Raw genomic sequence first — 134,531 nt, forward strand, 5'->3', positions numbered from 1 at the left:
TACTTTGGGTCACAGGGGTTACTTTAGGTCAAATGAAGCCCCTCTCAATTTTGCCCTATAGTGACCTCCACTTAATTGGGGTTACTTTGGGTCACAGGGGTTACTATAGGTCAAATGAAGCCCCTCTCAATTTTGCCCTATAGTAACCTGCATTAATTGGGGTTACTTTGGGTCACAGGGGTTACTATAGGTCAAATGAAGCCCCTCTCAATTTTGCCCTATAGTAACCTGTACTTAATGTGCTGGGCCAGTGGCGCAATGGATAACGCGTCTGACTACGGATCAGAAGATTGTAGGTTTGACTCCTGCCTGGCTCGTGTCTGTGTTATGACAGGCGATGGCTCAGTTGGTAGTGCATTAAGACCCTTAATGGGAAGGTTGTGAGTTCAAGCCTGCAGTGGGCAGTAGTGTCCTCCCTACTCTAGTCATGAGGTCTGTGGTGGCAGGTTGGACTCGATGATCTTTGAGGTCCCTTCCAACCTTAGGCATAGTGAATACTGAATTAATTGGGGTTACTTTAGGTCACAGGGGTTACTCTAGGTCAAATGAAGGCGCTTTAATTTTTCCCCTATATTACCCTGCACTTAATTGGGGTTAGAAGCCCTTCTTGATTTTGCCCTGAAGTGACCTGCAGTTAATTGGGGTATCTTGAGGTCACAGGGGTTACTTGGATGAACTGAAGCCCCTCTCGCGTTTGCGCTGAAGGGACCGGCGCAGGGTCCCAGCTGGGCTCCGCCCGCCTCGGCTCGGCGCAGCCTCGTGCGGCTGGACTCGGATCGGTCTGGCGGCTGCTCTACAGCGCATGCGCAACAGCAGCGCTTGCGCCGAACTCACAGCAGCGCTGTGCTCCACAGCGCATGCGCCTAGCCCATAGCGACGCGGCGCTCCCCGATACCATAGCAACGCTGCTTTCCCCGAGCCAATAGCGACGCTGCCCTCCCCGAGCCAATAGCGACCCTGCGCTCCCCGAGCCTATAGCGACACTGCTCTCCCCGAGCCAATAGCGACGCTGCGCTCCTCGGCGCATGCGCCATAGCCCTAGCAACGCTGCGCTCCAAGACCGGCGCGCCGCGTCCCTAGCAACGCGCGGTCCCCACCGCCCGAGCCCCGCGCAGCTCCGCGGCGCGCTGCAGGTTAAGGGCTGGCAATAAAGCTGCTGCTGGTCAGGGACTGGAACAGGCTGCCCCGGGGCGGTGGTAAAGTCCGCACCCCTGGAAGCGTTCAAGCAATGTGTGGCCATGGCACTTGGGGACAGGCTTTGGTGGCCAGGGCGGTGTGAGGTCGATGGTGGCAGGGGATGACCTCAGAGGGCTTTTCCCACCCAAAGAATTCTCTGCCTCTCTGACCTCCAGCCGTGCGCTGGAGCCCGGGCTGAGGAGGGCTTTCACCTGACAGTTGTCTGCTACCTGAAGCAGCAAGCCCCAGCTGAAGATGGGAGTGGGCATGGTGCCACCCAGGCTGCTCATTGCACCCGAGTGGGGCTGGGGGAGTGACACTGCCCTTACCCCATCCTGCTGCAACCCTTGCTAGTGAGAACAAACTCAGGAGCCAGAGGTGAACTTGGTACTTTATTTTCACATATATAAAAAAAACCTGCAAGTATCAAGACAAAAACTTCTGGAAATTTACACACAATTCAACAAAAATATATATAAACCAAAGCTCTTGCTTCAACAACACATAGCTCACGAGTATAGCTCACTGCGTGGTGGGCTGCTGGCCACCAGCCGCTGCTCAGACCCCTGCTCCCGCTAGAGGACGCTGGGGGCACACCAGGGGACATCTCTCCGGTCCCTCAGGGTTGGCCTCAGCCCCTTGCTGAGGGGCTGGGAGGAAACAGGCTTGTGGACAGCATAGCACTGAGTAGGTGAGTGAGAGGCAGGAGAGGCAGGGGGCTGAGCTCTCTAGGAAGAGGCAGGAGAGAGAGCCCTGCTTGCAGGCAGAGGGCTGGCACAGCCCATGGCAGCTGAAGCTAAAGGCAGGCTGCTTGCCCATCTCCCCCTTCCACTGCTCAGCTCCTGTAACACCAGCCTGGCTGTGGGGCCAGGGCTGCTACCAAAGCACAGAAATAAGCCATTTTTACCTGGGGCTGGGACTTGCTCACCACAAAAACCAAACCAAAAAAACCCTGAGATGCCACCAGCTGACTCTGGACTAACATTCCTCTGTTGCAAATTTGGGGGGTGAGAGGGCTGGGGAGGGTCTGGGACCCACTGTTGCCAGCAGCACCCCTGAAACCAATCCAGGTCCCTAGGGAGTGGAGAGAAGGAAGTCCACCCCTCCTGTCAGCAAAGCTGTGCTACAAACCAGAGCTCCTAAGCCCTTGGTCTGGCATCTGCCTGAGAGGGGCAGCCCTGGCTTTGCTCTGCCAGCCACTCACTTACCAGAAACTTCCTTCCCAGTGAGGGTGGGGAGACACTGGAACAGGCTGCCCCGGGAGGTTGTGGATGTCCCCTCCCTGGAGGTGTTCAAGGCCAGGTTGCATGAGGCCTTGAGAAACCTGGGCTGGTGGGAGGTGTCCTTGCCCACGGCAGGGGGGGTGGAAGTGGATGATCTTGAAGGCTTCTCCTACCCCAACCCATTCCATGAATCTATGAACAACCACAGCCACCCACAGGAGAGCTCCCTGCCCACCCAGCACAGCCAGGACACGCTGGGCTGAACCAAGGAGCCATGAACAGTTCCACAAGGGAAAAGCAAAGCACCAGCACCTCCCCAGCAGCTGGCAAACGCTGCTCTACCACACCACTGCCATCCTTCACTCCTCTAACCTGCAACACTGCTAACACTAAGGTGCCTCAGACATCCCACGAGCAAAACTTCAGCTTTCCCAAGCACCTTTTGGGGTAGACAAACCCGACCAAACCACCCCAACACATCAAAAGCATTCCCACACACAACATACAGAACCAAGCTTCCTGAAAAAGCCCCACATCCTTCCACCAGGTAACTCAATGGACTATTTCTTTCCAATATTGCTGTTGGCCTCTCTGCTGCAGGGAGCAAGTTCAGCTTTGCTGCTGCTAAGTTGACAACTTGCAAGCCCACGGTTGAGGTAACGGACAGGTGAGGCAGGGGTGTCCCCTGCAGGCTGGGGCTCAGCACTGTGATGCAGTAATTGTCTCTGGCTGTGCTCCCCAGGGTCTGGAGCAGGGGTGGGACAAGGCAATCCGAGAGCAGGAAAGGTTTGAAGGAAGAAAGCACTTAGGAGGTTCCCTCTCTAGTTCCTCAGGTCGATGTATTTCTCGCTCTTCAGTTCACCAGAACAAAGAGGGAAGGGAAAAACAACAAAGAACAGCAGTTAGGGGTGCACCAAAACCAGGTCCTGTGTGACTGACAGAGTGTGACAAAGGCTCTCACCAGCCCCAGGCCACCCCATGATGGCTGAGCATCTGTCCCAGGGCAAGGGGCAGTAAGCATGAGCTGTGTGGGCAGCCAAACCAGGGTGGGAGGCGTTTCTCTCTTGGCATAAGGCAAACAAAACTGCAGTGGGCTCAGGTGCTGCATCCTGCAGCTCCACAGGATGCCAAGCATGGCAGGCCCTGCCTCAGCAGGGGCAGAGTCTGGCACTGACACTGTAAACAGGTGCTCAAGGCTGCAAGGGCTCTTGAATCCAGGTGAGAGGTAAGCATGGGAGGTGGGAAACTCGCCTCATCCTGCATCGCACACTTGGGCTCAGAGGCGCCAGGGCAGGGCCCATTCCTGCAGCCTCTGCTCAGACTCCTGGCCCTCTGGGATGTTTCTGTAGTTCCTTCTCCAAGAGACCCCTGGGGAGCCTGGCTCCTGCTCCAGAGAGCAGAGAAGGTGGCAGTGCCAAGCAGTGGCAGTGTGCTGCCAGCAGGTGCCAGGGGCTGGCCCGGAGCAGAGCTGCAGATGAGCAGGGCAGGGCAGGGCTGCTCCTCCACCCCCGGAGCAGAGAGCTGTGGCTCTGTCACCTCCCTCCCCGCCAAGCGCTGATGATGATGATGAAGGCCCATGCAGGGTGGGGAGAGCTCGTGGAGAGGAGCAAAGCATGACCTCGGTGGACCCCCCTATGCTCCTCACCTCTGTGCCCAGCCCTGGGAGCAGCCCTGGCCCTGGGGAGGGGCAGTGCCCGACGCTCTGTCCTACCTGGTCAGCGGCAGGTCTCTTCTCACCGTTGGCACCCTGCAGGAGCCCGGCCTCTTCGGAAAGCTTATCTGACTTAACGTCAACTAAAGTCTTGTCTTTACGTGCCTCTGGCTTTGTGCTAGGGGAGGGAGGTGACAATTCTGAGACATGTTTGCAATACCAAAGGGGGCACGTGGCCGGATGAGCCCTGGGGCTCCAGCCCAGAGGATGCTCTGGAGCGGGGCCAGGGCAGAGGAAGGCCAGGGGTGAAGGAGGCTTTGGTTCAGAAAAAGCTTTGGGCTGCCCAGCCCCTCCCTGGGGAGGGCTCCCTTGGCTGCTCTACCACTCTGCTGTCGTCCTCACCACCTCCCTGTGTGGGCAGGGTGAGCAGTGCGGACCCCAGGCTGTGGGAAGCTGGAAGCGCTGCGGAGGTCCCAGCGCGGTGCCCCCCGAGGCTGCCCTATTGCCTCCCTCCACGCCGGGCAGAGAGCAGCTGGTGCAATGAGATGGGAAGCATGAGTGATGGCAAGCACCTCTGGCCCCAGGGGCTCCCTGGGAGGGCAGGCAGCAGCGCTTACATGTCCTGTTTCCCAGCTCGGCCACAGGAGATCTTCCCTTTCTTGTGCAGGAAGTAGATGACAGAGCCCAGCACAGCCAGCACGAGGATGCAGACGATGATGGCCACAATGATCACTCCCTTGCTCTCTGCTGTCGTTTGATCTAAACACAATGGGAGAGGAAGAAGTCACTGCCTGTCCCACCTTGATGTTCTCCAGCTTCTGCATTGCTACATCCCTTGGGAGGGAGTGAGGAAAGGACCTCTCCCCCCCAGAAAGCACCACAGGGGCTCCTGCTGCCAGCGCTCCTCCAGCCGCCTGCAGCACGCAGAGGGCACTACAGCAAAGCTCCCCCCGGGGCAGCTGGAAGAGAGTTCTGCATTCTGCTCCCAGCTGCCATGCTGCAGGACAGCTCAGAGCACTTCCTTCAAGACAAACCACCCCTTGGCTTCCTTGCCCAGTGGGCCTGGGCAGCAGGAAGCTGCACTTGATCGTCTTGCTAGGCTACAGGCTGAGGACAAGCAAGCAGCTTTCACACCGCTGCAGAGACAAAGCCTCCCTTTCCCTCGTGGCTTGGCAGCGAGATGCAGAGTGAGTGCCAGCAGCCAAGGCTCCTTCCCCAAGCCAGAGATGAGTGTGACTCCCACTGGCTCCTGCCAGAGCTGGGAACAAGGGATGCATGCAGCCAGCACAGCGCAGAGACTGACCTTTTCTGGCGGAATCCACTGGTAGAGCAGGAGAGGAAGGCAAAAAGAGAGAATCACAGAATCAGCCAGGTTGGAAGAGACCTCCAAGATCATCAAGTCCAAAGGATCACCCAACCCTAACTCATCAACCAGACCATGGCACTAAGTGCCTCATCCAGTCCCTTCTTAAGCACCTCCACAGCCCCTCCCTGGGCAGCCCATCCCAAAGGGCAATCTCTCTCTCTGTGAAGAACTTCCTAACATCCAGCCTAAACCTCCCCTGGCACAGCTTGAGACTGTGTCCTCTTGTTCTGGTGCTGGCTGCCTGGGAGAAGAGACCAACCCCCTCCTGGCTACAACCTCCCTTCAGGTAGTTGTAGACAGCAATAAGGTCACCTCTGAGTCTTCTCTTCTCCAGGCTAAGCAACCCCAGCTCCCTCAGCCTCTCCTCACAGGGCTGTGCTCCAGACCCCTCCCCAGCTTTGTTGCCCTTCTCTGGACACCTTCCAGCAGCTCAACATCTGTCTTGAACTGAGGGGCCCAAGAGTGGACACAGTACTTAAAGTGTGGCTGAGCACAGGGCACAATGACCTCCCTGCTCCTGCTAGCCACACTGTTCCTGATTCAGGCCAGGATGCCATTGGCCTTCTTGGCCACTTGGGCACACTGCAGGCTCATGTTCAGCTGCTGTCAACCAGTACCCCCAGCTCCCTCTCTGCCTGGCTGCTCTCCAGCCACTCTGCCCCCAGCCTGCTGCACTGCATGGGGTTGTTGTGGCCAGAGTGTAGAGCCTGGCACTCAGATTTGTTGAACCTCCTGCCCTTGGGCTCTGCCCATCTCTCCAGCCTGGCAAGGTGCCTCTGCAGAGCCTCCTACCCTCTAACAGACGGACACCTGCTCAGACAGGGCTCAGCCACACCACACCAGCACTGCACACATGTAGAGCAGCGTTCCCCTGGGCTCCCAGGGCAGTGCCCAAGACTCACCCAGCAGCTGGATGTGCTGCTCAGTGACACCAAAGGCGTTGGAGACCTTGCACCTGGCTCCTGCCCGCAGCAGGTCGTGGCTCACACGCACAGTCAGGTTGCTGGCGATGTGCTGGTTGTCGGAGTACTCATGAGCCTGCCAGGGGAGCAGAGGCAGGGGAGGGTTCAGCGCTCCCTCTGAGGCCCCAGGGCCTGGAGCCAGCACCCTCCCCAGCGCTCACCGTCCCGTTGACGCTCCAGCGCAGAGAGGGCTTCGGATAAGCGATGGCCTTGCAGGTCAGGTTCACCACCTGGTCCTGCTGCACGTAGAGCGGGGAGCTGATGGCCACGATCCGTGGCTTGCCTGTGGGGAGGGCTCATCAGTGCTGGGTGGGATGGGGCTCACTCTGGCAGGGCAGCACGCCCACACCGATGCCAGTTCTTACCCTGAACGGCCACAGCCACCTGCTTGCTCCGCTCCAGCCCTGGCACGCTTGGTGCCACCACCTTGCAGCTGAAGTTGCTGGAGGTCTCGAAGGTGAGGTTGCTCAGGAAGAGCTGGTTCCCCTCTGCTACCTTCTTGCCCTGTGGGGAAGCCATGCCCATCAGCAATGGGACCCAAGCACCAAGCCCTTCCCCACCCAGGTCCCCAGGCCCTTCCCCACCCAGGTCCCCAGGCCCTGCAGCTGTCCCAGAGGGGTTTCATCCTCCCTCCTATGCGTGCAAGGGAACCTGCAACCACAGGACCTCCCTGCAGTGGTGGCCAGGAGGTGAAGAGGTAGAGGTGGACAATGCAGGTCCATAGAAGGGGAAATAGCACCCCTGGCCTTTCTCAGGAGAGATGGAGCAAGCTCCTGGCTCTGCAGAGTTTCCTGCAAAGCCCAGGCTAGCAATGCCTGCTCACCTTCTCATCCCTCCAGTGGTAGTCCAGGTCCACAGGGCTGTAGGCATCACAGCTCAGCCTCACACTATCCCCTTCGTGAAGGGTTGAGGATGGCTCCATGTTCACTTGGACCCCTTCGATGTCTAGGAAAGGGATGGAGAGCAAATCAGAGTGAGCAGGAGGGCTGAGGCACCCATCACGAGGTCCACAGGGTCCCGTCCCCCCGCCTTACAGTTCACAACCAGCTCCACATCCTCCTCTAGCTGTCTCAGGTCATCCAAGTCCAGCGTCTGGCATCTGTACAGGCCACTGCTGCTCTTATTGACACCGTGCAGGTTCAGCACCCCACTCTCTGCCAGCGTCGACAGATCTTGCCAGTCCTCCAGCTGCAGGCAGTGGGGAGAGAGCAGAGCCCTTAGCCCCACACTGGCACCCTCAGAATCACAGACTCAGCCAGGTTGGGAAAGACCTCCAAGATCATCAAGTCCAAAGGATCACCCAAGCCTAACTGATCAACCAGACCATGGCACTAAGTGCCTCATCCAGTCCCTTCTTAAGCACCTCCACAGCCCCTCCCTGGGCAGCCCATCCCAAAGGACAATCTCTCTTGCTGTGAAGAATTTCTTTCTAAGATCAAGCTTAAAATCCTCCCTGCACAGCTTAAGACTGGTGCTGGGTGCCTGGGAGAAGAGACCAATCCCTACCTAGCTACAACCCCCCTTTGGGTAGTTGTAGACAGCAATAAGGTCTCCCTTGAGCCTCCTCTTCTCCAAGTTAAACACCCCCAGCTCCCTCAGCCTCTCCTCATAGGGCTCCACCCAAGCCACTGCACCCCACTGCCCAGGGCCCTGCAGGCAGGGCACAAGTTACAGCCAGGACATGAAACATCTGCCAAGGAGGAGGTGCCCAGGTGCCCACCTCTCTCTTATAGAAGCTGAAAACGGGTGCTGGGTTGCCATCAGCCTCACAGACCAGCTGCACATCATCCCCTTCCTTCACCAGCGTGGAGGATGGCATCACCTGCAGCTTGACGTGCTCCGCCGGGTCTGGGGGGGCATGAGGGAAGGGTCAGCACAGAGCCCACTCCACACAGCAGCGGGTGGGGCTGGCAGGGAGGGGGCTGGCAAGGGCTGGTGCTGGGGGCTGGCAGGGTGGGATCTGGCATGCTCCCCACAGTATGCCCTCCTCTCTCAGGGGCACAGGGAGTAGTCCCAGTGCTCTGTGGCTGCTCCATGGAAGCCCAGAACTGACCATGTCACAGGAGACCTTTGAGACCATCACATCCAAGTGCTGGCCTAGAGCTCCCAGTCCCATGGTTGCTGATAAACAGCACTTGAGCCTTCTCACCTTGCCCCTGCCCAGCCTTGCTGCGGAGCTGGCCCAAGGAGCTGGGGCAGCCTGCACTGGCCCAGGCTTTGGCTCGGGCGTTCAGCTCTCCTGTGGTGCCAAAGGCAGGCTGCCGCCACCCCGTGCCGGGATCCCTCTCCTCGCAGCACACGTGCTGAGCGAGGTGTGCACGGCTGGCCGGCAGGGCTGTGTTTGCGAGCCCAGCCGCGGGGAAAGGCTTTGCGCTCCCCACAAGCGGGAGGGGCCGCGGCCGAAGCCGTTCCTAGACGGCTCAGGGGGCTCACTGCGCTGCTTAGCTGGGGCGGGGGCCTGAGGCCAGGCTGGAAGGGCTGGCGGGGGGCAGCCCCCCGACTCACAGAAGACAGTGACGTTGACCCGGCGCGACTCCAGCGTGTGCGCGCGGCCGCGCAGGCGGTAGTGCACGGCGCAGTGGTAGCGCGAGTGCCGGTCCTGGCGCCGCACGCGGGCGAAGAGGCTGCTGGTGACGGTGTAGAGGCCGCTGGCCTCCCGCGTCCGCGTGAACGTCAGCTTCACCTCGGCTGCGGGGACAGCACACACACACACACAGAGCTGCTGCCACGGCTCCCTCCCAAGCACGGAGCTCCTCCGGCTGGCCGCGGACAGCAGCAGGGCCCTGGCTTCTCTCCCCGGCGGGCAGGTGCAATGCCTCAGCCCCATCCTCCCGCCCCGTCCCGCTTACGGCTCTCCTCCAGCTGCTCCCCGTTCTTGTGCCACGTGATGTTGGGGGGTGGGAAGCTGTTCCTGCTCACGCACTGGGCGATCTGCAGCGGCAGGGAGAGCGCTCAGCACCAGGTGCTCCCAACAGGGGGAGAGTGGAGCAGGAGCCTGGTACGGCTGGGAGCCTCCCCCCTGCCCCTCTGCGGGGCCTCTCCTCACCTCCGAGGTGTCGCTGTTCTGCACAGAGATGCCTCCTGAGCTGGCCGTGATCTCGGGGGCCTCAGGGATCTCTGGAAAGAGAATTTGCCCCCCCATGTATGAAGATGGATGAGACAGGACCCCCTGCCAGCCCCGCAGCACAGATGCGTGGCTGTGCTGCCCCCCCTGCCCCATCACTCACTGTAGACGCGGAGCTCGGTGTGCTTCTCGTCCACACCGTAGCTGCCTGCCCCAACCTGGCACACAAAGGTCTTGGAGTCCTGCAGGGTCACCCCGCTGATGGAGAGGGCTTTGTCCTCCCCCAGTGACAGTCGCCCTTTGTAGCTTGTGTCCTCTTCCAGGGTCTCTCTGCTCGTGATGTGGTAGAGCCTCACCCGGTTGGTACGGTCCATCTGCAAGGCAAGGGGCCAAGGCCAGGCTGAGAGAGAGCCCAGGTGAAAGCCCTGAGCCAGCTGCCAGCCCAGCCCACTGCCCACCGCCCCTCTGCCAGGCCAGCACTCACGTAGAACCAGTTGATGAAGGCGTAGGAACCATTCCCAGGGATGTGGAAGTTGCACTCGATCCTGGCCGTGCCTCCTCTCTCCACTTCCACCAGCGCTGGCATGGAGACCTCCACCTCGCTGGCTGCAGCTGCGAGACAGAGCCCAGAGCCCATCAGGGGCGGGAAGGAAGCCCCCACGTCTGAGTCAGCAAGGAAGCAAAGCTGGCCTCCTGCCAGCATCCCCCAGGCACCGAGTCCCAGCCTGGGGGCAGTGCCAGCCCTGCTCCAGTTGCCTCACTGCCTCCTGCATCCACAGCTAGCTCTCAGGCTCAGGCCACCAAGGCTCCTCCCAGAGAGAGGACAAGGCACACCATGCTGACCCCAAACCTTCCCCAGGACACCTGAACACAGCTCCCATCCCGCTGCTGCTGCAGTCCCCACCAGACCTGCCCTTCCCCACCAGACCTGCCCTTCCCCACAGCATTCCAGCCTTGCTGCAACAGGACCTCTGGGCCCCCACATCCACCTCCCACCCACCACAACTTACTGCAGGGAAAGGCCAGGCAAGGAGGTGTCAGCAGGTTAGCAGGAGAAGGGGCTGGGGGCTGAAACCGGCGGCACCAGGGCCACACCTTCCCGCAGCCAGCACCAGAGCCCTGACGTCAGCCCCAGCAGCCCCCGCAGCAGCCCCAGGAGCTGGGACATGAATGGGGCTCTGTGTTCCTCTGCAGCGGGATGGGGCACATAGGGCAGCAGCTCAGAAAGGGGTGCCCCAGCCAGCTGCAGCTGCCTGCTGCTCCCTCTCTCCCTCCAAGGCAACAGAGCCCTTCAGCAAGGCAGCGTGGCCCCAGCCACCACGGCCATGGCATGAGCAGATTATGGCTCTACCCAAGCACTGACCCAGGATCCCAGAACCCAGCAGTGAGAGCACTGACCCCTGCAGCACACCCAAGAGCAGCCCCTCACTGCTTCTCTGCTGCCTGCCCATACAGCAAAGCCAGCACTGCCCACTCACAGCACGGCTGGCACCCGGGACCCACACCCACGTTGCGCAGAGGCTGCTCACCCCAGCACCCCTCCTGCCCAGCCCAGCCCAGCCCAGCCCAGCCACCCCCTTGTCCGCAGCAGTAATGGAGCTGCTGGCCACGCTCCAGAGCAGCAGCAGAAGGTAATGGCTATTGATCCAGGACAAGGAACAGAGCAGCTTCCTCAGGGGCTAGGGGCAGTGCTGATGCCCAGCCCCAGCTAGGCACAGCAGAGAAAAGGGCTGTGTCAGAGTGAGGCTGGCAGTGCCACTGCCACCAGCCCTCTGGGTGCCAATGCACACAGCCCTACAGGAGGGGGACAGCATCCTGTCTCCCAGCAACAAGGCCAGTTGGTTTGGCACCTGTGGCCCAGCCCAGGTATGGGAGCTGGATATAAAAGGCTGGAGGAAGGCAGCTGTGTCAACAGCTGTCTTTGATAGTGCTGCTCACTAACAGCCACGGAGCCTCACGAGGGAGGCAACTTCAAAGGGCAATGCCATGCCCACAAAACACCTCCCCCACAGGCTTGGCACAGCCCCAAAACGCAGCCAGGAGTCCTCCTGGCACAACAAAGATTACTCACAGGATTAACCATCTCCGGACTAAGCCCAACAGGTCACTTTTGTCTCTCGCTCATCCCATCAGCACAGTACAGTGGGCACCAAACAAAAAGGAGCAAGCAAAATCGCTACACAGGAAAGGAGGTGACACAAAACCAGGTGAAAGCTCCAGAGCCAAGCCCGCCCTGGGGTCAGGAAGCTGACTGAGCACACACACACAGGCACCTGCCCACCTGCACGGCCACAACTTGGCTGCCTGGTCCAGCCCGGGCAAGCCTGGAGCTGGGGTGTGTCCCAGCTGCTCCTCCTCCACCCTCCCCTGCGCCCTGATACTTCTGGGTGCTGGCAGCCAGGGGAACCTTTGCCCCTTCATCATTTTTAGACCTTCAGCATGGGCCTTGGGCAGGGAGAGCTGCTGGCCCGCCCTGCTGACCCCGTCGGCATGAGAGCTCTTATCCAGGCAGCAGAGCAGCCGAAACCGTGAGCTCAGAGCTGGAGAATGGTTGGCATCTGGGGCTGGCATGAGGCACACGTCCCTCCCACCCATGCACTGCCCTTGAGGACACTGAAGCCCCCTCTCCTTACCTGAAAGAAGGGCTCACTGCTTTTCACCTCCCCTGGGACAGGCTGGGTGTTAACCCTCCCTCAGGCTGGAAGGAGCACCCATGGCTAGAGGTAAGACTGCAAGTGTGGGCAGCTGGGGGACCCCAGGGCCCCCCCAGTCCTGGGACACAAGGCTTCCCCCTGCAGCTCTGAGACCCCACCAGCTGCCAGCTGCGTGGGCAGGCACTGGGCACAGGCACCCTGGCACAGCATGCTCTGGGACATGGCAATTCTGCCTCGCACCCAGGGTGGCTGTAGGACACCAGCTCAGCGAGGGAAGCTGGGCAGGGGCTGCAGACCCACTGACCACGCGTGGAGCAGCCCAGCGCAGAGCAGCCCAGCGCAGAGCCGAGCTCCAGCCCGCACTGGGCACCCCAAGTGCCTGGCACAGCTCCAGCGGGAGCCCTGGAGATGTGGAGAGGACGCCTGCCACAAGCAAGGAGGGAAGGGAGGAGAGCCCCCGTGCCTTTCCATCTGGCTGGCGGACAGACGGCCGGCAGCCAAAGCTCCGCAAGAACAAAGATTTACTTTTAGAGCCGGGGAAGGGGGTGGGGAGTAGCACAGCCCCTCCGCCAGCCTCCTGCGGAGCCGAGGTGTGCGAGGAGCTGCCGAGGGCGGCTGCAGAGCCCCCGGCGCAGAGCAGCAAAAGGAGGGGCACAGGGGTCTGCAGCCGCACATGGGGATGCTTGAGGTTTCCGCGGGCGTCTGTGCCCATCTCGGGGAAACCAGCCGCGGCCAGATCCCGCCCGCTCCCGACACACGCACACATGCTACCCTCCTCTAGACCACCCCTCTCACACAGACCGCTGAGCAAGATGCCCCAGCTCCCACAGAGCAGGATCAGCTGCACCCCTCCTTTGTCATAGAGGAGAAAAAGGGCGCAGAGCCCCGTCCTGCCGCAAGCAGAGCCAGCACCCAACAGCCTCCACCCCGGTGCTCGCTGTGCTGGCGATGGGCAGCGAGCTAAGGCTCTGCTACAACAGGGACCCACACCTTGCACTCCCAAACCAACCCCATCAGGACACCAGGAGAGGAGAGGCTCACAACCTCAGCCCCACAGCTAGGTGACAACACCCACAGACACCTCTCCAGCAGCCGGAGATGGCAGTGCAGAAGGGACCAGGGTGGCACTGGCATTTCCAGCGTGGGCTCAGGCCCCCACCCCAGCAGCACAGTGAGCCCCCTGAGCCGTCTAGGAACGGCTTCGGCCGCTGCCCCTCCCGCTTGTGGGGAGCGCAAAGCCTTTCCCCGCGGCTGGGCTCGCAAACACAGCCCTGCCAGCCATCCATAAACACCTCGCTCAGCACAAGTACTGCGAGGAAGGGGATCCCGGCACGGGGTGGCGGCAGCCTGCCTTTGGCACAACAGGAGAGCTGAACGCCCGAGCCAAAGCCTCGGCCAGTGCAGGCTGCCCCAGCTCCTTGGGCCAGCTCCGCAGCAAGGCTGGGCAGGGGCAAGGTGAGAAGGCTCAAGTGCTGTTTATCAGCAATCATGGGACTGGGAGCTCCAGGCCAGCGCTTGGATGTGATGGTCTCAAAGGTCTCCTCTGACACGGTCAGTTCTGGGCTTCTGTGGAGCAGCCACAGAGCACTGGGACTACTCCCTGTGCCCCTGAGAGAGGAGAGCATCCTGTGGGGAGCAGGGCAGGGCAGGAAATGCAGCCCCCCCAACTCGAGGGCGAAAATGGACTGGAAAGAGGATAAAAAAAGAAAGCGTGAAAAAAAACCCAAGAGAAACAGTGCTCAGGGAAAAATACTCCTTAGAAGGAAAGGGGTGGATGCCTCCTAACAGCTCCACCAATTCACCCTGCTGCACACTGAACACACGTGGAGGAACCCCTCCTCACCCTGCCCTGCCCTACCTTAGGAGAGATACAAAAGGGTCCTGAAAGCACAACGGGGCACTCCCTGCTCCCCCCACACCCAGCCCTACCACGGCCCCGCCGCACAGCCCAGGGACGTGCGCTCGAGGGGGCTGCTCCCACCTCAGCTTCCCCGGCAGCACAATTTTAGCATTCCTGGCCCCAAGCCAAGCAGCCTGCGAAGGGCGTGAGCCGTGCTGGCTGCCCCCGGAGCGGCTCTCTCCGGAGAAGCCCCCGCCGGCTGCCGCTCCTCACGGCCGCACAGCGCCGGGAAGGGGCTGGGCGGCGAGCGGAGCCCAGCAGCGCTGCGGTCACCCCGCTGCAGCCCGGAGCCCCAGCAGCACGGGGCGAAGGTGTGTCCATGCCTGCAGACCGTGGGGCCCCGCTCACCGCCTCGCTGGCGGCTGCGGCCGCCCGCCCCGCAGGTGCGCCCGCGCCCGGTCCCGTCCCGTCCCTTCCGCGCCGCCCCCGGCGTCACTCACCGCAGCAGAGCAGGAGGCAGCAGCCCCAGCCCAGGGCGAGTATCGCCGCCCGCTGCCCCCGAGCCATGCCAGCCGCCGCCACCGACCGCCCGCCCGCGACTGAGCGGGGCCGCGGGCTGACGTCAGGCGGAGGAGGAGGTGGAGGAAGGCTCGGTGCCTGCCCACCGCCCGCGGCCCCTTATCACCCCCCAGCGGCAGCCGGCCGGGCGCCGCCGCGCCGAGCCCCGCAGCGTGGGGTGCGGACCCCGGCCCCGCTCGGCCCCCGCGGGCAGCTCCCCGGCTCGCCCCGACGGCCTCTAACTCTGACCTCCAGCAAATACTTCTCCACGCCTCGGCAGGGGCCGTTCGCAGGCATTTAGAGCTCAGCTGGAGGGGCCCATTCCAGCCTCGCTCGCAGCCCTGCAAGCCTGCCAGGTCCTGCCTGCCTGGGCTTGTGCTGGCTGCCGGAGCAGGCTGCTGAGCGCTCCAGGTGGAAAGCACTTGCAGAGCCGGAGGAGGGGACAGAGGTATAGGGTCAGTCCTGTCTCCACGCGGTTTTGGGGGATGGCAGCAAGGGGGACAGTCCCTGAGTGTCCCTCTTCTGGCTGGCATTGCTTCTGGGCACAGCTCCACTGCTCAGCCCTGCAGCGTCCCAAAGCCCAACCACGGCTTCTGTGTTGCCTTTGAACAGGTGGACTCAAACCCAGGCCAAACCCAGGGGCTTTCAGAGGCTCCTACAAAACAATAGGGTCCTGTGGGAACAGCACACAAGGGTGGTGCTGTCCCAGGCAGCTCACCAAGCTCTGCTGAGTTTATACCCCAGGCCCTGCTGTGCCTCAGTGTCCTTCCATGCAGCGCCCCCAGCCCCTTCCGGGAAGGTCTCTGCAAAACCCCTTCCCTGTTCCTGAGCCACGGCCCCAGCCACGGCTCAAGCCTCCACCAGGGCATGCTGTTAGCTGTGGCTGCAGCACTGCTCCTGGCCTGGGGACTCTTAGGGCTGCACAAGGCTGCTATTACCCAGGGGTAATCATCCACAGCCCCTCCTGAGACAGGCTTGGGGGAGCACCACAAACCTGAGCTGCTGCGAGTTGCCCATAGCCACCCATGAAGGATACCTGGGTCCAGTGTCCCTGTCACATTGCAGCCAGGTTCTGCACCTCACCTTCCCCTCAGGTCATTCAGAGTCAGAGAGGCTGTGTGGGAAGACAAAACACTGGAGTTTTCTTCTCCTTCAGAGCCCTTCTTCTGCCTCCCCCACTCTCTTCTCATTCACACAGGAGCCCCAAAGCTCATTGACTCTTATTGCCCCCACGTGAGGACAAGCTCCAGCACCTTCCAGAAGCAGCAAGAGTGCTCTCCTCCAGCTCTCAGCCCAGGGGCTCCTGAACCTTTGCAGATTTGCTCTCCTCCAGCTCTCAGCCCAGGGGCTCCTGAACCTTTGCAGATTTGCTCTCCTCCAGCTCTCAGCCCAGGGGCTCCTGAACCTTTGCAGATTCTCTGCTTGCCTTTCCTGCAGCGTGAGCTACTGTCCAGGTCCTGGGCACCACAGGCTGCATCTCCTCGACAGCCCTGAGCCACTCTGGGGCCCAGCCATGTGTCCCCCCTCAGGCCACAACATTCCTCCTGAGCATCCCCAAGCACTTCTCATACCTCCAGCCCCACCAACCCCGTGCTGGCCCCCAGCCCCAGCCTCCTTAACCTGCTGGTGCCACGCAGTGGCCCTTCCCATGCCTCCTCCTGCCTGGTCCACATGCCTGGCCAGCCCCTCCAGGCTTTCCCAGCCAAGCACTCTTGATGATTCATCGGAAATGATTAAATATTTTCCCCACGAGATTAGTTGCTTAAAATGGCAGTGCTGGGCAGTGATAAGGCTCAGAGCCCTCGAGTTGCTGGTGCTGAGAGGAGGCCTCCTCCTCCTCCTCCAGGGCAGCACATTCAGAGGGAGGAACAAGTGCAAGGGAGCTGTGCTGCCTGCAAGCTGCTGCCCGGCCTCACGCCTGCAGCGTGGGGATGCTCTTGGAGCCAGCACTGGCAGGATTTTCCTGTCTGCCCCCCCCAACAGGTCCTTGGAGACCCCTTGACACAGTGTTCACACCCTCCAAAGGGCAGGATGCAGCATGGAGGAGCCTTAGGCTCTGCTCCCTGTGGAGGAGGGAAGGGATGTTCCAGGACTTCAGCCCTGCAAATATCACCTTGTGAGGGAAAAGGGCTCAAGGTGTCCCACTTTCCCATGGGAAAACATCCAAGTCAAACAAACAAGCAGGACAGCCCAGATGCCACCCTGCTGGTGCTGTTCTGCTAACTTTTAGTCCCTGTTAAAAATAAATAAAGGGGGGGAAAAAAATTTGTTGCTAATAAAACCTCTGCAGAAAATTCCCAGCAGCTGCAAAGGGCAATGCCCCTCCCTGGAGAAAAGACTGCTGTGGCAAGGGAGATGCCACCCTTGAAACAACTTCCTCCAGCTGGTCAGGCTTCTGCTGTACAGAACCATTTGGTGTTGAAGAAAACGGGAGAGAGGCAGGGAGAGAGGCAGGGAGAGAGGCAGGGAGAGAGGCAGGGAGAGAGGCAGGGAGAGAGGCAGGGAGAGAGGCAGGGAGAGAGGCAGGGAGAGAGGCAGGGAGAGAGGCAGGGAGAGAGGCAGGGAGAGAGGCAGGGAGAGAGGCAGGGAGAGAGGCAGGGAGAGAGGCAGGGAGAGAGGCAGGGAGAGAGGCAGGGAGAGAGGCAGGGAGAGAGGCAGGGAGAGAGGCAGGGAGAGAGGCAGGGAGAGAGGCAGGGAGAGAGGCAGGGAGAGAGGCAGGGAGAGAGGCAGGGAGAGAGGCAGGGAGAGAGGCAGGGAGAGAGGCAGGGAGAGAGGCAGGGAGAGAGGCAGGGAGAGAGGCAGGGAGAGAGGCAGGGAGAGGGGCAGGGAGAGGGGCAGGGAGAGGGGCAGGGAGAGGGGCAGGGAGAGGGGCAGGGAGACCCTACCAAACTACCAGCTGGGGGAGATGGGCAGAATTCAAAAGCAAGGCCCTGCTGCCCTCACAGCTGGCATGACAGGGGCCCTGCTGCACTGTGTGTGGCACCCAGCAGGCTGGGGCTCTCCCCCTGGGGGATGACAACAGGCTGGCCACCTTCATCTTCCCTTTCTGCCACTTTGTCTCACGCCTTCTTGTTTATTTGCCTGCTTAATGGATTTGGCTTCAGCCCCCATCCACTGCTGTGCAAACAAACAGTGTGGATTAGGCTCCCGTGTCACAGTCCCACGCACGCAGCCGGGGTGGGGAGGTCAGGAGCAGCTCTTGCTCTCTGGCAGCCAAAGGACTATAGGTGCTGAGGCTACCATAGCTCCCCACACGTCCTGCTGCCACTTCTTGGGTGAGAGGTTGTGCCCAGGCAGGTGGGAGCCACACGTGTTGCTGGCCACTGGCAGAGCTGTTGGACAGCTGTTCCTCTCTTCTGGAAAGCTGGGGACTGCAGGACAGCTCATGGGCACATTACCCTGGTGATGTCTGAGCATGGCAGGCTGCAGGCACAGTCTGTAAGGGTGTAGTTGTACTTGCCTTTCTCCTGTGGCTCCCACTGAGCCTAGCTCTCTGCAGCCAGAGGGGATCAATGTCCACTGTGCAGAGTCACGGAGCTGAGCACAGGCTGCACCTCAGCACCCACCTCAGCTCCTTCCACTTTCCCCTGACCTCCCAGCAAGACCCCTGGGGCTTGGCTGTGTCCCACTGATGCTGCTGGAGGGAGGGGCCCCAGTGCAGGCTGTGCTGGCAGACCACTCTGCTCTCTCACTGTGCATGCCCTGACCTGCTGTTCAGCCTGTCCCAGGTGGGGACAGGGAGTCCCATCCGTTCCCCGCTCTCTACCATGACAACAGGGCCCAGAGCAGCCTGAGTGGCTCAGGAAAGGTCTGTGGGGTGCTCAGGGTGCTCTGTACCCAGCCACCTCCCAGCAAATTCCCCTGCCAGTGCCAGTAAGTGATGAGCTGTGGGCTGGCACTGGCTTCCTGCAGGGTTCCAAGGCGGATGAGCGGCAGCCGTGCAGGGCAGGAGCCAGCACCATGTCTGCCCAGGCCTGCACCTCCTCACACGGCACCAGCAGGGCTGAAAGGGGCCCTGCTCCCCAGGGAAGGGAAGGGATGGGATGCAGGCCAACACCATGCTTTCCCACACTGCCTGGGAGCAGCCAGCCACTTCCCTGCTGCTGGGGCAGAAGCTTCTGGGGCACCTTCCTGCCAGCCCCTGGTGCCACATTTTGGGGGTGCTTTAGGGCTCACAAAATGCACTGCAGCCCTGCCTGACCTCTGGCTTCCCCTGCCCTGGGTGGAAGGCCACAAGAGATGACATATCAGATGTGCCATGAGGCAAAGATGCCTTAGGATGCCTCCATCCCAACTCTGTCCACCTCTGGGAGCCCTCTTCCATGCCCCTGCCCTACAGCTCAGGGAAAGCATTTTCCACCACCGCCACCCCGCACTTCCTCGGCTGGGCTCCCAGCAGCTTCTTTGTCTCTCCCCTCTCCTTCCTCTCATCTTCTGCAGCGTCTTTATGTGGGGATTATTAACCATGGCTACAGGGCCTTTGTTTGGGGGGGGGCGGGAACAGGAGTGGGGCAAGGGGCTGGGCGGGCAGAGGAAGGAAGGACGTGAAGGGAAGGGGGGAAGGAAGGTGACATGTGGATTACTGTGCCGAGGAGCAGGATCTGCTGGGGCAGCTGCACGGAGACAGCCAAGGACTTAGCGGATGCAGAGCAGTGGCAAAGCCCTAAAAAGGAGCCAGACTGGACAGGGTCACCCAGCCCTACGTCACCCAAAGCGCAGCCCCCTGACATCACCCCCAACAATGGTGCTGCTTTGAGAGGACAGGCCCGGGAGCGCCTGCCCTCCAGCCCCCCTGCACGGGCTGTTTTGTGACGTGCAAGCAACGTGGGCTCGGCCACGGTCCACAGGCAGCCAGCACAGGGCTGGTGAGGAAGCCTGTGGAGCTGTGCAGCCCTCCTCTTGTGCCCTGCCCCGGGGGCCTGACCCTCGCCGTGTGCAGGTCGATGGACAAAGACAGCTGGGGGAGCGAGCGAGCACTCCTGGGGAAACCTTAACCAGCTGATGGCCACCACCAAGGAACAGGGGGAAGGAGCCCTCTGCCCAGGGCTCATCTGTCGCTCCACATCCCAGGGGTGCAGAGGCTTCCCACTGCCTGGAGCAGGTGCTGCCCCGGGACAGTTGAGCAAACAGCCACACGCTGCCCTCTCCCCGACACGGGCACGGCCGCTGGTACGGGCGCCCCACGCTCCTGTACCAGCCCCAGCGCGCTGCCGCCTCGGTGCGAGGGGCTGGGGGCTGATGGGGCAGCAGGGGGGGGAAGCTGGGAGCTCATGGAGGACTATTTATAACCCAGCCCTTTTCCTTTGGAAGATTTCCGAGATCATCTCCCCCAGCAGCGGCCGGAAAAAGGCCTCATTGTCTGAGCGCCAGATGGGCCGGGGCCGGGCGCTCGCCCACACAATGGGGGTGGATTTTGCACCCAGCTGCTGGGGGTCCAGCAGCAGCTGCTGCCACCAGCACCCGTGGCCCGGGCCACTGTGCCCACTCTCGTGCCACGGCTCCCCAGGGGCACAGGGAAGAGGGATACCCCTGCCCAGCGCTCCCTGGCACCCCGCTGCCCGGTCCCGCCGTGGTGCGGCACGCTGCCCCGTGCCAAGGAAGGGAGGGGAAGCGAGCGTGGGGGTGCAGCATCATCTCCTGTACTTGCCTGTGGCCCCAGGCGGTGAAGTCTTCATCCTGGCTTTATCTGCAGGGCTTGGGGGTCCCCCGGGGACAGCTCATTAGGAGCGACTGGAAGGAAACATAACGAGAAATTAGCCCCAGGCAGGCGGTGAGGCCAGCCCCAGCTTTTAGCAAGTGCTTCTCACACCCATGGACTGTGGAGGGGGGCTTTGGGGAAGGCTCCCCACCACTGCAAGGGCACACAGAGTAAGAGTGAGAGCCGACCAGGGCTGCTTGGGAGCGTGCAGCAAGCAGAGCGCAGTCCCCGTGCCACCTCCTCACGCCCTGCAGCCTGCTTGGCCCCGCAGCATCGGTGACACGCAGGAGCACCAGGGCCCAGGGGAGCTGCGGGGCCGGCAGGGACTTCTCCTTGCAGGATTTTCCCATGGAAGAGGACTTGCTTTTCCCAGGGCTGTCTGGCCAGGCTCCAGGAGAAGAGAGCTATCCCAGATCCCTTAGTGGAGAGCCACAGCCCTCCAGAAGCACGGCGGGCAGGCTGCGTGCTCCCGCCGGTCTGCAGGGCGAGGGAAGCAGGGAAGGTGCCCGCTGCTGGGAGCGGTGTGGGGCACGGGGTCCCTCCAGCTCCCAAACCTTCCTGCAGGCTCTCCCTGGCAGCCCCAGGCGTGCAGCATGCAGGGTAGATCCTGCTCTGTGTTCCTGGTCAGACGGCAAGCCTGCAGTGGGGGACACCATCACCTGCCCCTGCGAGGTGAGGTGAAGGCCAGAGGAAGAGGGAGCCACGCCGGGCTGGAGCTGAGCCCAAGTGGGGACAGGAGATCAGCCTGGAACGGATGCAGCAGAATGAGCTATTGTTCCAGCCTGGCCTGTGAGCATGGGCTGCAGCCAGCTGCTGCCACACCGAGGCATCTGCCCCTGCCCTTGGCAAGGGCATTTTGAGGGGACCTGAGGTAAGGCTGCTGGCAGTGCCCAGAACCATGCTGGCTGGCTTCTCCCAGGCACCAGGGCTGCCACACAGCCAGGGTTCCACAGGCAAGAGCACCCAGGGGATGGGCCCAGCTGCCTGGCCAACTATGATCATGCTGGGAGCACTGGCATGATGCCAGCAGGACCCACACCCCAGCAGCACACTCCCTGCCTCAGGGCAGCACCAGGGCTCAACATGCTCTGGGAGCAAGGGCTTAGGAAGGCAGGGGAAGATGCTGGGGCTGGGCAAGCTGCATGTGTCCCCACAGAGGCAGGCCTGGAGGGAGCCACGGTGGTCCCCAGCACCATCTTGCCAACGCAGGCTGTGCTGCCAGCCCTTTGTCTGCCTCATTTTTCCCATTCCTCTGCCACCCACAGCCTATTCCCAGCCAGTCTGCTGGGACCTGCCCAGCGTGCGATGCAAGGCAGCTCCAGCGCTGCCAGCCTGGCACCAGGCACAGCCTGGACCCAGAGCATAGGACCCTGATTCCCCCTCAAGCACCTTGGGTTCCAGAATGCTCCTCAAGTACCATGACACCTGGCCCCAGGGTTGCTCCCTTCCCTCTTCTGCTTCCAGCTAAAAGCTGCAAGGATGAGGGCCAAGGCAGCCTCTGTGGCTGCTCTGTTTCTCTAAAGCTCAGGGCACTGCCTGGCTGTGGTGAGCTCAGCACCGGGAAGGCAGCTCAGAGGCATGATGCAGCAGCAGCCCTGTGGTCAGGCTCAGTGCCAGCATAGATGAAAAGCACAGCCCCTGGCTGGCAATGGGTCTCCAGGCAGGGCTGCACAGACTAGGCTCCTGCACTCTCAGGATGGGTTATGGTGCCCCCAGTTAACACCAGTGCAGCCTGGTTTACCACAGAGCTACTCTGTGCCAAATGAGCACTGAGAGGCTGACAAGGAGAGGGAGGTTTGCAAGCAGGAGCCATCCTGTCCTGCTGCTGGCAGCTGCCACAGGCACAGCTGGCAACATGGTGGCTTTGTGCCTGGACCTTCAGCAAGTGCTGGGACAGCTGGAGGGGATCCTGGGGTCCTGGGCACGGCCCAGCTGCCAGGCACCCTGGGAGGGACCTCTGTCCCACTCCCACAGGGCTCCAGGATGTCATTTTCCATCCCTGCACCCCAGCCTTGCAGTCCCTCCACTGCACACCCCACTTGATTCTACTGCAGCTGAACAGATGTTCCAATCTGAACTGACCCTGAGTGCTCCCAGGGCCCTGCTCCCTCCATGCCCCGGGGTGGGGGAAACACGAGCCCCTCTCTCCAGCAGGTCTGGATGCTGTGGAGCTGAACATCCTACAGCAGAGGAGAGCAGGCACAGACGGTCCTCTGCCCACTGGAGTATGAAGAAATGATGCAGAACCTTGCTAGGGAGCTGTGATTTCTAAGCCCTGCAGCCCCTGTATCTCTCTGACTATGCAGCAAGGAGCCTGCTGGAGCAGGGTGGGGAGGCAGGTGCATGACTGGAGGCAGAGCATGCACAGCCCTTGGCTCAGCTCTTATTTTCCTCCTCCTGTCTGGTGAAGTAATGAGAAAGCCAAACATTACCATAAATGCTGAAAGCATTTGTCTGTCACGTGGGCACGGGTGCACATGCTGCTGGAGGGGGGTTCTAGACACCCACTGTGAGGGAACCCACATCCAAAATCATCCAGCCAGGGAGGAGAGAAGGCTGGCAGAGAGACAGCCAGCAGGGCAGACCCCAGGCAGGGACAGACAGACGGACACAGGCGGATCTGCCATCCCGACAGCCCAGGCAGTGCTGTGACTCAAGGAGCGCTGGATGGCAGCAAGCAGCAGTAGCCAGTGCAGGGTGTGCCAGGGCATGCTCCCTGTCCCAGCTCCTGCCCCAGATCAGAGTGGCACAGGGACAACACACAGGAGAGGGACAGGCAGCTGCAGGAAGGGAACACCAGAGCCCTGCTCCCTCACCGCTCCTCCCTTGCTGCCTGGAGGGTCAGTGCTTCTCTCCTTGGCCCCATGCTAGCTGGTACCTCCTCAGGCTGCAGATGGCTTTCCCATGGGTCATCCACTCTGCTCACTTTTCCCCTTCCTTAAAAAGCCTTGGGTTGGACTTTCCTGATCTTGTTATCACACCACAGGGCAGCAAGGCTGGACCATCTCCTGGGACACACAGGAGGGAAGGTCAGAAACACTGGCAGCCCCACGCCCTGCCCAGGAGCCAACAGGAGCTGCTCAGGGGCTGTAACCTTGGTCCAGGGCACGGCCATGGATTTATTCTGGGACCTCCTACAGGAAACGTCTTGGTGGGGTGAGAGCAGCACTGCCCTGAGCCGACCTGGCCGCAAACGCTTCCTCCCCAAGGACCAAGCTAGCGAGTGCAAACATTCTCCTGCCAGGGCTGAGGCACCCACAAACTCATCATGTGTGTGGCCCCAGGGTGGGTGCCCCCCGCGCTGCGCGGGGGTCACTTCCGTGCCCTGTGCCAGCCACCGAGCGCCGCCGGCCCTTTAAACGGGAGCAGGAGGCGGTCCCGTCCCCCTGGATTTACCAATCGCAGCGCCCCAACCGGCCGCGCCCCCGCCGCGTCCTCCGAACCGCCCAATGGGCGGCGGGGAGAGGAGCAGCCCTGGCCGCCGATTGGCCCAGCGTCGCGCGGCAGCCCGAATCAAGATGGCGGCGCCCAGCACCTAGGGGCCCCGAGCGGGCCGCGGCTAACGGCGCCTTTCGGGCCCCGGCGGGGCTCCCGGCCGCCGCCCGCAGCCCGGTCCCGGCCGCCATGGACCTACTATTTGTGCTGTTTCGCGGGCTGCGGATGGCCCTGGACCTGCTGGTGCTGCTGCTGGATGTGAACTTCTTCCTCGTGTCCTCGCTGGTGTCGGCGCTGCTCTGGCTGCTCGCCGCGGCCTGCAGCCTCCCCGCGGCCGCCGCCGCCGGAGCCCTGGCCTGTTGGGACGGGCTGTTGCTCTCGCTGGTTTCCCTGGCGCGGGCGGCCGGCTCGCTGGCGCTGGGCGCTGTGCAGGGGCTGGCCGGCCTGCTGCGCGGCTGCTGCTGCGGCGGCCTGGAGGGGCTGAAGGTGGCCGGGCACCTCCTGTCGCACCTGGCGCTGCGGGGCAGGGAGCTGCTGCACCGCGAGCTCTGCGGGCTGCTGGGCTGCGGCCAGGCCCTGGCCAGGCAGGTCGGGGAGGGCCTGGCCATCGGCACCAGCCTGCTGGCTTACCTCATCAACAGCCTCGTCAACGTGTGCCTCATCGGCACGCAGAACCTCTTCACGCTGCTCGCGGCCCTGTGGGACTCGGTCGCCGGCCCCTTCCTCCGGGTCACAGACCTGCTGGCCGCGTTCCTCGCCCACGTCTCCAGCGGGGCCATCGCTGTGTCCATCCTGCTGTGGTCGCCTTGCCAGCTGGCCTTCGAGCTCCTGGCCTCCATTGCTGAGCTCTTCATCAGCATCTTCTTTGTGAATATCTACGGCCTCGGCTTGCTCCTGCTGATCATCCTTGTCAGCAGCTTCATCTTCAACCCCGGGCTGCTGTGGACGCTGGCCGGCTACCTGCTGAGCTACTTCAACACTCTGCCTTCCTACCACCGCCTGCAGAGGGATGTGTGGCGCCTCTACCAGGTGGCAGTCCTGACGCTGGGCATGGTGGTGACCTCGCAGGCTTGGCGCAGGCTGGTGGACTGGAGCCTGCAGGTGACCGACTGGAGCCTGCAGGTGACCAACTGGAGCCGAGGCGGCAGAACCACGAACCGGGAGAGCAACCAGCGGGGGGCACCTGTGCCGGCACCCAGGCCTGCGGCCCCTGGCAGGCTGACGCTGGCAGGGGCCGGCCAGCTGCCAGCCGAGCAGGAGCAGCCCCTGGACGAGGAGCAGGTGCCACAAGCACACCCTGCCCTGGGCCGAAGCGCCACGGCAGGACAGCGTCTCCAGCTGCCCAGGGAGGAACCAAACACCTCCAGGGGGAAAGGCCCCAGGAGGCAGCAGCTGAACGCAGCAGCTGCGGATGCTGAGGGCGCTCCGGACAACGACCCCTGGATGCTCCTGAAGGAACAAGAGGAACGCAAGAAATGTGTCATCTGTCAAGACCAAACCAAGACAGTCCTGCTCCTGCCCTGCAGGCACCTGTGCCTGTGCCAGGAGTGCACAGAAGTCCTCCTGCAGCAGGCCATCTACCAGCGCAACTGCCCTCTGTGCCGCCAGATGATCCTCCAGACGCTCAACGTCTACTTGTGAGCCCCAGGGCTGCTTTCCCTTTGGCTCAAGGGCACCCCTGCCTGCCTCTTGGCAGGAAGCAGAACTTCCCAGGGCTGTCTTAAGCAGCTTCCAAAGAACTAAGGATGGTGCTGAAAAGGCAGAAGGCTGCTGGGAGTGCCTGCTAGCCAGATCTGCCGGGCTGTAGGTCTTGCTAGCAAGCACAGCTACTGCTCTCTGCAGCAGGCTGAAAGAGCACATGTGGTTGGGTGGTTAACAGCTATTGCAGCTTCAAGGCCTGTTGCCTCGAGCCTGCAGCAATCTGAGATCCAGAGCAGAGTGCAGGAAGATGCTCTGGGTCCCTCCTAGTCAAAGCTGATGGAAAGGTTAAAGGCTGTCCCCTCCTGGGGATCACAGGGTCTGCTGCGAGGCAAGGGAGGCTTTTCCCCTGAGGTCTGACCAGAAAGCTACCTGGCAGAGTGCAGTCAGGCCTCTGTGTCCTCCTCCCACCCTCCAGGTTGGGGAGCTCCCTTGGAAGGGAAGAGGGTGCTCCTTTGGCAAACCTCCTAGGAGAGCAGTGAGCACATTCCAGCTTTTGAGGCTTCGCTGTCAGAAGGCTGAGCCTGGCTCTCAGCTGGAAAGGAGCAGAGTTCTTGGGGTATTTCAGAATCCTAGCCACTGTGGCTTTGGGTTTTGAGCTTCCCCTCCCCCTTGCTGAGACAAGGAAGAGCCCTGATGAAGCCAGCTGCAGAGCTCAGTGTTGCTGTTGCTTTCACACATCACCTATGCAAGACTAGCAAGCACACAGCAGGCTACTCACACAGGGAGGCTGGAGGGAGTTACCTTTTGTGCATGGGGAGCCTGAGGGGTGGTTGTCTGGGCAGTGCTTACAGCCCTGGCAGCAGCAGCACACATCTGAGTCAGTGCTGGAGAATCCTCCCTGGGTAATGCACATTTTCTTCAGGCTCAGAGTGCCATGGAACTGAGCAGCTCACACCAGTGCTTGCTTGCTGCTTCCCAGGCTGTGCTGGCTTAGAGAAAGAGAAAACAACAAAGCAAAACAGCTCTTTGGGGGGAGGGAGAACCCCCCCAAAGCTCCTGGGAGCCCACTGAAACATTCCAGCTCCAGGCACAAGTTCTGCACATCTGTGCCCTGGGTCTGCAGTTGTGTGCATGGAGCAGTACCAGGACCATGGCTCTCTCTGACTGGGGCAGGGTTACACTGCTCTGTCTTACTGTCTGTCAGCAGTGGAGTTAGTTGTATTTAAAAACAGCATCTGAGCCTAGCTGGGGAGGCCCAGGGTGGCTCATCCCAGCTTAGTCAACCAGCATTGTTCCAAGAAACTGCTGGGCAGCAGGAGGGCCTTGCTCTGAGAGGCTTTCCCCTTGCCAGTTGCTTGCCTGAGGTCAGCCACGTGCCACAGCCCATGCTGGCTGGAGCCTGCCTGGGTAGACTCCTGACTCTTGGACTGCAAGCCAAGAGCCTAGGGGTGGCTGGCATGCTCTTCTGTCTCTGTTCTTAATTAGCAATTTAAGCCAAAAGAGAGGCAGCAGAGAGGCAAAGAGGCCATGCTGGGAGATGCCTCTGCTGTAAACCTGAGCTGGGGCAAGATGCTGCCTTGTTGGACAATGGCTTTGCTGGAGGGACTCCCAGGACCAAGCTGGGCTCCTGAGCACTGGTAGGTATCAGAAGGGCCTGGCCCCAGGGCTGTCAGCTGCATCCCCCTCTCTGTGCAGAGCTGTAAAGCTCCCTGCCCAAGCCCTGATCCCTGTCCCTGTGCTTCCCAAGGCGTGCACCACCCGGGGTGATGTTTGCTCTCTCCAGCCCCCCCTCCTGTGGCTGCAGCCAGTGGCACTTGCAGCTCAGTAGCCAAGCCCTTGGTGGAGCAGTGAGTGTGGCCCTGCAGGGTCCAGCTTGTCCCCAGGCATTTCCAGAGGTCCTCCTGCAAGAGGAGATGGAGCTGCAGCCTTCCTGAGTGCGCCTCTGGAGACAGCTGGGAGCGTGGCCAGGCTGCTGGCTGCAGGCAGTGGGGTTCAGTGGGGACCAGCTCATAGCTCTTGAGTGCAATGCTTCCACCATGTTCCAGGGGGAAGGACACCTCAGGACTGCAGTTTCTGCCCCCCTCATACCTTATTTTTTTAGTTACTCCTCCAGCAGTCACATTTGCTGTCCCAGGGCAGCCACATTTGCTGTCCCAGGGCCTCTTTTGTTTGTTGCCTGTTTATGAAGAGAAAGCTTTGCCTTAACTCTCTGCAATGGACTAGGCACTCAGCAGATTAAAGGATCCTTTACCAAAAGCTGTCTGCTGCCTCATTCTTGGGGAGGGTTTTCTCTGTGGGGATGGAGTCTCCTCTCTGCTGGGCTCCAGAGGAAGCTCATCACTCTCCACCAAGCAGGGCCAAGACCACCAGCAAGCTCAGGGGTATTTGTCTGTGGGTGCTGCCCAGGGAAAGCCTGGCACCCAGGAGATGAATCTCTACCTGGAGGCACAGTGGGTGAGCTCTCTGGGGGTGCAGTCCCCCACCCCTTGCCCTGCTAACCCCCAGAGGGAGGGGGTGGGTGTGCAAGGAGGCACATCCCAGGCTGGCAGGAACGTGCACAACGAGGCAACCCCCTGCTTCCACCTGCCCTTGGCACCTCAAAGTCCTGCTGCTTGCAGGGGAGGGTGCTGGCAAGGCTGACTGCCCCAGGGCTGAAGAGAGCACCCAAAGCACCAGGAGCTGTGGAGGAGCAGGCAGCACAGGTCCTGCCTCACAGAAGGGCTGTGGCAGGCTCAGCAGTGCTGGGCCACTGGTGAGCAGATTGATCTGCTGCAAGAGTTACTCACTCCCTGGCAAGGGTCTGAGCTCTTGGCACTTGCTGTCTGCTTTTAAGCACCCTCTGCTTCCCCAGCATCCTTGTAAATGGTTTGGAAAAATGTTTCAGGGCCAGGATGGACAAAGCCCCCAGGAGTTCTGGCTCACCCTGCCCTGAACTCACCTGCCTTGGCAGCCCCATGCCCAGCAGCTAATTTTAACCAGGATGAAAACCATGGAGGGGAGAGAGTGGCTCCTGGGAAGCCAGAAAGAGAAGGACATCTGCTGCAGGAGCACAGCTCTGCCAGGCACAGCGTGGGCACAGGGAAGAGGACCATGCTGGCAGCCTGCTTGAGCCCTGGTCAGGTCTGACTGCAGATGGGGGAGCACTGCTCAGCCCTCTCATGCTCCCAGGGTGTGTGAGCTGGGCAGGCTGCAGAGCTGTCCCAGCCTGGGGGTCTGGGCCAGCAGGAGAATGTTGCCTGCCCCTGCAAGGGCAGGGTGCTCCCAGCCCACCACCCCCTCAGCCAGCCCCAATAATGGGAGAGGCAGAGAGTGTTCAGCCACCTCAGGCTGCTGCAGCTGAGCCTGCCAGGCGAGGACATGAAGTGAAAGACACAGCCCCGTCCCTGGAGCCGAGGAGTGAGCTGCTTGGCTCATGCCCTGGCCAAGCAGCAGGTAGTTGCAGGAGGAAAACGCAGCCCTCCCCCCGCCCCACCTCAGCTAATGCAGCTCCTAATGTCCCCAGCACTGGTGGGCAGCCCTGCCAGCCCTGTGCTCTCTGGCACTGAGAGGGATGCTCAGCAGCAGCAATGCCCACACAGCAGTCCAGGGCACAAGATTTGCAGCCCTCCTATCCAGCCAGAGCTCGCCTGGGAGCCTCACACATGAGCCGAGGGGGCTGCTCCGAGCCCCTCCCAGCCCATGCCCCCAGGAGGGAGGAGCATGCTGCTGCTGGGTTACTGCAGTTTAGCACCGGTGGGGGCTGACAGCTTGCTGCAACCAGCCCCAACCACCCCGGGCCCTGGGAGCGTCCCCAGGATCCCTTTGTCATCCTGGCTGCAATATCCCGGCCGTAATGAGCTGCTCCTCCCAGCCTGGGGACAGCAGCCATCGGCTGCCTGACAGCAGGGAGCTGGCAGCACAGACGCTTGCTGCAGATGAACAGCAGCAGGAGCAGCTACGGATATCAGGCCCACAGGGAGGGAGCAGGTGATGAGCAGCAGCGGAACCGCAGGGGGCCTTTGGGCTGCTCCTGTGCACCAGCTTTGCTCCCTTCATTAGCAGCTCGGCTCGGGGAGCCACAGCAGCTCCCTGAGCGTGGTGACAATCCCAGCACCTCAGAGACCTTGGGGACACAGAGGGGGCTGAGCCTGGCAGGGACCTCGAGATCACAGAGTTGTTTGGGTTAGAAAAGACCTCCAAGATCACTGAGTCAAAGTAAGACCACCATGGCCATCAAACCATGTCCTGAGTGCCAGCCCCACCACCTCCCCAGGCAGCCTGTTCCAATCCCCAGCCACTCTTGCCCACCCTGTCCCCACCTGAGTGAGGGTTGTTCCCTCCCCTGCCCTTCCCAGTCTGAAGCTCTCCTTACCAGGTCAGCTGGCCTGCTGGCAGAGGTCACCTGAAGATGACTGCAGAGCACTCCCTGCACTTTGTCAGCGATGAAGGTGCTGAACCTGTGCCATAACCACAAGCTTCTGGGTGGAGCACTGCCAGGAGTCTCTGGGACAACCTTCAGCAGCAAGGGCACTTCTGCTTCTGAACCTGCCAGGTGCACTCTTTGCCCAGGGCTGAGGCTCACTGTAGCTGTAGGGTCTCAGAGATGATCCAGCTGATCTTTTCCATGCCCTCCTTGATGCCATGCAGCCTGCTGACCTCCTCCAGCAGCTCTTCTAGGTGACAGAACAACTCCAGGATGAGCACCACCACACACCTCTTGCAGGCTGCCAGCCAGCTGCAGCAGCCCCAGCCACTGGGCCCAAGCACCCTCTGCAGCTCAGGGTTGTGTTCTCCAGCACTGCAGGAAGGTTTGCTCCACTGGCTGCTGAGGGCTGTGACCTTGGTGTGCCCAAGATGTGCCTCCTGCTCTGGGAAGAGATGCTGGCACCTCTTTTAGAGCAAAACACAAAACCTCAAAACCACTACCTGCTACCTCCCTCAGCTGCCCCACAGCTCCTCTGGCTGAGCCTGGCCCTTATAAAGGCTTCTCCCTTGCACTGGCTGAGGAATGAGAGCCCCTCCCTAAACTGGGCACAGCTGCAAAGGGGGCTTCAAGCACTCCTTCCTCAGGGGCAGCACCTGGAAGAGCTCATCAGAAGCAGCTGGAAGGTACCAGAAACTTGCCAGGAGTTAAGGTCTCCTGTGGCTCTCCTTCCCTTCTCCTCTCCCTCATGCTCCCCAGGCAGCAGCAGGCACACCTGTGCTCCTCAGAGCATTCCCAGCAACCCCAGACAAAGTGTGCAGAAGACCAAGAGCACCTCAAAGAAAGCAGAGCTCAGGAACTGCTGTGCCAAGTGCTGTGCCCGTGGTGGCCTCTGTTAGCTGCTCTCCCAGCTGACATTCTCACAGGGGGACCAGAGGATGCTCCCAGCCCCCACACAGCTCCCCTGTCTCCATCTCAAGAACAAGCAATTTCCCTGCTCCCAGAATAGCCAGCCCTGGGCCATCGATCTGCTCTGCTGCCTTGTTTGCCCTGGGCAGCTCTGCTTACAGCAGAGGCCATCAGCAACCCAAACACACAGCCTGCTGCAACCCAATCCTGCAGCTGGGGCTGGGAACAGGAGCCTGCAGAGGGCCAACAAAGCCCCTGGGGACCCCAGTGGGGACAGAGGCTTCATCCCCCACCCCCATCCCAGCACCTTCACAGGCCACTATGTGTTGGGAGTTGCCCTTGGCACTGCTGCCTGCACATCCACCCCTAGCCAGGCAGGTTGCAGAGTGCCTGCCCTTGGCCCCAGGTCATAGAAACACAGAAACAGAGAATTGCTTGGGTTGGAAAAGGCCTCCAAGGTCATCCAGTCCAATCCTCAACCCAACCCCACCATGGCCACCAAACCAGGGCCCCAAGTGCCATGACCACAGGTTTCCTGAACACCTCCAGGGATGGGGACTCCACCACCTCCCTGGGCAGCCTGTGCCAATCCCTGACCACTCTTGCAGCAAAGAAATTGTTCCTCACCTCCAACCTAAACCTCCCCTGGCACCAGGTCAGGCCAGGTCCCTGTGTGGTCCCCAGTCTCAGGGTGGGGAGCTGTGGAGCCGTGGGCAGCCCCCCTTGGGGGTGGTGCTGGCTTTCCACAGGGGCACACAGGCTGCCCCCATGGCTGCTGCCAGCCTGCCAGCCCCCAGCCAGTGCAGGTGAGCAGGCTGCAAGGTCTGTTGACCCAGGGTGGGCACGGCCACAGTTCTGAGGGCTCCTTGCAGCACAGCCTGAGGGGCAGCAGGGGAGCAGCGCTAGGGGATAGGAGCTGTCTGGCCACCTAAAGTGAGCCCAGGGCTGGTGAGTGCCTGCTGGCACTGCCAGGAGAAGAGCCCAGCCCAGCTGCCACCCCATGGCCGAGCAGAGCAGCCGTCCCCAGCCCGCCCCGCTCCAGCAGCAGGACCCGTTAAGGAGTTCGGTCCCTGGCCAAAAGCCCCCTCCCTGGCTGCTCCCCGCAGGGACCTATTTTGGGCAGGAATGAGGAAGATCTTCATTCCCCGGCTATAAATAGGCTCCTTCCTCGGCGGAGGGTCACCGCGTCCACACTGCAGCGCGGGGCTGGCAGCGGGCCGGGCAAGAAGGGCACCGCCCCGCAAGCCCCTTCCTGGCAGCGTGTGGCCAGCGGCTCCCCCAGCCGGGCCAGGGTCCCTGCCTCGCCCCGGGCGACCCTGCTCCCACCGAGGTGGCTCCGGTGGCAAAGGGACTTCTCGCCCGGCAAGACGCCAGTCCTCGCCGTCGAGCCGTGGGGAGCCAGGGCACCTGGAGGGGGTGGTCCCCGAGCCCGCTGCCCTCACGGAGTTCTGGGCTGGCACACGGCAGTGTCGCCGCGGCGCGTCCGTCGCTACGGGATGCTGATGCTTCCATCTAGTGGCTGCTGCCCTTCCCTCCCGTCCCCTCCCGGTCCCCGGGCCGCGACCTCCGCGGGGCAGGACGGCGCTGACCCCACCGGTACCTCTCGCTGCTCCGGTCAGCCCCAGCACCCAGTACCAGAGAGGTGCTGGCAGCCAGGAGCCGGCGGGCGGGCACACGCAGCAGGGACACGCGTGGCTGAGGAGCTGTTTATTGAGGGTATGGCCAAGGAGCCCTTTATGGAGGGTGAAGGGGCAGGGGGAGGCGGCCGGCAGGCAGCGAGCAGGGTGAGAGGAAGGGCAGCTACCAGCCCTGGGACGTGCCAAGAGCGGGCACCTCGCCGTGCCAGCGGCCAGGCAGCCCGGCTCGCTCTGCACATGGGGAGAGGCTGGCAGCAGGGCCAGGGCATGGTGCCCGTGCCGGTGCGTGCCCAGGTGGCTGTGGCGAGTAGCATACCACGCCCAGGTTCTTGCAGCTCCCTGGCGTGGGCATCTTGCTCCAGAGCCTGGCACCCAAGGTACTGCTGAGCTCCTGTAGAGTGCTGCTGAAGGGATGCTCCCCACCACCCCCGGGGCAGCAGGGGGGGGCACAGTCCTGCCCTTTGCCCTGTGGCAGCAGCAGAGCAGGGCAGGGGTCCCACTGTCCCAGCTCCCCGGCACACGGCTGCAGGGAGGGGACACGTCCTGGCCCTGGGCAGCACCGAGGGCAGGCTCAGGCAAAGACGGCAGAGTTCTGCCAGTAGGAGTAGACGAGGAAGCCGGTGAAGGTGCTGTCTGTCTTGACACTGGCATAGAAGCCAATGTAGTCCCCCACGCCCACCTGCACCCACACCTCATCCTCGGGCTCCAGGCGGACCAGGGCCCCCCCCGAGAGGGAGGTAGGCTTGGGCCAGTTCCCGTAGTACTGGAAGAAGGAGGCGACGGAGTGTCCGTTCTTGACGATGTCGAACTGCAGGCTGGCACGGTAGACGGTGGCGTGCACGGCGAAGTAGTAGAGGCCTGGCACCTCGCAGGTGAACTTGCCGGTGGCGGGGTCGTAGTGGCCCTGCTCGTTGATGAGCACCACGTCGAAGCGGGTGGGCTGGTCGGGCTCCGGGGGGCTGCGCGACTCGGAGCGCTTGGCGCTGAACGCCGAGCGCGGAGCGACCGCACACGCCCCCTGCGCCCCCTTCTCGCCCTGCGGCCCGTCCCTGCCGGGGCTGCCCACCTCCCCGCGGGCACCGGGGGGTCCTGGGGCGGGGAGCAAAGGCACAGGATTACCTCTAAGCCGCCGCCCGCCAGCAGGGGCCCCCGCCGACGTAGCTTCCCCACCAACCCCAGTCCCCTCAGGGGTAGCAGCTAGCAGGGGATGTGGGTGGTGAATACCTGCCCTGGCCACAGCTCTCTACCTGGGGAACAGCTCAAGGGCAAGGGGCATCCCCTCATGGTTACCAGCTCGCAGGGGATGTGGGTGGTGAATACCTGCCCTGGCCAGAGCTCTCTGCCTGGGCATAGCAGTGACAGGAAGGTGGAGAACAGCCTCCAGGATGGGAGATACCCCAGCCCAGGAGCCAGGGCAGGGATGCTGCAGCTGTATTCTGGGGACAGCTTGGTGGGACCTCCTAAAGCAGGGAGGGGAAGAGAGGGGGGTGGCTACAGGGTTGGGGAGAAATAAAGCTTTGCCAGTGACAGGGAGCTGCTACCTGTTGCAGGAGCACAGGATCATCACAGGCAGGGCCAAAGAGGGGGTGGTGGCAGACTCATTCCTGGTTTGGGGCTGTGCCAGCATCCAAGGAATTAGGCTATTCCCCACAGCTAGGGCAGAGCAGGTCCCCCTCCCCAGCTGGGTTGTCTCATTTCTTACCAGGAGGGCCCATCTCGCCCTTCTCCCCCGGCAGCCCCATGGCGCCGTCCCGGCCGTCTCGTCCGTCTCTGCCTGGCAGCCCCTGGCCCCCGTGCAGCCCTGGGGTCCCCGGGATGCCTGGCTGCCCCGAGCACAGCCCAGGGATCTTGTTGTCTTCGATCTGCCATGAGCTGGTGATGAGCCCGAGGAGGAAGAGGAGGAAGAGGTGCTTCATCTCATCTGCCATGGAGGGGCTGGAAGGAGGTAGAGAAGGGCAACAGCTCTGGGGAGCTTAGTGAAGGGGGCTGGGAAATGAGCTTGCAGTGCTCGGCAGGGAGGGGCTGGGGGAGTTCAGCAGGTGACTGTGCCTCCCTTCTTTCCCCTTTGCCTTTTGGGCTGCTTCCAAACAGCAAGACCTGACCGCTGGCTGCACCTGCTGCAGCATCCCCACGCCTGGCAGTGCCACCCCAGCATCCTGCAGACCCCACTGCCCCACGGGATGGCTGCTGGGGGAGGGGAGAGGGGGGCTGGCGAGGGAGTGTGGCATGTGTGGGAGGCAGGAGCTCCACGGTCGTGGCTGGGGGCTGTTTGGGGTGGGAGCTGCCGTGTTGGCAGCATGCCCAGCTGGGGAGGTGTGGGGGGTGCTGGCAGGGCACTCGTGGGTGTCAGCTGGAGGGCAGCATGTGAGCTGCAAGCCGTGCGTGGGGTGGGGTTGTGGGATCCGGGCCGTGCGTGGTGGGGGTGGCGGCTGGGGGCGCCCGGGGCCGCGTCCCGGCCCAGCCCTTGGCTGCATCCCTGCTGCCGGCAGCTCTGCTCCACGCCCGGCCGGCTTCCCGGGGCACGGCTGCAGCATCCCTGGCCACGCCAGACCACCCTGCTGCTGGGCACCGCTCTGCTGACCCCCAGCCCTTCCCTCATCAGCCCGGGGAGAGCAGAGCCCGGTGACCCACGCTGGCCCCCTCCCTGTGGCCTTGCCCTGGGAGAGCTGCTCGCTCTCTTCCCCCTCCTGGATGCCGATGGCTGCAACAAAGAGGAAAAGGAGGAGGAAAGTGTCTCTCCCCCGCCCAGGCGGCCGAGCCAGGAGCCCGGCGCGTCGCGGCTGCTGGGCAGCGTTAGGGAGCCCCACTCACTGCGGTCCCACGGCTCCTGCTCCAGCACCTCGCTGCTCCCCGGTCGTGGAAGGGCTGCAGCTCTTCCAGACCTCTTCACTCTGACGAAGGCCCTAGGCAAAGCAGCCTCTCCACCCCCCCACCCCCCTCCTCCTCACGTCTCTCCTCCCAAACTCCAAAGGAAATCAAGGGCCTTGGGAGCCAAAAGCTACAAGACAAGGGGAAAAAGAAAAATAATCTCCTGGTGTCAGAAGTGCTGCAAGCAGGGGGGAGGGAGAGCAAGGCAAGCAGCCTGGCAAGGGGAGAGGAGGCTGAACACGTCTCATCTGGGCAGCAGGAAGGGAAATGAGGGAAAACAGGCAGCAGCCTGAAAGTGAAGCAAGGAGAAGGCCAAGGGAGGGAAACTCAGCTATGGCAGGCAGGGCTGGAGCAGCAGAAGGAAGAGGGAGTCTTTGGGATGTGCAGGTCCCCTGGCTGGCAGCCTTTGGGGTGTCCCTGGCAGCAGGGCTGAGGCAAGAGGGGTGGCAGGACACACACAGGCTGACAATGCCAGCCCTGGGAGCACCCACAGGGGAGTGGGAGAGCCAGGCAGTGAGGGCTGGGGCAGTGTGTGGGGCTGAGCAGGCAGGGGTGTGCCAGGCAGAAGCAGGCAGGTGGAAATGCAGCTCCATGGCCATGCCCCAAAGCAGGGCTAGCCCTAGGGGACCCAGAGCATGTTGCAGAGCTTTTGAAGGCACTCCCAGCCTGCCTTTAACTTGTTCCAGCACCGAGTGCATCCAAGGGACATAGCCACTGAGCAGCAGGGCAGTCCTCTGGCTGGGGATGTCCCCATGCTCTGCAGCCAGCTAGCAGCAGCTGGGTTGTGCAGGGAGAGAAGGAGCAGAGAGGGCTCAAGGCCCCAGAGCAGAGGCAGCTGGGTGGGAAGGGCAGCACTGTGCTGGCTGCAAGGTCTTGCTCCCAGCCACACCAGCTGTGCCATACAGGCACTCCTGGCTCTCTCCACCCTGTGCCCATGCCCACAGCAGCATGGATGATGCTGCAGGCTGAGCCTTCCTGCCTCAGGTACCAGGCTGGGTGTTGGCAGGGAGCCTCCTGGCTCTCCTCTTCAAAAGGTGTGAAGGAGTTGTTGGTTTTGGCCAGCTGGGAGCTGGTTTGTGGCTACAGTGTGCTGCCAGGCCTGTGGCCATCAGGGTGGCATGAAGCCAGCTCAGTCAGCAGGGCCACAGCCCTTGCTGGATTAGGATCCCCTCCTTGCACAGTGGGGCTGCCAGCCTGGCCCCCCTCCAAGATCCCTCCACCTCGCTGGTGCCCTGCAAGCTCCCCAGCACATCAGGGACACAGCCAGCAGCCTGCTACTCCCTGTGGACAGCAGCCTACCCTGTGCCACACCATTCCTGCTCAGACTTCCCACCCCAGCTCTGGATTCCCTCCCTTGAGCTCAGGTTCCCCTAGGATCTGGCAGGAGCCACACACAGCCCCTCCCCAGATGAGCCACCTGCTCCTCTGGGTTTCTCAGCTGCTCACACTGTTTATTCTCTTGGCTTTGGGGCTGCTGGACATGGGCAGCCCTGGGCTCTTCTGCCTGCAGCCTGGCTCACCTCATCCCAGCCTTGCTCCATTTGGGGAACATTAACCCTTTCCCTACCAGCCTGAGGGTTGCAGGAAAGAGGTCTTGCACAGCCTGACAAGGCTGAAAGAGAGTTGGGCTGGGAACCATGCACAACCCAATTCCCACACACTGGAGATGGGGAGGCAGTGCCCAACCCTCTTGCCACTGTTCCTGTCTCTTGACAGGGGGACTTTGCACAGTGTCCCCAGCACAGCTCCAACCTGTGGGCACAGCCTCTCCAGCACAAACCTTTCCCTGCAGCAGGGCTGGGAAGGGGCACCTGCTCTCTAGGCACTTGGCTCGGTGTGCAAGCCCATGGCATTCAGGCACTGAGCTGAGTGCTGAGCCAAGGGCAGGACCCCAGGGCAGGCAAGGAGCCAGGCAACAGGGTGCTGCTGAAGGGAGGGGGGCACCCCAGAAGTGGGGGATTTGCAACAGAAGGAGGTGGGAAAGACACTTGGGGTGGGAGGGGGGGTGGCTCTGGGCAAGCTGCTTCAGCCCCTACTCCTCTTCTCCTGCCAGTCAGGGCTGGAAGCACTCGATGGGGTCGTTGGAGTCGGGCAGGATGTTGCAGTTGATGGGCCAGAGGATGCCGAGGAGCCCCAGGGACTGCTGGCAGCGCAGCTCAGCAGCCAGGCAGACAGCTCGGCAGGGCTGCAGGACGCCCCCATCCGGGGTGCACTTGGGCACGAAGAGGCTGCAGATGAGGAGCCGGAGGTGCTGGTAGCAGGCAAGCTCCATCAGCGTCTGCGGGGAGGTGGCAGTGAGCGCACCACGGCCTGCGGCGCCGCAGGCAGCCCCCCGGCAGTCCCCCTGCAGCTCACCTGGTAGTCCTGCAGCACCTCAGCAGCTCCCTCCTGGTCCGGGATGGCCAGCCAGATGTTGGGGAAGGAGGTGTCGTTGTAGCCCAGCCCCAGGCACATCTCCACTCCCACAGGCTCGCAGACAGACCCTGCCCCGGGGCGAGCTGTTTCACTTCTCACAGCAGCAGTGGTGCCCATCAAGCAGGCAGACGTTGGCCATGGGCTAGCTGCCAGTGTGTCCCCTGGGCCAGGTGGGTGCGGGGAGGGGCTGCCTGGAGCACCCAAGGGTGGCACTCACCAAAGGCTGGGTAGGAGACCCCAGTGCAGTTGAGCTCGTCAGTGCCATCGGGGCAGTCGTGCCAGCCGTCACACACGGACTCCAGTGCCCGGCACTCCCCATTCCCACAGGAGAACTCTGCAGGGCTGCAGGTCTCTGCAAGACGACAGGGACCAGTCCCACAGGGCCTGGGCTCAGGCATGGGCAGAGAGCAACCTGGGCATGGCTGGGAGTCAGCCTGCTCCGTGCTGACCGCCCCTGTCTCTGCTCTTCTTGGCCAGGGGGCGCACAGGTGGGGAGCCGCAGGGCACTGCCACCTTGCAGCCGTAGCCAGTAGGTGACCATCGCTGGCCCAGCTTAGTGGGAGCCTAAATTCCCAGCCCTCAGGTGATGGATCACGCCTGTGTGCAGCTGAGCCTCTCCAGCCCACATCCCCAGGGCTGGGATTATGAAGTAACTCAGGTGAGAAGGGCCCCAGGGGCCTGTAGCTCAACCTCCTCCTCCAGCAGGGTCAGACATGGGGTGAGAGCAGTCTTTTCCCCCAGGGTTTTATCCTGCCTGGCCCTGAAGGCCCCCAAGGGCAGTGGCCACACAGCCCCAGCCCCTCTGCTCAGCCTGTGCCCCTGCCTGGCTACCTACTCTCCGTGGCATTGTGGGCTTGGTAGGTGGCGAAGAAGCCTTGGTCTGCTACTCCCTCGTCCGCCACGAAGAGGACGGTCATGACGTGGCGCGAGGAGGTCAGCGTGGGGGGCACCTGGTGGCCACAGAACCTGCCAGGGTCGTGGGGCAAGAGAGGGGCTCAGAGTGGGCAGTGTGGCCGGTCAGCACCTCCCCCAGACCTGTTCCTCAGCAGGTCCTCCGCACCGGCCTGCCCCATGCCTCGGCTTCCCCAGCTGAGACCCAGCAGCGCGGGGCACTCAGGCTGGCACAGCAAGCCGGGGGGGGTGCCTCTACCTGCCCATGAGGCTGGCAGCCCCTGTGCCCGTGCTGTCGTGCACCTCCACGAAGTCGAAGCTGCAGTCCTCGTGCGACTCCAGGCTGAAGTTGTGGAAGTGGAGGTCGATGACGTGGCCCAGGGGCACCGAGATCTGCCAGAGGCACAGCTGCAGGGGCAGCCAGGGATGGTTGTGAAGCCAGGCAGGGGCACCCCCAGCCCTCCCCGGGGGGAGGCTGCCTTCCTTTGTGCCACCCTCCCCCTGCTCCCACCTTCATCCCCCCAGAGTCCCCTCTCTTACCTGCTGGTGTGGGTATGGGTGGGGATGGTTTGGGGTGGAGAAGTGCCCCTCCAAGGCTGTCAGTGGCCCCCCGCACTCTGGAGGGACACACACAGAGCTCTGGCCCCTGCCCCTCTCCCTTTGCACTGGCCCCCCACCTCCCTCTCCCTGCCTCCCACTGCCTGGCTGCCAGCAGGCCGTGGGCTGCAGGGGAGGCTCTGGCCCAACCTTTGTGTTTCAGGCTGCAGTTGGCCTCATCACTCCTGTCTGCACAGTCATGGAAGCCGTCACAGATGAAGCCCAGGTGGAGGCAGAGCCCTTGGTCACACAGGTGCTCATCCCAGGCACAGCTCTCTGCAGTGAAACCAAGACAGCCAGGTTGGCAAGGGCATTCTGTGGGCACCGTGCCCTGTCCCAGCACCCTGGGCATTACAGGAGTCCCCTCAGTGCTCATCTACTGCCTGCCCACAGGCAGGGGCCCTGGCAGTGCCCGGGGGTGGGGATGCTCACTCTCAGTGGGGGGCACAGCACGGTAGTGGGCACTGAAGCCTGAGGCCCCCACGCTGCTGTCGGAGATGAAGGTCACCCTCAGGTGGTTGGAGTTGGTGTTGAAGGTGGGGGGCACCACGTTGCCACAAAACCTGGGGGCACAACAAGGGGTGATGCTGCTTACCTCTGGAGGGGCTGCCCCCTCCTGCGTGGCCACACTCCCTGGGGGGCAGGGGCACTACCTGGCTGGGCCCCCCCGAGCTGGGGCAGAGCCTGGATCGCCAGCCCCCAGCTCTTCGTAGAGCTCCACATGGTCGAAGAGGCAGGAGGCAGTGCCCTCCACACTGAAGGTCTCCATCTTCAGCTGGATGGCAAGGCCAGGACCCACCTCGATGTGCCAGATGCAGAGGGTGTGGGGTGGGTAGGGGCCTGGGTAGTTGGGAGAGCTGAAGGAGCCCTCGGGGCCCCGCAGGGTCCCACCACAAGCTGCATGGGGCAAGAGCATGGGCATGAGTTAGTGCTGCAGGGCACCAGCATGGGCATGGGTTAGTGCTGCAGGGCACCAGCATGGGCATGAGCTAGTCCTGCAGGGCACCAGCTTGGGCATGAGCTAGTGCTGCAGGGCTGCAGGGCACCAGCATGGGCATGAGCTAGTGCTGCAGGGCACCAGCATGGGCATGGGTTAGTGCTGCAGTGCTGCAGGGTACTAGCATGGGCATGAGCTAGTGCTGCAGTGCTGCAGGGTACTAGCATGGGCATGAGCTAGTCCTGCAGGGCACCAGCATGGGCATGAGCTAGTGCTGCAGTGCTGCAGGGTACTAGCATGGGCATGAGCTAATGCTGCAGTGCTGCAGGGCACCAGCATGGGCATGAGCTAGTCCTGCAGGGCACCAGCTTCCCAGTGCACCATCTCACATGGGACTCACCTGGTGCTGCTGTGCCAGCTGTGGGCAGCCAGCCCTGGGTTGGGGGGGCAGCTGTTCTGGGGTCCAGGAGGTCCCTTCGGGGGGGTGCTGCAGTGGTGGTGGCAGTGCCACGGGCAGGCAGGGCTGCAGCTGGGGCACCGGGTGGCTGTGGGGACGTCAGCTCTGTGCCCAGGGAAGAGCAGGGACAGCTCAGCCCCGGCAGGGAGACATGGCTGCAGTGTGGGGAAGGGGCTTAGGAAGCTCACCCAGCCCCGTGTCCCGAGGTGTGTGCAGGACCCAGCCCCGTGTCCCGAGGTGTGTGCAGGACCCAGCCCCGTGTCCCGAGGTGTGTGCAGGACCCAGCCCCGTGTCCCGAGGTGTGTGCAGGACCCAGCCCCGTGTCCCGAGGTGTGTGCAGGACCCAGCCCCGTGTCCCGAGGTGTGTGCAGGACCCAGCCCCCTGTCCCGAGGTGTGTGCAGGACCCAGCCCCCTGTCCCGAGGTGTGTGCAGGACCCAGCCCCGTGTCCCGAGGTGTGTGCAGGACCCAGCCCCGTGTCCCGAGGTGTGTGCAGGACCCAGCCCCCTGTCCCGAGGTGTGTGCAGGACCCAGCCCCCTGTCCCGAGGTGTGTGCAGCTCCCAACCCAACTCCCACAGGCCCCAGGGACCATCCCAGGCTGGTGGAGATCCCCCTGGCTTCTGTGCATGTGGCCACTCTGCCCCCGAGGTGAGGAGAGGTCCCTAGAGGGGGCCCTGGGAGGTCCTGTGTGGGATGGGCTCTTGCTGTCCCCCTCTGAGCCAGCTCTGTGTCCCTCAGCCCGCGGTCACAGCCCCCCCGGCAGCCCCCCCCGCTCGGACACTCACGGTGGATGACGATGCCCAGCAGGAGGGCGATGAGGAAGAGGAGGACAGCGCTCATCAGAGCCACACAGAGCCAGGTGAACTTGCAGTCGGCTCGGTACTGCCAGCCTGCCTGTGCCCAGGGCTGCTGGCCTGTGGGAGGGGGAGGAGGGCAGGCAGAGCCTGGCTGCTATTAGCCATCCCCCACCCTGCCACCTCCCCACAGGGCTGGCAGAGCCCTGGCTGGGCACATTCCAACCTCGTGCCCCCAAGGTGCTAAGGAGTCCCCTGAGCAGCCCCCGAGCTCTGCAGGAGCCTTGCCTCACCGCCCAGCTCCCAGGTAAGCGGCTGCCCCTGGTGGCCCCGTGGAAAGGGGCGTGGGTACAAACCCCCGGTGGGTACCAAGGCTGTCCTGGGGTGACGTGGGGCCAGCTCTGTCCTTGTCTGGCAGGTGCTCAGTGCTTGCTGCTGCCTGGGGCTCCTCACCCTCGAAGACAGGGTTGCAGAACTCGGTCTGCAGGGGAGTGAGCACAGGTGGCACCAGGGGAAGCACACTGCAGGCAGCTGGATGGGCAACCCAGGGCAGCACCCACACCCCCAGCCCTACCTTGCTGTGGTCCAGCTCCTCAGAGCACAGAGTGATTTCAGTGAAGTCTCTCATGGCGATGGGCAGCCTCCAGTGCAGCCTGGCTAGAAGCCTCCTGGGCATGCTCTGCTCCCCAGCAGAGCAGCCTGCCCCACCAACTGCTCCTCCCCAGCTTCCCCCATTGGCCCTGGGGCAGAGTGGGGACACCTGCTCCACACACGGGGCAGAGGCAGTGCCAGCTGTGCCTACCTGTGCTGCCCCAGGGCTGGACCCTGCGGAGCCCCGAGGGCCATGCCTGGAGCGCTGGGAGCCCCGGGAGCTCAGCAGCCCCAGCCCCCTCTGCAGGCCCCTTCCCCTCACCCTGTTAATCCAGCTCAGCTGAGGATGCCGAGGTCAGGCTCTGGCACAGAGAAACAGCTTCTTAAAGGGGAAGGTTTGCTTGCACAGCCTGCTGGGCACCCTGCTCTTGGGGGCATGGAGGCTCCACTGCTTTGCCTGCTGCCTCTGAGCTCCCCACCAGCTCAGGGTGGTATTGAAAGGGCTGTGTTGGGGAGCCCAGGCCTGAGCATGTCCCTCCTGCCCTGGCTGCCTGAGCCCTGCCACCACCATTCACAGAGCCACAGACTGCATCAGGTGGGAAGGGAGCCTCCAAGGGCATCCTGTCCAACCCCCCTGCAGGCAGCAGGGACAGCTCCAGCCAGAGCAGGCTGCACAGGGACACAGCCAGGCTGAGCCTGAATGTCTCCAGGGATGGAGCCTCAGCCACCTCCCTGGGCAGCCTGCTCCAGTTCTTCACCACTCTTACTGTAAAAAATTGAGAGTGGTAAAATTCCCACTGCCCCTTAAAGCCTGGGTGCCTGCCTCCATCCCTGAGCAGAGGAGAAAGGGAGCATTGTTCAGGGGCTTTGGGGGAAGAGCTTGGGCTCCTGGGAGCTCTGCAGGGCTGAAGTAGGAGGAAAGGCAACTGCTGGAGGAGAGGGACTGCCACCTGCACCCACACCTCCCTTACTCCAGGCAAGCCCTGGGACATGGTGATGGAAGGAGAGGAAATGGCCTGAAATTGTGCCAGGGGAGGGTCAGGCTGGAGATGAGGAAAGGTTTCTTTGCTGCAAAAGTGGTCAGGGATTGGGCACAGGCTGCCCAGGGAGGTGGTGGAGTCCCCATTCCTGGAGCTGTCCATGTGGCCATGGGGGCCAGGGTGGGGTTGGGTCCGTGGTTGGGCTGGATGATCTCAGAGGGCTGTTCTCTGGTTCTGTGAGCAGCCACAGACGGGCAGGCTGCTCTGGCCCTGCTGGAGCCACAGCCCCTCACCTGCCCCCCCCCCCAGAGACAAGCACACGGACAGGAGGCTCTGTTCAAGCTAAAATTTATTCCTGCACGAGTCTCCCTCTACGAGACCCTTCCTGCCCATCTTGCTTACACAGTAAACAAAAGCCACCTGCCAGGCAGCGACTGCCCCAGTGCGGTACCTGCCGTGGGCAGTCCCTCCGGCTCGGCCTGCCCCCCCCGAGCCCCGCCGGAACGCCCTGGGCCGGGCAGGATGCTCGGCAGCGCTCAGCCTGTGCCCGCGGGGCCGGCGGGGGGAGGGCAGGGCAGGTCGGGCTGCTGGCTCGGGTGTCGCTGCCTTGCGGGCTGGGGTTGCTCTGGGTCAGGCCCAGCTCTCCTCCCGCTGCACCTCGCTCAGGCAAGGCAGGGGGCGAGGAGAATAAATTAGAGAAAAGGCTAAAAAGGCCACTGGCGTTTGCTAGCTGGAGGGCAGAGCAGCAGGGCAGGTGGGGACACGCATCCCTGGGCACCCGGGGGGGGGCTCCTGATCACAGGGAGGAGAAAGCCCCCGTTGCAGATGGTCCCAGAAAGCCACTGTCCTCCCCTCCCTTTCCTCTCCCCTCCCCTGTGCAGCAGCCGTGGCCTCCCCCTCCCCTAAGTGGTTTAAGGCACCGTTGTATGAGGAGGCAGGCGAGAGCCCACCCCAAGCACCCCCCAGCACGAGTCCCTGGAGAGCCAGGAGGCAGCAGGCTGCTCCAGGCTGAGCAGAGTCCACTATAAACACATAGAAACGACACAGAACGTTCTCCTCCCTCCTGTCTGTGAGTCTGGGCCTGAACTCAGGCTGCTTGGAGGAGTGTGCATGGGGCAGCTGGTGGCAATGTGCTGCCTGAGGTGAGGTGGAGGCGACTGGAGGGCCGGGGTCCTTTGCCAAGAGGTTCAGAAGTGCTAGGAAGAGGCCAGGAGCAGTTCAAGAATCCTCTGGGATGACCAAGCAGAATGGGAGTGCCAAGAGGCCAGGAGGGATGCAGGAGGCTCTCCTGGGACCCCCAGCTCTGAGTGCTGCCCCAGGGGAGCAGAGGTCCTGGCTGATCAATGGGGCAGGCAGCCCCATGCCCGCAGAGTCCCTTGCTCAGGCTTTTTATTACACACCAATGGGGGGGGAGGAGGGGAGAAGAAAAAGCCCAAAACAAGAACCAAAAAAAACCCCAACCCCCAAAAGAAAAAGGAAGAAATGGCCAAATTCTCCGAGGTGAAAAGCAAATGCCAGTGACCAGGAGGTGCCTGAGCTGCCTGGACCCTGCCCTGCCAGAGGCTGACCTCAGTCTGCAGCTGGGGTGTCCTCGCTGGGGGTCTGCTCCTGGCTGCCTCCAGCCTCCCGCTGGAGCCACGTCGAGGCCTTGCCTCCTCACCTCCCTCTCGCAGCTGAGGGGCCAACGGCTGAAACCTGGAGGGGCTGTCTCTGAGGGGTGGCACAGATGGTCCCCGGGGAGGCAGGGCCGGCTACATGCGGGAGGACGGACTGGCCAGCTCGTAGAAGAGCAGGTAGGCGTCGCTGCTGCGGACGTGGCTGGAGGACATGGGCGTCACCCTGTGGAGAAGAGGAGATGCGCTGTCAGCAAGGGGGACGGGGCACCCGAGTGCCCTGGGCAGGGGGTCCCTGCCTGCCCCGAGCCCACAGCCAGCCTCGTGGCTGTGCAGCCTCACCGGGAGTCGTTGAAGCTGTGCCACTCGCTGGAGACAGGACTCTTGCAGTAGGCAGTGTAGTGTCCCCCCATGGTGGTGCCCGAGTGGTTGGAGACAGCATAGAGGTTATAGACGGCGTGATCTGTGGAGCAGGGCAGGAGCGGTGCTCAGCTGCTGCCCCCCGAAGTGCCAGCACAGAGCTAAGGCCAGCAGGGACTGGCACCCTGCGTGTCTGTGGCTCCCATTCCCCTCTGCCCCTCCAGCACAGGCTGCAGCACCCTGGGAGGGGCATGAGGGACCCAGCTGGGGGCCACCCAGAGCCCAGGGCTGGGCTGGAGCAGCGCAGGGCCTGGCACTCACTGCAGCTCTGCGAGGCAAACTCCCGGAGGTCCAGGTCCTTCAGCTGGAAGTTCACGAAGGTGGTGAGCTTGCTGCTTCGTATCCTGGCCTCTGAGAAGCGCTTCAGGTCTGGGGGGGGTCATGTTAAGGAGCCAAGGGACAAAGGGGAGCCCACGAGGAGCTGCCTGCCCCCCTCCCCACCCCTCCCACTTCCCTGCAGCACGGCCTGGCCCCGGCCCCTGCGGGCAGGATACGAAGCACCAGGATCTTGGGGAACTTCTGGATGCTGAATTTCTTCGTGCACCTTGTCCTGGCTTTGCAGCGACAACACGTCTGGGGCAGGCAAAGCAGGAGGGTGAGGGCAGAGGCAAACTTCACCATGCACCAAGCCCAAGGCCCTGCCAGTGCAGGCATGGAGGGAAAGGGCCCCATCCTGCACCAGGGCAAGCCCACCGGCCCCCTGCCCCACGCTCGGTACCGGTTTCTCGTCGCCATCCAGCACATCCTCTTTGGTGAAGAGCCTCAGGCAGTCCATCAGGGTCACCTCACCGTAGCTCTTCTGTGGGAGCACAGCACGGGTCAGGGGCAGGCTGTGTGGGGCAGGGTGCCAGGGGCTGGAGGGGACTCTACCTTGGGGATGGGCAAGGACAGGTCCCAGAAGGGGTCGAAGGCTGTGGAGCAATAGCCGCACTCACTGCAGGTCAGGGAACTCTTCAGCTGCCCAACGAAGAGGTCTGGGGTGGATGGCACAAAGCAGGGTGAGAGCTCTGGTCCCCAGGCCCCCTCCCAGCCCAAGCCTCTCTGCTGCCCCCACAGCCCTGCTCACCACTAATGCGGCTGTCCTCCCTCTCCTGGTACCTCCTCCACATCTGGCGACTCTTCTCGTCGTCACTGCGAGGGATGGGGGCACAGAGTGATGCTGAGTGCGGCCAGGGGGGCACACTGGCCCCTTTGACCCAGCCCAGAAGCATCTGCCTGGCCACTGTCCCTGGGTCAGGCTTGCACCCCCTGCCTCTGCCGCAGGCAGCACTCACGGGAGGTGGTCCAGGGGGTCGGTGCTGGCCCGCGGCCGCACCAGCACGCGGTTCACCTCGCTGTGGAGCCCGTCCAGGAGGAACCGCAGGAACTCCTGTGCGTCCTGCTGGCTGCAAGGCACGAGGTGTGGCCAGTGAGAGGGGCCAAGGGCTCGGCTCCCCCCCGCCCCCCCTGCACCGGGCACCCCTTACTTGTAGCCGACGAAGCGGGGGGCGTAGCGCTGGATCTGCGTCTTGAACTCGGAGGGGCTCACGCTGTCGTTGGGGGATGAGGTCCAGAGCAACTGAATCAGCTTTGCAAACTCTGTGGGCAGAAAGGCAGGACAGCAGCACCGCTGGCCCCTGCCAGCTCTGGTGGCATGGCACAGCTGTGCCCTCCAGAGAATCATAGAATTGTCAGGGCTGGAAGGGGCCTCAAGGACCATCCAGTTCCAACTTCTGTGCCATGGGCAGGGGCACCTCACACTAGATCAGGCTGTTCAGAGCCACATCCAGCCTGGCCTTAAAAACCTCCAGGGATGAAGCTTCCACTGTCCCACTTCTAGCATCCCACTCTGGGGTCCCCAGGGCTGGCTCTGTCCCTTCTGGAGAGAGGATCCCAATCCTCCCCCTGGCTGGGCACCCCCAGCACAGAGCCTGCCCCGGCAAGGCTGGGGAGAGGCACCACCCTGTGAATGGGGGTCCCCTGGGACAGGGGGTGGCTCAGGGAAACAAGGAGGCGCTGCAGGGACGTGGTGCAGGGAAGCCCCAGAGGGGGCAGGGGGCAGTGGTACCTGAGATGAGCGCGGTGCGCATGCGGCTGTTGTTGTTGAGGTCCCGCAGGTACTGGTTCTGCAGGCAGTAATCTCGCAGCTCCTTGGTGTTGCTCAGGCACTGCAGGATGGAGTTCATGAAGCACTGGGGGAGGCAGAAGAGAAAACCATGGCAACGGGAGGCAGGGGGAGGCAAGGCGGTGGCAGGGGGACACCTGAGGTGGGTGGGCAGAGGATGGGGACGGAGCAGCACAGAGCGTGGCAGAGCCTTCCTCCACTGGCACCGCTGGGAGCAGGGTGCGGGGAGCTGCCAGGGCAGGAGTCAGAGTACTGGGGGCAAGGGTTGCCTGCTGCACCACAGATGTGCCCACAGAAGGGCACAGTGTGAGCTGGGGTCACCCCCACCAGGTGCCCAGTTAAGCACTCACCGTGTTGCCGAGGTTTCGCAAGCCTGTCAGCCCCTGCACCGCCTTGGAGCTCTGCAGAGAGAGGGAACAGGGCTGAAGCAGTGCCCAGCACAGGCTGGCTCTGCTTGTGGGCAGCCCAGCGAGGCCATGGTGGTGCCATGGGCTTCCACATGGAGCAGATCCTTAAGTGCAAGCAGAGGCCCTGTCCATCTGTGAGCACCGTAGGCAGAAGCAGCACCGTGGCTGCTTCCTGCACACAGGACTGTGGCTGAAGACCTGGTGGGAGGCCAGGACTGCCCTGCCCCATCCTGCTTGCCAGGCTGTTGCTGCTCAGCTCCCTGGTCCAGAACATTGCACAGGGCTCAAAGTCCTCCCTGCCTGGCAGCACTGCTGCCCCATGCCCTGGGCTAGGCTAGCTGCTGCTGCTGCCTCCCCTTGCCAGCCCTATGTCCTGGGAAGCTGGGGGGTAGCAGTACCCCATACCTGCCCCACAGCTGCAAGAGATGCACAGTGCCCCACTGCTCCCTGCCTTGTCCACACTGAGTGTCCCCTCCAGGACACCCTGCACAAGCACAGCCCAGACTTTGGCATGCTTGGTTTGCAGGATAAAGTCCACCTGGGAAAGTGCAAGCCCAGCCCTGCAGCAGTCAGCCCTGGGGCTGGGACTGCTTGCCCAGCGATGCCCTCTCAGCATGGCATGGATGTCCTGCATCTGTGCCACAGGGCTCTGCCATGTGCTCAGGTGATTTTTGAGCTGGGCAGGCTCACAGCAGGTACAGATGGGCACAGGTAGCTGGGGCCAGGAGGCATCAGCACACTTTGCTGGAGAGACCAAGAGCAAAAGACAGAAGGGTCTGGAGGGGCCACAGCTTTGCCCACCCCTCTCCCAGCATGGAGGGGCAGCTGCTGCTGGGAATGAGTGGTAGGAGCCCAGGGATCCTCCTGCCAGCCCTGCATGTGAGCCCCACGCAGAGGGCAGCAGTGGGGCAAACCTCCCCGGAGCTGTGCCCAGAGCAGGACAGGGCGTGTGGGGTCAGGCTGCCGATCTCGCCCCTCCAGCACCACCAGCCTCAGGCAAACACCCGCGCTGCTCACCAGGGGCGTGAGGAGGGGGAGGAGAAGAGGAGGGGGCCCAGCAGCTCTGAAATAGCAGCAGCTGGTGCGTGTGTGGGAGGTGCCAAGCACCCAGCCCTGACAGCAGCCCAAAATAACCCAGATCCAGTTACACGTGCTCCTTCCGCGGCTGTGCAGGCATCACCCACCGCAGGGGATGCCAGCAGCAGTGGGCACTCGGCCACCCCGTGTAGGTGCACGCAGCCCTACTAGACACACCGGGTACCCTCTGTGCCATGCCAGTGCCCCCGCAGTGCCCAGCACACAGGGCTGTCCCCAGCCACGGGCAAAGTGCCAGGCAAACACCCCCAGCCCCCCCCCCCCCCCCCGCCCCATATCCCCAGACAGGGACCTCCAGGCCAAGGGGCAAGGGGTCCCAGCAGGATGTGGCAGGTCAGTGCCACACTGCAGCTGGAGGAGCTGGCCTGGCTGTGGTGGTTCCTCAGCAGGCAGGGCTGAGCAGGCAGCAGAAGATGGATCTGTGGCCCAGCAGCCTGTATCCCCTGGAGGGGCTGACCCCTAGGGAGCTTGTTCCTGGTGCCACCATGCCTATGGCAGGGAAGGTCATGGTGCCAGGGGAGGTAGCAGCAACTCCTGGGAGCTGCCCCAGCCGTCTTCACCAGCATGCTTATCCAGCTGACCTAGTTGTGCAGCACTCACAATGTGCCAGGAGGGACCAGAATGTCCCAGCAGTGTGGGTGCACACCTTCCCATGAACCTGGCCTTTGCCTGCTGCCTGGCCAGGCCAGCACCTGGGCTGCCTTTCCAGAGGCTAGGGAAACCCCATCAGTGGGCTCGGGCTGGGGTGCAGACCCCACCATCTACCCTCATACTGTGGCACAAGCCTGTGTGCACTGAGGTCTTATTCCCACACCCCCCCACTCCACCCCCCCCCCCCCCCCCCCCCAGTTTTCTGTCCCTGGAGTGACTCAACTCCAGCTAATCCCCCTCGTCCACCCAGGGCTTTATCTAGGACACAGCTCTGCTCAGAGGCAGCGAAGGAGAGCTGGAGCTGGCTCACGCAGCGGCGGCTGGGGAGTCCCTGGGGCTGCACTGCAGGAGGGGGACAGGGGACAGGATGGGAGCAGGGAACAAGCTCTGGACCTTCCTGCCCCATCCCATCCAGGTCCACACACCAAATGCCTGCTTGGGCAGCAGGAGAGCCGGAGCAGCCAGCCTTACATAAGTGCCCAGATCCTGCCCTCCCTGCTGCTTCCCTCTGCCATCCCCGCAGGGGGAGATCTGCCCCCAGCGCTGTGCCTCTGGCGACAGCTGAGCTCAGCCCGGTGACCCTGGCCAGGGGGCTAGCGTGGCCAGGAGCCCCTTCCTGGCGGTAGGCAGGCTGGGCACATGGACTTGGCCAAGGTCACCAGAGGGGCAGGTCTGGGAGCGGGACCCATGCGTCCCGACACGTGCTGGCACCTGCTCCCTGCCCTCCCACCGGACACAGGGGCACCACGGCCCCGCGCCAGCCGGCACTGGCACCCACCCCCCGGCACCTCCTGCTCCCCCAAGGGGATGCCGCGGGGGTACCTCACGCTCCCCGGCAAGGGCAGGGGCCGCCCCTTCCCCACACCCCCTTCTCTGCCCGCACGCCGGAGGGCAAGAGCTGCGAGCAGCCGCAGGGCTCCTACCTTGGTCTTGTTGAGGACCAGCCCGACGAAGGTGGAGACCAGGAGGGACCCTGGCATGGAGGTGCGGGGACGCAGGTCCTTGTGAAGGTCGGGGAGCGCGGGGGGCTCCTCGGGCAGCGTCACCGTGTACGAGTCCCTCATGGTGGCCCTAGCGGGCAGGGCGGCACGGCCGGGGCCAGCCGCGCACGGGGGAGTGCCGGGGGGTGCCGGGTGGGCACCCCTCTCCTGGGCCCGGCTGCGGTCTGAAGCTCGGGGTCAGGCGCCCAGCCCTGCCGGAGCTCCGCCGTGCCCGGGCAGGCAATGGCAGAGCCGGTGCCGGCTGCGGGGCTGACGGCACCTGAGCAGCTCTGACATCAAATGGGTGGAGAGGAGCAGCCGGGCTCCGTGACGGCCCAGCCCCCGCCGCACCGCGTGGTACAGCCGCGCCGGGAGCCAGGGGGGCCCGCGAGGGGCGGCCGTGCCCGGGGGCCAGGCTGCTGGCACGCCGAGCCCGGGGTCCCGGCGTTGCGCAGCTCTGGGCAGCCGTGGGCAGCTGCGGGGCAGCTCTGAGGTGCCTTCCCCCCGGTATCGGCAGCGTGCTGGCAGCAGCGGGGCAGTAGGGCACCTGGGGCGAGGTGGCAGCTGGGGAAGCACCTGCTCCTCCGGGGCTCCCTCACGTTCCCGGGCACGCTGTGCTGCCAGCATGGTGCTGACCCGAGAGCTGGGTGGCAGAGAGTGGGTCTGCCCCAGCCCGGGTGCCAGTTGCCAGAACTGGCTGGTTTTAAACCCGGAGCACTCCCACGGCACGTAGGGGGCACAGAGTGCCTGTACCCAGAGAGGGGCTAAGGGCTGGCTGAGAGGCTTGTGAGGCTCCCCGGGCATAATCCCTTCCCTGCGGGGCCAGTGCCAGCCCCCAGGCAGTGCCATTCTGGGGGAAGTGAGCAACAGCAAACAGCACATACACCCACCCCTCTCTGGGGGATGCACTGGCACTGAGCTCAGAGGGTATTTCAGGCTTTGCTTCCTTCTATGGGGAAAAAACTTCCCCTAAATCCAGTGTGAACCAAAGACCCTATCTGGTCTGTCCCCTCTGAGTCCTAGGTAAACTGAGGCACGGCGCAAGCAGAGCTCCAGCTCTTCTCCTGCAGCAAGGGCAGGTGAGGAGGCTGGCAGGGAGCCCGGGTGTCCTGCGTTCCAGTCCTGCGTCTCCCTCTGCTTCACCCCTCTGACCGCAGCGGGGCGAGCAGCGGAGGCTTGCAGTCGCTGTGCGTGCCCAGGTGTCTCACCGCCCGCGCAGGGAAATTTCCATGGGCGACCGAGGCAGGGAGCGCAGTCAGGTTGCTGCTCCGAGAACAGCCAGAGCCTGCAGCCTCGCCGGAGGGGCTGGAGGCACCAAGCAGAGGCTGTTTTCCTCCCATGCCAGTCCTGCCCCCCCCGCCAAGCCAGACCTAGTGGCTGCTGTTTGAATCCTAATCGCTGCAGATGCAGCCTCCTTGTCCGCGGTGTGAGCTCGGCACCGCCAGCGGAGGGGCTGACTGGGGAAGGGGGGAGGGGGGAGGGAGACTATTTTTGGCACCAGCAAAAATATCTGAGGAGGCATCTTGCAGCGTTATTCATCTGCAGGGCCAGGGCTTTTTGCATCACGGCAGGCTGCCTGTCGTAATCCTGGCGTCTGTGTGTGTGTATACACACAGCCCATGGTGTGTACAGCGTACACACAGGCGGGCACAGGGCCTGCACATCGGGGTGCACCACCCCCACACCCCCCACACCCCCACACGGATGGCACTGGTGCCCCTGCAACACCCTCCTGCAGCCCCTGCGGGTCCCAGCCTGGGCCCTGGGGCCGGTGCACAGCCCCCTGTGGCTGTGCTCAGCAGCCAGGCTGCTCCCCACCTTGCCCTGCAGCCCAGGGGATGGCCCCAGGGGCAGGATTTGGGCAGGTGCAGAGCCTGCCCCAGGCACTGTGCAGGGTGTTGGTGCAGCACACTGCCTGGAGATGCACTGTGCCAGCAGAGCCTGTTCCACGGCAGGAGGGGTGGCACTGAACACGTCCTGCACTGAACCTTGTGCCCTGGTAACGTTGGGTGCCCCGGGCCAAGGATCAAATTCCCCTCCAGTCAGAGGGCACACAGGCTCCCAGGGCAAGGCTGGGGCAGGGGAGAGAAGGGGAGCCCTGGCAAGATGGCATCACTCAGAGGCAGGTCCCTGCCCTCAGCTGACCCCTCTGCTGCAGTGACCTTCTGCCACGGGCAGAGGTTTGCCACAGCCCCTGTTGGTACCTTGAAGGCAGGCAGGGCCAGGGCTGGCTGCAGGCCAGAGGCATCAGCTGCTCAGGAGGGGACTGTGGAGAGCTGCTGGCGATTTTGTGGGTGGCTTTGGCCTTTTGACCCTCTGTTCACCCAGGGTGGTTAATGGGGCGGCACAGCTCTGGCCCTGCCCCCTCCCAGCCTGCCTTACTGGGAGCCAGCATGGCTGTACACGGAGCTGGCAGCTGGGGTGGCACAGCCGCTCACTGCAGCTCCACCTGCCTGCCCTTGCCCTGCAGGACAGCAAACTGAGGTGCCAAGGGTTGGTGTGGGCAGGCAGCAACGGGAGCACCCTTCCCTCCTGGCTTCAAACCCTTCTGGATGATGGTGGTGCAGGGGTAGGAGGTGGCTGGGGAAGAAGGGATGGGAGGAGACACTGAGCCAGCCCTGCCATGCCCTGGCTCTGGCAGTAGTGGGTGCTGCTGGCAGTAGTGGATGCTGCTGGCAGTGCCCTCGGGGCTGGGCAGCAGGGCAGAACCGATGGCAGCACTGGGGCTGGGACACGCTCTTGTTTCCGGCGCCTGGCACAGCCGCGGGCGCCCAGCTCTGGTTTATGATCAGAACTTTTGCTTCCCAGCTTGGGAAAGGGAGGATAAAGAGCACATGAGTGGAAAATAGCAGATGTGCCAAGGCACCAAGGAAACCTAAGCCAATTTCACTGATCCATCATCCCTGCCTGCCCTGGCATGGGTGCCTGCCCCAGCACCCTGTGCCAGCGTGCCCTGCTCACCTTTGCCACTGGAGAGACCCTGGCTGCGTTTGCATGCAGACCACAAGGCTGCAGTTTGGGTAGAGCATAGTCCCTGCTGCCCCATGGCCATCCCCTGGCACCCACACTGAGTGGTGTGTGGGCACCTGGGGTGGGGACTCCTGCCTGATCAGTGGGGATGTGTCCGTGGCTGGTGGTGGCTGTTGGGGCCTGCCTTGGTGCCCTCTGCCAGAGCCTTGGGTGGGAGGCAGAAGCAGGAATTCCCTTCTGAAGCAGCCTCCTCCTCTCACCAGGCCTCCTGTCCTGCTCCCTCACCCCAGGCCTGGGGGCCAGGGACCAGATGGGTTGGGCACAAAGGGTCCCACACCAGGGCAGGGCACTGCTGGTGCTGCACGTAGTGCAGCTGGCTCTGGGGTGGAGGGCACTGAGGGAGGGGCAGGTGAGATGCTGCTCCCATGCTTGGGGGGGCAGGTGGGCATTTAAAACTCAGGTGAGTGCCAGGGAGAGGGGAAAAAGGAGGACAGCACTGCCATGAATGGGACAGGTGACTCCAGAGGGACAGGGGAGAGCTTTCCCACTGAGCCCCAGCTTTGGGCACATGGTGAGCAGCAGCAGACACCCCATGCCCTACCCCATGCCCCCAGCTGTGCCTCCCCAGTCTCAGGGCATGGGCCAGACCTACAGCCCAAGTCCCAGGCAGCTAGGCACAGAGAGACATGTGGGGGCACTGGCTGGAAAGGGAAGGAGCTTCCTTTGCTGCTCACAGGGATGCAGAAAAGAATCCCCCAGCCCCTGGCCTCCCCTTCTTGTCAGGCAACGGTGGCGCAGAGCTGCAGGGACGCAAAGGGCACCTCGGCCCCCGTGCCCGGGCAGACCAACCTGCACCAGGGGTGAATGAAGACTGACTGAAAGGAGAGCAGGAGACAACACAGCAGAGCCTGGCCAGATCTTGGAAGGAAACCTGAGTGGAAAATTACCAGGCTGCTCCCCTGTGCACCCGAGCTGCGCTCTGTGTGCTGCCTGCTCCCGGCCCGGGCCGAGGCTCTGGGGGTGGCGCGGCACCGACTGGTACCTGAGTGCCTGCCCCCTCCGGGGATGCTGCACGGAGCAGCTGCTGCCAGGGAGAAACTGCTGCTTCCCTGGGCTGTCACAGCCCATGCTGAGGTTGGGCCACAGGGCCCCAAGATGGCAGCAAGAGACTGTGCCAGGCATGAGGCATCACAGGGCACGAGTGAAAAGCCTGACCAGCAGCTGGGCACTGAGTCACTGTGCCAGTGCCAGCCAAACTGGCATTCCCAGCTGGGTGTCTCCAGCAAGGTGAGTGCCCAGTGTGGTCATGTCACCTTTTCTAGCTGGGCAGCCCAAAACCCTCCTCAGGCCCACAGTGGCCCAGAGCAGGGGGCGTGGGCACAGGCAGCTGTGTGGAGACATGGTGCCCAGTGTGCACCCATGCAGGGAAGACTGAGTTTGCCCGTGTGTGCCATCACCTGCTGGCACACATGCCTGCAGAAAGGTGCAGCACACACACTGCTGCCAGCACATGGGCACCCCAAGCCACCAGGCAGCCACAGGGAGCTCTGTGAGCTGTGCTGCCAGCAGTGCAGGCAGTGAGGAGCACAGCCCCTCGGAGAGCACCCAGATGCCTGCACACAGCTGGCACAGCAGTCCTGGCTGTCTCAGCAGCTCTGGCCCAGGGCTGCTGTGCCAGCAAGGGCAGCATGAAAGGGGCAGCAGCAGCCCTGCATGGCACAGGTGCTGCAACCGAGGCCGAGAGCAGCACACCAAGATTCCCACACACAAGTGCTCAGCACAGGTGGGCACAGGCCGCCCAAACCCCAGCCCTAGCAAGCACCACGTACCGTGGGGTCCCGGGTGGGCATCTCACAGGAGCTGTCGTTCCTCTGGCAGGCCTGGCTGGCACAGTGGGTGTCTGAGGCTGGCAGGGCAGAGTTGAGAGTGGCATGTGAGGAGCTGCCCGTGGGGCAGCCGCCATGGCTGCTTTTCCTCCCGTGACCCTCCAGGTAGCCACGGACGTAGTCGGAGCGGGCGGCAGCCTGGTAGAGACCCTGCAGGGCACCGAGCTCCTGGCGGCCGCGGGGGCTGAGCGGGCTGGAAGGGGCTGGGTAGGTGCTGTCCGAGGTGTGCAGCCCTGCGAACTCCCGTGCCAAGTCCGAGTGGCTGATGGATTTGTGCCGGCTGAGAGGCGCTGCTGCGGGCAGGTAGCCTGGGGGGCTGCCGGGGGCAGCGGGGAAGGGGTAGCCTGCACCTCCACTCAGCCGGGCAGCCGAGGGCCGTGGCTGGGCGCGGAGGTAGGTGGGGCTCAGGCGGATGCTGGGGTCGGGGTAGAGGGGCAGCTGGCTGCTGTCGTAGGCATTGGTTGGGGACAGCCCCACGTGGTGGTAGCGGGGCGGGGGCAGGTAGCTGCTTTTGAAGCCGATCTTGCTGCTGTCTGCGTAGGCTGTGGTCAGGGTGGATCCGTAGGAGCTGTAGGAGCTGTAGCCGCTGGGGACCTTGTTGTAGGTGGTCTCCACGTAGCGGGAAGAGTCCACATAGCGCTTCAGGGTGGAGGAGAGCTGGGACATGCTGCAGGCCGGGGCTCAGGGGGCTCTCCTGGAGGCATCAACTGCAAGAGAAGAGCCCAAGGGTCAGCGCTGCAGAGCACTCACCACCAGCAGCCACCCTCTAGCTCACTGGCTCCTGCCCTGGCCAGAGACCCTGAGAAGGGCAGACAGGCAACGGTGGGAACCTAGGGGATGAAGGGTGAGGAGCAGGCTGTGGGGTGCAGAGTGGTCGTTGGTCCTGCCACTTGCTGGCCCTCCTGGAGAGCCTGGGTCAGCTGGGAGCTGTTGGCACTGCCACCCATATGCTTTTGAGCACCTCATACTGTGAGAGGGAGTCCCAGGGCCTCGCTAGAGGCACCCAGCATCCCAGCACCCACAGTCACCAAAGACTGCAGCAGCCACCTCTGCCCCAGCCTTGGCAACCCTGCCCCACTGTGAGTGTCCTGCTTTGGGGGCTGGAGATGTATCTGCAGTGCTCCTCCCTGCCAGCCAGGCAGAGCCACCCTGGGTGGGCAGCCCAGCACTTGGGCCCAACAGGGAGTTGGTGGCTTCTGCCCCATGGCACCCACACAGGGCAGGAGAGGAGCATACAGGGGTCAGGCACAGAGGTACCCTGAGCCCATATGGTGCCAGCCTAGAGTCAAGACAGGGCAGTGAGGCAGGCAGCAGGCAAGCAGGGGCTGCCCATAGCCAGAGGAAAGTTTGCTCTTGGTGCCCATGCCGGCAGGCTGATGGCTGTTCACCTACCTGTCCTGGGGCTGTGGTTGGCACAGTGGGCAGGACCCCAGCCAAGCTCCTCTATCCTGGTGTTGCTGGTGCTCAGCTCCCTGGGTGCCTGGCATCCCTTCCCTGGCAGGACAGTGGTTCACATGGCTCCAAGAGTCTTTGGTCACCCAGGAGATGACCCTGATTGCAAGGCTGTTCCCAGCCCAGCCTGGGCGGGCTCTGGCCCAGCTCCAAGCCAGGAGGAGACAGAGGCAGTGCCTGGCCTGGCTCTGGCACGGTCCTGGCAGCACAAGCACACAGGGCACATCAGGTCTGGGATGGGCACTGCCTCCCTGGCAGGAGGAGCCACCTCAGCATCCTTCCCTGCCTGACTCTGGAGGGGATCCAGGCTGCTGCTCAGAGCCCAGGAGACCCTGGAGGTGCCTGCCCCCGCCCAGCCCCCTTGCCCAGGGCAGCTGATAGCAGCCCTCTGCAAATGTCACCCTGGGGACAGGAGTCCCCCTGAGGCTCCCTGCTGCGGGCACGGTGGCTGTGCTCCGCCTCCTCCACGCCGAAAGCGATCCCGCTGAAACCCGAGCGGCGGGAGGGAGGTAGCCATGCATCGGGGACGAGCCCCCTCGGCTCCCTGGTGAGGTCGCTGCAGTGTCGCCTTCCCGAGCCACCCCTGCCCCTCTAAGCCCCGCTTGGGAATGCCTTCGGACTGCTTGGAGGAGGTGGTGGTGAGAAGAACCAGCCATTCCCCCACGACCTCTTGGCCAGCAGCCCAAACTTTCTGGCCAGGCAGCTGCATCCCGGTTGCTGTTGTTATTGCCCAGGGAGCAACATCTCCCAGCGGAGAGGAAACTATCTACAAGCAAGAGCAAGGTGGGGCACACAGACCTGCTGGGGAATGGAGGCTGAGGGGTGAATAATCTACTCCTAGGCAAGGACTCCATGAAACATCCAACTCTTCCCAGCGGCTCCGGGCTGACCCTGCTCCCTCATGCCCCTGACCAGCCGAGATCAGCTGGGCTCAGGACAGGCACCTCAGTGCTGGGGCAGTCCCACACCATCACCCAGTGCCAGCAGTGTCCCTGCCCTCCTACTGTGCCATGCCAGCACCAGACAGAGCACCTGTCTGCCAAGGAGAGCCCCCCAGGAGGGAGCAGGAGGGCAGCAGGTACTTGCTGGCAGCATGAGCCCCGGGGATGCAGAGGAGCTGATGGAGGGATGTGGGACCCAGGAGGAGGAACCTGCCCCAGACACAGCAGCTAAGCCCTTGGTGCTGTGGGGAGAGAGGTCTTACCATGGAGAACTGTCACATCTGCTAGGACCACCTGTGCTTCAGAGTCCCCATGGCACATCAGAGGGGACCCCAGGGCCGCAGGAGAGCAGAACGAGTCGGAGCCAGAGGAGCTGAGGGGGTGTGAGAAAACCTCGGTTCCTCCCATCGCTTCCTGACCTGCCTGGCCCCTCCCTGCCCATAATAGTGCTGAGCTTTCCTGCTGCCTGGCAAAGCCCTGGGGCTGGCATGGCTGAGTCAGGTCTCCTGCACCCTCATCATCCTCCTGGGGTGTCAGGGGAAGCTGAGGCACAGGAATGTCCGGTCCCCCATCACGTGTGCAGGCAGCAGCCAGCACCAGGGAGCCGGGAGCTGGGGGCATGGAGGGGCTGCCCTGGCTGTCAGGGAGTCCTGCCTGGGCCTCCACTTCTGGCAGCCTTCCTGATGGGTATGGGAAGCTCAGCCCAAAGCTGGGAGGCAAACCTTTAACTCTGGAAGCAGGGGGGGAAGAGACCTCGCTCCTTTTCTAGCTGTTGTCTTCTGCTGGAGCTCTCCTGCCTGTGGCCTTCCTGCCTGTGTCCTGGTGGCAGCTGTCCCCTTGGTGGCTGTGGAGCCCCGGGGCAGGCTCAGCTTACACAGTGCTGGCTCCATCCAAGGTGTTACAGCACAGCTGCTTCTCGCTTACGCAGGCTGGGAGCTGTGTCCCCTGCTCCCTGAGACACAATGTCCCAGCCTGGAGGTTATGTAGGAGCTCCCAACCTTCCACAGCAGGGGAGGCAGAGGCTGTGTGAAGCCCCTTGCCTGCTCCAGCCTCCAAGAGTTTTGGGGCAGAGGGGCTCTGCATCCACCAGACAGGGCCAGAGGGGTGGGACAGCCTCCTGCCCATTCCCTGGGGGGCACAGGGCAGGGCATCCCTCTGGGTATCTGCATTTCCCTCTAGGAAGGGTAGCCTTGAGCAGCCCTGACTGCAATGTGGTGCAAGGGGACAGAGTCACCAGGGGTGTCCTTGGCCAGCAGACAGAGACCTCAGTGCCTTGGCAGCCCTGCTCCAGACACTGCCCTGGCTTCGGTGCTGCCCCCTCTTTGCTTGCACATCCCAGGACCTGCCCAAGGTCACACATGAGGCTAGGGCCAGACTGGCCATGTCCCTTCCCCTACCAGCTGCTGGGCCTGAGAAGTCTCCAGAGTCATGCCAGATGTGGTGGCTGTGGGAGTCATCACCCTGTGCTGCTGACACATACCCACCCCGCTGCAGGGCCTGCCACCCCCCAGGCAGCAAAACACCAACCCCACGTGAGCCCTGAGCCAGGGCATGCTCCTGTGCTGAGGTCTGTGGGTGGGAAAAGAGAAGGGACCCCAGGGAAGGGCCTGGGCACGTGGCTCTGCCCACGATGGGGGGCGAGGATGGTGCCAGGGGGTGCAGCCTGCTGGCAGAGAGCTGCCAGGGTTTTGTGTGCGAACCCTGCAGCTGCTCTCTGGCGATGTGGGGACGACAAACCTCTCCCCCCAGGGTTTCCCCAGGTCAAAGGAAGAGAAGAGGGGGGCAGCTTTGCTGGCTCCTCTGAGCTCCTGACATGCAGCCCCCTCCCCAACACCCCCAGCACTCACCTGTGTGCGGGGCAGTGGTTCAGGGGCACAAGGCCAACGCCTCGGGGGGCAGGCAGCTGCTCATGGTGTGATGCCCACGGGGGAGCAGATCCTGCCTCCGTGGGGCTGAAGAAGAGGGAGCAATGTGGAGGGGCTGGCAGCACCCAAGTCCTCTGCAGGGGACAGAGCACCCCAGGGCTCAGCTCCTTCACCTTGCAGTGGCTGAGGCAGAGGAGGCTGAGCCGGAGGGCTGTGGGGCTACGTAAAAAACACTAGCAGAGAAATTCAGGGCTCAGGTTACCAGCTAGATAAATATAGTGTCTTTATCTGACCTCACAGGGCACTGGCAGGCTCCTCTCGCATTCCAGCTTCAGGGAGGCTTAAAGGGGATGTGAGACACTGGCACAGGCTGCCCAGGGAGGCTGTGGATGCCCCCTCCTTGGAGGTGTTCCAGGCCAGGCTGGATGAGGCCCTGAGCAACCTGGGCTAGGGGGTGGTGTCCCTGCCCATGGCAGGGGGCTTGGAACTAGATGGTCTTTAAGGTCCCTTCCAACCCAAACCATTCCATGAATCCATGAATCCATGAATCCATGAACCTGAGGGGGCTGGTGGCACACAGCAAGGGGCTGCTAGCAGAGGAGGCTGTGGGAATGATGGGAGATGGCTCAGGGTGTCACTGGGGATTTGGGAGTTAGAAGTCCAGGAAGGAAAGAAGAGACCAAGGGTTAAGAGAGGGGGCAGGGTGGGACACAGCTTGGTGTGGTTGTGCCATACCAAGAAAGAGGCAGGAGAAGTGTTTGCCTCTGGCTGCCGGTAAGGTCTGGAGCAGAGCATCGAGGCGAGAGGAGGGAAGCCCTCTGGGTTTTGGCTGCTCTTGGAGGGGCAAGCTGCAGGGAGAGGAACCCCCTCAACCTGCAGCAAATGTGAGCAGGGGGCAGCTGGGGTGGTGGTGTGGGCACAGGAGCAGCCACCCCTCCTGAGCCGCGGGGACACTCAGGCACCTACCCGGCACCGCTCCCCGACGCCTGACCCGCCCAGGGCGGCGCAGCCTGCCGGCTCACGGCACTCGGGCGGCTCTGACTCAGCCAGCACCTGCCGAGAATAATTAGCAGACATGCAATCAGGGTGGCATTTTCCTCCCCCCTGCCTGGCTCCAGCCCTTCAACAGGGCAGGTTGCTCAAGGGTCACACATCTGGGCGTCACTCTGGGAGGCCAGCTGTGTTAGAGAGGGTGGGGGGCGGCAGGGCCCCGCTCCCAAACCCGACGGTGAATGTGCCCAGCAGTCCCTGGCTCCCAGGACAGCATCCTGACCCCAGGCAGAGAGCAGTGCATGGCTGCTCCAGCTGCCAGCGCCAGCCCCAGGGTGCCCACTCGTACCTACCCTGCTTTGCCTCGCTGCTGGCACAGCCCTGGCCCTGATGTCACAACGAGGTGAAGGTGGGCCCCTGGGATAGAGCAGGGGGTCACGGACAGAGGGCTTGGATGTAGGGATCTGTGCTCCAGGTGGGCTGGAGCGAGTCCCCTTCCCCAGGCAAGGCAAATCTCCTCCCGTCCCGCCGGGCTCGGGCTGCTGGAGACCCAGCGAGAGGCATGGCAAAGGGCTGCCCAAAGGGTGGCCCCCGAGAGCTGGGAGATCTGAGGCTCTGCCCTCCCCTCAGGCAGGCTGGAGCCCAGCCCCACCGCGGCCCCGTGCCCCACGGCCGCACACAGGGTGGCTGCGGCTCCGAGGTACAACCTAAGGGTTTTATTGTGCAGACAGAGGAAGACTCCTGGCGGATTGTTGTTGGGTTGTTGTTGTTGTTGTTGCTTTTCGTGGGGTTCTCTCTCCTTTTTTTTGTTTCCCCCCCCTTTTTTTTTTATCCTTTTTTTCCTTTTTTTTTTGTTGTTTTTTTTTTTTACCCCCCCTCTCCCTTAACAGAATTTTCTTTTACAACAAGCTGTGGAAACAACTACAAATGTTCACCAAAAAATGAGACTCGAAGACGCGTCTGAGCTCTGCGCCTGCCCCGGCGCTCACCAGCAAGCCCAGGGGGCTGGGCGCAGCCAGACCTCAGCTATACATGGCCTCAGCAGCACTAGACAGCAAGCAAGCAGGCAGGGATGGGCAGGGAAGGGGCATGAGGGGAGGAGGCAGCTCGGGGGGTCTGGAGAAGGGGAAGGAGTGGGCAGCAGCTGCTGTGAGTTGCTCTCGGCTGTGGGGGCACAGCCCAGGCTTGCACAGGTGGCTCAGAGGGGCTGGGGTTCACCCCATGGGCCTGGACGCTCCTGTCTGCATCTTCCCCTGCCCCCTGCCTGCCCTCCCCTGGGCACAGGTGCAGCAGGACCAGCCCTCTGGGCTGTCTCCTCATGGCCAGCTGGGCTGCAGCTCCCCCAGGAGCCATCGTTTAGGGGAGGTGGGGGCGGGAGCCCACCCGCTCCTCGGGGTCCCGTGGGCATCAGGGCAGGCCTGGGCTGGCAGATGTGGGCTGTGCTCAGCAACCCTCTCCTCACTCTCATGGACCCCTGACCTTACTGAGGTGGTGACCAAGAACTGGGCTGCCCTTCGAGCCTTCTGCTCTCAAATGGAGACAGGGGAATGCTGAAAGGGAGGAGGGAGAAGGAAGGGGGCACATGGGCTCATCCCATGGAGGAAGACTGCACTGGAGGAAGGCTGCTGAGTCTGCACAGGGCCAGGCACCAGGATGTGCACCATCAAGAAGGATTGAGACCCTGAGATGTTTCCTCAGCCAAGACAGGGTGACAGTGCAGAGAAGTCCCTGCAGAGATTTTGGGGTCACACTCCCACAGGGAAGCCTCCTCCCCACCAGCCTGCCTGGATCTGGCTCCGGTGGCTCCGGAGGGGAGCAGGGGTGAAGTCAGGGCTGTGGCTAGCTCAGAGAGGTTCTGTTGGCCTCCACTGTGGATGGGTGCTAGCAGCAATTCTCTTGTCCCAGCTAAGGGCTGGTCTCTGGGGAGAGTAAGTGGTGTCTTGGGCTTGGGCTGCCCAGAGGTACCAGATGATGTCTGGAGAAGGCCTCACTTACAGATCAGCTGTCAAAAACAGTTTAGGGAAACCTTGTTGCCAAAGCAGGTTTCCAGTGAGCCCCTCCCAGGGCCCCAAAAGAGCCCTAAGGAGGCAGGGGCACTTGATGGGTGTCTCCTAGACCTGCTCTAGTGTGTCCTAGATCTGCTCCTCTCTCTCCTTCCAGCCTGGCCATGTTCAGCACCATCCCCATGCCTCCCCTGCTCCTTCTGTCTCCTCCCTGCTTGCTCTTTAACAGGACTCACCTTGTGCCCCCTCCCAGTTGGGGCAGCTTGGGGACAAGTAAGGGCAAGAGGAGCAGGCTGAGAAATCAGTGAAGTCACCTGGCTAGGGAGCAGGGCAGGTTGGGGATGCCAGCAGCCCGCTCCCCCAGGGGCTGTGGGCACAGCAGCCAGCACAGGGACACCTCCACACGCTCTCACATCGCCTCCCTCTCTTACCTGCCGATCCAGCTGTCTTTCCCTAGTTGAGAACAGGCAAACCTCTACAGTTAAAAGGGATGGGAGGAGCAGGGCTGAGGCTCCAGCGCTTTCCAGCACGAGCAAACCGGCCGAGGCTACCCGGCGAGGAGCTGCGATGGGGAGAAGCAGCGCTGCCTAGCACAGCCACCATGCTTGGGAGCAGGGCGTGTGCGCGTGTGAGCGGGGGCTGGGCACAGGACGGTGGTTAGCGTTAGATACACGGCTATATAGAGAGAGCACGGAGAGGTGGCGCTTCCTCCAGAGGCTTCAGCTTCTCTTCCCGAGCGCTGCGTTCCGGCGGGGGGCGGCGGCTTGGCTGGGGTGCTCGGTGTGTGCGTACGTGCGGGTGTGCTGTGTGTGTGTGGCTGCGTCTCTGTGTGGCTGTGGCTGTGAGGGGGCTTTGCCTTTTCACAGGGACACGAAGTCCACGGCTTGCAGGAGAGGCAGGGAGAGGAGAAGCAGCAGCAGCCACGAGGTGTTCTGGATCAAGAGGCTGAAGCCGGCGCATTTCTCCAGTTTGTCTGTGAGGAGAGGGAGAGGAGAGGAAAAACTTCTTTACTGGGAGGGTCATGGAGCAGGCTGCCCAGAGAGGTTGTGGAGCCTCCTTCTCCAGAGACTTTGAAGACCTATCTGGGTGTGTTCCTATGTGACCTGCCCCAGGTCATCCTGCTCTGGCAGGGGGGTTGTAGTCAATGTCCTTCCAAGGTCCCTTCCAACCCCTGATGTGCTGTGACTCTGTAATTCTGGGATTCTAAGAGCTGCAGTGAAGTCTGTTTGGAGCAGGAATCAGGCTGAGGGTTTGTAAAGGGTACTGGGAGTCAGGTTTGCACCTTTCTCTGCCTCAGAAACACAAATCTCATCCTGGCTCCTTGCCTCTTTTTCCTCCTTCCTTGTGTCCATGTAGCAGCAAAGCTTGTGAGGGCACAGAGACCCTGAGAAGCACAATCCTGCCTGTGCCTGAGTGAGGTGACAAGGGTTTGGGCACCCTGTAAGACAAAGGGCTCTGCACCTGGAGAACTGCTGCTGTGGGATCTTCACCACTTCAGTCCTTCCCCACCAAACTTGTCTCCTCTGGTGGGGCTGACTATGAAGCATCACCTAGGGGAGGATACTTGGGTGATGCACCTGAGGTGGGGCCCAGAAGAGCCAGGGCTGAGCAGTCTGACATGGGGCAGGGAGGCCATCGGTGGGGCTGACTGCTCTGCCTGCAGTAGGAAGGGCACATAAGGCCTGGGAAACGTTTCTGGGGCTCAGGGAAGGTTCTGGGGGCACCATAAGGGTTGTGGTTTTCTCTGCTGGCCCTGCCAAACCCAAAGAGCAGGTGCCAAGGAGGAACTGAAGCCAGGGACTGCTGCAGCCACTGTTCTGAGGGCAGCTGCTGGACACGTGCAGAGTGCAGGATTCCTTAGCTGACCAATTCCTTAGCTGCACAGAGCAAAGCAGTAACATTCCTTGTGAGCCAAGAACAACATCCTCACATTGGCACCCTTGGATTGGAACACTCTGCAAAAGCCACCTCCTGGACATGCTGGCACCTCTAGCTGGGCAAAGATTTTAGCTTATGGATGTGGTTGGATTTTACTGGTCAAGGGCTTTGTAACAAAGAGTTTGGAACAGCCACTCTGAGCAACAGGCACTGCAGTTAGGGACCTAGGCTAGGGATCTTCAGTTAGGGCTGCTGGGGACTTCTGCTTCTGCTAGTTTGCTACTTTGTCTGACAAGGGCTTTGGTGTGGAGATGTGGTGAGGGATCACAAGATGACAGGATGTCAGGGGTTGGAAGGGACCCAAAGGGGTCATCGAGTCCAACCCCACGCTCAGGACTCCTCTTAGGAACTTCTGCTGTAAGTGGGACTCTAAGACTCTGTAATGCAGAGTCCACAACACAGCACTAGTCATAGAAGATAATCACAGCATGGTTATGGTTGGAAGGGACCTCAAGGATCATCTAGTCCCAACCCCCCTGCCACGGGCAGGGACACCTCACACTACATCAGGCTGCTCAGAGCCATTTCTGGGGAGAACTCCTGAGATTGCTCTCTGCATTTCTGGAGCCTTGTTGCTATACAGCAAAGGGGTTCCTGCCTTCAGTCATCACCCAGCGGTGCCCACATCAGCACAAGCAAGCAGGGAGCCCTGCCTGTCCTCACCTTTGATGACAGTGATGTTCTTTATCTGGTTGCCCGTGTAGTCGTTGGTGGCCCTCAGCTCGCAGGTGTAGACTCCCTCGTCGCTGTTGGTGAAGCTCTGCAGGTAGAGGCAGACCAGGTTCTTGTGCAGGGTGACGTTGGCTCGGCTGCGGTAGACGTTCTCGGAGACGCTGATGGTGCTGTGGATGACGTGCTTCCTGTTGTCCTTGGTGATGCTGAACTCGTAGGTCAGGGGGTTGCTGGTTTTGTTCTCATAGCGGCAGTCCACGCGCAGGCTCTGGCCCAGCAGGCAGGCGCTCAGGTCCTTGATCATCTGGCAGTGGGCGACCTGCAGGACTGCGAGAGGCAAGCGGAGGTTGGGCAGGGAACAGCTGGGGATGCCCCTGCAGCCTCCTGGCCCCTTTAGGGCCTGGCTGCTCTGGGCTGAGCTCTCTGGAGAGCAGGGAGGGGGTGCAGGCCTGCTGGCTGTACCTGTCAGGATGACAGCGATGCCTACGGTGGGGTTCATCTCTCCGCTGGGGTGCCTGGTGGTGGTGGTGGCTGTCACTGAGAGGGGAGCCTGGGCAGGGAAAGAGAGGCATTTAGCCAGGACATTGCCTGGGCACACAGAGATGGACACTGGGTGGTGCAGAGGCACACAAAGGGCACAGGTGGGCAGGCTGCCTGCTCTTGCACAAATGATGCTCTGTAGCCTGCTCTTCATCATGGTAGCTGATTGATTGCCCAGGGATCAGCCAGCCCTGCAGCAAGCTGGGGCACCTGGCCAGCATCACCTTCCCACATCCCCAGGAAATGCCAGCCACGCTGTCTTTTCCCTGTGTGTCCCCCCACCAGGCATTAAAAGAGCATAGCACAAACCTGCAGCTGCCTGTTGCAAGGCCTGCATGTGCTGCGTTCCCCCCCTGCTGCCCCAGGCCCAGGCTGGGTGCCCAGACAAGGGAGACAAGGGACAGGCAGGAGAAATCAGGGTGTGGCCTGGTGCCTGCACATCATGGCCAGAAGCCTACAGTTCCCACTGAGCATGCTGCCAGCTGAGGGACCCTCTCTGGGTGCTGGTGGGTGCCTGCCCTGCCAGCCCCCCTGCAGCTCCAGTGGGTGAGCTCAGCAAGGATGACTCATTGCGATGCAGTGAGGGAAAGGGGCCAAGAGCAGCAACAAGGAAGGACACAGCAGCTGGACAGAGAGCCAAGACTGCTGAAGGATGGCACCAAGTCTCCAGGGGCTGAGCCAAGACTGCCCAGCCATGGGCTGGAAGGGTTTTGGGGTGGCAGAGGCTACCCTCAGGGTCCCAGTCCTGGTGCCCATGGCTGCCCCCTGGCCTAGGTAGGCAAAGGGCCCTCGGATGTGCTGTCAAAATCCTAGGGCTGCAGCCAGTCCAACCCAGCCAACAGGAATCAGTTGCAGGTTTGCAGCCCAGCCAAGCAGCCGCATGGGGAATCCAGCCGCAGACATGCGGAATAGGGGGGGAGGAGGAGGAGGGGGAGGAGGAGCAGCAGCAAAGCAGCTGCTGGGGATGAAGGACACCACCAGTGCCCTGCAGTCATCCCTCCAGGCTGGGGAGATGGGAGCAGCTCCAAGAGGGGCAAGCTGAATTAGCACCCGTTTGGGGGGCCAGGCTCGCAGGAGGGGACACCAGAGCCTCAGCCTGCTCCCTCTGAGCCTGGCTGAGCACCCAGGGAGGAGCCAGGAGCTGCCTGCACTGCAGCCAGATGGCTTTCATTTTTTAGCATTTTTTGGGTCTTTCATATAACATTCTAAGAGGAAATACCAAACTCATTTGTTCATTCTGGAGCTGTGAAAGATCTATCTGTAGTCCTGAACCCCTGGGCCAGGAAGAATAATTCCCATCTGTTTGGTGTTGACAACGAAGAGATTGGAAATGGGGGGAAAGGCACAAGGGAGGAGACTGCTCCAAAATCCTCTGTGTGCCCACAAACTGCCTTCTGCTCCTTGCTTTGTTATTCCTCAGTTCTGACCCCCTCCTCTTTAATTGTCCTGGGACACTATCTAGGTCACAGCCAGGTTTTCCTCCAGACAATCAGTGCAAACGAGCTCCCAGAGAAGGAGGCTTCCTCCCATCTCTGTGCAGAGGCACCGAAATCTTGGCTCCAGGTTCATGACCTCTTGTGCCCCTTGTCCCCCTCCTCTCCTCCTGCAAGTGGTGCCAGGAGCAGACCCAGCCGGGGAACTCTCGATCCCAGGGGCTTGGCATGGGGACAGGACGGCAGCATCAGTGAGCCCAGCTCCTCCTAAAGCAAAGCTTTTCGCTGCCGTCTCCACCAGCAGCTTCGGGCCACAGCAGTGATGTGACAAGTTAAGGCTGACAAAGAGGCTGTGGGGACGGGAGGAAGAAGACGACAGCCGGGCTGAAGGGCTGAGAGAAGCCAAGATCCCCGGGAACCGGCTGGGCGCGGGAGTGGCTGCCCGCAGAAAAGGGCTTGCAGGGAGGCTGCCGGGTGCGCAGTGCGGGGGGAAGGGGGCCAGCGGCCTCTCTGCCCGAGGGGCAGGGGGCTCCGGAGCAGCCGCTGCCTCCCCTGCGGGGAGCGGACGCGCGTGGGAGCCGTGGCGTGGGGCGAGGCGCGCGCACAGGCGTGCCTGCGGAGGAATGCCGCAGTCCCGACCCTCGGGGGGGGACACCGGTACGGGGGCGAAAAGACCGAGAGCGTCTACCCCGGCGACAGCCGCCCTCTAGACCGAGCCTCTTCGCAGTGGGCACAGCATCCAGGGGACCGAGAGGCTGTCCCTTCCCGCTGCCCCACCCGGGGGGCTGCGGACCCTCCCCGCGACATGCCCTGCTCCCGCTGCCCCGCCGGCGAGCTCCCTTCCCTCGGGGCTCTCTCCCCGGTCCCCCATCCCGTCCCGGGGCCACCCAGTCCCCATCACCAGAGTGCGGAGCGGGGCCGCGCGGGAAGCTCGGGGCCGTGCCTACCTGCCCGGCGCTGTCCGGTGCTGCCCGGCGCGGTGCCCGGCGCTGTGCCCGGCGGGGCTGGGGGCGGTGCGCTCCCGCAGTTTGGGAAGGGCCGGGCGGGCGGCCCCAGCGAATCAGCGCCGGCAGGCGTCACGCAGGCTCGGCCCCCGGCCCTGCGGCGAGGAGGGGGGGGGGGAAGAGGGTGGGGGTGGTCCTGCCTCTGCGGGACTGGCACTGCCCCCACAACCGCCCCCAACCCGGGGTCTTGCGCCAAGGCTGGGGCGCCGGGCGGGCTGCGGCTGAAGGGGATGGGAGCTCCGGGGGGTGGGCAACAGGGGGTACCGCTCGGGCAGCCTTTGTCTTGGCTCGGCCAAGATAACGACAAGCAGCGGGTCGGGGGGGTCAGTTGGGACCCCCTTCCTGAACCTACCCCAGCCCGACCCCATCTCCCCGCAGACAGATGCCTAGTGCCGTGGGAACGCAGCGTTCCGCAGGAATGCTGCCAACCCTCATCCTCCCCAGCGCCCCGGGAGCAGCTTTCTGGAGGAGGGGGTGCATTGGAAATGGAAAGAGGAGCGTGGCCTGGGCTCTGCTGAGAAGAGAGGATGTAGCCCTCCTCCCCCGAAGAGTAAAGCTTGGTTGCCCAAAGATGGCAGCCGGCACCAAGACACCAAAGACCCCTGCAGCACAGGTGTCCTGCATGCAGGAAATGGTGGCAGGAAGGGCAGGGAGCACAGCTGGAGCTCTGTCCTGCCACTGAGGACAAACCTGAGGGTTTAGGCCCAGGGCTGATGTCAGTGAGGATGCAAACAAAGGCTTGCTGCCCCCAGCCTCCTGTCACCTCATGCTTGAGCAGAGGCTAAGCAGAGCTGCTTCTGCACAGGAGAGGGGGACAGCATCAGAGAGCTTCTCTCCCTGGGAGTTTGGGTCCCAAGACAGCACAGGAGGAAGGAGCAGAGGCATGCAGGCTGGAGGGCATGCCTGTCCTCACCTCCTCCCACCTCCCCTGGCTGGGCTCTGCAGAAAGGGCTTGCACTGTGAAAGCTGATAGGAAAAGTCATATTCTGCTCCAGCAGAACCTGATCCCAGGTGACATTCAAGTGCTGAGGTTTTGCAAGCTGGCTCTGCAAACAGCTTGTGCTAATCCTACAAAATCCTGGCTTGCTCCCTCACTACCTGGGCTGTGGCTGTGCTGCCCCAAACAGGGCTGGGCACCCAGGGTGGCTGAGAGGCCTGTGATGCCCAGGGAGTGTGCAGCAGTGCTCCCAGAGTGGTGATCCAAAGTGGTACAGAGTGGGGATGCTGGGTAAGGATGGGACTAAAGGCATGGAAAACTGACACAGATGATGGTGCAGTTTCTGGGCAGTGCTGGCAGCAAAGATTCTGCTTAGGTACTTGCAGGAGGCTCCTTGCAGAGGCTCTCCAGCTGGATAGTCCCTTCCCTGCAGATTGCAGTCTGGCTGCTATCCATAAACCACAGGCAATCAGCTCCCAAGTCACACCTAATGCAGAGGTCTCTGTGTAGTGGCCAAAGGAAAAGAGAAAGGTGGGGAAGAGAAGAATCTAAAAATGACAGAGAGGCAAATGGGGGGGGGGGGGGGGGGGGGGGGGCAGGCAGTGTTTGCAGACAGGTGTTGGACAGCCAAGCACAAACAGGGGCAAGGAGGTAGCCAAGCAGGCACAGTGCAGCACAGCAGTGCAGAGACCAGCAGGCATGGGTCAGTGCAGCAGGACAGACCAGCAGGCAGAGGTAGAGCACAGGCAGCTCTCCAAGGAGTTAAAATCAGCCCAACTGCCCCCATCATCTGTCTGGAGGTAAAGCCAGGGCATGTGGGGAGTCCTTCCACTCTGCTGGAGTGTGCTGGGAGCATCACTGCTCCCAGTAGCTCAGGGACTGTACCCAGGAGCTGCAGGAGGCAGGCTGGAAGAGGCACTGAGGGGAGCCATGACTTGGGCGTCTGGTGCTGCTGCAGCAATTAAACCCTGGTCCTGCGTCAAGGACACACTGCTGTGGGCAATGCCCTTCTCCTAGGAGCATCCTTCCCCAGAGGAACATCTCCCCTGCCCTCATCCTACCCCCACACACAGGAAGAAGAGTGTCTCTTCCTCTCCCTCCTGCTTGTGCTGCACAGCAGCACACTCTGGGTCCTGTTCAAAATGTGACAGTAAGATGCCCACGCAGCAGCCGGTCCCTGCCAGCAGCCACTTGCTCCCCCACTGCTAATTGCTAAGGAGGGGACACAAGAAGCCCCCTCCAGCAGGACCTGGGGGCAGCATTCCTGCAGGAGAACCTGGCATCCTCTCCAAGGCTGTTAGAGCTGGGGGAGTTAAGAGATAGAGGAGTACAGGAGGGCATCTGAGAATCAGTGCTATGGACCTGGCAGAGCTGCCTAGAGCGCAGCTCTAGGCTTGGCTGGTGGAAGTGCTCAGCTGCTGCTGCACATCCCCACAGCTTCAGCTACCAGGAGGGCTGCAAGGGATTCATGCTTTTCACTGCACTAAGCCAAACCTAAGCCCTTCCCACCCCATCTCTGAGGGACAAAAAGGCTGCAGAAGAGCTGTGCCCTTGACTGGAGGAACAGAAAGGCCCCGGGGAGTCTAACGAGGCCCCACAGATGCTATATGTAGCATGGCCCAGATATGAAGCTCCTGGGCTTTGTGGCACCACTGCACGGAGCAGGGGTGGAGGAGACTGTGCTCCCCTCCTTCCTGCACAGCCATGGAAAACAGGGGCAAGCAGGGCTCCTGCTGCAGTGCTGGCCTGGCCTCTGCTGTATTTCAAGCAGCCTCATTAGTCTAGCAGAGGAGATTGCTGGCTAGCACAAAGCCCCAGCTCTGCCAGGGTGATTTGCCTGCAGTGTGCAGGACAACTGCAGTCCTCCTTTGTAGCCTCTACCTGGTTTATGGCTGTGTCCTGCATACAGAGAAGCCCCAGAGACTGAAGACCTCAATCTAACAGAGAGCAATCCATAGCCGGGAAGTGCTTGTGAGGAACGAGCTCCAGTCCCTGCAATGCCAGCAGGATCATCCCTCCTTTTCCTCTCTTCCTCCCTGCTGGCCTGCGTGCTGTGGCTAGCAGAAGATCCTAGTTCTGGGCTCATGCAAGTCTGCCCAAGCAGAGCAGAGCAATTCACTTTGCAGTCTCGGGTCCATGGGGAGGAGTGGGTGACCACCTCTGCCTGCCTCTAGCTTTATCTGCGCAGGGTCACTAAAGTTTCCCTGCAAGAGCCATGGAAAGCCTTGTGGGAACCATCCAGGACACTAGGAGCCATCTCAGCCTGGAAGAGGGGGTTGACTGAGGCACTGAGCTCTCTGTTCCATCTGCTCCCCAGACTGAGTGGGTGCAGTGCTTGGCTGCCTGCTGCAGCCTCCTCCTCACTGCTTCCCATTGCAGCCAGTGATGCATCCTGCTGGTGCTTGGCAGGGGGGAGTTCTGCCTCCCCACAGAAATGCTGGGATGGGAGAGCTGCTTCCTGCACCATGCCCCACAACTCTGATCTCTGCTGAGCTTAGAGGGACATTTGTCTCTGGGGGGAGAAAAATCTCTGCCAACTGAAGCAGGCAGGTTGGGCAGATAGCTGCTAGCTCAGAGTTTGCAGATCTGTATCTCTTACCTGCAAGGTCAGGGACCAGAGGGCCTGGATTCAACCTCTTTGCAAGGGCATTGCATCCCAGGGGTTCTTTGTATGGAGATAACCAAGACACAGCTGGAACAGGAAAAATCCACATCAAGTGGTGAAGCTCCCCTCCTTCACTTACCTCATGACACACCACCACCCCCCAGTGCAGGTGGCAATCGAGTGCCTATAGAGATGGATGCCACATTCTGCAGCATCAGAAGCCCCAGAGGCAGCTGACTCCCAGAACAATTTAAGACCTCTGTTTTAAAGAAATTGGCCTGTGGGGGAAAGCAGCAGCTCCTAGGGGCCTCTTAGGAAGATGCTGGATGGAGAAAGGGGCGTAGAGCAGAGTGCTATTTCTGCTCCACATCCCCAGCCTAGCTTTCTCCTCTCTGTCTCAGGAGAAATAAATAATGCAAGCTACAGGAAATAGAAAGAGCTTCCCTGAATTTTCTCCTCCTACGTGCTGGGCCTTAAGGAATGGAAACTCTTTATTAGTGTTCCTTATTTATGAAGAAATCATCAGGCCAGAATAGTTAATTCTCACCATGCAGATTCCTGTGGATAGTTCTGAAGAATACCCACTGGAAGCAGCTGCCTGCAGTGTTTCCTCTGTGCTCCAGGCCAGCTAGGAGGCTCCTGAATCGAGAGGGGCGAGTTAAAGGCAGGCAGGTTTGCTTCTTCCAGGATCAGAGAGAGGACTCAGTTCTGCATGGAGGCTAGAGATGCTTGGAGGCCTGGCTCTCACCCTGGCAGTGCTGGAAGGGCAAGGGCTGTTGCTGCAGCACACACAGTGCTTCCCTTGAGCTGCCACCCAGCTGCTTCCCACACTTGGGTTTGTGTCACCAGCTCCAGCCCTTGCTCATCTCCCCATTGTTAGCAAGGACAATGGAAGCGTGGAGCAGGGCTGAGCGAGGAAGGGCTTCCCCCTGCTCCCTAACTCCTCTGCAGCTGCTAGGAGACAGCCAGCCCAGGAGTCGGTGTGCAAACAGCCCTCCTACCCCAGAGCCTGGGAAGAGGAGCAGGCAGCACTGCCTGCCCACAGCCTCTTGCCAGAAAGCTCTGCTCCCCACAGCATCCTTCCCCTAAGCAGCAAACCACAAACGGCAGCAGCGTTCCAGCCACATCTGGCTGTGCAACGAGCCTGTGGTGTGCTTAGTCACTCAGCAACCCCTCCCAGTCCGTAATGACAACTTGTTTTGAACAAGGAGTTTTTTAAGTGCTTCCCAGGCAGGCAGATTTTACCCAGTTTTGTCTACTGCTCTATGCTTAAGAGCCTGGAGACCACCATTTTCCTGGGCTCTTGCAGTAGAGCTGGGAAGCCCGAGTCCCCTGTCCCCATCTTTTGTTGGGCATCCTTCAGGGACAGGAAGTGGGGCACCTCAGACCTCCATGCATCACTTCTGCCACAGAAAACCGCATCTTGAAGAAACTCCTCCCAACCTCGTCGAGCCCAAGCATCTGATTTGAAACACTGCTCTGCAGAAAATGTATTGCAAATCAAGACAGAAAACAGAACCACTGAGCTTTGATATAGAGAAGCCCAAAGCCATGGATAAAAGAAATTAAAAGGAATGAAAAAGCCACCAGTGAATTACTCAGGGCCCCACCAAAGAACTATGAAGGTGTGAGTGCTTTTTAATATATGGAGTTACTACAAGCATCAAGCTGGCAGGCAGGAGCCCTCCAGCGAGTACCTCACTTACGCTGTACCACAGATGATTGTTTCCAGCAGCAATACAACCCCCAAACATCTGAAAATGCTCTGGTCTTGCCCCTCGTCCATCCTGCTATCACTCAAAGCAGGCAAGAGGACCCAGACTCGGCCCAGCATGAGCATCTGCCCCTGAAACACAGCTCTGGTGTGGAGATCCCCAAGGCTGCTCCCTACAGCTCCCTGACAAGAGGTTGCAGAGAGGCGGGAGTTGATCTCTTCTCCTTGGGATAAGGTGGTGAAAGGAAATGGCCTGAAATTGTGCCAGGGGTTGTGTAGGTTGGAGGTGAGGAACAGTGTCTTTGATACAAGACTGGTCAGGGATTGGCACAGGCTGTGCAGGGAGGTGATGGAGTCCCCATCTCTAGAGGTGTTCAAGAAACCTGTGACCATGACACTTGGGAACATGGTTTAGAGGGCATGGTGGTGTTGGGTTCAGGGCTGGACTGGATGATCGTAGAGGGTTTTTCCAACCCAAACCAATCAATGACTCCACAGGTACAGGCTTGGCCAGCTGTTTACAAGTGAGTGCAAAACACATCTGCATTAATAACCCCGAGTACAGGACTGAAGCCTGGCTGGCCTTTGCTTTGTTTCAAAAGACATGTGCCCCACTGGTTATTGCAGTGGGAACAAGAACTTCCCCAAAGAACCTCACTGGCAGGTCTGAGAGCGTTTGGAAAGGAGAGCTGGATTATGTTTGGACCTGGTGATATTAAAACTCTTTTCCAGCCTTTAGGATTCCATGGTTTCCAGCTCCTGGGTCCACATACCAGTGGGGCAAGATTACAGGAACTCCAGCCACAATAGCAGACCTAAAGTTCTGTGCCAGGAAGTGTGCACTGAGGTACCACCACTGCTTGGACAATGGCCCATGATATCCCAGACTCCATGTGGACACACCTAGCACAGACACAAAACTCTATGACAGCACCAACAAGAATAAAAAAGATAAAAAGAAGGGAAAACCAGAGTGCAAGTTTGTGAAAAGAACAGCAAACCACAGCGCAGAAAGAGACACAACCACAGGAGAGGTGGGAAAAAAATTTTATTCAAGACCCACACCACTGAGAAAGAGGGAGAAAGGAAGAGAGAGAGCACCACAAAAGCCAGGCCGGGGGGCTGTGGCCCCAGCCCCGAACACAGTGGTGGGTGGTGGGAAAACACAATGAGATAAGCCCTACACACTCCCTGGCCCCATGCCTCTGAAAGGCCGGGACCAGATCTACCCCCCCTGATTACAGGGGGGGTCCCTCCTTGAACCTCCCGCCGGACACTGGCAACACACTTCCCTGCCTACAGGGCGGTCGCTCTCGGCCCGGCACTCCCAAAAAGCCCCACGGAGAGCCATGGGCTCTGGCCTGCGCCCACTTACGGGCCGGCCCTCCTGGCTGCAGCACAACACCACCTCTTCAGGAGCCCAGGGACTGACCTCAACCCTCTAAGGGTTTGTTCCTGTTAGCTGCCAAAAGCAGCCTCCCCAGCCCTGCTTACAGGGACCTTGGGCTGCTGCTGGGGACAGAAGGGGACAGAACGGCACACAAGGCTCCACAACTCTTCACACAGGCCCCGAGTACAGGGCTGTTAATCTGACAGGGTGCCAAGAGAACAGGCTGCCATGAAGGCAGAGACCCAGGCCCTGAACTACAGGTGGGTCACCTTGCCGCAAGACGACTTAAGCGGCTTCGCTGTGTCCAGCCAATCAAAGGAGGGGCAAGCCGAGCTCCCACCCCACTCGAGGCCTCCAAGGAGACTGCCGTGGAACCACCCAGAGCCCCTCTTTCCCTCCTGGGAAGCCTAAGCTAAGCTACAGCCTTTTCTAAGGGACCTAAAGGACAAGCAGACTCAGGCACACAGAGGCAAGAGGGGCCACACACACAGCCCTTCCCAAGAGAGGGAGCAAGCTCTGGGCAGCCACTGGTGGGGCAGGCATCCTTACCCCTGAGCAGGAGAGCAGAGGGTCAGACCTGGCCCCCCCGGGGATGCATGCAGGTAGAGGGGCCTCAGGATGCCAATCGCTGTGATGCACCCAAATACAGGGGGTCACGCTGGCCAGGCCGCCAGCAGCCGAGAAACTGTTTAAAGGGCCCTCCCCTGCTTACAGGGGGGGCTGGGGTCCAGGCAGCTGCACTTCCCCCATGCGGGTGGAGACGACGGCTCGGACCCTCCTTACAGGGTTGCCAGTCTCCGTGCAGCCAAGGAGCTAGGTGGCAAAAGGCCTACAACAGCAAAAGCAAAGACCGAGCCCTGCTTACAGGGAGGTCGCCCAGCACAAAGCCAACCAGGGCACCCTAACGGTGCTGGCAAAGATCTTGTGTTACCACAGCCAAATTGAGAGGGAGGTCTCATTGCCCAGGGCGCCCTTCTCCTGGCCTGCTCTTCAGCCGGACGCTGCTCCTCTTGCCTCGCCGCCTCTTGCCTTCGCCGTATGTTGCCTCGCCGCCTCTTGCCTCCGCCGTATGTTGCCTCGCCGCCTCTTGCCTCCGCCGTATGTTGCCTCGCCGCCTCTTGCCTCCGCCGTATGTTGCCTCGCCGCTCCACAGCGGGCCTCTTCTTCCTTCTGTGCCAGCCGCTGCCAAGGAAGGAGGACAGAGTTAGGCCTCAGTTGTGCCAGTTGCTCCCCGCCCGAGGGAAAGAGGGATGCCTCCAGCCCCGCAGGCAGCTCCCCATGGGCACCCCCCGGCCAGCTACCCCCCCGCAGACACCCCCAGCCCTGCAAAGTCTTCCCGCTGTTGCTCGACTCACCCAAGCGGCGCACGGCACACTTCCGGTCGGGACCGCAGACGGGCGCCGCAGCAGACGCCCTGGGCAATGGAGCTGGGCATGCAACGCAGCGGCCAGAGCGGCTGCACGACCCTGCTTACAGGGGGCTGGAGCCGCCGCTGGCATTTCAAAGCGCCCGGGATGCCAGGGCACTGACTGGGCCCTGACTTACAGGGCGGCCCTGGTCCCAAAAGGCCCACGGAGGCTCCTTCTCTCCGCTTCAGGGGCATCTTGACCCACACCCCGCTAGCCGGGGGGGGTGCCCCACACAGGCTGCCAGCTGAGCGCAAAGGCACTCGGACCCTGACCCCGCTTACGGGCGGGTCGAAACCCAGGGAGCCGAGAGCTTGGCCTGGCCCCGCAGCTACAGGAAGACAGCAGCCAGGCAGTGGGGCATCACGGCCAAAGGCCGGGGGGCTGTGGCCCCAGCCCCGAAGACGGGGTGGGGTAGGGGGGAAACAACACGCTAAGATAAGCCCCACACACTCCCTGGCCCCATGCCTCTGAAAGGCCGGGACCAGATCTACCCCCCCTGATTACAGGGGGGGTCCCTCCTTGAACCTCCCGCCGGACACTGGCAACACACTTCCCTGCCTACAGGGCGGTCGCTCTCGGCCCGGCACTCCCAAAAAGCCCCACGGAGAGCCATGGGCTCTGGCCTGCGCCCACTTACGGGCCGGCCCTCCTGGCTGCAGCACAACACCACCTCTTCAGGAGCCCAGGGACTGACCTCAACCCTCTAAGGGTTTGTTCCTGTTAGCTGCCAAAAGCAGCCTCCCCAGCCCTGCTTACAGGGACCTTGGGCTGCTGCTGGGGACAGAAGGGGACAGAACGGCACACAAGGCTCCACAACTCTTCACACAGGCCCCGAGTACAGGGCTGTTAATCTGACAGGGTGCCAAGAGAACAGGCTGCCATGAAGGCAGAGACCCAGGCCCTGAACTACAGGTGGGTCACCTTGCCGCAAGACGACTTAAGCGGCTTCGCTGTGTCCAGCCAATCAAAGGAGGGGCAAGCCGAGCTCCCACCCCACTCGAGGCCTCCAAGGAGACTGCCGTGGAACCACCCAGAGCCCCTCTTTCCCTCCTGGGAAGCCTAAGCTAAGCTACAGCCTTTTCTAAGGGACCTAAAGGACAAGCAGACTCAGGCACACAGAGGCAAGAGGGGCCACACACACAGCCCTTCCCAAGAGAGGGAGCAAGCTCTGGGCAGCCACTGGTGGGGCAGGCATCCTTACCCCTGAGCAGGAGAGCAGAGGGTCAGACCTGGCCCCCCCGGGGATGCATGCAGGTAGAGGGGCCTCAGGATGCCAATCGCTGTGACGCACCCAAATACAGGGGGTCACGCTGGCCAGGCCGCCAGCAGCCGAGAAACTGTTTAAAGGGCCCTCCCCTGCTTACAGGGGGGGCTGGGGTCCAGGCAGCTGCACTTCCCCCATGCGGGTGGAGACGACGGCTCGGACCCTCCTTACAGGGTTGCCAGTCTCCGTGCAGCCAAGGAGCTAGGTGGCAAAAGGCCTACAACAGCAAAAGCAAAGACCGAGCCCTGCTTACAGGGAGGTCGCCCAGCACAAAGCCAACCAGGGCACCCTAACGGTGCTGGCAAAGATCTTGTGTTACCACAGCCAAATTGAGAGGGAGGTCTCATTGCCCAGGGCGCCTTTCTCCTGGCCTGCTCTTCAGCCGGACGCTGCTCCTCTTGCCTCGCCGCCTCTTGCCTCCGCCGTATGTTGCCTCGCCGCCTCTTGCCTCCGCCGTATGTTGCCTCGCCGCCTCTTGCCTCCGCCGTATGTTGCCTCGCCGCCTCTTGCCTCCGCCGTATGTTGCCTCGCCGCCTCTTGCCTCCGCCGTATGTTGCCTCGCTGCCTCTTGCCTCCGCCGTATGTTGCCTCGCCGCTCCACAGCGGGCCTCTTCTTCCTTCTGTGCCAGCCGCTGCCAAGGAAGGAGGACAGAGTTAGGCCTCAGTTGTGCCAGTTGCTCCCCGCCCGAGGGAAAGAGGGATGCCTCCAGCCCCGCAGGCAGCTCCCCATGGGCACCCCCCGGCCAGCTACCCCCCCGCAGACACCCCCAGCCCTGCAAAGTCTTCCCGCTGTTGCTCGACTCACCCAAGCGGCGCACGGCGCACGGCACACTTCCGGTCGGGACCGCAGACGGGCGCCGCAGCAGACGCCCTGGGCAATGGAGCTGGGCATGCAACGCAGCGGCCAGAGCGGCTGCACGACCCTGCTTACAGGGGGCTGGAGCCGCCGCTGGCATTTCAAAGCGCCCGGGATGCCAGGGCACTGACTGGGCCCTGACTTACAGGGCGGCCCTGGTCCCAAAAGGCCCACGGAGGCTCCTTCTCTCCGCTTCAGGGGCATCTTGACCCACACCCCGCTAGCCGGGGGGGGGTGCCCCACACAGGCTGCCAGCTGAGCGCAAAGGCACTCGGACCCTGACCCCGCTTACGGGCGGGTCGAAACCCAGGGAGCCGAGAGCTTGGCCTGGCCCCGCAGCTACAGGAAGACAGCAGCCAGGCAGTGGGGCATCACGGCCAAAGGCCGGGGGGCTGTGGCCCCAGCCCCGAAGACGGGGTGGGGTAGGGGGGAAACAACACGCTAAGATAAGCCCCACACACTCCCTGGCCCCATGCCTCTGAAAGGCCGGGACCAGATCTACCCCCCCTGATTACAGGGGGGGGTCCCTCCTTGAACCTCCCGCCGGACACTGGCAACACACTTCCCTGCCTACAGGGCGGTCGCTCTCGGCCCGGCACTCCCAAAAAGCCCCACGGAGAGCCATGGGCTCTGGCCTGCGCCCACTTACGGGCCGGCCCTCCTGGCTGCAGCACAACACCACCTCTTCAGGAGCCCAGGGACTGACCTCAACCCTCTAAGGGTTTGTTCCTGTTAGCTGCCAAAAGCAGCCTCCCCAGCCCTGCTTACAGGGACCTTGGGCTGCTGCTGGGGACAGAAGGGGACAGAACGGCACACAAGGCTCCACAACTCTTCACACAGGCCCCGAGTACAGGGCTGTTAATCTGACAGGGTGCCAAGAGAACAGGCTGCCATGAAGGCAGAGACCCAGGCCCTGAACTACAGGTGGGTCACCTTGCCGCAAGACGACTTAAGCGGCTTCGCTGTGTCCAGCCAATCAAAGGAGGGGCAAGCCGAGCTCCCACCCCACTCGAGGCCTCCAAGGAGACTGCCGTGGAACCACCCAGAGCCCCTCTTTCCCTCCTGGGAAGCCTAAGCTAAGCTACAGCCTTTTCTAAGGGACCTAAAGGACAAGCAGACTCAGGCACACAGAGGCAAGAGGGGCCACACACACAGCCCTTCCCAAGAGAGGGAGCAAGCTCTGGGCAGCCACTGGTGGGGCAGGCATCCTTACCCCTGAGCAGGAGAGCAGAGGGTCAGACCTGGCCCCCCCGGGGATGCATGCAGGTAGAGGGGCCTCAGGATGCCAATCGCTGTGACGCACCCAAATACAGGGGGTCACGCTGGCCAGGCCGCCAGCAGCCGAGAAACTGTTTAAAGGGCCCTCCCCTGCTTACAGGGGGGGCTGGGGTCCAGGCAGCTGCACTTCCCCCATGCGGGTGGAGACGACGGCTCGGACCCTCCTTACAGGGTTGCCAGTCTCCGTGCAGCCAAGGAGCTAGGTGGCAAAAGGCCTACAACAGCAAAAGCAAAGACCGAGCCCTGCTTACAGGGAGGTCGCCCAGCACAAAGCCAACCAGGGCACCCTAACGGTGCTGGCAAAGATCTTGTGTTACCACAGCCAAATTGAGAGGGAGGTCTCATTGCCCAGGGCGCCTTTCTCCTGGCCTGCTCTTCAGCCGGACGCTGCTCCTCTTGCCTCGCCGCCTCTTGCCTCCGCCGTATGTTGCCTCGCCGCCTCTTGCCTCCGCCGTATGTTGCCTCGCCGCCTCTTGCCTCCGCCGTATGTTGCCTCGCCGCCTCTTGCCTCCGCCGTATGTTGCCTCGCCGCTCCACAGCGGGCCTCTTCTTCCTTCTGTGCCAGCCGCTGCCAAGGAAGGAGGACAGAGTTAGGCCTCAGTTGTGCCAGTTGCTCCCCGCCCGAGGGAAAGAGGGATGCCTCCAGCCCCGCAGGCAGCTCCCCATGGGCACCCCCCGGCCAGCTACCCCCCTGCAGACACCCCCAGCCCTGCAAAGTCTTCCCGCTGTTGCTCGACTCACCCAAGCGGCGCACGGCGCACGGCACACTTCCGGTCGGGACCGCAGACGGGCGCCGCAGCAGACGCCCTGGGCAATGGAGCTGGGCATGCAACGCAGCGGCCAGAGCGGCTGCACGACCCTGCTTACAGGGGGCTGGAGCTGCCGCTGGCATTTCAAAGCGCCCGGGATGCCAGGGCACTGACTGGGCCCTGACTTACAGGGCGGCCCTGGTCCCAAAAGGCCCACGGAGGCTCCTTCTCTCCGCTTCAGGGGCATCTTGACCCACACCCCGCTAGCCGGGGGGGGTGCCCCACACAGGCTGCCAGCTGAGCGCAAAGGCACTCGGACCCTGACCCCGCTTACGGGCGGGTCGAAACCCAGGGAGCCGAGAGCTTGGCCTGGCCCCGCAGCTACAGGAAGACAGCAGCCAGGCAGTGGGGCATCACGGCCAAAGGCCGGGGGGCTGTGGCCCCAGCCCCGAAGACGGGGTGGGGTAGGGGGGAAACAACACGCTAAGATAAGCCCCACACACTCCCTGGCCCCATGCCTCTGAAAGGCCGGGACCAGATCTACCCCCCCTGATTACAGGGGGGGGTCCCTCCTTGAACCTCCCGCCGGACACTGGCAACACACTTCCCTGCCTACAGGGCGGTCGCTCTCGGCCCGGCACTCCCAAAAAGCCCCACGGAGAGCCATGGGCTCTGGCCTGCGCCCACTTACGGGCCGGCCCTCCTGGCTGCAGCACAACACCACCTCTTCAGGAGCCCAGGGACTGACCTCAACCCTCTAAGGGTTTGTTCCTGTTAGCTGCCAAAAGCAGCCTCCCCAGCCCTGCTTACAGGGACCTTGGGCTGCTGCTGGGGACAGAAGGGGACAGAACGGCACACAAGGCTCCACAACTCTTCACACAGGCCCCGAGTACAGGGCTGTTAATCTGACAGGGTGCCAAGAGAACAGGCTGCCATGAAGGCAGAGACCCAGGCCCTGAACTACAGGTGGGTCACCTTGCCGCAAGACGACTTAAGCGGCTTCGCTGTGTCCAGCCAATCAAAGGAGGGGCAAGCCGAGCTCCCACCCCACTCGAGGCCTCCAAGGAGACTGCCGTGGAACCACCCAGAGCCCCTCTTTCCCTCCTGGGAAGCCTAAGCTAAGCTACAGCCTTTTCTAAGGGACCTAAAGGACAAGCAGACTCAGGCACACAGAGGCAAGAGGGGCCACACACACAGCCCTTCCCAAGAGAGGGAGCAAGCTCTGGGCAGCCACTGGTGGGGCAGGCATCCTTACCCCTGAGCAGGAGAGCAGAGGGTCAGACCTGGCCCCCCCGGGGATGCATGCAGGTAGAGGGGCCTCAGGATGCCAATCGCTGTGATGCACCCAAATACAGGGGGTCACGCTGGCCAGGCCGCCAGCAGCCGAGAAACTGTTTAAAGGGCCCTCCCCTGCTTACAGGGGGGGCTGGGGTCCAGGCAGCTGCACTTCCCCCATGCGGGTGGAGACGACGGCTCGGACCCTCCTTACAGGGTTGCCAGTCTCCGTGCAGCCAAGGAGCTAGGTGGCAAAAGGCCTACAACAGCAAAAGCAAAGACCGAGCCCTGCTTACAGGGAGGTCGCCCAGCACAAAGCCAACCAGGGCACCCTAACGGTGCTGGCAAAGATCTTGTGTTACCACAGCCAAATTGAGAGGGAGGTCTCATTGCCCAGGGCGCCCTTCTCCTGGCCTGCTCTTCAGCCGGACGCTGCTCCTCTTGCCTCGCCGCCTCTTGCCTTCGCCGTATGTTGCCTCGCCGCCTCTTGCCTCCGCCGTATGTTGCCTCGCCGCCTCTTGCCTCCGCCGTATGTTGCCTCGCCGCCTCTTGCCTCCGCCGTATGTTGCCTCGCCGCCTCTTGCCTCCGCCGTATGTTGCCTCGCCGCCTCTTGCCTCCGCCGTATGTTGCCTCGCCGCTCCACAGCGGGCCTCTTCTTCCTTCTGTGCCAGCCGCTGCCAAGGAAGGAGGACAGAGTTAGGCCTCAGTTGTGCCAGTTGCTCCCCGCCCGAGGGAAAGAGGGATGCCTCCAGCCCCGCAGGCAGCTCCCCATGGGCACCCCCCGGCCAGCTACCCCCCCGCAGACACCCCCAGCCCTGCAAAGTCTTCCCGCTGTTGCTCGACTCACCCAAGCGGCGCACGGCACACTTCCGGTCGGGACCGCAGACGGGCGCCGCAGCAGACGCCCTGGGCAATGGAGCTGGGCATGCAACGCAGCGGCCAGAGCGGCTGCACGACCCTGCTTACAGGGGGCTGGAGCCGCCGCTGGCATTTCAAAGCGCCCGGGATGCCAGGGCACTGACTGGGCCCTGACTTACAGGGCGGCCCTGGTCCCAAAAGGCCCACGGAGGCTCCTTCTCTCCGCTTCAGGGGCATCTTGACCCACACCCCGCTAGCCGGGGGGGGTGCCCCACACAGGCTGCCAGCTGAGCGCAAAGGCACTCGGACCCTGACCCCGCTTACGGGCGGGTCGAAACCCAGGGAGCCGAGAGCTTGGCCTGGCCCCGCAGCTACAGGAAGACAGCAGCCAGGCAGTGGGGCATCACGGCCAAAGGCCGGGGGGCTGTGGCCCCAGCCCCGAAGACGGGGTGGGGTAGGGGGGAAACAACACGCTAAGATAAGCCCCACACACTCCCTGGCCCCATGCCTCTGAAAGGCCGGGACCAGATCTACCCCCCCTGATTACAGGGGGGGTCCCTCCTTGAACCTCCCGCCGGACACTGGCAACACACTTCCCTGCCTACAGGGCGGTCGCTCTCGGCCCGGCACTCCCAAAAAGCCCCACGGAGAGCCATGGGCTCTGGCCTGCGCCCACTTACGGGCCGGCCCTCCTGGCTGCAGCACAACACCACCTCTTCAGGAGCCCAGGGACTGACCTCAACCCTCTAAGGGTTTGTTCCTGTTAGCTGCCAAAAGCAGCCTCCCCAGCCCTGCTTACAGGGACCTTGGGCTGCTGCTGGGGACAGAAGGGGACAGAACGGCACACAAGGCTCCACAACTCTTCACACAGGCCCCGAGTACAGGGCTGTTAATCTGACAGGGTGCCAAGAGAACAGGCTGCCATGAAGGCAGAGACCCAGGCCCTGAACTACAGGTGGGTCACCTTGCCGCAAGACGACTTAAGCGGCTTCGCTGTGTCCAGCCAATCAAAGGAGGGGCAAGCCGAGCTCCCACCCCACTCGAGGCCTCCAAGGAGACTGCCGTGGAACCACCCAGAGCCCCTCTTTCCCTCCTGGGAAGCCTAAGCTAAGCTACAGCCTTTTCTAAGGGACCTAAAGGACAAGCAGACTCAGGCACACAGAGGCAAGAGGGGCCACACACACAGCCCTTCCCAAGAGAGGGAGCAAGCTCTGGGCAGCCACTGGTGGGGCAGGCATCCTTACCCCTGAGCAGGAGAGCAGAGGGTCAGACCTGGCCCCCCCGGGGATGCATGCAGGTAGAGGGGCCTCAGGATGCCAATCGCTGTGACGCACCCAAATACAGGGGGTCACGCTGGCCAGGCCGCCAGCAGCCGAGAAACTGTTTAAAGGGCCCTCCCCTGCTTACAGGGGGGGCTGGGGTCCAGGCAGCTGCACTTCCCCCATGCGGGTGGAGACGACGGCTCGGACCCTCCTTACAGGGTTGCCAGTCTCCGTGCAGCCAAGGAGCTAGGTGGCAAAAGGCCTACAACAGCAAAAGCAAAGACCGAGCCCTGCTTACAGGGAGGTCGCCCAGCACAAAGCCAACCAGGGCACCCTAACGGTGCTGGCAAAGATCTTGTGTTACCACAGCCAAATTGAGAGGGAGGTCTCATTGCCCAGGGCGCCTTTCTCCTGGCCTGCTCTTCAGCCGGACGCTGCTCCTCTTGCCTCGCCGCCTCTTGCCTCCGCCGTATGTTGCCTCGCCGCCTCTTGCCTCCGCCGTATGTTGCCTCGCCGCCTCTTGCCTCCGCCGTATGTTGCCTCGCTGCCTCTTGCCTCCGCCGTATGTTGCCTCACCGCTCCACAGCGGGCCTCTTCTTCCTTCTGTGCCAGCCGCTGCCAAGGAAGGAGGACAGAGTTAGGCCTCAGTTGTGCCAGTTGCTCCCCGCCCGAGGGAAAGAGGGATGCCTCCAGCCCCGCAGGCAGCTCCCCATGGGCACCCCCCGGCCAGCTACCCCCCCGCAGACACCCCCAGCCCTGCAAAGTCTTCCCGCTGTTGCTCGACTCACCCAAGCGGCGCACGGCGCACGGCACACTTCCGGTCGGGACCGCAGACGGGCGCCGCAGCAGACGCCCTGGGCAATGGAGCTGGGCATGCAACGCAGCGGCCAGAGCGGCTGCACGACCCTGCTTACAGGGGGCTGGAGCCGCCGCTGGCATTTCAAAGCGCCCGGGATGCCAGGGCACTGACTGGGCCCTGACTTACAGGGCGGCCCTGGTCCCAAAAGGCCCACGGAGGCTCCTTCTCTCCGCTTCAGGGGCATCTTGACCCACACCCCGCTAGCCGGGGGGGGTGCCCCACACAGGCTGCCAGCTGAGCGCAAAGGCACTCGGACCCTGACCCCGCTTACGGGCGGGTCGAAACCCAGGGAGCCGAGAGCTTGGCCTGGCCCCGCAGCTACAGGAAGACAGCAGCCAGGCAGTGGGGCATCACGGCCAAAGGCCGGGGGGCTGTGGCCCCAGCCCCGAAGACGGGGTGGGGTAGGGGGGAAACAACACGCTAAGATAAGCCCCACACACTCCCTGGCCCCATGCCTCTGAAAGGCCGGGACCAGATCTACCCCCCCTGATTACAGGGGGGGGTCCCTCCTTGAACCTCCCGCCGGACACTGGCAACACACTTCCCTGCCTACAGGGCGGTCGCTCTCGGCCCGGCACTCCCAAAAAGCCCCACGGAGAGCCATGGGCTCTGGCCTGCGCCCACTTACGGGCCGGCCCTCCTGGCTGCAGCACAACACCACCTCTTCAGGAGCCCAGGGACTGACCTCAACCCTCTAAGGGTTTGTTCCTGTTAGCTGCCAAAAGCAGCCTCCCCAGCCCTGCTTACAGGGACCTTGGGCTGCTGCTGGGGACAGAAGGGGACAGAACGGCACACAAGGCTCCACAACTCTTCACACAGGCCCCGAGTACAGGGCTGTTAATCTGACAGGGTGCCAAGAGAACAGGCTGCCATGAAGGCAGAGACCCAGGCCCTGAACTACAGGGGGGTCACCTTGCCGCAAGACGACTTAAGCGGCTTCGCTGTGTCCAGCCAATCAAAGGAGGGGCAAGCCGAGCTCCCACCCCACTCGAGGCCTCCAAGGAGACTGCCGTGGAACCACCCAGAGCCCCTCTTTCCCTCCTGGGAAGCCTAAGCTAAGCTACAGCCTTTTCTAAGGGACCTAAAGGACAAGCAGACTCAGGCACACAGAGGCAAGAGGGGCCACACACACAGCCCTTCCCAAGAGAGGGAGCAAGCTCTGGGCAGCCACTGGTGGGGCAGGCATCCTTACCCCTGAGCAGGAGAGCAGAGGGTCAGACCTGGCCCCCCCGGGGATGCATGCAGGTAGAGGGGCCTCAGGATGCCAATCGCTGTGACGCACCCAAATACAGGGGGTCACGCTGGCCAGGCCGCCAGCAGCCGAGAAACTGTTTAAAGGGCCCTCCCCTGCTTACAGGGGGGGCTGGGGTCCAGGCAGCTGCACTTCCCCCATGCGGGTGGAGACGACGGCTCGGACCCTCCTTACAGGGTTGCCAGTCTCCGTGCAGCCAAGGAGCTAGGTGGCAAAAGGCCTACAACAGCAAAAGCAAAGACCGAGCCCTGCTTACAGGGAGGTCGCCCAGCACAAAGCCAACCAGGGCACCCTAACGGTGCTGGCAAAGATCTTGTGTTACCACAGCCAAATTGAGAGGGAGGTCTCATTGCCCAGGGCGCCTTTCTCCTGGCCTGCTCTTCAGCCGGACGCTGCTCCTCTTGCCTCGCCGCCTCTTGCCTCCGCCGTATGTTGCCTCGCCGCCTCTTGCCTCCGCCGTATGTTGCCTCGCCGCCTCTTGCCTCCGCCGTATGTTGCCTCGCTGCCTCTTGCCTCCGCCGTATGTTGCCTCGCCGCTCCACAGCGGGCCTCTTCTTCCTTCTGTGCCAGCCGCTGCCAAGGAAGGAGGACAGAGTTAGGCCTCAGTTGTGCCAGTTGCTCCCCGCCCGAGGGAAAGAGGGATGCCTCCAGCCCCGCAGGCAGCTCCCCATGGGCACCCCCCGGCCAGCTACCCCCCCGCAGACACCCCCAGCCCTGCAAAGTCTTCCCGCTGTTGCTCGACTCACCCAAGCGGCGCACGGCGCACGGCACACTTCCGGTCGGGACCGCAGACGGGCGCCGCAGCAGACGCCCTGGGCAATGGAGCTGGGCATGCAACGCAGCGGCCAGAGCGGCTGCACGACCCTGCTTACAGGGGGCTGGAGCCGCCGCTGGCATTTCAAAGCGCCCGGGATGCCAGGGCACTGACTGGGCCCTGACTTACAGGGCGGCCCTGGTCCCAAAAGGCCCACGGAGGCTCCTTCTCTCCGCTTCAGGGGCATCTTGACCCACACCCCGCTAGCCGGGGGGGGTGCCCCACACAGGCTGCCAGCTGAGCGCAAAGGCACTCGGACCCTGACCCCGCTTACGGGCGGGTCGAAACCCAGGGAGCCGAGAGCTTGGCCTGGCCCCGCAGCTACAGGAAGACAGCAGCCAGGCAGTGGGGCATCACGGCCAAAGGCCGGGGGGCTGTGGCCCCAGCCCCGAAGACGGGGTGGGGTAGGGGGGAAACAACACGCTAAGATAAGCCCCACACACTCCCTGGCCCCATGCCTCTGAAAGGCCGGGACCAGATCTACCCCCCCTGATTACAGGGGGGGTCCCTCCTTGAACCTCCCGCCGGACACTGGCAACACACTTCCCTGCCTACAGGGCGGTCGCTCTCGGCCCGGCACTCCCAAAAAGCCCCACGGAGAGCCATGGGCTCTGGCCTGCGCCCACTTACGGGCCGGCCCTCCTGGCTGCAGCACAACACCACCTCTTCAGGAGCCCAGGGACTGACCTCAACCCTCTAAGGGTTTGTTCCTGTTAGCTGCCAAAAGCAGCCTCCCCAGCCCTGCTTACAGGGACCTTGGGCTGCTGCTGGGGACAGAAGGGGACAGAACGGCACACAAGGCTCCACAACTCTTCACACAGGCCCCGAGTACAGGGCTGTTAATCTGACAGGGTGCCAAGAGAACAGGCTGCCATGAAGGCAGAGACCCAGGCCCTGAACTACAGGTGGGTCACCTTGCCGCAAGACGACTTAAGCGGCTTCGCTGTGTCCAGCCAATCAAAGGAGGGGCAAGCCGAGCTCCCACCCCACTCGAGGCCTCCAAGGAGACTGCCGTGGAACCACCCAGAGCCCCTCTTTCCCTCCTGGGAAGCCTAAGCTAAGCTACAGCCTTTTCTAAGGGACCTAAAGGACAAGCAGACTCAGGCACACAGAGGCAAGAGGGGCCACACACACAGCCCTTCCCAAGAGAGGGAGCAAGCTCTGGGCAGCCACTGGTGGGGCAGGCATCCTTACCCCTGAGCAGGAGAGCAGAGGGTCAGACCTGGCCCCCCCGGGGATGCATGCAGGTAGAGGGGCCTCAGGATGCCAATCGCTGTGACGCACCCAAATACAGGGGGTCACGCTGGCCAGGCCGCCAGCAGCCGAGAAACTGTTTAAAGGGCCCTCCCCTGCTTACAGGGGGGGCTGGGGTCCAGGCAGCTGCACTTCCCCCATGCGGGTGGAGACGACGGCTCGGACCCTCCTTACAGGGTTGCCAGTCTCCGTGCAGCCAAGGAGCTAGGTGGCAAAAGGCCTACAACAGCAAAAGCAAAGACCGAGCCCTGCTTACAGGGAGGTCGCCCAGCACAAAGCCAACCAGGGCACCCTAACGGTGCTGGCAAAGATCTTGTGTTACCACAGCCAAATTGAGAGGGAGGTCTCATTGCCCAGGGCGCCTTTCTCCTGGCCTGCTCTTCAGCCGGACGCTGCTCCTCTTGCCTCGCCGCCTCTTGCCTCCGCCGTATGTTGCCTCGCCGCCTCTTGCCTCCGCCGTATGTTGCCTCGCCGCCTCTTGCCTCCGCCGTATGTTGCCTCGCCGCCTCTTGCCTCCGCCGTATGTTGCCTCGCCGCTCCACAGCGGGCCTCTTCTTCCTTCTGTGCCAGCCGCTGCCAAGGAAGGAGGACAGAGTTAGGCCTCAGTTGTGCCAGTTGCTCCCCGCCCGAGGGAAAGAGGGATGCCTCCAGCCCCGCAGGCAGCTCCCCATGGGCACCCCCCGGCCAGCTACCCCCCCGCAGACACCCCCAGCCCTGCAAAGTCTTCCCGCTGTTGCTCGACTCACCCAAGCGGCGCACGGCGCACGGCACACTTCCGGTCGGGACCGCAGACGGGCGCCGCAGCAGACGCCCTGGGCAATGGAGCTGGGCATGCAACGCAGCGGCCAGAGCGGCTGCACGACCCTGCTTACAGGGGGCTGGAGCCGCCGCTGGCATTTCAAAGCGCCCGGGATGCCAGGGCACTGACTGGGCCCTGACTTACAGGGCGGCCCTGGTCCCAAAAGGCCCACGGAGGCTCCTTCTCTCCGCTTCAGGGGCATCTTGACCCACACCCCGCTAGCCGGGGGGGGTGCCCCACACAGGCTGCCAGCTGAGCGCAAAGGCACTCGGACCCTGACCCCGCTTACGGGCGGGTCGAAACCCAGGGAGCCGAGAGCTTGGCCTGGCCCCGCAGCTACAGGAAGACAGCAGCCAGGCAGTGGGGCATCACGGCCAAAAGGCCGGGGGCTGTGGCCCCAGCCCCGAAGACGGGGTGGGGTAGGGGGGAAACAACACGCTAAGATAAGCCCCACACACTCCCTGGCCCCATGCCTCTGAAAGGCCGGGACCAGATCTACCCCCCCTGATTACAGGGGGGGTCCCTCCTTGAACCTCCCGCCGGACACTGGCAACACACTTCCCTGCCTACAGGGCGGTCGCTCTCGGCCCGGCACTCCCAAAAAGCCCCACGGAGAGCCATGGGCTCTGGCCTGCGCCCACTTACGGGCCGGCCCTCCTGGCTGCAGCACAACACCACCTCTTCAGGAGCCCAGGGACTGACCTCAACCCTCTAAGGGTTTGTTCCTGTTAGCTGCCAAAAGCAGCCTCCCCAGCCCTGCTTACAGGGACCTTGGGCTGCTGCTGGGGACAGAAGGGGACAGAACGGCACACAAGGCTCCACAACTCTTCACACAGGCCCCGAGTACAGGGCTGTTAATCTGACAGGGTGCCAAGAGAACAGGCTGCCATGAAGGCAGAGACCCAGGCCCTGAACTACAGGGGGGTCACCTTGCCGCAAGACGACTTAAGCGGCTTCGCTGTGTCCAGCCAATCAAAGGAGGGGCAAGCCGAGCTCCCACCCCACTCGAGGCCTCCAAGGAGACTGCCGTGGAACCACCCAGAGCCCCTCTTTCCCTCCTGGGAAGCCTAAGCTAAGCTACAGCCTTTTCTAAGGGACCTAAAGGACAAGCAGACTCAGGCACACAGAGGCAAGAGGGGCCACACACACAGCCCTTCCCAAGAGAGGGAGCAAGCTCTGGGCAGCCACTGGTGGGGCAGGCATCCTTACCCCTGAGCAGGAGAGCAGAGGGTCAGACCTGGCCCCCCCGGGGATGCATGCAGGTAGAGGGGCCTCAGGATGCCAATCGCTGTGACGCACCCAAATACAGGGGGTCACGCTGGCCAGGCCGCCAGCAGCCGAGAAACTGTTTAAAGGGCCCTCCCCTGCTTACAGGGGGGGCTGGGGTCCAGGCAGCTGCACTTCCCCCATGCGGGTGGAGACGACGGCTCGGACCCTCCTTACAGGGTTGCCAGTCTCCGTGCAGCCAAGGAGCTAGGTGGCAAAAGGCCTACAACAGCAAAAGCAAAGACCGAGCCCTGCTTACAGGGAGGTCGCCCAGCACAAAGCCAACCAGGGCACCCTAACGGTGCTGGCAAAGATCTTGTGTTACCACAGCCAAATTGAGAGGGAGGTCTCATTGCCCAGGGCGCCCTTCTCCTGGCCTGCTCTTCAGCCGGACGCTGCTCCTCTTGCCTCGCCGCCTCTTGCCTCCGCCGTATGTTGCCTCGCCGCCTCTTGCCTCCGCCGTATGTTGCCTCGCCGCCTCTTGCCTCCGCCGTATGTTGCCTCGCCGCCTCTTGCCTCCGCCGTATGTTGCCTCGCCGCTCCACAGCGGGCCTCTTCTTCCTTCTGTGCCAGCCGCTGCCAAGGAAGGAGGACAGAGTTAGGCCTCAGTTGTGCCAGTTGCTCCCCGCCCGAGGGAAAGAGGGATGCCTCCAGCCCCGCAGGCAGCTCCCCATGGGCACCCCCCGGCCAGCTACCCCCCCGCAGACACCCCCAGCCCTGCAAAGTCTTCCCGCTGTTGCTCGACTCACCCAAGCGGCGCACGGCACACTTCCGGTCGGGACCGCAGACGGGCGCCGCAGCAGACGCCCTGGGCAATGGAGCTGGGCATGCAACGCAGCGGCCAGAGCGGCTGCACGACCCTGCTTACAGGGGGCTGGAGCCGCCGCTGGCATTTCAAAGCGCCCGGGATGCCAGGGCACTGACTGGGCCCTGACTTACAGGGCGGCCCTGGTCCCAAAAGGCCCACGGAGGCTCCTTCTCTCCGCTTCAGGGGCATCTTGACCCACACCCCGCTAGCCGGGGGGGGTGCCCCACACAGGCTGCCAGCTGAGCGCAAAGGCACTCGGACCCTGACCCCGCTTACGGGCGGGTCGAAACCCAGGGAGCCGAGAGCTTGGCCTGGCCCCGCAGCTACAGGAAGACAGCAGCCAGGCAGTGGGGCATCACGGCCAAAGGCCGGGGGGCTGTGGCCCCAGCCCCGAAGACGGGGTGGGGTAGGGGGGAAACAACACGCTAAGATAAGCCCCACACACTCCCTGGCCCCATGCCTCTGAAAGGCCGGGACCAGATCTACCCCCCCTGATTACAGGGGGGGTCCCTCCTTGAACCTCCCGCCGGACACTGGCAACACACTTCCCTGCCTACAGGGCGGTCGCTCTCGGCCCGGCACTCCCAAAAAGCCCCACGGAGAGCCATGGGCTCTGGCCTGCGCCCACTTACGGGCCGGCCCTCCTGGCTGCAGCACAACACCACCTCTTCAGGAGCCCAGGGACTGACCTCAACCCTCTAAGGGTTTGTTCCTGTTAGCTGCCAAAAGCAGCCTCCCCAGCCCTGCTTACAGGGACCTTGGGCTGCTGCTGGGGACAGAAGGGGACAGAACGGCACACAAGGCTCCACAACTCTTCACACAGGCCCCGAGTACAGGGCTGTTAATCTGACAGGGTGCCAAGAGAACAGGCTGCCATGAAGGCAGAGACCCAGGCCCTGAACTACAGGTGGGTCACCTTGCCGCAAGACGACTTAAGCGGCTTCGCTGTGTCCAGCCAATCAAAGGAGGGGCAAGCCGAGCTCCCACCCCACTCGAGGCCTCCAAGGAGACTGCCGTGGAACCACCCAGAGCCCCTCTTTCCCTCCTGGGAAGCCTAAGCTAAGCTACAGCCTTTTCTAAGGGACCTAAAGGACAAGCAGACTCAGGCACACAGAGGCAAGAGGGGCCACACACACAGCCCTTCCCAAGAGAGGGAGCAAGCTCTGGGCAGCCACTGGTGGGGCAGGCATCCTTACCCCTGAGCAGGAGAGCAGAGGGTCAGACCTGGCCCCCCCGGGGATGCATGCAGGTAGAGGGGCCTCAGGATGCCAATCGCTGTGACGCACCCAAATACAGGGGGTCACGCTGGCCAGGCCGCCAGCAGCCGAGAAACTGTTTAAAGGGCCCTCCCCTGCTTACAGGGGGGGCTGGGGTCCAGGCAGCTGCACTTCCCCCATGCGGGTGGAGACGACGGCTCGGACCCTCCTTACAGGGTTGCCAGTCTCCGTGCAGCCAAGGAGCTAGGTGGCAAAAGGCCTACAACAGCAAAAGCAAAGACCGAGCCCTGCTTACAGGGAGGTCGCCCAGCACAAAGCCAACCAGGGCACCCTAACGGTGCTGGCAAAGATCTTGTGTTACCACAGCCAAATTGAGAGGGAGGTCTCATTGCCCAGGGCGCCTTTCTCCTGGCCTGCTCTTCAGCCGGACGCTGCTCCTCTTGCCTCGCCGCCTCTTGCCTCCGCCGTATGTTGCCTCGCCGCCTCTTGCCTCCGCCGTATGTTGCCTCGCCGCCTCTTGCCTCCGCCGTATGTTGCCTCGCTGCCTCTTGCCTCCGCCGTATGTTGCCTCACCGCTCCACAGCGGGCCTCTTCTTCCTTCTGTGCCAGCCGCTGCCAAGGAAGGAGGACAGAGTTAGGCCTCAGTTGTGCCAGTTGCTCCCCGCCCGAGGGAAAGAGGGATGCCTCCAGCCCCGCAGGCAGCTCCCCATGGGCACCCCCCGGCCAGCTACCCCCCCGCAGACACCCCCAGCCCTGCAAAGTCTTCCCGCTGTTGCTCGACTCACCCAAGCGGCGCACGGCGCACGGCACACTTCCGGTCGGGACCGCAGACGGGCGCCGCAGCAGACGCCCTGGGCAATGGAGCTGGGCATGCAACGCAGCGGCCAGAGCGGCTGCACGACCCTGCTTACAGGGGGCTGGAGCCGCCGCTGGCATTTCAAAGCGCCCGGGATGCCAGGGCACTGACTGGGCCCTGACTTACAGGGCGGCCCTGGTCCCAAAAGGCCCACGGAGGCTCCTTCTCTCCGCTTCAGGGGCATCTTGACCCACACCCCGCTAGCCGGGGGGGGTGCCCCACACAGGCTGCCAGCTGAGCGCAAAGGCACTCGGACCCTGACCCCGCTTACGGGCGGGTCGAAACCCAGGGAGCCGAGAGCTTGGCCTGGCCCCGCAGCTACAGGAAGACAGCAGCCAGGCAGTGGGGCATCACGGCCAAAGGCCGGGGGGCTGTGGCCCCAGCCCCGAAGACGGGGTGGGGTAGGGGGGAAACAACACGCTAAGATAAGCCCCACACACTCCCTGGCCCCATGCCTCTGAAAGGCCGGGACCAGATCTACCCCCCCTGATTACAGGGGGGGGTCCCTCCTTGAACCTCCCGCCGGACACTGGCAACACACTTCCCTGCCTACAGGGCGGTCGCTCTCGGCCCGGCACTCCCAAAAAGCCCCACGGAGAGCCATGGGCTCTGGCCTGCGCCCACTTACGGGCCGGCCCTCCTGGCTGCAGCACAACACCACCTCTTCAGGAGCCCAGGGACTGACCTCAACCCTCTAAGGGTTTGTTCCTGTTAGCTGCCAAAAGCAGCCTCCCCAGCCCTGCTTACAGGGACCTTGGGCTGCTGCTGGGGACAGAAGGGGACAGAACGGCACACAAGGCTCCACAACTCTTCACACAGGCCCCGAGTACAGGGCTGTTAATCTGACAGGGTGCCAAGAGAACAGGCTGCCATGAAGGCAGAGACCCAGGCCCTGAACTACAGGGGGGTCACCTTGCCGCAAGACGACTTAAGCGGCTTCGCTGTGTCCAGCCAATCAAAGGAGGGGCAAGCCGAGCTCCCACCCCACTCGAGGCCTCCAAGGAGACTGCCGTGGAACCACCCAGAGCCCCTCTTTCCCTCCTGGGAAGCCTAAGCTAAGCTACAGCCTTTTCTAAGGGACCTAAAGGACAAGCAGACTCAGGCACACAGAGGCAAGAGGGGCCACACACACAGCCCTTCCCAAGAGAGGGAGCAAGCTCTGGGCAGCCACTGGTGGGGCAGGCATCCTTACCCCTGAGCAGGAGAGCAGAGGGTCAGACCTGGCCCCCCCGGGGATGCATGCAGGTAGAGGGGCCTCAGGATGCCAATCGCTGTGACGCACCCAAATACAGGGGGTCACGCTGGCCAGGCCGCCAGCAGCCGAGAAACTGTTTAAAGGGCCCTCCCCTGCTTACAGGGGGGGCTGGGGTCCAGGCAGCTGCACTTCCCCCATGCGGGTGGAGACGACGGCTCGGACCCTCCTTACAGGGTTGCCAGTCTCCGTGCAGCCAAGGAGCTAGGTGGCAAAAGGCCTACAACAGCAAAAGCAAAGACCGAGCCCTGCTTACAGGGAGGTCGCCCAGCACAAAGCCAACCAGGGCACCCTAACGGTGCTGGCAAAGATCTTGTGTTACCACAGCCAAATTGAGAGGGAGGTCTCATTGCCCAGGGCGCCTTTCTCCTGGCCTGCTCTTCAGCCGGACGCTGCTCCTCTTGCCTCGCCGCCTCTTGCCTCCGCCGTATGTTGCCTCGCCGCCTCTTGCCTCCGCCGTATGTTGCCTCGCCGCCTCTTGCCTCCGCCGTATGTTGCCTCGCTGCCTCTTGCCTCCGCCGTATGTTGCCTCGCCGCTCCACAGCGGGCCTCTTCTTCCTTCTGTGCCAGCCGCTGCCAAGGAAGGAGGACAGAGTTAGGCCTCAGTTGTGCCAGTTGCTCCCCGCCCGAGGGAAAGAGGGATGCCTCCAGCCCCGCAGGCAGCTCCCCATGGGCACCCCCCGGCCAGCTACCCCCCCGCAGACACCCCCAGCCCTGCAAAGTCTTCCCGCTGTTGCTCGACTCACCCAAGCGGCGCACGGCGCACGGCACACTTCCGGTCGGGACCGCAGACGGGCGCCGCAGCAGACGCCCTGGGCAATGGAGCTGGGCATGCAACGCAGCGGCCAGAGCGGCTGCACGACCCTGCTTACAGGGGGCTGGAGCCGCCGCTGGCATTTCAAAGCGCCCGGGATGCCAGGGCACTGACTGGGCCCTGACTTACAGGGCGGCCCTGGTCCCAAAAGGCCCACGGAGGCTCCTTCTCTCCGCTTCAGGGGCATCTTGACCCACACCCCGCTAGCCGGGGGGGGTGCCCCACACAGGCTGCCAGCTGAGCGCAAAGGCACTCGGACCCTGACCCCGCTTACGGGCGGGTCGAAACCCAGGGAGCCGAGAGCTTGGCCTGGCCCCGCAGCTACAGGAAGACAGCAGCCAGGCAGTGGGGCATCACGGCCAAAGGCCGGGGGGCTGTGGCCCCAGCCCCGAAGACGGGGTGGGGTAGGGGGGAAACAACACGCTAAGATAAGCCCCACACACTCCCTGGCCCCATGCCTCTGAAAGGCCGGGACCAGATCTACCCCCCCTGATTACAGGGGGGGTCCCTCCTTGAACCTCCCGCCGGACACTGGCAACACACTTCCCTGCCTACAGGGCGGTCGCTCTCGGCCCGGCACTCCCAAAAAGCCCCACGGAGAGCCATGGGCTCTGGCCTGCGCCCACTTACGGGCCGGCCCTCCTGGCTGCAGCACAACACCACCTCTTCAGGAGCCCAGGGACTGACCTCAACCCTCTAAGGGTTTGTTCCTGTTAGCTGCCAAAAGCAGCCTCCCCAGCCCTGCTTACAGGGACCTTGGGCTGCTGCTGGGGACAGAAGGGGACAGAACGGCACACAAGGCTCCACAACTCTTCACACAGGCCCCGAGTACAGGGCTGTTAATCTGACAGGGTGCCAAGAGAACAGGCTGCCATGAAGGCAGAGACCCAGGCCCTGAACTACAGGTGGGTCACCTTGCCGCAAGACGACTTAAGCGGCTTCGCTGTGTCCAGCCAATCAAAGGAGGGGCAAGCCGAGCTCCCACCCCACTCGAGGCCTCCAAGGAGACTGCCGTGGAACCACCCAGAGCCCCTCTTTCCCTCCTGGGAAGCCTAAGCTAAGCTACAGCCTTTTCTAAGGGACCTAAAGGACAAGCAGACTCAGGCACACAGAGGCAAGAGGGGCCACACACACAGCCCTTCCCAAGAGAGGGAGCAAGCTCTGGGCAGCCACTGGTGGGGCAGGCATCCTTACCCCTGAGCAGGAGAGCAGAGGGTCAGACCTGGCCCCCCCCGGGGATGCATGCAGGTAGAGGGGCCTCAGGATGCCAATCGCTGTGACGCACCCAAATACAGGGGGTCACGCTGGCCAGGCCGCCAGCAGCCGAGAAACTGTTTAAAGGGCCCTCCCCTGCTTACAGGGGGGGCTGGGGTCCAGGCAGCTGCACTTCCCCCATGCGGGTGGAGACGACGGCTCGGACCCTCCTTACAGGGTTGCCAGTCTCCGTGCAGCCAAGGAGCTAGGTGGCAAAAGGCCTACAACAGCAAAAGCAAAGACCGAGCCCTGCTTACAGGGAGGTCGCCCAGCACAAAGCCAACCAGGGCACCCTAACGGTGCTGGCAAAGATCTTGTGTTACCACAGCCAAATTGAGAGGGAGGTCTCATTGCCCAGGGCGCCTTTCTCCTGGCCTGCTCTTCAGCCGGACGCTGCTCCTCTTGCCTCGCCGCCTCTTGCCTCCGCCGTATGTTGCCTCGCCGCCTCTTGCCTCCGCCGTATGTTGCCTCGCCGCCTCTTGCCTCCGCCGTATGTTGCCTCGCCGCCTCTTGCCTCCGCCGTATGTTGCCTCGCCGCTCCACAGCGGGCCTCTTCTTCCTTCTGTGCCAGCCGCTGCCAAGGAAGGAGGACAGAGTTAGGCCTCAGTTGTGCCAGTTGCTCCCCGCCCGAGGGAAAGAGGGATGCCTCCAGCCCCGCAGGCAGCTCCCCATGGGCACCCCCCGGCCAGCTACCCCCCCGCAGACACCCCCAGCCCTGCAAAGTCTTCCCGCTGTTGCTCGACTCACCCAAGCGGCGCACGGCGCACGGCACACTTCCGGTCGGGACCGCAGACGGGCGCCGCAGCAGACGCCCTGGGCAATGGAGCTGGGCATGCAACGCAGCGGCCAGAGCGGCTGCACGACCCTGCTTACAGGGGGCTGGAGCCGCCGCTGGCATTTCAAAGCGCCCGGGATGCCAGGGCACTGACTGGGCCCTGACTTACAGGGCGGCCCTGGTCCCAAAAGGCCCACGGAGGCTCCTTCTCTCCGCTTCAGGGGCATCTTGACCCACACCCCGCTAGCCGGGGGGGGTGCCCCACACAGGCTGCCAGCTGAGCGCAAAGGCACTCGGACCCTGACCCCGCTTACGGGCGGGTCGAAACCCAGGGAGCCGAGAGCTTGGCCTGGCCCCGCAGCTACAGGAAGACAGCAGCCAGGCAGTGGGGCATCACGGCCAAAGGCCGGGGGGCTGTGGCCCCAGCCCCGAAGACGGGGTGGGGTAGGGGGGAAACAACACGCTAAGATAAGCCCCACACACTCCCTGGCCCCATGCCTCTGAAAGGCCGGGACCAGATCTACCCCCCCTGATTACAGGGGGGGTCCCTCCTTGAACCTCCCGCCGGACACTGGCAACACACTTCCCTGCCTACAGGGCGGTCGCTCTCGGCCCGGCACTCCCAAAAAGCCCCACGGAGAGCCATGGGCTCTGGCCTGCGCCCACTTACGGGCCGGCCCTCCTGGCTGCAGCACAACACCACCTCTTCAGGAGCCCAGGGACTGACCTCAACCCTCTAAGGGTTTGTTCCTGTTAGCTGCCAAAAGCAGCCTCCCCAGCCCTGCTTACAGGGACCTTGGGCTGCTGCTGGGGACAGAAGGGGACAGAACGGCACACAAGGCTCCACAACTCTTCACACAGGCCCCGAGTACAGGGCTGTTAATCTGACAGGGTGCCAAGAGAACAGGCTGCCATGAAGGCAGAGACCCAGGCCCTGAACTACAGGGGGGTCACCTTGCCGCAAGACGACTTAAGCGGCTTCGCTGTGTCCAGCCAATCAAAGGAGGGGCAAGCCGAGCTCCCACCCCACTCGAGGCCTCCAAGGAGACTGCCGTGGAACCACCCAGAGCCCCTCTTTCCCTCCTGGGAAGCCTAAGCTAAGCTACAGCCTTTTCTAAGGGACCTAAAGGACAAGCAGACTCAGGCACACAGAGGCAAGAGGGGCCACACACACAGCCCTTCCCAAGAGAGGGAGCAAGCTCTGGGCAGCCACTGGTGGGGCAGGCATCCTTACCCCTGAGCAGGAGAGCAGAGGGTCAGACCTGGCCCCCCCGGGGATGCATGCAGGTAGAGGGGCCTCAGGATGCCAATCGCTGTGACGCACCCAAATACAGGGGGTCACGCTGGCCAGGCCGCCAGCAGCCGAGAAACTGTTTAAAGGGCCCTCCCCTGCTTACAGGGGGGGCTGGGGTCCAGGCAGCTGCACTTCCCCCATGCGGGTGGAGACGACGGCTCGGACCCTCCTTACAGGGTTGCCAGTCTCCGTGCAGCCAAGGAGCTAGGTGGCAAAAGGCCTACAACAGCAAAAGCAAAGACCGAGCCCTGCTTACAGGGAGGTCGCCCAGCACAAAGCCAACCAGGGCACCCTAACGGTGCTGGCAAAGATCTTGTGTTACCACAGCCAAATTGAGAGGGAGGTCTCATTGCCCAGGGCGCCTTTCTCCTGGCCTGCTCTTCAGCCGGACGCTGCTCCTCTTGCCTCGCCGCCTCTTGCCTCCGCCGTATGTTGCCTCGCCGCCTCTTGCCTCCGCCGTATGTTGCCTCGCCGCCTCTTGCCTCCGCCGTATGTTGCCTCGCCGCCTCTTGCCTCCGCCGTATGTTGCCTACGCCGCCTCTTGCCTCCGCCGTATGTTGCCTCGCCGCTCCACAGCGGGCCTCTTCTTCCTTCTGTGCCAGCCGCTGCCAAGGAAGGAGGACAGAGTTAGGCCTCAGTTGTGGCCAGTTGCTCCGCCGCCCGAGGGAAAGAGGGATGCCTCCAGCCCCGCAGGCAGCTCCCCATGGGCACCCCCCGGCCAGCTACCCCCCCGCAGACACCCCCAGCCCTGCAAAGTCTTCCCGCTGTTGCTCGACTCACCCAAGCGGCGCACGGCACACTTACGGTCGGGACCGCAGACGGGCGCCGCAGCAGACGCCCTGGGCAATGGAGCTGGGCATGCAACGCAGCGGCCAGAGCGGCTGCACGACCCTGCTTACAGGGGGCTGGAGCCGCCGCTGGCATTTCAAAGCGCCCGGGGATGCCAGGGCACTGACTGGGCCCTGACTTACAGGGCGGGCCCTGGTCCCAAAAGGCCCACGGAGGCTCCTTCTCTCCGCTTCAGGGGCATCTTGACCCACACCCCGCTAGCCGGGGGGGGTGCCCCACACAGGCTGCCAGCTGAGCGCAAAGGCACTCGGACCCTGACCCCGCTTACGGGCGGGTCGAAACCCAGGGAGCCGAGAGCTTGGCCTGGCCCCGCAGCTACAGGAAGACAGCAGCCAGGCAGTGGGGGCATCACGGCCAAAGGCCGGGGGGCTGTGGCCCCAGCCCCGAAGACGGGGTGGGGTAGGGGGGGAAACAACACGCTAAGATAAGCCCCACACACTCCCTGGCCCCATGCCTCTGAAAGGCCGGGACCAGATCTACCCCCCCTGATTACAGGGGGGGTCCCTCCTTGAACCTCCCGCCGGACACTGGCAACACACTTCCCTGCCTACAGGGCGGTCGCTCTCAGGGCCCGGCACTCCCAAAAAGCCCCACGGAGAGCCATGGGCTCTGGCCTGCGCCCACTTACGGGCCGGCCCTCCTGGCTGCAGCACAACACCACCTCTTCAGGAGCCCAGGGACTGACCTCAACCCTCTAAGGGTTTGTTCCTGTTAGCTGCCAAAAGCAGCCTCCCCAGCCCTGCTTACAGGGACCTTGGGCTGCTGCTGGGGACAGAAGGGGACAGAACGGCACACAAGGCTCCACAACTCTTCACACAGGCCCCGAGTACAGGGCTGTTAATCTGACAGGGTGCCAAGAGAACAGGCTGCCATGAAGGCAGAGACCCAGGCCCTGAACTACAGGGGGGGTCACCTTGCCGCAAGACGACTTAAGCGGCTTCGCTGTGTCCAGCCAATCAAAGGAGGGGCAAGCCGAGCTCCCACCCCACTCGAGGCCTCCAAGGAGACTGCCGTGGAACCACCCAGAGCCCCTCTTTCCCTCCTGGGAAGCCTAAGCTAAGCTACAGCCTTTTCTAAGGGACCTAAAGGACAAGCAGACTCAGGCACACAGAGGCAAGAGGGGCCACACACACAGCCCTTCCCAAGAGAGGGAGCAAGCTCTGGGCAGCCACTGGTGGGGCAGGCATCCTTACCCCTGAGCAAGGAAGAGCAGAGGGTCAGACCTGGCCCCCCCGGGGATGCATGCAGGTAGAGGGGCCTCAGGATGCCAATCGCTGTGACGCACCCAAATACAGGGGGTCACGCTGGCCAGGCCGCCAGCAGCCGAGAAAACTGTTTAAAGGGCCCTCCCCTGCTTACAGGGGGGGGCTGGGGTCCAGGCAGCTGCACTTCCCCCATGCGGGTGGAGACGACGGCTCGGACCCTCCTTACAGGGGTTGCCAGTCTCCGTGCAGCCAAGGAGCTAGGTGGCAAAAGGCCTACAACAGCAAAAAGCAAAGACCGAGCCCTGCTTACAGGGAGGTCGCCCAGCACAAAGCCAACCAGGGCACCCTAACGGTGCTGGCAAAGATCTTGTGTTACCACAGCCAAATTGAGAGGGAGGTCTCATTGCCCAGGGCGCCTTTCTCCTGGCCTGCTCTTCAGCCGGACGCTGCTCCTCTTGCCTCGCCGCCTCTTGCCTCCGCCGTATGTTGCCCTCGCCGCCTCTTGCCTCCGCCGTATGTTGCCTCGCCGCCTCTTGCCTCCGCCGTATGTTGCCTCGCCGCCTCTTGCCTCCGCCGTTATGTTGCCTCGCCGCTCCACAGCGGGCCTCTTCTTCCTTCTGTGCCAGCCGCTGCCAAGGAAGGAGGACAGAGTTAGGCCTCAGTTGTGCCAGTTGCTCCACGCCCGAGGGAAAGAGGGATGCCTCCAGCCCCGCAGGCAGCTCCCCATGGGCACCCCCCCGGCCAGCTACCCCCCCGCAGACACCCCCCAGCCCTGCAAAGTCTTCCCGCTGTTGCTCGACTCACCCAAGCGGCGCACGGCACACTTCCGGTCGGGACCGCAGACGGGCGCCGCAGCAGACGCCCTGGGCAATGGAGCTGGGCATGCAACGCAGCGGCCAGAGCGGCTGCACGACCCTGCTTACAGGGGGGCTGGAGCCGCCGCTGGCATTTCAAAGCGCCCGGGATGCCAGGGCACTGACTGGGCCCTGACTTACAGGGCGGCCCCTGGGTCCCAAAAGGCCCACGGAGGCTCCTTCTCTCCGCTTCAGGGGCATCTTGACCCACACCCCGCTAGCCGGGGGGGGTGCCCCACACAGGCTGCCAGCTGAGCGCAAAGGCACTCGGACCCTGACCCCGCTTACGGGCGGGTCGAAACCCAGGGAGCCGAGAGCTTGGCCTGGCCCACCCGCAGCTACAGGAAGACAGCAGCCAGGCAGTGGGGCATCACGGCCAAAGGCCGGGGGGCTGTGGCCCCAGCCCCGAAGACGGGGTTGGGGTAGGGGGGAAACAACACGCTAAGATAAGCCCCACACACTCCCTGGCCCCATGCCTCTGAAAGGCCGGGACCAGATCTACCCCCCCTGATTACAGGGGGGGTCCCTCCTTGAACCTCCCGCCGGACACTGGCAACAACACTTCCCTGCCTACAGGGCGGTCGCTCTCGGCCCGGCACATCCCAAAAAGCCCCACGGAGAGCCATGGGCTCTGGCCTGCGCCCACTTACGGGCCGGCCCTCCTGGCTGCAGCACAACACCACCTCTTCAGGAGCCCAGGGACTGACCTCAACCCTCTAAGGGTTTGTTCCTGTTAGCTGCCAAAAGCAGCCTCCCCAAGCCCTGCTTACAGGGACCTTGGGCTGCTGCTGGGGACAGAAGGGGACAGAACGGCACACAAGGCTCCACAAACTCTTCACACAGGCCCCGAGTACAGGGCTGTTAATCTGACAGGGTGCCAGTAGAGACCCAGGCCCTGAACTACAGGGGGGTCACCTTGCCGCAAGACGACTTAAGCGGCTTCGCTGTGTCCAGCCAATCAAAGGAGGGGCAAGCCGAGCTCCCACCCCACTCGAGGCCTCCAAGGAGACTGCCGTGGAACCACCCAGAGCCCCTCTTTCCCTCCTGGGAAGCCTAAGCTAAGCTACAGCCTTTTCTAAGGGACCTAAAGGACAAGCAGACTCAGGCACACAGAGGCAAGAGGGGCCACACACACAGCCCTTCCCAAGAGAGGGAGCAAGCTCTGGGCAGCCACTGGTGGGGCAGGCATCCTTACCCCTGAGCAGGAGAGCAGAGGGTCAGACCTGGCCCCCCCGGGGATGCATGCAGGTAGAGGGGCCTCAGGATGCCAATCGCTGTGACGCACCCAAATACAGGGGGTCACGCTGGCCAGGCCGCCAGCAGCCGAGAAACTGTTTAAAGGGCCCTCCCCTGCTTACAGGGGGGGCTGGGGTCCAGGCAGCTGCACTTCCCCCATGCGGGTGGAGACGACGGCTCGGACCCTCCTTACAGGGTTGCCAGTCTCCGTGCAGCCAAGGAGCTAGGTGGCAAAAGGCCTACAACAGCAAAAGCAAAGACCGAGCCCTGCTTACAGGGAGGTCGCCCAGCACAAAGCCAACCAGGGCACCTGAACGGTGCTGGCAAAGATCTTGTGTTACCACAGCCAAATTGAGAGGGAGGTCTCATTGCCCAGGGCGCCTTTCTCCTGGCCTGCTCTTCAGCCGGACGCTGCTCCTCTTGCCTCGCCGCCTCTTGCCTCCGCCGTATGTTGCCTCGCCGCCTCTTGCCTCCGCCGTATGTTGCCTCGCCGCCTCTTGCCTCCGCCGTATGTTGCCTCGCCGCTCCACAGCGGGCCTCTTCTTCCTTCTGTGCCAGCCGCTGCCAAGGAAGGAGGACAGAGTTAGGCCTCAGTTGTGCCAGTTGCTCCCCGCCCGAGGGAAAGAGGGATGCCTCCAGCCCCGCAGGCAGCTCCCCATGGGCACCCCCCGGCCAGCTACCCCCCCGCAGACACCCCCAGCCCTGCAAAGTCTTCCCGCTGTTGCTCGACTCACCCAAGCGGCGCACGGCACACTTCCGGTCGGGACCGCAGACGGGCGCCGCAGCAGACGCCCTGGGCAATGGAGCTGGGCATGCAACGCAGCGGCCAGAGCGGCTGCACGACCCTGCTTACAGGGGGCTGGAGCCGCCGCTGGCATTTCAAAGCGCCCGGGATGCCAGGGCACTGACTGGGCCCTGACTTACAGGGCGGCCCTGGTCCCAAAAGGCCCACGGAGGCTCCTTCTCTCCGCTTCAGGGGCATCTTGACCCACACCCCGCTAGCCGGGGGGGGTGCCCCACACAGGCTGCCAGCTGAGCGCAAAGGCACTCGGACCCTGACCCCGCTTACGGGCGGGTCGAAACCCAGGGAGCCGAGAGCTTGGCCTGGCCCCGCAGCTACAGGAAGACAGCAGCCAGGCAGTGGGGCATCACGGCCAAAGGCCGGGGGGCTGTGGCCCCAGCCCCGAAGACGGGGTGGGGTAGGGGGGAAACAACACGCTAAGATAAGCCCCACACACTCCCTGGCCCCATGCCTCTGAAAGGCCGGGACCAGATCTACCCCCCCTGATTACAGGGGGGGTCCCTCCTTGAACCTCCCGCCGGACACTGGCAACACACTTCCCTGCCTACAGGGCGGTCGCTCTCGGCCCGGCACTCCCAAAAAGCCCCACGGAGAGCCATGGGCTCTGGCCTGCGCCCACTTACGGGCCGGCCCTCCTGGCTGCAGCACAACACCACCTCTTCAGGAGCCCAGGGACTGACCTCAACCCTCTAAGGGTTTGTTCCTGTTAGCTGCCAAAAGCAGCCTCCCCAGCCCTGCTTACAGGGACCTTGGGCTGCTGCTGGGGACAGAAGGGGACAGAACGGCACACAAGGCTCCACAACTCTTCACACAGGCCCCGAGTACAGGGCTGTTAATCTGACAGGGTGCCAAGAGAACAGGCTGCCATGAAGGCAGAGACCCAGGCCCTGAACTACAGGTGGGTCACCTTGCCGCAAGACGACTTAAGCGGCTTCGCTGTGTCCAGCCAATCAAAGGAGGGGCAAGCCGAGCTCCCACCCCACTCGAGGCCTCCAAGGAGACTGCCGTGGAACCACCCAGAGCCCCTCTTTCCCTCCTGGGAAGCCTAAGCTAAGCTACAGCCTTTTCTAAGGGACCTAAAGGACAAGCAGACTCAGGCACACAGAGGCAAGAGGGGCCACACACACAGCCCTTCCCAAGAGAGGGAGCAAGCTCTGGGCAGCCACTGGTGGGGCAGGCATCCTTACCCCTGAGCAGGAGAGCAGAGGGTCAGACCTGGCCCCCCCGGGGATGCATGCAGGTAGAGGGGCCTCAGGATGCCAATCGCTGTGACGCACCCAAATACAGGGGGTCACGCTGGCCAGGCCGCCAGCAGCCGAGAAACTGTTTAAAGGGCCCTCCCCTGCTTACAGGGGGGGCTGGGGTCCAGGCAGCTGCACTTCCCCCATGCGGGTGGAGACGACGGCTCGGACCCTCCTTACAGGGTTGCCAGTCTCCGTGCAGCCAAGGAGCTAGGTGGCAAAAGGCCTACAACAGCAAAAGCAAAGACCGAGCCCTGCTTACAGGGAGGTCGCCCAGCACAAAGCCAACCAGGGCACCCTAACGGTGCTGGCAAAGATCTTGTGTTACCACAGCCAAATTGAGAGGGAGGTCTCATTGCCCAGGGCGCCTTTCTCCTGGCCTGCTCTTCAGCCGGACGCTGCTCCTCTTGCCTCGCCGCCTCTTGCCTCCGCCGTATGTTGCCTCGCCGCCTCTTGCCTCCGCCGTATGTTGCCTCGCCGCCTCTTGCCTCCGCCGTATGTTGCCTCGCCGCCTCTTGCCTCCGCCGTATGTTGCCTCGCCGCCTCTTGCCTCCGCCGTATGTTGCCTCGCCGCTCCACAGCGGGCCTCTTCTTCCTTCTGTGCCAGCCGCTGCCAAGGAAGGAGGACAGAGTTAGGCCTCAGTTGTGCCAGTTGCTCCCCGCCTGAGGGAAAGAGGGATGCCTCCAGCCCCGCAGGCAGCTCCCCATGGGCACCCCCCGGCCAGCTACCCCCCCGCAGACACCCCCAGCCCTGCAAAGTCTTCCCGCTGTTGCTCGACTCACCCAAGCGGCGCACGGCGCACGGCACACTTCTGGTCGGGACCGCAGACGGGCGCCGCAGCAGACGCCCTGGGCAATGGAGCTGGGCATGCAACGCAGTGGCCAGAGCGGCTGCACGACCCTGCTTACAGGGGGCTGGAGCCGCCGCTGGCATTTCAAAGCGCCCGGGATGCCAGGGCACTGACTGGGCCCTGACTTACAGGGCGGCCCTGGTCCCAAAAGGCCCACGGAGGCTCCTTCTCTCCGCTTCAGGGGCATCTTGACCCACACCCCGCTAGCCGGGAGGGGTGCCCCACACAGGCTGCCAGCTGAGCGCAAAGGCACTCGGACCCTGACCCCGCTTACGGGCGGGTCGAAACCCAGGGAGCCGAGAGCTTGGCCTGGCCCCGCAGCTACAGGAAGACAGCAGCCAGGCAGTGGGGCATCACGGCCAAAGGCCGGGGGGCTGTGGCCCCAGCCCCGAAGACGGGGTGGGGTAGGGGGGAAACAACACGCTAAGATAAGCCCCACACACTCCCTGGCCCCATGCCTCTGAAAGGCCGGGACCAGATCTACCCCCCCTGATTACAGGGGGGGTCCCTCCTTGAATCTCCCGCCGGACACTGGCAACACACTTCCCTGCCTACAGGGCGGTCGCTCTCGGCCCGGCACTCCCAAAAAGCCCCACGGAGAGCCACGGGCTCTGGCCTGCGCCCACTTACGGGCCGGCCCTCCTGGCTGCAGCACAACACCACCTCTTCAGGAGCCCAGGGACTGACCTCAACCCTCTAAGGGTTTGTTCCTGTTAGCTGCCAAAAGCAGCCTCCCCAGCCCTGCTTACAGGGGACCTTGGGCTGCTGCTGGGGACAGAAGGGGACAGAACGGCACACAAGGCTCCACAACTCTTCACACAGGCCCCGAGTACAGGGCTGTTAATCTGACAGGGTGCCAAGAGAACAGGCTGCCATGAAGGCAGAGACCCAGGCCCTGAACTACAGGGGGGTCACCTTGCCGCAAGACGACTTAAGCGGCTTCGCTGTGTCCAGCCAATCAAAGGAGGGGCAAGCCGAGCTCCCACCCCACTCGAGGCCTCCAAGGAGACTGCCATGGAACCACCCAGAGCCCCTCTTTCCCTCCTGGGAAGCCTAAGCTAAGCTACAGCCTTTTCTAAGGGACCTAAAGGACAAGCAGACTCAGGCACACAGAGGCAAGAGGGGCCACACACACAGCCCTTCCCAAGAGAGGGAGCAAGCTCTGGGCAGCCACTGGTGGGGCAGGCATCCTTACCCCTGAGCAGGAGAGCAGAGGGTCAGACCTGGCCCCCCCGGGGATGCATGCAGGTAGAGGGGCCTCAGGATGCCAATCGCTGTGACGCACCCAAATACAGGGGGTCACGCTGGCCAGGCCGCCAGCAGCCGAGAAACTGTTTAAAGGGCCCTCCCCTGCTTACAGGGGGGGCTGGGGTCCAGGCAGCTGCACTTCCCCCATGCGGGTGGAGACGACGGCTCGGACCCTCCTTACAGGGTTGCCAGTCTCCGTGCAGCCAAGGAGCTAGGTGGCAAAAGGCCTACAACAGCAAAAGCAAAGACCGAGCCCTGCTTACAGGGAGGTCGCCCAGCACAAAGCCAACCAGGGCACCCTAACGGTGCTGGCAAAGATCTTGTGTTACCACAGCCAAATTGAGAGGGAGGTCTCATTGCCCAGGGCGCCTTTCTCCTGGCCTGCTCTTCAGCCGGACGCTGCTCCTCTTGCCTCGCCGCCTCTTGCCTCCGCCGTATGTTGCCTCGCCGCCTCTTGCCTCCGCCGTATGTTGCCTCGCCGCTCCACAGCGGGCCTCTTCTTCCTTCTGTGCCAGCCGCTGCCAAGGAAGGAGGACAGAGTTAGGCCTCAGTTGTGCCAGTTGCTCCCCGCCCGAGGGAAAGAGGGATGCCTCCAGCCCCACAGGCAGCTCCCCATGGGCACCCCCCGGCCAGCTACCCCCCCGCAGACACCCCCAGCCCTGCAAAGTCTTCCCGCTGTTGCTCGACTCACCCAAGCGGCGCACGGCACACTTCCGGTCGGGACCGCAGACGGGCGCCGCAGCAGACGCCCTGGGCAATGGAGCTGGGCATGCAACGCAGCGGCCAGAGCGGCTGCACGACCCTGCTTACAGGGGGCTGGAGCCGCCGCTGGCATTTCAAAGCGCCCGGGATGCCAGGGCACTGACTGGGCCCTGACTTACAGGGCGGCCCTGGTCCCAAAAGGCCCACGGAGGCTCCTTCTCTCCGCTTCAGGGGCATCTTGACCCACACCCCGCTAGCCGGGGGGGGTGCCCCACACAGGCTGCCAGCTGAGCGCAAAGGCACTCGGACCCTGACCCCGCTTACGGGCGGGTCGAAACCCAGGGAGCCGAGAGCTTGGCCTGGCCCCGCAGCTACAGGAAGACAGCAGCCAGGCAGTGGGGCATCACGGCCAAAGGCCGGGGGGCTGTGGCCCCAGCCCCGAAGACGGGGTGGGGTAGGGGGGAAACAACACGCTAAGATAAGCCCCACACACTCCCTGGCCCCATGCCTCTGAAAGGCCGGGACCAGATCTACCCCCCCTGATTACAGGGGGGGTCCCTCCTTGAACCTCCCGCCGGACACTGGCAACACACTTCCCTGCCTACAGGGCGGTCGCTCTCGGCCCGGCACTCCCAAAAAGCCCCACGGAGAGCCATGGGCTCTGGCCTGCGCCCACTTACGGGCCGGCCCTCCTGGCTGCAGCACAACACCACCTCTTCAGGAGCCCAGGGACTGACCTCAACCCTCTAAGGGTTTGTTCCTGTTAGCTGCCAAAAGCAGCCTCCCCAGCCCTGCTTACAGGGACCTTGGGCTGCTGCTGGGGACAGAAGGGGACAGAACGGCACACAAGGCTCCACAACTCTTCACACAGGCCCCGAGTACAGGGCTGTTAATCTGACAGGGTGCCAAGAGAACAGGCTGCCATGAAGGCAGAGACCCAGGCCCTGAACTACAGGTGGGTCACCTTGCCGCAAGACGACTTAAGCGGCTTCGCTGTGTCCAGCCAATCAAAGGAGGGGCAAGCCGAGCTCCCACCCCACTCGAGGCCTCCAAGGAGACTGCCGTGGAACCACCCAGAGCCCCTCTTTCCCTCCTGGGAAGCCTAAGCTAAGCTACAGCCTTTTCTAAGGGACCTAAAGGACAAGCAGACTCAGGCACACAGAGGCAAGAGGGGCCACACACACAGCCCTTCCCAAGAGAGGGAGCAAGCTCTGGGCAGCCACTGGTGGGGCAGGCATCCTTACCCCTGAGCAGGAGAGCAGAGGGTCAGACCTGGCCCCCCCGGGGATGCATGCAGGTAGAGGGGCCTCAGGATGCCAATCGCTGTGACGCACCCAAATACAGGGGGTCACGCTGGCCAGGCCGCCAGCAGCCGAGAAACTGTTTAAAGGGCCCTCCCCTGCTTACAGGGGGGGCTGGGGTCCAGGCAGCTGCACTTCCCCCATGCGGGTGGAGACGACGGCTCGGACCCTCCTTACAGGGTTGCCAGTCTCCGTGCAGCCAAGGAGCTAGGTGGCAAAAGGCCTACAACAGCAAAAGCAAAGACCGAGCCCTGCTTACAGGGAGGTCGCCCAGCACAAAGCCAACCAGGGCACCCTAACGGTGCTGGCAAAGATCTTGTGTTACCACAGCCAAATTGAGAGGGAGGTCTCATTGCCCAGGGCGCCTTTCTCCTGGCCTGCTCTTCAGCCGGACGCTGCTCCTCTTGCCTCGCCGCCTCTTGCCTCCGCCGTATGTTGCCTCGCCGCCTCTTGCCTCCGCCGTATGTTGCCTCGCCGCCTCTTGCCTCCGCCGTATGTTGCCTCGCCGCTCCACAGCGGGCCTCTTCTTCCTTCTGTGCCAGCCGCTGCCAAGGAAGGAGGACAGAGTTAGGCCTCAGTTGTGCCAGTTGCTCCCCGCCCGAGGGAAAGAGGGATGCCTCCAGCCCCACAGGCAGCTCCCCATGGGCACCCCCCGGCCAGCTACCCCCCCGCAGACACCCCCAGCCCTGCAAAGTCTTCCCGCTGTTGCTCGACTCACCCAAGCGGCGCACGGCACACTTCCGGTCGGGACAGCAGACGGGCGCCGCAGCAGACGCCCTGGGCAATGGAGCTGGGCATGCAACGCAGCGGCCAGAGCGGCTGCACGACCCTGCTTACAGGGGGCTGGAGCCGCCGCTGGCATTTCAAAGCGCCCGGGATGCCAGGGCACTGACTGGGCCCTGACTTACAGGGCGGCCCTGGTCCCAAAAGGCCCACGGAGGCTCCTTCTCTCCGCTTCAGGGGCATCTTGACCCACACCCCGCTAGCCGGGGGGGGTGCCCCACACAGGCTGCCAGCTGAGCGCAAAGGCACTCGGACCCTGACCCCGCTTACGGGCGGGTCGAAACCCAGGGAGCCGAGAGCTTGGCCTGGCCCCGCAGCTACAGGAAGACAGCAGCCAGGCAGTGGGGCATCACGGCCAAAGGCCGGGGGGCTGTGGCCCCAGCCCCGAAGACGGGGTGGGGTAGGGGGGAAACAACACGCTAAGATAAGCCCCACACACTCCCTGGCCCCATGCCTCTGAAAGGCCGGGACCAGATCTACCCCCCCTGATTACAGGGGGGGTCCCTCCTTGAACCTCCCGCCGGACACTGGCAACACACTTCCCTGCCTACAGGGCGGTCGCTCTCGGCCCGGCACTCCCAAAAAGCCCCACGGAGAGCCATGGGCTCTGGCCTGCGCCCACTTACGGGCCGGCCCTCCTGGCTGCAGCACAACACCACCTCTTCAGGAGCCCAGGGACTGACCTCAACCCTCTAAGGGTTTGTTCCTGTTAGCTGCCAAAAGCAGCCTCCCCAGCCCTGCTTACAGGGACCTTGGGCTGCTGCTGGGGACAGAAGGGGACAGAACGGCACACAAGGCTCCACAACTCTTCACACAGGCCCCGAGTACAGGGCTGTTAATCTGACAGGGTGCCAAGAGAACAGGCTGCCATGAAGGCAGAGACCCAGGCCCTGAACTACAGGTGGGTCACCTTGCCGCAAGACGACTTAAGCGGCTTCGCTGTGTCCAGCCAATCAAAGGAGGGGCAAGCCGAGCTCCCACCCCACTCGAGGCCTCCAAGGAGACTGCCGTGGAACCACCCAGAGCCCCTCTTTCCCTCCTGGGAAGCCTAAGCTAAGCTACAGCCTTTTCTAAGGGACCTAAAGGACAAGCAGACTCAGGCACACAGAGGCAAGAGGGGCCACACACACAGCCCTTCCCAAGAGAGGGAGCAAGCTCTGGGCAGCCACTGGTGGGGCAGGCATCCTTACCCCTGAGCAGGAGAGCAGAGGGTCAGACCTGGCCCCCCCGGGGATGCATGCAGGTAGAGGGGCCTCAGGATGCCAATCGCTGTGACGCACCCAAATACAGGGGGTCACGCTGGCCAGGCCGCCAGCAGCCGAGAAACTGTTTAAAGGGCCCTCCCCTGCTTACAGGGGGGGCTGGGGTCCAGGCAGCTGCACTTCCCCCATGCGGGTGGAGACGACGGCTCGGACCCTCCTTACAGGGTTGCCAGTCTCCGTGCAGCCAAGGAGCTAGGTGGCAAAAGGCCTACAACAGCAAAAGCAAAGACCGAGCCCTGCTTACAGGGAGGTCGCCCAGCACAAAGCCAACCAGGGCACCCTAACGGTGCTGGCAAAGATCTTGTGTTACCACAGCCAAATTGAGAGGGAGGTCTCATTGCCCAGGGCGCCTTTCTCCTGGCCTGCTCTTCAGCCGGACGCTGCTCCTCTTGCCTCGCCGCCTCTTGCCTCCGCCGTATGTTGCCTCGCCGCCTCTTGCCTCCGCCGTATGTTGCCTCGCCGCCTCTTGCCTCCGCCGTATGTTGCCTCGCCGCTCCACAGCGGGCCTCTTCTTCCTTCTGTGCCAGCCGCTGCCAAGGAAGGAGGACAGAGTTAGGCCTCAGTTGTGCCAGTTGCTCCCCGCCCGAGGGAAAGAGGGATGCCTCCAGCCCCGCAGGCAGCTCCCCATGGGCACCCCCCGGCCAGCTACCCCCCCGCAGACACCCCCAGCCCTGCAAAGTCTTCCCGCTGTTGCTCGACTCACCCAAGCGGCGCACGGCGCACGGCACACTTCCGGTCGGGACCGCAGACGGGCGCCGCAGCAGACGCCCTGGGCAATGGAGCTGGGCATGCAACGCAGCGGCCAGAGCGGCTGCACGACCCTGCTTACAGGGGGCTGGAGCCGCCGCTGGCATTTCAAAGCGCCCGGGATGCCAGGGCACTGACTGGGCCCTGACTTACAGGGCGGCCCTGGTCCCAAAAGGCCCACGGAGGCTCCTTCTCTCCGCTTCAGGGGCATCTTGACCCACACCCCGCTAGCCGGGAGGGGTGCCCCACACAGGCTGCCAGCTGAGCGCAAAGGCACTCGGACCCTGACCCCGCTTACGGGCGGGTCGAAACCCAGGGAGCCGAGAGCTTGGCCTGGCCCCGCAGCTACAGGAAGACAGCAGCCAGGCAGTGGGGCATCACGGCCAAAGGCCGGGGGGCTGTGGCCCCAGCCCCGAAGACGGGGTGGGGTAGGGGGGAAACAACATGCTAAGATAAGCCCCACACACTCCCTGGCCCCATGCCTCTGAAAGGCCGGGACCAGATCTACCCCCCCTGATTACAGGGGGGGTCCCTCCTTGAACCTCCCGCCGGACACTGGCAACACACTTCCCTGCCTACAGGGCGGTCGCTCTCGGCCCGGCACTCCCAAAAAGCCCCACGGAGAGCCACGGGCTCTGGCCTGCGCCCACTTACGGGCCGGCCCTCCTGGCTGCAGCACAACACCACCTCTTCAGGAGCCCAGGGACTGACCTCAACCCTCTAAGGGTTTGTTCCTGTTAGCTGCCAAAAGCAGCCTCCCCAGCCCTGCTTACAGGGACCTTGGGCTGCTGCTGGGGACAGAAGGGGACAGAACGGCACACAAGGCTCCACAACTCTTCACACAGGCCCCGAGTACAGGGCTGTTAATCTGACAGGGTGCCAAGAGAACAGGCTGCCATGAAGGCAGAGACCCAGGCCCTGAACTACAGGGGGGTCACCTTGCCGCAAGACGACTTAAGCGGCTTCGCTGTGTCCAGCCAATCAAAGGAGGGGCAAGCCGAGCTCCCACCCCACTCGAGGCCTCCAAGGAGACTGCCGTGGAACCACCCAGAGCCCCTCTTTCCCTCCTGGGAAGCCTAAGCTAAGCTACAGCCTTTTCTAAGGGACCTAAAGGACAAGCAGACTCAGGCACACAGAGGCAAGAGGGGCCACACACACAGCCCTTCCCAAGAGAGGGAGCAAGCTCTGGGCAGCCACTGGTGGGGCAGGCATCCTTACCCCTGAGCAGGAGAGCAGAGGGTCAGACCTGGCCCCCCCGGGGATGCATGCAGGTAGAGGGGCCTCAGGATGCCAATCGCTGTGACGCACCCAAATACAGGGGGTCACGCTGGCCAGGCCGCCAGCAGCCGAGAAACTGTTTAAAGGGCCCTCCCCTGCTTACAGGGGGGGCTGGGGTCCAGGCAGCTGCACTTCCCCCATGCGGGTGGAGACGACGGCTCGGACCCTCCTTACAGGGTTGCCAGTCTCCGTGCAGCCAAGGAGCTAGGTGGCAAAAGGCCTACAACAGCAAAAGCAAAGACCGAGCCCTGCTTACAGGGAGGTCGCCCAGCACAAAGCCAACCAGGGCACCCTAACGGTGCTGGCAAAGATCTTGTGTTACCACAGCCAAATTGAGAGGGAGGTCTCATTGCCCAGGGCGCCTTTCTCCTGGCCTGCTCTTCAGCCGGACGCTGCTCCTCTTGCCTCGCCGCCTATGGTCATGCAAAGCAGAAATTGGACAGTGGTCAGTCTGAGATACCTGCCAGAACTTGAGAAGCTCTGACTGCGGAAGCTTCATTGATATTTCCTTGTTGTCTCTGTAGCCAATACGAAGCAGAATTTGTTTCATCCTCTCTCTGACAGAATCACTGCATTTTTTTTGTTGTGAACTTTATATCTACTCTCCTATTACCACAGCCTTTAGAGATCCTTCACCTCTGCATTATCTCAGCGTTTTCTTCCATCTTCCCTCATTCTCTCTAAATTGCTAAGTTAGCTTTTCACATCGAAATGCTACTGCTCTTGATGCAGATTTACTTCAAGTTTGATGTCCAGAATTCCCACATGCCCTACAGACTGTTTGTCCTTCCCAGCATAAACTGTCCTCTCCGCCCCACATCACCTCACTCTTTCCCTAAGGACTTTTTTCTCCATCCTTCCTCAGCTCTTCCCCCTTTTGTGATCAGCCTGCCTCATGAATACTTTGCAGTTTTCCCCTCTGAATTGTTTATTTTCATTCTTGATAATTGCCTGTACTTTTCACTTCAGTGTCTTGCCTCATAGGTATCAGCTTAAGTCATCCCTTCAGAATGTTTCCTGTGTCCCCTCTTGTTTATCTCAGGTTTTCCCTCTGTTTATGTCAGCTGCATCCTCACCAAATCACCTCTCACCTCTGCCCAATCTTCATTTTATCCCTTATAAACTACCTCAAAGATTTCCCTCCCAAACATCTGCTCTGGGTCCTCTTATTTCCCTTAGGGTCTTCCAACAGTTTTCATTTGATTCCATACAGATCCACTCAGATTTTCTTTCAAAAGGTCTCTTCTCTGCCCCTAAATCACCTCACTTTTTCCTTCCAAAATGCTCATTCTATGGAAAAGAAAACAAAACAAAACTAAGCCAACAACTTTGAAGCTATCTAGGAAAGCAGCTGAGACTTGAAGAAGAACAAAACTGCTGTAGGATGCTCAGCCAGCCCTCTGCCAGCCCTGCCCGGGCACAGAAGAGACCTCTGCTACCTGCCAGGGGGAGGCGAGGTGGAGGGGAAAACCAAAGCAAACCAAACCAACCAAAACCGAACAACAACAACAACAACCAAACATCGGAACCGAACCAACAAAACCAAATAAGAAAGCAAAGCAAAGCCAAACAAATCACAGCCGAACAAAAGCCCAACCCCAGCCCAGCGCAGCCAGCAGAGCTCTCCCCGGGAGCAGCTCACATTCTGCTCAAGAGGCAACTACAGCTCCCCCTGAACACAGCCCCCCCTGAATACAGCCCTGGGGCACACACAGCCCCCCCCGAGCACAGCCATGGGGCACACACAGCCCCCCCTGAACACAGCCATGGGGCACACACAGCCCTGGGGCACACACAGCCCCCTCGAGCACAGCCATGGGGCACACACAGCCCCCCCGAGCACAGCCATGGGGCACACACAGCCCCCCCGAGCACAGCCATGGGGCACACACAGCCCCCCCTGAACACAGCCATGGGGCACACACAGCCCCCCCCGAGCACAGCCATGGGGCACACACAGCCCCCCCTGAACACAGCCCTGGGGCACACACAGCCCCCCCTGAACACAGCCATGGGGCACACACAGCCCTGGGGCACACACAGCCCCCCCCGAGCACAGCCCTGGGGCACACACAGCTCCCCCCGAACACAGCCATGGGGCACACACAGCTCCCCCTGAACACAGCCATGGGGCACACACAGCCCCCCCCGGAACACAGCCATGGGGCACACACAGCTCCCCCCGAACACAGCCATGGGGCACACACAGCTCCCCCTGAACACAGCCATGGGGCACACACAGCCCCCCCTGAACACAGCCATGGGGCACACACAGCCCTGGGGCACACACAGCCCCCCCCGAGCACAGCCCTGGGGCACACACAGCTCCCCCCGAACACAGCCATGGGGCACACACAGCTCCCCCTGAACACAGCCATGGGGCACACACAGCCCCCCCGAGCACAGCCATGGGGCACACACAGCCCACCCCGAGCACAGCTCCCGTGGGGCTCTCAGCCCCTGCGGCGGCTCCCCGCCGGCACTGAGCCATCCAAATGTTTGTTTGTTGTGAGAGCAGCTCAGGGATTGATTACCAACAAACTTCCCCTTTCAGTCGCTTCAGCTGCTCCCAGCGCGGCTCCCCCTGCCCTGCCCCCCCAGCGCCCTTGGGCTTTTTCCCCTCTCTCCCGGCTCCAATCGCCCCCGGGCTGCCCGCGCCCTTCCCTACCGGCTCTGCCCCACGGCGCCTCCCGGAGCCTGCTCCCAGCGCCGGGCACCTGCGGCCGCTTCGATTCCCGCGCTGCCTCCTGACAGGAGCGCGCGGGGGAGGCGGGGCGCCGCGCGCCGGTCCCTCAGGCGCGAAGCAGCTCCCGGCCGGACCCTGCCCTCGCGCGCGCGGACTCTGAGGCGCGGAGGAGCTCCCGGCCGGACCCTGCCCTCGCGCCCTCGCCTTCGCGCCCTGCAGCCCCACGCAGGTGCGATGCTCTCCGATCCCTCCGCCGGCCCTGCCCGGACACCAAAGAGTCCTCTGCGCTGCCCGCCAGGGGCACTCCCGGCGAAAGCAAAGCAAAGCAACCAGAGATCAGCAACACCAAACAACCAAACCCAAACCAGCAAAGCCACAAACACAACAACCGAAGCCAAACAGATCCCAGCCCCAGCGCAGCGCAGCGCAGCCGGCAGAGCTCTCCCGGGGGCAGCTCACATTCTGCCCGAGGACAAATTTCCTCCCTGAGTCTCTTCAGCTCCCCCCCCCCCAGCCCTTTCCCCTCTGCGCTTCCCGCCCCGGCCCCGAGGCGCTGCGCAGTGCCAGCAGCCGGAGCTGTGCCCAGCGCCCATGGCAGAGCAGCCTCCAAGCGCCGCCACCTGCGCAGGGCCTGGGCCTGGGCCCCTGAGGCGCCCCCGGCCGGGCCCTGCCGCCGGAGATCGATCCCTTCGCAGCCCCTCCCTGACCCCCCGCGGCCAGCCGGCCCTGCCCCGGCTGCGGTGCGTTTGACAGAGGAGAAGGAGAATGGGCACCAAGTACTGAGCCGGCCAGGAGAGCAGCCCGAGTCTAGTGAGAGGAATTTCGCCTTTCAGCCGCTTCAGCTCCCCCTGCCCTGCCCTGCCCCCCCAGCACCCTTGGGCTCTTTCCCCTCTCCCGGCTCCAATCGCCCCCGGGCTGCCCGCGCCCTTCCCTACCGGCTCTGCCCCACGGCGCCTCCCGGAGCCTGCTCCCAGCGCCGGCCACCTGCGGCCGCTGCGATTCCCGCGCTGCCTCCTGACAGGAGCGCGCGGGGGAGGCGGGGTGCCGCGCGCCGGTCCCTCAGGCGCGAAGCAGCTCCCGGCCGGACCCTGCCCTCGCGCGCGCTGCCCCTGAGGCGCGGAGGAGCTCCCGGCCGGACCCTGCCCTCGCGCCCTCGCCCCTTCGCGCCCTGCAGCCCCACGCAGGTGCGATGCTCTCCGATCCCTCCGCCGGCCCTGCCCGGACACCAAAGAGTCCTCTGCGCTGCCCGCCAGGGGCACTCCCGGCGAAAGCAAGGCAAACCAAAGCAAACCAAAGATATCCAACACGAAACAACCAAATCCAAACCCGAACCAAACCAACCAGAGGTCACCAACACGAAACAACCAAACCCCAAAGCAAACCAACCAGAGGTCACCAACACCAAACAATCAAACCAACCCAACCAAAACCCAACAACAACCAAACATCGAAACCGAACCAACAAAACCAAACAAAAAAGCAAAGCAAAAGCCAAACAAATCACAGCCGAACAAAAGCCCAAGCCCCACCCGGCCAAGCCGGCAGAGCTCTCCCGGGGGCAGCTCACATTCTGCCCGAGGACAAATTTCCTCCCTGAGTCTCTTCAGCTCCCCCCCCCCCAGCCCTTTCCCCTCTGCGCTTCCCGCCCCGGCCCCGAGGCGCTGCGCAGTGCCAGCAGCCGGAGCTGTGCCCAGCGCCCATGGCAGAGCAGCCTCCAAGCGCCGCCACCTGCGCAGGGCCTGGGCCTGGGCCCCTGAGGCGCCCCCGGCCGGGCCCTGCCGCCGGTGATCGATCCCTTCGCAGCCCCTCCCTGACCCCCCGCGGCCAGCCGGCCCTGCCCCGGCTGCTGTGCGTTTGACAGAGGAGAAGGAGAATGGGCACCAAGTACTGAGCCGGCCAGGAGAGCAGCCCGAGTCTAGTGAGAGGAATTTCGCCTTTCAGCCGCTTCAGCTCCCCCTGCCCTGCCCCCCCAGCACCCTTGGGCTCTTTCCCCTCTCCCCTGGCTCCAATCGCCCCCGGGCTGCCCGCGCCCTTCCCTACCGGCTCTGCCCCACGGCGCCTCCCGGAGCCTGCTCCCAGCGCCGGGCACCTGCGGCCGCTGCGATTCCCGCGCTGCCTCCTGACAGGAGCGCGCGGGGGAGGCGGGGTGCCGCGCGCCGGTCCCTCAGGCGCGAAGCAGCTCCCGGCCGGACCCTGCCCTCGCGCGCGCTGCCCCTGAGGCGCGGAGCAGCTGGGAGCTGTCCTCCGCCGCCTGCACCTCGGGGTGCGCTCAGAGCTATCCCAGATCCCTCCGCCGCCGCCCCCGCTGTGGCGCTCAGAGAGTCCTCAGCCTCTGTCATGGCCCTCAGCGCTCCTGCAGCTCACTCTCTGCCCCAGGGCTGCCTGTGCCTCCCCTGCCCAGCTCTGCTCCAAACACCTGCCCCAGGCTCTCTGCAGGAGGCTGCCCTGCTCCCTGCTCTGTGCTCTCTGCTCCCAGCTCCCTGCTCCCTGCTCTCTGCTCTCTGCAAGAGGCTGCCCTGCTCCCTGCTCCCTGCTCCTAGCTCCCTGCTCCCTGCCCCAAGCTCTCTGCAGGAGGCTGCGCTGCCCCCTGCTCCCAGATCCCTGTTCCCTGCTCCCTGCTCTCTGCTCCCTTCTCTCTGCTCTCTGTTCCCAGCTCCTTGCTCCCAGCTCCGTGCAGGAGGCTTCCCTGCTCCCTGCTCCCTGCCTCCTTGCACCCTGGCTCCCCTGGTGCCATCCTGCCTGCCCTCCCAGCAGGACCCTGGCAGCCCTCTGGCCTCTCCTGCCCAGCTGGCCCTGGTGCAGTGCTCGTGCTTTGCCAGGACACCTGCCGCAGAGCAGCCCTGGGGCAGGCAGCTGGCACCGCTGCTGGCTGCCAGCTTCTGCACGGGGCAGCACTGTGCCCTGCTGGCCAAGGCCAGTGGGGTCCTGGGGTGCATGCAGCAGTGTCCAGCACAGCCAGGGAGGTTCTCCTCCCCCTCTGCCCTGCTGAGACCTCATCTCGAACACTGCCTTCAGTTTGGGCTCCCCAGTTCAGGAGGGACAGGGATCTGCTGGGGAGGGTCCAGCAGAGGGCTGTGAGGATGAGCAGGGGACTGAGCACTGCCTGGGGAGGAGAGGCTGAGGGACCTGGGGCTCTTTGGAGAAGAGAAGACACAGAGGGGATTTAATCAATGTTTATCAATATGTGAGGGCTGGGGGTCAGGAGGCAGGGGACAGGGCCAGGCTCTGCTCAGCTGCAGCCGGGGATAGCACAAGGAGCAATGGATGGAAGCTGCAGCACAGGAGGTTCCACCTCAACAGGAGGAGGAACTTCTGCACTGGGAGGCTCCCAGAGCCCTGGAGCAGGCTGCCCAGAGAGGTTGTGGAGTCTCCTGCTCTGGAGGCTTTTGAGACCCATCTGGATGTGTTCCTGTGTGACCTGAGATGGATTGTATGGTCCTGCTCTGGCAGGGGGCTTGGACTGGATGATCTCTTTGGGTCCCTTCCAGCCCCTGACATCCTCTGAGCCTGTGCTCCAGCCAACCATTTCTATTGCCTACAAACCAGCCCCAGAGAGCAGGACACAAGCCAGCACCTCTCAACCTGAGCAAACAAAGGTTCTCACCATGGTCTGGTTTTGTGCTCAGTTACAGGGCAGCCCAGCCTCTCTTCTGCAACTCCTCAGAGCCTCCCCCCCAAAATATTCCAAGCTAGGAAGCGAAGACAGGACTCTGCCAGCAGGTCCCAAGCCCACTCCTGCAGAGTGTTCCTCTGCTGCCTCTCCACAGCAGCACATTCCTGGCAGCCAGCTGGGCTTTGGCAGCAGGTGCTGCATCGCCCAGGTTCGATTGAGCCTGAAGCACCTCCCCTGCAGGGACAGGCTGAGGGAGTTTGGGCTTCCCAGCCTGGCGAGGGGAAGGCTCTGGGGAAACCCCAGAGCAGCCTTCCAGTGTGTGCAGAAGGAGAGGAGAAAGCTGGGGAGATACTTTTTACAAGGGCTTGTGGGGCCAGGACGAGAGGGAGTGGATTGGGGCAGACTGAGACTGGAGAGCAGGAAAAGTTCTTGCCAGGGAGGGTCGGGAGAGACTGGCACAGCTTGCCCAAGGGAGGCTGTGGATGCCTGCTCTGATCTGAGGTGTTCAAGGCCAGGCTGGGTGAGGCCCTGAGCAACCTGGGGGTGTGGGAGGTGTCCCTGCCCATGGCAGGGGCTTGGACCTGGGTGATCTTCAAAGTCCCTCCCGGCCCAAGCCTCTGCGCAGCCGGGCAGTCAGCGCTGCTGTTCCGCTAGGAAGCAGCAGGGGGCAGCATTGCCTTTCGCTGGAGAGGGCTGGGGGATGCAGCGCAGGGCTGGGGGGAGCAGCGCGGGGCTGGGGGGAGCAGCGCAGGGCTGGGGGAGCAGCGCGGGGCTGGGGGAGCAGCGCAGGGCTGGGGGAGCAGAGCAGGGCTGGGGGATGCAGCGCAGGGCTGGGGGGAGCAGAGCAGGGCTGGGGGATGCAGCGCAGGGCTGGGGGGAGCAGCGCGGGGCTGGGGGGAGCAGAGCAGGGCTGGGGGGAGCAGAGCAGAGCTGGGGGAGCAGCGCAGGGCTGGGGGGAGCAGAGCAGGGCTGGGGGGAGCAGAGCAGGGCTGGGGGAGCAATGCAGGGCTGGGGGGAGCAGCGCAGGGCTGGGGGAGCAATGCAGGGCTGGGGGGAGCAGAGCAGGGCTGCGGTACCCAACCCTCAGGAGCCTTGGCGTGGAGCAGGCTGCACCAAGCGCTGCACCAAGCAAATATGCACTGTAGACAGCCAGAGTCTTTGTCCCTGCTCTGAAATGCCTTGGGAGGGTTTGCTTCACACCCCCACAGCCTTTTTTTGTTTGGTTTGGTTTGTTTAACTATTTTTCCCCTTCCCTTTTCCTTGGTGGGGTAGGCAAGGGAGGATGGCAGTGAGCTGTATGGGTTCATCCTAAGTCCCAAACTCTATTTCATGTATACAAGAGTAGGCCTAAGGTACTGAGGCAGGTCTTTAGTGGCTAAGCACAGGAGTGGGGAGCTCTCTGAGGAGCCCCCCAGATGAAATGGTTAAAAGGAACAGCAGTGCAGCATTGGTGGTGTGCCTGTGTTTGGGGTGAGGGAGTAAGGAGCTCAGAACTGGGACCTCTCCTGCGTGGTTCTTCCAGGACTAACATGTCTGGCTTCTGCAGGTATGCACCGGGCTGAGGGAGGCCTCTGAACCTGACCTGATGGCTGCAGGCCTCCTGAGTTGCAGTGTGCTGCTTGCCTGACTGCAGTTTGAGCTACCATGGCCTACAAAGTGATTCCCAGTCTCTTGCTGAACCCCATCAGTAAAGGTGCTCTGATCACTTTCCTGTCCTCTCTCTAGCCACACTCTGTCTCTTTGGCACCATTTACAACTCAAAGCTTCAGGCAGTGAAAGAAAAAGTCTTTCCTTGTTTGCAAAATAAAGCCAAACTAACAGTTCCCTAGCTGGGGAGCATGGGGACCTCACTTCAGCCCTGGAGTGAGGTTTTGATGGGCATGTCAAACCCCTGCACAGCAAGCTCTGTGATACTGACAGACCTTTCAGTGTAGCTGCTTCAATACCTCAGCTCTGACAGCAGCACCCCATGCCTCTCAGGGGAGGGGGTCAGGAGCAGACCACTTGCAGCTACTGCAGCTTTCTGTATACTTCTCAAAAGCTTTTCCCCTGCTGAGGGAGTGGAGACCTTTCAGTGCTTCATGGTGGGGAAGGAATTCACCCCCAGCATTGTCTTTGTCTGCTCTCCAGCTTTCCAGCATTGTTGGAGTACTGCCACTCCAGTGTCAGTGGTAGGGAAGCAAAGCATGCTGAGGCAAGGGCTTCTGCACAGCAGGGGTCGCCTGGAGCTTGCCAGATGGCTACAGCAAGGAGAGATGCAAGGCCATCAGGCTGCTCATTTGATTCATAGAATGGCTCAGGTTGGAAGGGACCTCGGAGATCATCTACTCCAACCTCCCTGTTAGGGGCAGGGACACCTCTCAACTAGTTCAGGTTGCTCAAGGCCTCATCCAGCCTGGCCTTGAACACCTCCAGGGAGGGGGCATCCCTGGGCAAGCTGTGCCAGTGTCTCACCACCCTTGCTGTGAAGAATTTCTTCCCAACAAATGCTCCAAAGAAATGTTCCATTTCTGCCTGAAAACGTTCCTGTGCCCTCTGCCTGGCAGGTTTGCTTCTGCAGCCTTTGGTTCTTCCTGATCATAAATCCTGTAGGCTTTAACTTGTAGCTACTCATCCTTTTGACAGTAATGGACCATTAACTAACCAGACATAAAATTCAAAGTGTAAATCCTTCTCCCCTGGGGAATTCGAAAGCAGGTTTAGGATGCAAGCTGTGGAATGCAGGAGTTCATTGTCACGGCAAACAAGGCCTGATTAACTCTGCCTGCCTGGCATCCCCAGCTCTGTGCCAGCTGGTGGACAAGGCAGCAGAAGCTGAGGCTGTGCAGAACCATTTGCAACTGCTAGGGGAAAGCCTTTTTCACTCTTGGTGTTTGGGCTTGGGTCTCCATTTCCAAGGTCTTCCCTCTAAGGCACTGAGGGGAGTTGGGGCTGCTGAGGGATCCTCTCCAGAGGCTGATGCTGTCTCTGCAAGCTGGGTGTGTTTCTGCCCCTTTGCTCTACTCTGCTGAGACCCCACCTCGAATGCTGTGCCCAGTTCTGCTGTCCCCAGCATAAAAAGGACACAGAGCTGCTGGAGGGAGTCCAGAGAAGGCCACAAAGATGATCCAAGGGCTGCAGAACCTCTGCTGTGAGGACAGGCTGAGGGAGCTGGGGGTGTTCAGCCTGGGGAAGAGAAGACTCCAGGGGGACCTTAGAGCTGCCTTCCAATAGCTGAAGGGATCCTGCAGGAAGGCTGCAGAGAGACTTTTCATGAGGGTGTCTGGAGACAGGACAGGGGGAAATGGTTTGAAGCTGAGGGAGAGCAGGGTTAGACTGGGGCTGAGAAAGAAGCTCTTCAGTATGAGGGTGCTGGGACTTTTGAATAGGTTGCCCTGAGTGCTTGTGGCTGCTTCCTCCCTGGGGGTGATCAAGGCCAGGCTGGATGAGGCCTTGAGCAGCTGAGTCTAGCTGAGAGGTGTCCCTGCCCATGGCAGGGGGATTGGAGTAGACAATCTCTGAGGTCCCTTCCATGCTATGGTTCATTTTCTCAGGACAGGGTGAGAAGGCAAGAGCAGGAGCCCTGCTGACATCAGAAGTGAGAGGGAAAAGCACAAGGTACCTCTGCCCCAGGGGAGTGGCCCAGACTTCTCCCCCCAGGGAGGAGGGTGAGATGCTGCAGCAGCTCTGCAGGTTGGTGTGCAGCAATTCCCAGCACCCTCTCTGGGCTCTCCAGCACTGTGGCAGGTCTCTGCTGGGTGTCTGGGGGAGGGAGGGGGCTGCTGGCTCTCTTCTCAAGACCTTGAGATCAGTGTCCACTGATTAAAAAATTTAATTACCTTCCTCCTGCAGGAATGGCTTTGCTTCCAAGGTTTCCCAGGCCATTAATCAAGCATCTTGCTCTGAAAGAACTTTTGATTGAATTGCTGTAAGCTGTCATTAGAAGCAAGATGGCCAGGTCAGAAGGGGATGGCTTCAGAGACTTCACTGGGCTCTGCTTGTGCTGAATGGAGTAGTCCCAAACTGATCAGGAATAAATGCTTAAATCAGAGAGGAGAGGAGGAAAGAGGCTCAAAAGCTCTACATGCAGAAATGAAGTATCTCAGGCAGTCTCAGCACCACCTGGAGCTTGCACAGGTTGCAGCAGGCACAGTGACTGCAGGCATGGAGGCTGTCCAGCATGGGAACAGTGGGGATGAAGGGTAAAACTTGGCCTAGATCCTCTCTGGGCTGTAGGTGCAGTTTTTACACCATTTGACAGCTCAGGTTGCAGGAGTTTGAAGCTTCCTCTCCTTGGTGCTATGCTTTTGTTGTGGTGGTCTGGGTTGGTTTCTTTCTTTGCTTGTTTCTCTCTCCAGGCTCTGCTTTGCAAGCACAGGTAAGAAGTTAACTTCCTCCCCCAAACCAGGATTCTCCAGCAGATCACTCCACCTGAGCAGCTCTGCTTTGGGAGGAGCAGTGCCCACAGGGGACTGGCAAGAATCTGGCTGGCCATGGCTGGCCATGGCACCTACCCTCACACTGCCTCTGAGACTCCTCTGAGCCTGCAGTGTGAGGGACTCCGTGGTGGTGGTAGGCAGGGCTGGCTGCAATTTGTGTTGCTCCAACCAGCATCAACCTTCCTGGCAAGAGAAGTGCCCTGCACACCTCAGCCTCAGCTGGGAATGCTCCAGCACAGATTCACAGAATGGGTTGGGTTGGAAGGGATCTTAGAGATCAGCCAGTTCCAGCCCCCTGCCATGGGCAGGGACACCTCCCACCAGCACAGCTTGCTCAGGGCCTCATCCAGCCTGGCCTTGAACACCTCCAGGGAGGGCACATCCACAGCCTCCCTGGGCAGCCTGTGCCAGGCTCTCCCAACCCTTTACAGTATCACAGAATCACAAAGGTTGGAAGAGACCTCAAAGATCATTGGGTCCAGCCTGTCACCACAGACCTCATGACTAGACCATGGCACCAAATGCCACATCCAATCCCCTCTTGAACACCTCCAGGGATGGGGACTCCACGACCTCCCTGGGCAGCACATTCCAGTGGCTAACAACTCTCTCTGGGAAGAACTTTCTCCTCACCTCCAGCCTAAACTTCCCCTGGCACAGCTTGAGACTGTGTCTGTCCTCTTGTTCTGGTGCTGGGTGCCTGGGAGAAGAGACCAACCCCCAGCTGGCTACAACCTCCCTTCAGGGAGTTGTAGAGAGCAAGAAGGTCTGCCCTGAGCCTCCTCTTCTCCAGGCTAAGCAACCCCAGCTCCCTCAGCCTCTCCTCACAGGGCTGTGCTCCAGACCCCTCCCCAGCCTCCTTGCCCTTCTCTGGACACCTCCAAGTCTCTCAATGTCCTTCCTAAACTGAGGGGCCCAGAACTGGACACAGGACTCAAGGTGTGGCCTAACCAGTGCTGAGCACAGGGCACAATGACTTCCCTGCTCCTGCTGGCCACACTGTTCCTGCTGCAGGCCAGGCTGCCCTTGGCCTTCTTGGCCACCTGGGCACACTGCTGGCTCATGTTTAAGCAGCTGTCAATCAGCACCCCCAGGTCCCTCTCTGCCTGGCTGCTCTCAGCCACTCTGCCCCCAGCCTGTAGCTCTGCCTGGGGTTGCTGTGGCCAAAGTGCAGCCCCTGGCACTTGGACTTTCCCTCCTTCCCTTGCAGCTTGTGGCCACACTCCTGAGGCTGAGCTGTGTGCTGCTGCCTGTGCTGTTCATCATGCCAGCAGCACAAGAACAACTGGAGAAAGTGTCTGGAATTTATCACCTGTGGCAGGAGCTTTTGTCTGTAATAAAAAACATTCCCCCCCCCCTTCTTCTTCTGCTGCTTTTCCCCTTCCCTTCTCTTATTATTATTATTATTAAGGAGCTTAATGCCACCTGTCTTGCTGTTTCATAAATAACCCCTGTAATCAAGCAGCACTGGGTAAATGGGCAGTCCAGCTTGTGCAATTTGTTTGACAAAATGAATCCAGAAGAATGAGTCTGTGGAGGCAAGACAAATAGAGCAGCTTGGATGGATGTGTTAACCAAGAGCAGGGAGAAAAACCCACCCCCCCCACACCAGAAAGCAAACCCCAGCTTGGCAGGGTGGCTGATGCTGTATTTATCCACAGGGCTCAGGTATTAAAAACAGAGCACAGAGCTTGCCAGAAGGCTCAGTGGCTCCTGTGGGGGGGGACAGAAAGGAAGGTGTCCCTGCCAGGGTTGTGGAGGGGAGCTGTGCCCAGGCTTGGATCATTCTGCTCTGAGGGGAGGCAGGTGGTGCTGAGAGGCTACAGGGACCTCAGCTGATGGGCAAGTGTTCACTCTCCTGGCACAGCCTGGCAGTGTGAGCAGCCCTGGGCTGGGTGCTGGGCATGCCTGGAGGCAGTGCTGCACAGAGTGGACAGTCCAGCAGAGCTGATCAGCAGGAGCTTGCTGGCTCTTGGATCTTCTGGGCTTGTTCACAGATCCACAGACAGCAGCAGGTGGGAAGGGAGCCTCAAAGGACACCTCCAACTAGAGCAAGCTGCCCAGGGCTTTCACACAGGAGCTGTGCAGGATGTGTGCATAACAGCATCCCCTTGGTGTGTCTGGGTTTGCTGGGGGGAGAGCTCTGCCTTCCTCAGCATCCCTCTGCCTTCCTCAGCACCCCTCTGCCTTCCTCAGCACCCCTCTGCCTTCCTCAGCATCCCTCTGCCTTCCTCAGCATCCCTCTGCCTTCCTCAGCATTCCTCTGCCTTCCTCAGCATCCCTCTGCCTTCCTCAGCACCCCTCTGCCTTCCTCAGCACCCCTCTGCCTTCCTCAGCATCCCTCTGCAATGGGACCTCTGCTGCCTGTACCCTGCTGTGAGATGTGAGTACTGCAATGAGTTCCCTGGGGCAGGAAGAGCTGAGTTATGCTTTCAGTCATCTCCTGCAAGGTCCTGTTTCTTCACCAACGCTATCTGCAGTCTCCTCCACCTGAAATCCACCCCAGAAGCCAGTGAGAGCCTGCCTGAGCCTGCAAAGTGCTGCAACCTAGAGGAGAAATCCCTTTCTGGTGCAGGCAGGAGCTGCCTCTTCACCATCAGGTGGCAACAGAGGGCCTGGTGAGTCAGGGATGTGCGCAGAGGAGAGATGAAGCATTCTTCATTGATGAGAAAGATCTCAGACCACTGCTCCTGGATTTGACCTGTTACAGACTTGCCCCGTGGCCATGTTAGCTGAAGAGCTGAATGCTTAATTAAAGCAAGGACTGTGCTTTTAGGCCAGGGAAATGGAGGGGTGGCTGTAGAGGGGATTGTTTTCTTTGTGCCCTCTGAGCACCTAAGCTGTCTTTGCTGTGACTTTGCAAGCACAGCGCTGTCCAGCAGACTCCAAGGGAAGTCCCCGGGCTGACCTGCAGGGTGGAAAAAAGAAAAGGGATTGCTCCTGCAGACCTTTGCAGGGCCTGAGCTGGAGAGAGAGAGAGGCAAGCAGGCAAAGCTGCAGTGCAAGTGGCTCACCTGTCAGGCTGCACATCCAGCAGGAGGGCTGCTGGCTCATTAGCTGAGGAAACACCTTTCTCCTGTCTGCTTCCCTCCCCCTCCTCCACCCCCCCATCCTTTTCTCCCTTCCTGGTGTGGATGAGTATTCTTTTTTAAGTGGCAGGCTGAATATTTTAAACAAACACTGCTTCAAATCTATAATTTATGGGCAAGGCTTCAGAAGAGGAGATCAGTCGTCTCTCGGTGCTGAGGGTGGCTCTCCAGCAGCAGCAGCAGCCCCCACTGCTCTGCTTCCACTCAGCTGGCATGAGGGATTAGCCTTGGGCAGGGCAGCCGCTGAGCAGCACCAGACAATTCCCAGCTCTGAATGAAGAGAAGCTGAGTTGTCTTCTCCTGCAGTCAGGAGCAGCTCTGAGCCCTTCCCCAACACCTGCCCCCAGGAGAGAGCCCTGTCCACCAGCTGCTTGGGCTGGGAGCAGCTGGCTGGGTCCCAGGGTTTGGCTCAGAGCTGGACTGCTTCAGCCTCTGCAGCTCTTGGAGTGCAGGGTTAGGAATCTGCAGCCCTTCTCCAGCCCCTCTGGGTGTAAGGTGTTGGCTTCTGCTCGGGGTGCAGCAGCAGCTCTGTGCCACCTCCTGCCTTGCCCTGCCAGCCACTTCTGGTGTTTGGGTCAGGCCCCTTGCTGCAGCTCTCCCCTCTCCCCTTACCTGCCACTGTTTCAGCTGCAGCTGCTCCTTCCCCTTCCTCTTTTCCCAGCCTCAAAATCCTTGCAGGAGAGTTTGGCTTCAGGATTGCTGTGTCCACACAGACTCCCTGGCCTTGGTCCTGGGTGGGGGGGTTGGCCTGGAGGAAGGAAGAATGTGAGTGAAGAGGAGCTGGTGGTCTTTTCCAGGGTCGCTGCAGGGACAACAATCTGAGGAGGAGCCTGTATGGGCTTGGAGTTAAAACTTGAGGGAGACAGGGCACAAGCAAAGACTCTGAGCTTGCAGAGACTGAGCTCCCAAAGCTGGCAGGATAGACAGGACCTGAACTTGAGCTTAAAGGCACTGCTGGACAGGGGCAGACCCCCAGGGCAGACCCTGCCTCTTGCTGTCCTCCTGTCTGCACCCCTGCAAGCTCCCCAGAGCTGCATGTGGGAGGCTTCCAAGCTTAGTGGTTAATGGGAGGGAAGAGATATTTGCTTCCATTTATTAATTTGCTGCTCTTCCCCATTTTCAGGACCATCTTTTATTCATGGCCAAGTCCTGCAGACACTGCTGCTTGCTGCCTTCCCAGGATACTGCCATCAATATTTTATCTCAGAGCCTGCTTGTGCTGAAGGGAGCTCATGTCCCATGGACCTGCTTTAGTGCTGCTTCCAGAGAAGGGCAAGGAGGCTGGGGAGGGGTCTGGAGCACAGCCCTGTGAGGAGAGGCTGAGGGAGCTGGGGTTGCTTAGCCTGGAGGAGGCTCAGGGGTGACCTTCTTGCTCTCTACAACTATCTGAAGGGAGTTTGTAGCCAGATTTCTTCTCCCAGGCACCAGAACAAGAGGACACAGTCTCAAGCTGTGCCAGGGGAAGTTTAGGCTGGAGGTGAGGAGAAAGTTCTTCCCAGAAAGAGTAATTGGCCACTGGGATGTGCTGCCCAGGGAGGTGGTGGAGTCTCTGTCCCTGGGAGGTGTTCAAGAGGGGATTGGATGTGGCACTTGGTGCCATGGTTTAGTTAGTCATGAGGTGTTGGGTGCTAGGTTGGACTTGATGATCTCTGAGGTCTTTTCCAACCTTATTGATTCTATGATTCTGCCTCTTCCTGCTGATCTCCTGCCCTGGCCCAGCCTGCATTCCTCCCTTCCAGCCCCACCCTGAGTCTCTCTGTCCCTTCCAGCTGAATGGCCTCTCCTCAGCTCTTATTCCCTGGCAGTTGGATGTATCACTAAGGTTGGAAAAGACCTCAAAGATCAGTGAGTCCAACCTGTCACCACAGACCTCATGACTAGACCATGGCACCAAGTGCCACATCCAATCCCCTCTTGAACACACCTAGAGCTGGGGCTTGCAGCTCTTTGTCTTCTGTGTCTCTGGCTGATCAGCCTTGTGCAGAGGCTGTCCTTATTCTTCTGCCCTTCTGCCCCCTCCTAGAATCATAGAATCAGACAATTGTCAGGGTTGGAAGGGACCTCAGGGATCATCCAGTTCCAACCCCCTGCCATGGCCAGGGACACCTCAGACTGCAGCAGGTTGCTCACAGCCACATCCAGCCTGGCTGCAAACACCTCCAGGGATGAGGCTTCCACCACCTCCCTGGGCAGCCTGTGCCAGGCTCTCACCACCCTCGTGGGGAAGAACTTCTTCCTGACATCCAATCTGAATCTCCCCATTTCTAGTTTTGTTCCACCCCCCCCCCAGACCTCTCATCACCTGACACCCTAACATCAGAGAAATCAGAGCAAGCTGCACCTGGATTCCATGTGCCAGAGCAGAAGTTGGGTGCTGTGGCTCTGGTCTGGCAGGGAAGAAGGCTGCTGCAGAAGCAGCCCCTGGCTGTACCTGTCAGAGGAACAGCAGAAGTGACGACAATGAGCTCTCCTCCTGCTTCTTCACCTCTCTCCTGGCTCCTGTGCATGCACTCTCAGGTGTCACTGAGCTCTGGGGAGCTCCAAGGCCAGGAGCAGCCTTTGCCTGCGTGTTCTGAAGTCCCAGCAAGGTGCTGTGCCTGAACGAGGGCAGGCCACAGTGCAGCCACTTGGAGTGGCACTTCATTTGCTGAATGGCAGCTTCACAATCATCTCCAAATGAAAACACTGTCAGGACTCTGTGCTGGAAGCTGCTGCAAGCCTTTGATTCAGGCAGGGCACAGCCGAGAGCAGCCTGTAGCTGGGTGTAGGAGCTCCTGGGCTTTGCCTGGGCTTTGCTGTTTGACTGGTTGTTTTCTTCTTCACTGGGATTCCTCAGAGGGTCTGATAGCTCAGTCTTGGTTGCCTTGCTCAGGACCAATGTCTCCTAGTTCACTCTCTTTGGGGCTCTCAGCAGTACACTGATCTCAGGGTGCTGCAGCCAAGGAAGCAGATGAAGCATTGCTAAGTTTGTTACAGCTCAGCTCTGGCTTCCAGGGGTGCAATCCATGTCAGACTGAGCCTGTGGAGGGAAGAGGACAGGTTCTTCCTCCTTTCCCACCCTGCAGAAGAGGGCAGGGTGGGGAAAAAGGAGGTTCGAGGGATGCCCACACTGCTTTTGTTCAGACAAATGCTTGGGGAGGAGGCTGGTATGGAGCTGTCCAAGTGAAGAGTTGGGCCTGTTCCCAGCAGCAAGGTGCCTGGCACTGGGGATAGTGCCTGGGATACCTTTTACCTGACTGAAGTGCTTGTTCTGGCAGGGAAATGCTTTGCAGCTCTCACAGGGTGGGAGGAGAGGCCTTGCAAGCTGTCATCTGTACCCTTCCCTTTCCATCTCAGCTCTCAGCAGAGCCCATTGCTGGCACATCTCTTCAGGAGCAGGATAGCTCATGAACTGTGATGTCCCCAGGCCTCTGTCTCAGATGAAACAGGCCCTGCCTACCCTACAGCAGAGCCAAGTGCCTCAGGAGTCACCAAACCAAAGCACCACCTTGAGAGAGGTTCCACAACTAGGGTGAGAAGTGTGTTGGAACCACCAGGTGTGACTGATGGATGGAGATTCAGAGTCTCCACATTTGCCCTGTGGCCCCAGGAGCCTGGGAGGAGGCATGGACAGAGAGAGAGGAGTTCACAGATGCAGACTGCAGCAGGTTGGAAGGGACCTTCCAAGGTCATCCTGTGCAACCCCTCTGCAGGGAGCAGGTGGGAGCAGCTCTTCTGCAGAGGCTGGATGGGGTTGGGGAGCACGTGCATGTTAAGTGTGCACTCAGACATGTGTTCAATTAAGGCAATGTGACTGCAGGTTGCAGGATGTGGAGGCTGAGAGTGGCAGAATCTCCACAGCCTCATTAAACTCTCATGTCCAAATTAAATGTCAGATTTGCATATCAGTTCTGTGTTTTCAGGCCCATTATGCAGCAGCCAGGAGGAAGTACATGGTGGGCTGGGGGGCTGCTGAGGGAATCCAGCAGGCAGCACAAGCCCTCATGTCTGCTGGCTCAGAAGAAGACACCATGGAAAAAGCACAGCAGGCTGGAGGAGGATGAGGAGGAGTTGGTGACAGTAGGGTGTGCAAGGCAGTGGTGGGCTGGGGGCCATGCTCTGGGGAGTGAGCAGCCTTTACTCTTTCCTGGAGCATCTCAGAGCATGGGCCCAGAGCAGTTTGCCCTTTGATGACTCATTTGATAATCAGGGAAACTGAGGCATGGGGAAAGGAGGTAACAAATTCACCTAGCAAAGCCCTTCTGGGGATAAGGCACAAGGCACAGCATGTGCCTGCCAGCTGTGCTGAGTGCTGGGTGCCCAGCACTTCTGCTGAGCTGTCCTTGCAGCTGCAGACAGCCTCACTCCAGCAGGGTGCCCCTCTGCAGCCAGGCCTTCCCTCCTCCAGAGAGGGGTGCAGCCTGCCCACCCCTCTGCAGTGGGGACAGCAATGCTGAGAGGCTGCTGGGCAAGCTCTGCAGCTGCCCAGGAGTGAGTCCTGTGCAGTGCTCCACTCCTTGTCTTGGCTAAGGGGCCAGGGCCAGTCCCTCTCCAAAGCTAACTGCTGGCCTGCTCCTGGGAGCTTGCAAAGCCAAGCCTGTGGAATCCTGGGGACAAGGAGGGACTAAGCCTGCTTTGACCTGAGGCTGGGCTCTCATGGCTACCTCCTCTCCTCTAATGAGAGCTGCTGTGAGGGCAGCGTGGTGCTGGAACACCCAAACTGGTCCTTGGCTATGGACAGGCTCCCAGACCAGCCTCTGTTGGGTTTATTCCCCTTTACTCCCTTGCTTTCAGGAGCCAGAAGAAAGGGCACTGCACTGCCTGGCTTCTGGTTGTAGAACTTCACCTCCAGGAAGCCCTTTACAATGTCCCCCAGGCTGGATTTGAGTAAGACCTTGTTTTAATCTGGATTTAATTACCTGTAAAGTCAGACAAGCCTCTTCCCTGCCCCTTGGGAAGCTCAGCCAGCAGGGTAGCTTCAGGTATTGGTCCAAAGCCAAACTGCAGCCCAGGTTGGTGAGCCCCTGAAGTGTGCAGGAATTTCTGTTGTGGATGGAGACAAAGAAAGCTGTCAAGGGACTCCAGAAAGCAGCACACAGGATCAGTGATGCAGCACCCAGGAGAGGCAGAGCCTCCTTCATGGGCAGTGAGACATCTACCAGATTTTGTAGCTGATTGCCTTAAAAGTCCCACAGAAACTCCTGCCAGGGGTCTGGCTGCAGAGCATTGGGTGGCAGCAGCAGAAGGATGCTTCCTAGCAGCTGAGTGCAGGACTGAGTGCAGGTGGCTCTGTCCTGCAAAGCAGCAGCAGCACAATCAGAGGTATCCTCTTCACCAGCCCTCCTCAGGCAGGACCAGAGTGCAGGCTCATGCAGGGTTGGTCTGAAGATCAGAGAGAATCCTTTGGGGTGGAAGGTGAGGCAATGATTCTTCCTTCAGGAGAAGAATCCTGGACACTTGGCTGTGCTGTTGTGTGCTGCCCCAGAGTCCCTGCTGGGCCCTGGGGGCAGGCAGCCTGAGTGCCTTTGGCTCCTGGAAAGAGATGGTGAACAAGGAGAAGGAATGAGGCCTCTGCTGCTCTGCAAAGCCTGTGCCTGCTGTCCTGCACATCTGTGAAGCAGATCACAGCCCTGATGGGCCAGATGCTGAAAGATGCTCAACAGCCTTAGAAGGTCAAACTGAGAGAGCAGAAAAGCCTCCTGGCTAGCTGTGAGCCATGGAAGTGACAGGGGCTGCATGACAGGAGAGGCCTGGGAGGCAGAGCAGCATCTGACTCAGGCATCTCCAGAGGAGGATCTATCAGGGGCTGGGCCAGTTTTCACCAGCTCCACAGCTGGTGGCAGTTTCTGCACTTTGTGCAAGAAGCATCTTGTGTGGCTGACATACTGGTCCCTGGAGGGGAGCCAGGGGGGTGGCACCACTCCTTTCTCACGGGGGGTTGATGCCTGTGGACCTCATCCAAGCACTCTTTGCTCTGTAGTACCACTTGCCTGGGAAGAAAGGAGGCTCAGCACCAGGGAAGAGCCTGCAGGCCTAGGCCTGAGCGACTGAAGGGTCAGAAGCATCTTCTCTGGGCACCTTCCAGCCCTGTGAGTGTGGCCTCACAGCTCAGCACCTCACAGCAGGCTTCTGTACTTCCAGGGAAGCTGCTCCTGATTTACACAGCTCTGCAGAGGAAGAATGCAGCTTTGATTGAACCTTGTTCTGCATCCTCAGAGGGGCAAAGTGATGGAGATAAAACTCAGATCTGCCATAGTCAACTGACTCACAGTGAGTCTAGTTCCTGCTGGTCCCTAAAAGCTGGGGTACCTCCTGGCCTGGCTGTGGGGAGTGCAGTCCTCTCAGGGCTGAGACTGGTCCTGCTGCCCATCACAACATCCAGGAGTGTAATGGAGCTCCCTGTGCTGCTCAGCCTTCATCCTGGCTTGGGGAAATTGCCCATGGATCACAGCTCACATTTCCTTTGCAAGGCTCCAGCTGTGAGACAGTATCCAACCCCCAACCCCATGGCAGTGGTGTTAACCCCCATAGCCTCTCTGCTCTTCAGAGAGCTCCCTTGGAGCCTTCTCTCTGCTGCTGGGAGGAAGGACATCTGCCCCCTGCAGCAGGGCAGCAGAAAGGCTGATGTGCTTGCTGAGCAGTGGAGGACAGCATCCCTCGTGGCAGAAAGGAAGCAGTGACCCTGGGGCTTCTGCAGGCAGAGAGGAGAAAGCCAGGCTGAGGCTGTGGGGCTCTGAATGTGAAGAGCACTGAGCTTTTATGTGCACACCCTTTTGTGCTTGCCTCTGCTCATGCCAGGAGGGAAACTGCTTCCTCTGTATCCATCTTTCTGTCAGAAAATCCTTAGCTTCTGAAGAGATTTACTCTCCCATCTGTAAGCTGTTTAGCACCAAGGCTGTCTAATGGAAGGAGGTGAATGAGTCTGAAGGGCTTTACTGGCAGGGCAGTGCTCTGGAGAGGAGGTTTGCTTGGTATTGCAGAGATAGCCTTGAGAATGGGGAGCTGGGCAAGGGTGGATAGCCCAAGACTGCAAACTTGGCAACAGGCTTGGCCCTGAGGCCTGCCAGTGCCCCTCTGCCCTGCAGCCATGGGTCAGCCCCCAGCAGCCACTCGTGTGGCACTCACCCTGCTGCAGATCAGAGTGGATGGGTGGTGAAGCCTTGTGCTCGTGGCTCAGAGCCACTTGACTGCAGCTGAAGCAGCAGACAGGTCTGCTGTGAAAAGGACACCACCAGAGGCTGCTTGCTCAGCCTCTGCTTCCTGCCAGTGCAGTGATGGTGCAGGCAAATCCTTCGCTCCTCTGCTGGGATTCCCCAGAGGCATTTGCTAGTGCTGCTCTGCCAGCCCTTCCACCACCCAGCTGTCTCTGCCTCCTGCACTTGTAAAACCAGGAGCTGTAAAACCCCTGACAAGTCCAAGGAGCAGAATGGAGATTATATGCAACATTAAAATTCAGCATGGGCCAGGCTCACCAAGCTGTCTCCATTAGGCAGCTGGGGCTTGGGGGGGCTCCTACTGCCAGATAAATCATCTTTCAGGTGAGTGAGTAAGGCTGCCCTCAGGAGCAAGAGAAGGTGGGGGGAGGAGGAGAGGCACTGGGGAGCCTGCTACAAATCAGCCAGTCAGGAAACTGCAGAAGTGGTGCAGAGTCAGGAGGGAACTGTTTAAAACCCCAGCAGCAGCACTGCCTGGGTCCTCAATGCAAAACCACACAGAGGAGTCCCTTCCAACCTGAGCAGGCTCCAGCACCAGGAGTCAAATTCAGCCATCTGAGCCTCTGCCTCCTTCACAACCAGTCACTGGTTGACTTTCTGTGTCCACTTGGTTCCTCACCTTTGCTTCTCTCCATTTCTGCTGGGCTTCTGGCTTTAGGAATAGCCCTGGGGAAAGCATTGAGAGGAGACACCACTGTGGGTACTTCAGGGCACTATTAGCAGACAGAACTACAGCAGAAGAGCAGATTTCATCTAATTCTGCTGCAGTTAGAGCAAGCTGCTAGTGCTCTGTGGCTTCTACCAGCAGCTGTGACTTTGTCTCTAGTACCAGATGAGAGGAAATGGCCTGAAATTGTGCCAGGGGAGGGTAAGGTTGGAGATCAGGAAAAAACTCCTTGCTGCAGGAGTGGTCAGGGATTGGAACAGGCTGCCCAGGGAGGTGGTGGAGTCCCCAGCGCTGGAGGTGTTCCAGAACCCTGTGGCCATGGCATTTGGGCCATGGTTTGGTGGCCAGGGGGGTGTTGGGTTGCTGGTTAGACTGGATGATCTTTGAGGGCTTTTCCAACCCAATCAATTCTATGCACCCCTTCCCTAGGCATGTGATAAGGATAGACCAGAATAGAATAGACCAGACCAGGTTGAAAAAGACCTCAGAGATCATCAAGTCCAACCTATCACCCAACACCATCTAATCAACTAAACCATGGCACCAAGTGCCACATCCAGGCTCTTCCTAAACACCTCCAGGGATGGTGACTCCATCACCTCCCTGGGCAGCACATTCCCATGGCCAGTCTCTCTTGCTGGGAAGAATTTCTTCTTAACATCCAACCTGAACCTCTCCTGGCAC

General features: G+C 62.0%; 6 protein-coding genes, 1 long non-coding RNA gene and 1 other non-coding gene across 11 annotated transcripts; 2 read left to right on the top strand and 6 right to left on the bottom strand.

Moving 5' to 3' along the window:
- Nucleotides 1-244: 244 nt before the first annotated feature.
- On the top strand, nucleotides 245-317 carry TRNAR-ACG (transfer RNA arginine (anticodon ACG)). The gene has a single exon. It is a non-coding gene; the product is annotated as a tRNA-Arg (tRNA).
- A 1,238-nt stretch (nucleotides 318-1,555) lies between these two features.
- On the bottom strand, nucleotides 1,556-20,184 carry MCAM (melanoma cell adhesion molecule). Of its 3 annotated transcripts, none has more exons than XM_068159955.1 (16): nucleotides 20,142-20,184; nucleotides 9,927-10,054; nucleotides 9,606-9,816; nucleotides 9,425-9,495; nucleotides 9,228-9,309; nucleotides 8,884-9,066; nucleotides 8,099-8,226; nucleotides 7,413-7,566; nucleotides 7,202-7,323; nucleotides 6,744-6,882; nucleotides 6,540-6,661; nucleotides 6,319-6,454; nucleotides 5,354-5,371; nucleotides 4,668-4,809; nucleotides 4,111-4,228; nucleotides 1,556-3,250 (listed from the first exon to the last, which is right to left on the bottom strand). In XM_068159955.1, exons 1-16 carry the CDS (start codon nucleotides 20,167-20,169, stop codon nucleotides 3,221-3,223), a joined length of 1,812 nt encoding a protein of 603 aa, XP_068016056.1. In that variant the 5' UTR covers nucleotides 20,170-20,184; the 3' UTR covers nucleotides 1,556-3,220. The 3 variants fall into 3 exon arrangements, with proteins under 3 accessions (XP_068016056.1, XP_068016055.1, XP_068016057.1); XM_068159954.1 differs by lacking the exon at nucleotides 20,142-20,184 and adding an exon at nucleotides 14,437-14,540; XM_068159956.1 differs by lacking the exons at nucleotides 4,111-4,228; nucleotides 20,142-20,184 and adding an exon at nucleotides 14,437-14,540.
- Nucleotides 20,185-23,654: 3,470 nt separating this feature from the next.
- Nucleotides 23,655-27,524, top strand: RNF26 (ring finger protein 26). The gene has a single exon (XM_068159957.1). It carries the CDS (start codon nucleotides 23,817-23,819, stop codon nucleotides 25,266-25,268), a length of 1,452 nt encoding a protein of 483 aa, XP_068016058.1. The 5' UTR covers nucleotides 23,655-23,816; the 3' UTR covers nucleotides 25,269-27,524.
- Nucleotides 27,525-32,278: 4,754 nt separating this feature from the next.
- C1QTNF5 (C1q and TNF related 5) lies at nucleotides 32,279-36,416 on the bottom strand. Its single transcript, XM_068159959.1, has 3 exons — nucleotides 35,028-36,416; nucleotides 33,919-34,151; nucleotides 32,279-33,305 (listed from the first exon to the last, which is right to left on the bottom strand). The coding sequence occupies exons 2-3, from the start codon at nucleotides 34,142-34,144 to the stop codon at nucleotides 32,788-32,790; spliced, it is 744 nt and encodes a 247-aa protein (XP_068016060.1). The 5' UTR covers nucleotides 34,145-34,151; nucleotides 35,028-36,416; the 3' UTR covers nucleotides 32,279-32,787.
- A 98-nt stretch (nucleotides 36,417-36,514) lies between these two features.
- Nucleotides 36,515-42,023, bottom strand: MFRP (membrane frizzled-related protein). Its single transcript, XM_068159958.1, has 13 exons — nucleotides 41,750-42,023; nucleotides 41,545-41,656; nucleotides 41,167-41,295; nucleotides 40,325-40,486; nucleotides 39,641-39,884; nucleotides 39,420-39,550; nucleotides 39,138-39,263; nucleotides 38,931-39,007; nucleotides 38,650-38,798; nucleotides 38,335-38,465; nucleotides 37,717-37,851; nucleotides 37,440-37,567; nucleotides 36,515-37,362 (listed from the first exon to the last, which is right to left on the bottom strand). Exons 1-13 carry the CDS (start codon nucleotides 41,849-41,851, stop codon nucleotides 37,138-37,140), a joined length of 1,851 nt encoding a protein of 616 aa, XP_068016059.1. The 5' UTR covers nucleotides 41,852-42,023; the 3' UTR covers nucleotides 36,515-37,137.
- A 2,387-nt stretch (nucleotides 42,024-44,410) lies between these two features.
- Nucleotides 44,411-59,340, bottom strand: USP2 (ubiquitin specific peptidase 2). Of its 2 annotated transcripts, XM_068159961.1 has the most exons (15): nucleotides 59,113-59,340; nucleotides 57,529-57,638; nucleotides 56,265-56,366; nucleotides 54,816-55,579; nucleotides 47,234-47,284; nucleotides 46,827-46,950; nucleotides 46,246-46,357; nucleotides 46,054-46,164; nucleotides 45,846-45,910; nucleotides 45,650-45,753; nucleotides 45,498-45,578; nucleotides 45,274-45,352; nucleotides 45,041-45,148; nucleotides 44,702-44,822; nucleotides 44,411-44,585 (listed from the first exon to the last, which is right to left on the bottom strand). In XM_068159961.1, exons 4-15 carry the CDS (start codon nucleotides 55,536-55,538, stop codon nucleotides 44,498-44,500), a joined length of 1,767 nt encoding a protein of 588 aa, XP_068016062.1. In that variant the 5' UTR covers nucleotides 55,539-55,579; nucleotides 56,265-56,366; nucleotides 57,529-57,638; nucleotides 59,113-59,340; the 3' UTR covers nucleotides 44,411-44,497. The 2 variants fall into 2 exon arrangements, with proteins under 2 accessions (XP_068016062.1, XP_068016063.1); XM_068159962.1 differs by lacking the exons at nucleotides 54,816-55,579; nucleotides 56,265-56,366; nucleotides 57,529-57,638; nucleotides 59,113-59,340 and adding an exon at nucleotides 49,960-50,305.
- A 2,131-nt stretch (nucleotides 59,341-61,471) lies between these two features.
- On the bottom strand, nucleotides 61,472-67,733 carry THY1 (Thy-1 cell surface antigen). Its single transcript, XM_068159963.1, has 4 exons — nucleotides 67,654-67,733; nucleotides 65,196-65,283; nucleotides 64,725-65,060; nucleotides 61,472-63,096 (listed from the first exon to the last, which is right to left on the bottom strand). The coding sequence occupies exons 2-4, from the start codon at nucleotides 65,230-65,232 to the stop codon at nucleotides 62,984-62,986; spliced, it is 486 nt and encodes a 161-aa protein (XP_068016064.1). The 5' UTR covers nucleotides 65,233-65,283; nucleotides 67,654-67,733; the 3' UTR covers nucleotides 61,472-62,983.
- Nucleotides 67,734-105,617: 37,884 nt separating this feature from the next.
- LOC137451974 (uncharacterized) lies at nucleotides 105,618-108,862 on the bottom strand. Its single transcript, XR_010989925.1, has 3 exons — nucleotides 108,830-108,862; nucleotides 106,800-108,656; nucleotides 105,618-106,626 (listed from the first exon to the last, which is right to left on the bottom strand). It is a non-coding gene; the product is annotated as an uncharacterized lncRNA (long non-coding RNA).
- Nucleotides 108,863-134,531: the final 25,669 nt, after the last annotated feature.

Source organism: Melanerpes formicivorus, unplaced genomic scaffold (genome assembly GCF_026170545.1).
Source record: "Melanerpes formicivorus ecotype bairdi unplaced genomic scaffold, bMelFor1.0.p_v2 SCAF_47, whole genome shotgun sequence".
Taxonomy (NCBI): Eukaryota; Metazoa; Chordata; class Aves; order Piciformes; family Picidae; genus Melanerpes; species Melanerpes formicivorus.

What these genes read in the sequence shown, in the direction of transcription:
- MFRP (XM_068159958.1), bottom strand. Translation starts at nt 41,851, where the DNA reads ATGCCCAGGAGGCTTCTAGCCAGGCTGCACTGGAGGCTGCCCATCGCC. An exon ending in ACCCATACCCACACCAGCAG is followed by an intron (nt 38,799 to 38,930) that starts GTAAGAGAGGGG and finishes CTGCCCCTGCAG; the next exon opens with CTGTGCCTCTGGCAGATCTC. An exon ending in AGCCCACAATGCCACGGAGA is followed by an intron (nt 37,852 to 38,334) that starts GTAGGTAGCCAG and finishes GTCGTCTTGCAG; the next exon opens with AGACCTGCAGCCCTGCAGAG.
- RNF26 (XM_068159957.1), top strand. Translation starts at nt 23,817, where the DNA reads ATGGACCTACTATTTGTGCTGTTTCGCGGGCTGCGGATGGCCCTGGAC.
- C1QTNF5 (XM_068159959.1), bottom strand. Translation starts at nt 34,144, where the DNA reads ATGGCAGATGAGATGAAGCACCTCTTCCTCCTCTTCCTCCTCGGGCTC. An exon ending in GGGCGAGATGGGCCCTCCTG is followed by an intron (nt 33,306 to 33,918) that starts GTAAGAAATGAG and finishes TCCCCGCCCCAG; the next exon opens with GACCCCCCGGTGCCCGCGGG.
- USP2 (XM_068159961.1), bottom strand. Translation starts at nt 55,538, where the DNA reads ATGTCCCAGCTCTCCTCCACCCTGAAGCGCTATGTGGACTCTTCCCGC. An exon ending in TGCCCACCCGGGACCCCACG is followed by an intron (nt 47,285 to 54,815) that starts GTACGTGGTGCT and finishes CTCTCTCTGCAG; the next exon opens with AGCTCCAAGGCGGTGCAGGG. An exon ending in CCCCGCTTCGTCGGCTACAA is followed by an intron (nt 46,165 to 46,245) that starts GTAAGGGGTGCC and finishes CGTGCCTTGCAG; the next exon opens with CCAGCAGGACGCACAGGAGT.
- THY1 (XM_068159963.1), bottom strand. Translation starts at nt 65,232, where the DNA reads ATGAACCCCACCGTAGGCATCGCTGTCATCCTGACAG. An exon ending in CATCGCTGTCATCCTGACAG is followed by an intron (nt 65,061 to 65,195) that starts GTACAGCCAGCA and finishes TGCCTCTCGCAG; the next exon opens with TCCTGCAGGTCGCCCACTGC. An exon ending in GAACATCACTGTCATCAAAG is followed by an intron (nt 63,097 to 64,724) that starts GTGAGGACAGGC and finishes CTCTCCTCACAG; the next exon opens with ACAAACTGGAGAAATGCGCC.
- MCAM (XM_068159954.1), bottom strand. Translation starts at nt 14,503, where the DNA reads ATGGCTCGGGGGCAGCGGGCGGCGATACTCGCCCTGGGCTGGGGCTGC. An exon ending in ACCACTGGAGGGATGAGAAG is followed by an intron (nt 6,883 to 7,201) that starts GTGAGCAGGCAT and finishes GCTTCCCCACAG; the next exon opens with GGCAAGAAGGTAGCAGAGGG. An exon ending in GGTGGCTGTGGCCGTTCAGG is followed by an intron (nt 6,662 to 6,743) that starts GTAAGAACTGGC and finishes CCCTCCCCACAG; the next exon opens with GCAAGCCACGGATCGTGGCC.